This window comes from Zonotrichia leucophrys, chromosome 6 (genome assembly GCF_028769735.1).
Source record: "Zonotrichia leucophrys gambelii isolate GWCS_2022_RI chromosome 6, RI_Zleu_2.0, whole genome shotgun sequence".
NCBI classification, from domain to species: Eukaryota; Metazoa; Chordata; class Aves; order Passeriformes; family Passerellidae; genus Zonotrichia; species Zonotrichia leucophrys.
Genome location: NC_088176.1, coordinates 23093211 through 23237389, shown reverse-complemented (window position 1 = coordinate 23237389; position 144179 = coordinate 23093211). Strand labels below are relative to the sequence as shown.

General features: G+C 38.0%; 1 long non-coding RNA gene across 1 annotated transcript; it reads right to left on the bottom strand.

The window, feature by feature from the left end:
* Positions 1–46633: 46633 nt before the first annotated feature.
* On the bottom strand, positions 46634–134654 carry LOC135449670 (uncharacterized). Its single transcript, XR_010440815.1, has 4 exons — positions 134537–134654; positions 103827–103939; positions 100770–100981; positions 46634–47379 (listed from the first exon to the last, which is right to left on the bottom strand). It is a non-coding gene; the product is annotated as an uncharacterized LOC135449670 (long non-coding RNA).
* Between the last annotated feature and the right edge of the window lie 9525 nt (positions 134655–144179).

The window sequence follows — 144179 nt, the reverse complement described above, 5'->3', positions numbered from 1 at the left end:
CCAAAAAACCCCACAAATACCCCCAAAAAAGCCCACAAACCTGTTTTGTTTTATCCTTTAAGCAAGGAAGGATAAATCTCTACAGTACAAGAATAATCAAATAGAGTCATCATAAGCAAGAGAGACAAAATACTCCCACGTGCTTCCTGGCTTTCATAAGTAGATTCTGTCCTCTGGAAATGCAGCCATTCCCTTACTGTTTTACAAAGTTCAGTAAAGGGATGCTGACATGAACAAGAACCAGCTAGCAATTTGCAGGCAACTGCAAGTGTTCTTAGGCAATCAATAGCTTCCACTTGGGCTGTGCAAGGAGGAGCCACCTCCTGTACATCAGTGGCTTAGTAACTTCTGTTGTTTGCATGGCTCCCCTTGACCCTTTTGTCTGCTTATTCAATTTGTTTGTGAAAAGTATTGTTAGATGGTATTTTCCTCCTGAGCTGCTGGACAGTCAAAGTAGGCTTCTTTTACCCAGTAAAAGAGAGTGAGGTTAGAGCTCTGGGATCATGATGTCTGTGCTACACAGGAGAAAATAGAAAACAGACTGAATCCAAGAAAAAGTGTCCATAATCATCTAGAAACACATAAAGCAATGTGAATATATACTTTAAGAAGTAAGAAGGGGAGCTGGAGAGATGTTCTTTTTTTGGCCACAAAGTAGAAGTCTTGTCTCAAAACAAGCATTTGAGATGCAATTCTTGTGGTGGTGAAAAAAGACCTGATATAACAAGAGTTGTGTAAACAGAGTTGCTTGAGGGCATCCTTGCTATTGCTAGCATATGGTGGCCCCCTATTTCACAGAAAATAATTAAGCTCACAGAGTTGATACAAATCTGTTGCCTTCAATAAATTCTTACTTTTGTAAGACTGAGTTATGTGATTGCCTATCTGGGAAGATCCAGACTAAGCCAGCTGAAGCTATTTATTCAGGTTACATGTACAAACACCACTGCCAAACAATGCCAGAGCACAATAGGAGCTAACAGGACTACTTTCTAATGCTGTTCTTCAAAATGCCCTTCATTAAATCATAATAAAGCTTCTTTGCTACTACAGTTCATTACAAACTATACAACCTCTCTTTGTAGTCTGAGAGCTGCTTTTAATTCATCAGATTTAATCTTTCAAATGAATACCAAGTTTTCCCCTCCTCAGCCTTTCTTGTAGTTTCTTAGATAACTTACAGTCTCTAATGGAGCATTGCATATAGAGCAGCTTTCTCCCTAATAAGTTTTTGAAAATTACACCAGACACCTTTTAGACCTAAAGAAAAAGAACAACAACAACAACAACTATGCTTGATGGAAGGAGCACTCAATCTTATAACAACCTAGCTCAATGATTCATGACAAATCATGGTCACCAAAGGGAAACTTGTGACTAACTGCCCCAGCTTTTAAGAGGACAATTGCGTGAGAACTCTTTACTCCTTAATAGAAGCAAAACTTGAGAAAGAGACTCTTTGCTTAATGGTGCTAACAGGCTAACTCAAACATACACCCTAACTGCCCAGGTACAGCAGCTCAAAAGGAAAATATGAAAGCACTTTCTGCAAAGTTTGAAGCTAATAAAGGGAGAGAAAAAGCAAGAATAGGAATGTATTTTTCTTTTTAACTCTTGTTTTCCCCTGCTGTCCCTCACAAAACATCTAACCCCTAATAGGAGCCAAATTGACCCCTCTGAGCACCTCCTTTTTACAGAGTGCTGAAGAACTACTTAATTCTTGACAGCTGGGTCAGCCCAGAGACTGGAAATCCCTGTGCTTAGGGGATGCAGCTGTGGACTTCCCCCCTAGTCAGGGGGAGTGTTAACTCTTTCCAGAACCTGCTCCAGCAAAATCCATGCACACTATCTGCTTGTAAAGCAAGATTGAGCTGTGCACATGATGAAACGCTGAGGTTTTTTGTAAATACCTGTAAGAGAAGTATTTCTTCAGTCTATGTCACTGGAAATCTTCCTCAAAGAAAGTGTCTCAAATTTTTTCTCCTCTCAAGTTAACATTTTCTCAGACTGGTTTGTACCATTTTGTACTCAGATTGTATTTAGCTGAAATTCAGCCATGCTGATTAATAAATTAGTCAAATATGCAATACTAAAGTATCTGTACTACTCACATTTGGAGAAAATACTATTTAAATCCATAAAACTCAGAGAAGTTAATGACAAAGTGATATTGAATTAAATTAGCAACCTAGGGGCTAAATTTGCCTAGATGCATTGCTCCATTAAACTTTCTAACTGTGTGGGGTTACATGCCAATTAAGCAGTCTAGCCTATTTAATGGTATGAAAAACAAAGTCAGATTGTGAAGCCAGCAGCTGAGCTGAGGTGTTTGGAGGAGAGCTGTCTCATTCACTCATTTGGTCATGGCACAAGGAATGCCTCTCCCTCTTCACATCTTGCTGTGTGCCCAGGCTGGCTGCAAACACCCCAAGAGCATTTTTCCTCCATGCACTGCATTCTGTTATACTTCCCACAGGGCTGGTCCAGGGCAATCTCTGTCTGTGCTCATTCCCATGGGCTCTCTGGGCCGTTCAGGGGCTGGATAAAAGCCAGAGCACTCAGATATGGTGGCCAACCCACTGCAATCATTAGCCATGCCGCAGGAACCATACTGGGCCACTGGGTTCACTTCTGCTGGCACAGTTACAGAACCTACTCTCAATTAGGAGCAAGACGCTGTAGATTGAGATGCTGCCATTTACTGCATCCAGACAGAATTCCTGTGCCTGTATACAGCCATGTTTGAGACTGGGTGATGAAGGTATAGGTATGCAATGGATGTTTTGTAGGTACACTTATTTCATGCATAAATAAAATAGTGTCTATCATATCAGCAGCTCTCAATCAAATTATTGATATTTCAACTGTCTCTATAGCCAACAACAACTGCAAGCTGCTCTATCACTTCAACACCATGTATGCTGTGCAAGAAGTTCATGAAAAAGGCTTAACAAAAGGCCATCAAATCCTGTTTCTCTGGAGTACTAGCACCCATTTATAGCCCTTTTCATAAAAGTATCAACTTCTGATAAGGTTTATTAGACATCTAATCAGTTTCATTCCATCTACACAGCTATTCCAAGACCTCTCCCTTAGGTAGTAAAAGGGTCAGGAATTTTCCAACCTATTTTAATTCACAGCAAGCTTAATTTAGCTCTTTTCTCTCCATGAAGTTTATTCCTATGAATTAATTACATAATGTAATCTTGTTACCCCCAATGAGAAAGAATAGACTAAACCCAGGTCTTTATAAAAAAGGGTTCAAATCTATATTTTTATTCATTGTGTTGACTCTTGGCTTTGGATAAAATACACACGAGAAGAGTTCCCACAGTTTTTAAGGTTAACACAACCCAGCCTCATGGGCTGCCAACTGTAGCTACTTGTGTGTGTCAAAGTCGTGTGAAATTTGAAGTTACCAAGACATCCTTGCTAAAAATAATCACATGTATATAGACCTTTCCTGGAAAACTTCATCTTTCACTGGTAAATACAGCAGTGAGACATGGTTCAGGAAATGGCAAATTAATCAAATATTTGAGAAAGAAAAAAAGTAAATCAGCTCTCAGCCACAATGAAAATTTGTGTTATTTGGAAAACATGCAGGGGTATTTCACTAACAGGGAGCAGAAACCCTGTTGTGCAATACCTGCTTTAGAGCTAGGGAATCTGCCACTAGTTCATTAGGGGCTTTTTCTGTTGATTATAACTGATAAATTAGTTCAGAGCACATCACAACAGCCAAACTGTCTTTTACTGTTTCAAAATATATCAAAGGTTAGTCCTCTCCTAAAGGCCTTCCAGTTAGGCTGGTGGTGGGCTCATGAGAGGAAATGCTCTTGTGATTGTGGTACTCACTATGAGACAAAGCAGAGTGTATCAAGCTTTTATTCAGATATCTATTACCCAATGGTCATCCATTTGCATGATGATGGAGAAATGAGAGATCTGTGGAAAGCAACTCAACAGCATACACTAGAAAATTATTGTCTGATACTGTGCATCTAACAATAAGTTACAGATTTATGTTTCAGGTGGACTGTGTTTTACCTCTGAATCTCCTTCTCTTGGGAGGGGGTAAAAATGGAATTGGATTTATATCCCTGTGTTTTCTGAACTAGGCACTGCCTAATAATATAGGAGTCTAGGTACAGAATGACATTAAAGGCTGTAAGTATTTGATGTTAATCAATGGATGGCTGTCTCAGAGGGAGTTTGCTCATTTCTGCCTTAAGAGAGCTAAATTGCTACATCTAGCTATGCTGGGCAGTATTGAAGCAAGCAGTCAATACTTTTTTTCCCAGAATCAATATATTAAAAAGTAACTCAATGGAAGTGACCTGAGAAATGTGCTAGAAGGAAGAAAACAAGCAGCAGTCCACCTTGTGCACTATAGCCCACGCTGGTTAACCAGACAAAAACATACACACACCTGTAAGAGGATTCAGAATTTCAGAGAGATTTTGTCTGGCACAGAACTGGCTATGTAAACTTCACAACAGTAAGACTGGAGGTTAAAAGCAGAGAAGACAAATATTTCCCCTTCCATTGACACATGATACTGAAAAGCACTTAATCATTTGCTTAAGTCTACCCCAATTCAGCCAAGCTGTTAAGCTGAAGTGCTAGAAAGTCGATAGGATATAAGCATGTGTTTGACTGCATTGCTGAAAGGGGCAGTCTGCAGCTCAGGGTGTGGAAGACATGACATGAAACACTGTTTTCTGCATTGCCTTTGCAGAATGGCCTTTGCCCATTGCCAGACCCAGCTTTCATGGGGGGCAGCTGAATCCCTTTCCATCCTTAAACTGAGAGAATGGTAGAGATGTTACAAGTTCTACTCTCTGAGAAGTGCTGAGCACTGGGAATTCTGCTGATGTCTCTAAAGGACTACAATGTCTCCAGTGGAAAGTGAGGGAACAGGTGAAAGTCCCTAAGAGATTGCAATAAGTACATTTCTGACCCAAGGTGGAAGAGTGTCTTGCTGAGTCCTCTTACTGCTGCTGATCTTCATCATTAATCCAATATTTGGGGAGCACTGGAAGGGACTCCACACTGTTTTGATGGGACAATAATTGACAGCCTTCCTAACATAGTCTGGTGCATTCCTGTGAAGCAGCTGAAGCACAAATGAATTCAACAGACTGGATAACCAAAGCCAGGGATAATGTGCAGTGACATGGCAACACTGGAAGCATGCAGTAAGGGTGTGTGCCTGTGTGCTTATGTATAGGAGGAGAGCTGCACCTGTGCCTCAGTCCCAACATCTGCTTTATTAATGGGCAATACGTGCACTTAACAAAACCAATTTTGTTACACGATTTGTGAAACATGAGTCCCAAGAGTGTTTTAGTGGAAGAGTAGAGGTAGTCTGCTCTGATTTCTCCCTCAAAAAGTAAACATGAGATACAAAAAAAAGGAATTATTATATTTTAGAAGTAATATTTTCTTCCGTATAAGCTTAACAAAAATTCCATTCATTTTTCATGGTCTCAAAAGAGGCAATTAAATTTGCTGTATCACAGTACCCTACAAATTAGGAAGGAAATGTAGGTTTGTCGTGATGTGCTTTTAAAATCACATCCACTCTCTGCTGGTAAAAGCTCTCTTCATATACATGGAGAGGTAAGACCAAGTGTACTGTGAGAGGCAGCATCCTGGAAATGAAGAGCACCTCGGTCCCTCTGTCAGCCTGGATTGTTGTGATATATGTCAGAGATCTTTACTGACAGCTAGTATTTGGGGTCAGATTTGCACCTAAACTGATTTAGGGGCACCTTTTTTTTCTGTAGTTTTTTTTTCTAATATATATAGACAAAACAATAGCTTGCTGGAATATATTTTTCCCTTTAAGCTTATCAATTATGAAAAGTATGGGTGCATGGAGCAAATGCATTTGAGTTATTGCTGTTTCTCTGAAAAGGGTGAATCTCTACTGAGCAGTATATGCAAGCAACCCTTCACCTGAACCAACAATCCAAAAATAAGCTCAGGGCTCCCAGGAACAGAAATATGTCTCCTCAAAACCTTCAAGGACTATTTTGGGTGCTAATATTTTCAGGCATTATGTCCTGGGAGAAAAGCAGTCTCTGGGCATAAACCATTACACTTCTGACAAGAAGCAGCAACAAAAAGAGCCTCAAAAGTTGCCCATGGCAGCTGAAAAGAGATGAGTGTTATTGGACATGACATAAAGTGATGGGGAGCTGGTTGCTAACCAGGTGTACATAGGCTGGAAGTAGATGATTAAAAACACTGTTAGCCTGAAGTGGTAGATCAAAGAAACAGCTAATTTTTTTCAACATTTTTTTAATATAGGGGACACACTTTTTCCACTGTGACAAAAGTAAATCCAAAATTATTTTTATCTCTGACTCCAGATAATTAATTGTATTGACAGTCCAGTTTGATGGTAGTACTATAAAAAATCTAGCTTAGCTGTTGTTCTTTTTAGTCCTTCTTATGCTGCATGTCAGTCATCTGGGATACAGGTTGAAAGTAACCAGAGTAAATCATGCTCTGGTTGAAATAAGCAACTTACAGTTTAGGAGAAACTTTTTGCAAGTTCATCTGTATATGTATTGTTTTTCCCCTGGTCTTTGTTACATGAGTTTTATGCAGATTTTTCAATTCAGCATTGGCTCAACTTTAGAATCACACTTAGATAATTTGAAAAGTGACATTTTCTCTTTTCATATCTAAACTTGAGTATAACTACTTCATTCAGAGATAAAGTTTTAATACCTTTTAATGAACAAAGTTTGGTTTTCTGTAGCTTGGGAAGAAAATCAAAATTTAAAAGCTGCATCAATAAATTCTGCCATTACTCAAAAGCTGTGGTGACATCAGGTTTATGGTGATCTGTGAAGATTTTGGGGAAAATTATGGAAAGGGGGTGTGTAAAAAGACATACAGTCCAGCTTTGTATTAGTTTGACACATTGCTCTCTCAACTGAGAGTTGAGTTGAAAAACAAGGCTACTTTGGTTCAGTTTCATTCCTTCAGAAGGAAAATGAGAACCCTGTATTTAACACAAACTGACATTTCCACTGCTGATATCTTGTAACATGTTAACTAGATCACATTTGATCATTATTCCAGTGTCTAGAAATGTGGTCAGTAATACTTCTTTCATACTTCTAGAGACCTCTACAAGAATCAATTTTTTAAAAAATCCACAGCTAACTGAGAAATGAGTCTTTTTCATATGCCTCAGGGCATATAATTGATAATACTTACCCCAAATGGCACTTATTGCAGAAAAATGTAACCAGTTGCACAGCAATGAAAAATCAGGATAAGACTTTCTTTTACATACCAGTGCAGCCAGAAACATAACCTGGATGGTCCCATTGGCCATTAAAAACTGTTCTGACTGTGGTGAGGTCATGTTAGGTCAGCACAGATGCATATATTACTGACATTTGTATTGTAAGTAGGCATTAACTTGAAATCAGATGGCTATAACCCACTGGAGATTAAAAATGAGTCTGTGCTCTGTACAGCTGGAAAGGAGAACACAGGGAACTGGTACACAGAGCTGCAGCTCCCCTCCAAGAGGTATTAATAGCCAAAATCAGAAACCAAAAAACAATAAAAGCAACACCAACCTGGAGACACAAAATGTTTGCCATCCTGCTTCTAGAAAGGCATTGGGAAGAGAAGTAAAAAACTAAACTTAATGGCATTTTCCTTTGACTGTGCATCTCACAATCACTCCCAGTAATTTCCTCAGTTTCAAAAAGATGTCCTGGCACCACTGGGAAGGCTTCCACTAATTTGAGTGCAAATATACTCAGCTGAGAAAATTTTCATACAAAGTGATTATATAGTCATAATATCATTAAAGGAGATTAAGTAATGGTTAATAGAGTTAAATTAATCATAGCTAATTGATTAAAGTATATGAACAATTTTTTTCAGCATGGCACCTTCATTTGAAAAGCAACTTGGTATAGGTATGTAGGAGTGGGAAATGGGGAAATTAAAGTAGAGAAATGTATTGAAGGAAGATGGCAAACCCTGAGAAGTACATGCCACTAAAATTTGTGGGATTTAATATTCCAAAAACAAAGTACCACATAAATCCAAGACAATATTCCCAGACTACAGGTGAGAATGATATAATTTTGGGAGCAGCAAGGATAAACACAGAATATTCCTCAAACTACGTCTCACATGTTGCAGTGCACCTGTTATCAGACGGAACCTATTTACTCCTTCAGCATTTAATAATAACTGGAAACTTTCCAAAAATCAAAAGCAATGGGAGCATAATAAAATATTGATTGTAGTGTTTTATAGTGCCCCAATTGGTTTCATTTTCTTGAAAAAGGAAACACAGATTTAATATCCTAATTCAGCCAAAAATAGAAGCAACCATTTAATTAATTAAAGTTCATGTCACTCAATTAAATTATGAGTTTAGAAACCAGCAGACCATTTTTATAGTTTTACAAAGCTATCAGAAATACTTGCTGTAGGCTGAAATTTTTGCAATTTTTGAGTTAGGTTGCTTTGTTGATTTTTTAATTTTTCTTTTTTTTTTTTTTGACTAAGAAATCCATTTTGGTGTTTGTCGGATCTCAAGATCTCAGTCCTGAGATGCTGAGCCTCCGAGACCACCCTTGGGGGGGCTCGGGACTCCTGGAATGTTGCCAGAAGTGTCTGGTAGCTGGACTTTAACCCTGCACAGGAGACGACAAGGATGAGGGCTTCACCGGGTGAATGGTGAAGGGATTAGTTAATTAGAGAGTGAGACACAAGGTTTAAGATTTATGTACAGGGGGGTTTAGAGGAGTAAGATGGAGGAATTGGGGTGTGTCCTGTCCTTCTTCTTCTTCCTCTTCTCCTCCATCTTCTTTGGCCACGGTGGCACCTTTCTATTGGTTATTACTAAGAGTACACCGAGTTATAATAATAGATGGTATTGGGGAAAAATGATAAATATTGTACACGTCACAATGGGTATAAAGATAGGTGCCTGCCCCGGAGGGAGAGGCAGTGTGCCCATGGCTGACTGCTGAGCAGATCTCTGCTGGCTGAAAGAACATCTTTTAGATAAACAATTAATAAACATAAAACCAGAAAGAAGAACTGAAGCCTCTTCTCGTCCTTCGATACCCGGGCTGCCCCAAGGCCACCCTCGGGCCTTTCCAGGCCCCTCAAACAGCCGAGATAAACCGGACAGGTGTTATGAATAAAAAAAGTAAAAAACTCCAAACTTTTAAAATGACAGCTACTGAAAGGAAAAAGTCATGAAAGTGGCTTAGAAATATTAACAGCTCACCAGTTCTGTAAAACCCACAGAAGGTTTAATTTATTCACATCTCCAAGAGATATATCTCATTTTTCACTCAGGCCAGTGACCCTTTCCAAATTTCAATTATAGTGTTTATCTATTCCAGCTTCCTCTTTTTGGGTAGAAAACTTGTCTAGAGAAAACAGTGGTGGAAAAGGAGCTATATTTATGTAGTACCTGACAATTACATCTAAATTACAAGGCGTCAATGTCCTTCAGTGATTCAAAGCCTTTAGCATGAGCAGGAAGTGTTGTGTGTATAGCATAGTGTGAGCTGTGTACATCAGTGGTTGGTCCAGAGCAGCTGAACAGTTTTCAAGTCAATATCATGTTTTTTCTGTTCTCAGAGTGTTTTGGTGTTCATAAATTAGAATCCTCTTGGAGAAAGCTAATCTGAAAGATCTGTCACAGGTGAGCATCAAATGTGCACCAACACCTTTGGGAATATATGGGTTTGAATAATTTCATCCTTCCTACAGTTTCAGACTTCATGGATAGCTGGGTGTTCACTCCAGGGGACCAGACTAAATTTAGTCTAGAGGAAAACACCACAGTGAGTTAGGGTAGACATAAAGGCTTTAGTACCAACTGTTTAGATCTACTGCCAAACTCCTATTGTGCCTAATTACCTGCTAACATAGTTACAGCCTAAAACTCTGTTGCTTTAATTTAGGGTCATTACTTCTCATTCTAGATAGTAAAACAAATTACTCTCTGAGTAAAAAATTCTCTTTCTCTTTTAAAATAACATTTACATACCAGAACACTGCCTTCACTCAGTCTTCAACAGGCATCAAAGCCTAATCCTTCACTCTTTCAAGACTTGTCTCCTGGTTTTCATCTGGAGCTGCTCTAAGTACTCCACCCATTCCTAGAGTCGTGGTGCCAGCCTCTAGTGGCACAGTGTGAAAAGCAAGGCTTATTTCCAGTATTTTAAGAGAGATGCTTCTCTTTTACTTTCCAATTCAGGATCTGCATTTTTCCAGTAAAGGAAATGGACATAATGCTGATTCTTATTCACTTAAGCTCTGTTAGAAGGCATCCTTTGGTACAAAATTGCCCCACAAGAAGCTGTTCTCTGGTGCATGTCTGTGAAGCTGATTATTGCTCTCTAAGCTCACAGCCTCATGCAGCGTGGCCTACATAACTCGACAGCAGAACTCTGTGAAATCTTCATTTTCTATTTCATGAGAAATTTTGCTTAGAGTCCCTACAATCATTTATTGGCACTTCATTTCATAGGAAATGTTGTCAGATATAGACTTTAGGGATAGAAGACAAGCACTTGTGTTGAAAGAGAACTGTATTTCCAACTGAGATAAGTCTGTGTTTCACATAAACATATTAGAGAGTTTAGAGACAGTACAAGCTGGCCAGTTGTTAAATCATGTGATAATAGACTACAAATTATCAGTGTCTGAAAAATGGAAAAATGTCACTGAAGCAGTTTTTCACTGCAGACTATATAGAAGAAACTTTTTTTGGACAAAGTTAAAAAAATCACAGAACACAAATATCTCAAGGTGTTATTAAATAATGTGAATAAAATGATAATAAAAATGCATGGAATTGATGAAAAATTGAACTTTTTTGCCCCCTAAAGCCCTTGCTCTGCATTTATTTTTCTTAAAACACATTGAAGATAGATAAATTCATCCTGATTACTTATAGTTTCAAAATCTCAACAAACACCTTAACAGGGCCTGGGTATTACTCCAACACATGCAAGTGCTCTCCATATGAAGCAGAAAAGTGGTAGCAATTAAATGATCTCTGGATGCTATTCTACTCCAACAGCAGCAGGTTCCAAGGTAAGAATCTCTGTCTTGGTCTTAAGGTACTTCTGATCTGAGGTTTTAAGGTGAACCTCTGTAAATCATTCTTTAGGGCTCTGTGTAGTAATAGAGTATCCAAAAAATTGTGAGCAGAATTCATTCATTTCATCCTCAAAGCATGATACAAATATCAACAATTGTGAAACTTTAAACAACAATTACATTTAGTTGTAATTGTCAGGTATTACATAAGTATAGCTCCTTTTCCACCACTGTTTTCTATAGACATAAGCAACTTTCTGTTTCATACATGAATAAAAATAAAACAGGATGACTCCCTTTTATTTATTTTTTTTTTTGTGATAACTGCTCTTATAATTTAACCTACTGATCTTGAAAACATTTATTAGAATGATACATGTTAATTAATGTGTATATACAATTGGCAGAGAGTTAGTTAGCATCATCCATAGTTGCTGGGCATTGCACTTGAGCAGATGGTAATTGTGCACATGCTCTGAAGCTGAAGCTGTAACCCAGAACACACAGCATAGAATGAAACATAACTGAATTACTTCTCATGTATTTCTCTTTCCACTTTCAGGGACTGAAAACCTAGAATTACCTTCTCCCCTTTTAAACTTTCTATCCACTTACCTTTCCATTTGTCTTGCTCTCTCTCAAACACCAAACTGAGCTTTAGATCACAGATTTCACCTGACTTGCCTGCCCTGAACTGTGCACTGCTTGCTGGCTATGCATCTTCTATGGATGACAATCCATCTTCTATGACAATATCTTCTATGGATATTGTCATCAACTTATTTTACAAGTGAGAGCTGTGTCCCTTTGCTTCACTCAATGCAGTGCCCAGCACCATCAGGTCCCACTCTCTATCAGCAACTGTGAAAATAGTTAAATCAAGCTGCAGCTCCAGTACAATTTTGAAAGGCAAAGCTGCTGCTCTGTGTTAAGTGATGAAACACAGCAAAGTTCTAGCCCTTTTTTCTGTTCTTTAGCTGGCTTACTATGCAGTATGGGTCTGCTTCTCAGTTATGATAATATTACTTTGACAGAATAAAGGTTCTAAAAGTAGATGTAGAAAATTCCCTCAAAATCCACCTTCTAGAGTGAGCCCTTATCCTGCAGTCTCTGTGTAGCATCAAAAAGGCTAAAGGGTTTTACAGATGCCCTGCTTCCAGAGCCCAAATATTGGCAAAACTGGGGACTCTACATTATTTCAGGTAATTTGATGAAGGTACACAAAGAAAATATGCATTTCATCAAGCTTCAGTCGGCAGCACAAAGGTCATCCCTCCATTGGGAAATTCCTACAAACTGGGAGTTAGCAGAAAACTTTGAGATATTGCTGTTTGTTTCCATATTTGTTCAGGGATAACAGAAAACAAATCCACACGCAGAAATCACAAGACCCCACCTATGCTAATATATAGGCATTTTCAAGTCCTGTCTATTCTCTTCCCACTCTTTTAGCTGTATTAATTGAGATTCAGGTAACAGGGTACAAATAAAAAATCTGCATTGTGCTAGTGTGTTCTGGTGGACGAAAAAAGCCATCTGCAAAAACAGGTGATTAAAAATATCTGCTTAGAAATATCAATTTGAAACGGGATTACACATTTGTATTTCTTCAGTGACAGTTGAATGTGGCAGTTTGTGGAATATATACGATTTTCTTCTTCCAGATTCCTCCCACTAAGTAGAGGAGGTCGTCCACCTTTATTGGTGGCATTTGATCTACAGCAATTCCCTGTCCTTCAGCAGCATCAAAAGCCTCTAATCAGCTGGTAGTGTGGACCCCAGCTGGAGAATGCTGTACACAGTAGTGAATGTGGTACCTGTTCAGAATGAAAATGTACTGCTCTATTTGCTTAAAGCTATAAGCACCTCTCCTTACATGTTAGTCAGTTTGGATTTGATCTTTGGAAAACTGGGGTTCTGAGAATTTGCAGCTCTTGGAAGGTGGCAGTGTTTACAAGAAGATGATTAAAATGACCAAAGATTTGCATGCAGTGGTGCTGTCCCCCCACCCCCATACTATTCTTTTGAATAATTCATGAAAATAAAAAATAAACACCTCTGTATAACACCCTGTTTGTCTGACAAGGAAAAGAGCAGAAGATGTAAAGTATGCAAACATTTTTTTGGTGTACAATTTTAGCACAACAGTTGTTGGCAGTCTCCCACAAACATCTCTTCCCAGGCAGAAATTAGTCACCAGGAAATACACAGACATGACTGTTTACCAGTAAGGACAGGGCCCAAGACATCCCCTCTATAAATGTAGTGTATGACAATACTGTTGCCTGAAGATGTCTTCATAAATGCATTTAGCAGATCTATCAGATGTGATACTTGACACAGTAATTCCTCAAGGCATTGTACAAAAGAATTAATCAACTGCATGCAGAAAGAAAGATACAGACAGCAACTATAAAAAGAAGGCACACACAGGCAATTCTTACATTTTGTGTTTTTCAGCAACTCTGGTGAATGCAGCCAGATAACAAAAGTTTCCTCAATAAATGCACCCAGGAAAGCAGCGAAGAAGGTAAGTGAATCTGTGCAGGAGCCACTGCAGCAGTCAGCAATGTCAGAAATGAGGATTTGCATTTATATAGCAGATAAAGAAAAAAAAAAAGTCTAAAACAAAGATAAAACAAGCTGTGATTAGACCTCAGCCATGCAGGTGCGGAAGCAAGGAAGAAAGGGCAAAGACCCAGTCAATAACTTTCATTCAGACATGAGGTGGTGCTGGGGGGAGCTGGGGGCTGGCCACAACCCTCTGGCCCCAGTCATGTCAAAGCTGGTGAGGATGTGATAAAACCCAAAGGAGAGAGCCAGCCACCCATACCAGTTACTAGGCCTTCCCCATATAAATATTGATATCTGCCTGTGAAAGTGGAGTGCAAATTCTGATAACTTCACTAAGACATCTTGGCCAAGAATAAACCAGGGTAATTTTCCATGTGGAGAGCTAATATCTATACAAAATATTTCCCTTTCAGCAAAGAAGAAGAGAAACAAACAGATGTGACTGGGCAACCTGTGCTTTCAACACCTTCCTTATCCATGTCAGCTCTACCTTGACCTTTTTCCTCAATGGTGCTCCAGAATTTCTCAGAACAGATCTTTGGGCTGCATCTCTGGCTCATAAGCTCATCTGTGTTCCTAACTGTAAATCTTTTTTCCTTGGGAAACTTTCAATACATCAGTATTTATTTTTTTTTAAAGCTGCCTTCTAAAGCATTATTTATTGGCTCATTTAAAGTATGTACAGCAGATAATGAAACAACATGCCAGACAATAAATATTTTTCCTTTACCAAATGCTTGATCTTTCAAGCATTATTAACCTCTTTTCATTACAGCTACTCCCACCTTTGGCTAGAAGAAACATCTGTACATTGTGAGAGACCACAAAGCCCTGTTAGCATTCATAGATATTTCCAGTGCAGTGCTGGGAAAATACTCAGCCTCCTTTCTCCCTCTTCATCACCAGGGCAGGGCTGGGAACTCCAAATTTTTTTTAGAACGTTGGAACCAGGCTAGCAGTACTCCACCCAAATAATAGTTTTTCCATAATTTCCCTTGAAACTTCAGGTATTTTCTAGATTATCCTTGCTATTACTCTGAGAGAGATTTTCCCAACAGTCAGTTGCTTTTGACTCTCTGCATGGGGAAAATGTTAGAAAGGTAAACTGAGGAACAAGAGAGTGAGATAGAGAGAATAGTTTTTTTTGTTCTTTAGTCTCTTCATGCTCACATTTTCCATTATGTCCATGAATCAGAGGAACCTTACATGAAGTGTACAAGTAGGGATATTAGCGAAAATGTCTTTGACTTAAAAGCAACACAGACAAATGCCTAACAGGGAAGTTCTTGTTCTCTTTTTATTTTATTCTTCTTCCCTAATAATGATACATAAATTCATGTTTGTATTTAGAATATGGCTAAACCCTAAGAAAGAATGACACACCGCATATTTTAAATAACTACTGTAATAATCAATGTCATGGGTTCTCCAAGGTTGAGAGCAAATTAACCAATCAACCTCCACTTTAATCAACTCTTAGGTGATTAGGGCAAGTGATTTGCAAGGAGCATGAACAACACATATCAGCTTGCTGAGTTTTTGCTGACTCAAGAAGCCTTCTGTGTTTGCATAATAGATCTAATAAAGATTGAGAACTACAGCTGTGGAAGGCTGCCTGATATGAAATATTATATGAAGGATGTTATGATGATAATCTTTCTACTGCTGGCATACAAATAAGTCAAGTTGTATATATGTTTTGTTTGCACATATGCCCAATTACTGGCTTCTACTCACAGTGTAGCTTTTCAAAACAGTAATAAAAACATAGGCTGCCTCTATTTAAATACCTAATATGACTAATCAAGAAATTCTGTTCAATGTCATTTTCTTCTTCCTCTGATAAACGTCTTCTGACCATCTTAAATGTCCTCCTGAGAAAAAAAAAATCACTCCTGGATATGAAGTGTCAGGATCCTGTCCTTATCTGGGGACATAGAGAGATGTGGGAGATGAAAGATACCTGGTGATTCTGTAACCAGTAAGTGATTTTACCATGTGCAGCATATTTTCCTGAGAACTTAAGTGTCAGTGTATGCCACATGCAAGAAGGGATGTGGGGGAAAACTGTTCCTTCAAATCCTGACAATATAAAACATGAAGTAGAGGATGCAGTCTAAGTTATCCAGAAGCCTGTTGTGCTGAACACCTGCAGACTCAGGTGCTTCCCCAAGAAAGCTGCAGTTGTTCAGGGCTCTTGAGGATTTATCCAAATAAGATTAATATTACTAACAACAAAAATTTTCTGAGCACTTTCTCTGGTGAGAACATGCACAGATACATCAAATAATTATACAACTGAATCTAGATATTTAAAAATACCTGTGACTACTTGAATCAATGCAGTGCCTGAGGTACATATACTCAGTTCCTCCTGCCTGCAGGGACAGTTATATTTTGCAATGTAAGAAACACAAGTGGCCTTTTTGCTAAAGCCATCTTCTCTCCCCTAGCTTATTATACCTCCTGCTCCACTGAATCTCAGCAGGATTTTCTGGTCTCTTCTTGCCTTAGATATATTCTCACAGTCATAATCTTGTATAAATCAACAACTAAGTGCTGGACAGTCCTGTCTCTGGTCCCAGGATATGGGAATCTCAGCTACTTTCACAGGCTGCTGTCACTCTGGGACTCGATGAGAAATACAGCCTGACAATGTGAGATCATCACGGGGCAGTATCTGTCTGAATTTTCAGACAGTCTCAGGAGAGTCAATCGCTGTAGCTTCTGAAGCTAGACAAGAAACTTTCAGGCCCTGAAGCCTAAATCCTTAAGAAGAAATTGTATTGGGCACTCTGAGGTAGATTTAATAGACACTCCTTCCCACAGCTGACCCAGGAGACCTTCCAGAAGTTCCTACTGCTTAATGTCCAGCCAAACTTTGCATGTGTTCTGGCAGTTAGCATTTTTTTGACAAAACTGACTTTAGTACCTTGTCAGTCACTAGCAGCCTCTATGGCAGACATAATATACAGCTCAGATCAGCACCCACAGAAATCAATAAAGGATCCAAAGAGTAGAAAATTAACCAAGGGCTGATGTACAATTTTTCAGTCAAGAAATAATTTTTACTCTGTATCCAAGCACCCAAAATATGTTTGAAAAAGTAAATCAAGGTTCAGAAAGGTATAATACTTTAAGAACCAAAACTGAAGATATGCTGTGCAATGTTACAAGGACAGTAATGCTTTTTCATCAGGAACTGAAAATCTAAATAAAAAAATTAAATGCAAGCAACTCTGTAAAACTATCAACTGAAAAACATCTGCTGTTTCACACAATAAAACAAAGAAAGACATTCCTTAAAAAGTCAGTTTCTTTTTTTTAATGTGTGTTTATTTGCAGATTTCCATGTATTTATGTTCAGAAGGACTTGTTCTCAGCCTTAATGAGATCAACATGCTTGTAAATGTGTATATTTTTCATAAACTTGGGTGGGCTACTAATCTGTGTAGCCCTAATAAAAAGGGCTGTGTGGCAATTAGTTCTAACCCACCCCTATATATAAGCACTATTACACACTGGCAGAAAATTATTGGGACAAGTCATTAGAGTTATAATAACAAGATCTGGAATATATTGAATGTCTGGTTACATAAACACAATCCAGCATACCCTAGGAAATTAAAGGAAATATTACCCAAAGAAAAATAATCAGTCTATTTCTATTGTAATACCTTCTTTTTTTCCAAATGTTTTCTCATTTTGTCATATAAGACATTTTAAATCAAGCTGTGAAATAAGAAATACTAAGTGGCAAACTGTGGCAGCAGCTCTCTGGGCACAAAGAGCAGGCCTTTTTGGGGAAGGCTGTGAGAAGATCAGAGAAAAGAATGAGAAACAATTCTTAACTTGCTACACCTGTTATTGTGAATATGTGGAATGTGTTACAGAGATTTGTTTACCAAAGGGTGGTTTCTTATTTAGCCAGTGGTGATGGTGTTTTAATTAAAGGACCAATTAGGTCAACTTGTATCATAACTGTCTATAAAAGCAACAGGTTTGTTAATAATCATAATAACATAACAAAGAGATTGATCAGCCTTTGGTGAATCATGGAGTCAATGCTAATTATTACCAGTTCAGGGATGCCTTGCAATGACAGCAAACCTTTCGGTAAACTTTATTCTGAGGAACTTGAAAAGCAATCCACTTGCAATGGATTGTTTGAATTTTGTGGGCAAGATCTAAATTGCAACTCGTGTTTTGAAAGAGAGACAAGAGACAGGTACCAGAGCAAGCCTGAAAGAAGCTGATGCAATGAAAGAGCACTGATTCATAGAAGTCTTCAGACTGCTCATGTGAGCAGGCTGTTGTATATTCATACTGTCTTCAGAGTGGTCTACTACTTGTCACAAGAACCCAGCCAGACCTACTTCCCATCTCTCCTGCAAATTCTTTCACACAGAGGTAGGAGAGCCCATGGTAGGAAGATTTGTGGTCACAGCTTTAGCTCTTGGCAACAGCACCGCTGGCTTCCATCCTCAGCTGGCCTCTCAAGGAGCAAGCCCACAGTCAGCCTGGGCTGTGGGGATCACCAGCAGTGCAAAATCAAGAGTGGACTGAGATATCTTTAGGCTGTAGGAAGAACATCAAAGGAATAATGCTCAAGGCACTTGGGAGTGACCCAGAGGAAGGGAAGAGTCTACATATCAGCATGAGAAATTACTCATCAGCAGAGCAATCCCCCACAGGGCTCTCAGGGTTAATCAATTTATACTTTATGTAAATCGCAGATGAACCTGTCGCCTGTTTGCTGGCACTGTGGTCTTTAGCAGTCCGTCTGCTACTGGATTATTTTAACATTCTAGTGACCCCATAAAGTCACAGCACTGTTCTCAATTTCAAGCCTCACCTGAGATCAGGAGAAGTGCAGAAGCTTGAAGGAATGTACATTTCAGCAGCCATGTACCACTAACCTTGCAGTCTGTGGTTGTCTTGTAAACACAAACTGCCCGTTTGTTATAGCTCTCTAACAGTGACCTACATGGAAGCACCAGATTTTATACAACCAGACTGTGCAATGTTACAGGGACAGTAATGCTTTTTCATCAGGAACTGAAAATCTAAATAAAAAAATTAAATGCAAGCAACTCTTTAAAACTATCAACTAAGAGTTGATAGTTGAGAGAACTTGAGAGAAGCCAGTGTCTTTCAAAATACAAAATCTCTAAACCAAAAAAATTGTCATTCTAGTTTTGGTACTTATTTACCATATTTTGAATTAAAGCAATGTATCAACTTGTATCAAGCCATTTGCTTTATTCCTACTTACAAGCTGTATTTACTTGTTATTTGAATCTCTCATTATTTGAACTATCCTGAAAGTAGGAAATACTGATCTCAGTGAAGAGTCTTGATAACAGAGTTCAACTCTGTGGCCAGACAGAGAGAGCATAACTTGTTCTGCATACAAACTTGCCGCTGACTCCCAGCTATCTTCAGAAGCTCCATTAATAAAGCAAGGCCACAAGCCATGGTTCAACACCTAATAGAAAGTTTGGCCTTTGATCCAGTAGAGGAACATTGAGGATTGCCAGGTCTTGGCTTCTGTTCTGAGGACGTGTCATTCACCAGAGAAGTTTGCTGTTTCTGTTTGTTCTCAGTACCTGCCCACATATATAAAGGTAAGCATGTGCCTAGTCTCTGCAGGCCTTGAAACCTATTTTATCTGCCACAAGAGAGTAACATTCAGTCCTTATAAAGTAATTGTATTTTTTCATGTAAAATGCTTTTAATTGCATAAGACTTTTTAACATTACCAAATGTAAAAGAAACTAGCCAGAAGACCTTTTTCTGGGACTTAAGAAATAAAGGTCAAACATTTCCTTTATTTCTGGTCTTTGACACATAGACTTTAAAACATAGCCAAGAAACTACACATCTGGCACCTTTGTTCTTGCTGTATTAATCTGTTCCCATCCAGTATGAGGCCTGAGTTAATGAATCACTGGTGCTAGATATGATCCTCAGGGAAGTTTTGAATTTACTGTGCTGTGTTTTATATTGATGGCATGGTGCTGCAGAACTAAAACAGACACCTGCCCTGGCTCAAAGGCATGTCTTTCACATGATTCAACTAATAAAGTTATATGAATAGGAATTTATTACTGAATTTTAGGAACACTAAAGTCACTGTTTATATAGTCCAAGGCTGGTCTGATCCTTTAGACGCTACAGTAAATTATGCTGCAGTGTTCTGCCAAATAAACAGAGATGGCTGTGAATTAGCCTGGGTACCAGAAAGAATATAACCATATTAGCATACTGTTCCAGTAATACATAACACCCTGATCTACCTTTTTCTAAGCTAATATAGCAGCTAAAATTATTTTAATGGAAAGTTACTCTAATCAAATTACTACTGTTTCTATTTGCTCAGTTGCACTCAGCATTAAGTGATTGGTCTGATCAGGCACCATGACTAGAAACACCCTTCCAAAAGTCTGATATTTCTCATCTAGGCTAGGCAGTTTTCTCTGAACTACGCAGAAGAGGGATTAAATAGGTTAGTTGATCCATTTCCTCTGTTGCGAGCAGCCTTGCATAGGCCTGAGGGGGAGACACGAGCTCAGGAATGCTGATGAGATTCTACATTTATCTCCCTGATGAAGATCTTGTTTCTCCAGTCTCTTCCTGTCACACAGTTCTGCCTTATCAGTCCCCTTGCACTGCTTGTGCTAGCTAAGGTGCTGGTGCAGAAGGTGATCTCATTTCTGTTCTCCTCCCGAGGCCTGGGCCCAGGGTGTTCTGTGCTTTGCCAGGTGCAGCACAGCATCTGGGGCTCTGCCCTGCCCTGAGAGCTAAGGTGTGCCCTCCTTCCCCTTCCCTGCTGCCCTGCTGCCACTACCTGCACAGAGGGATTGCCCTCCTGGCTGGGTTCAACAGCAAGGGAGCCTGAAGGAAACAGTTTGTCATCCTCACGGGGAGCAGGAAGGGTTGAATCATGGAACTCAGCCTTTACTCCCTATTCGCATGGACAATCCCTTTTCTGTCCAACAGAATACAGAGGGGTACTCAATGCAAGCAGATTTCTAGGTAATGATACCAACTCATTCCCCCACATATTTAGTCAACGGCATTGTGACAACAAAGTCGAAAGATGAAAAAGAAATTTTAGAGGGAAAGAAAAGAGTCTGGAAGATATATAAACTGGCTTCATGTAAGTGAAAACAACATAAAAAACTCCTTAAAAACTGCTGCTTTTACAGCTCCAAACCAGTGTCCATTGAAATTATTGCTTCCTCTGTCAGTCCTGCCTTGCTGAAGACTTTCATGGCACTTACCCATTCTTGCCACTCTTCAAGATTTCCCAAATCATTTTTGTAGTTACTAACTTAGGAGAGATGATTAGCAACCTCTTGTCACTAATCTATGTTTGTCTTAACACCATCTCTAGTCTTTATTACAGCCTATAAATGGAAAATTAATGAGAACTGTTCAAATTGCCTCACTGAAATTAACTAAAAAATGAAAATATCTACAATGCATGAACCATAGACTGATGTACAAATGTGGTTATGAAACAAGTCAGGTTATTCAGGCTCACCCAGCCTCCAGTAATAGACAAGATTGAAAGCATCAAAACATCAGAGAAAAAGGGCCCAGAGAGGATCTGACAAGACCTGGAAGCTGAAGCTTAAGAAATAAACCTCTATTTAGAAAAAATAGATACAATTTTAAAATCTCGATTACTTCTCTATTATATTTATTACAAGAAAACAATTTACACTTTCTCACATTTACTGATTATTTCCCCAGGTTTTTTTGTTTTGTGGTGCTTTTGTTTGGTTTTTTTGGGGGGGGTTTTTTTTTGTTTGGTTTTTTTTTGTTCTGTACACATGCATGATATATGACTGGCATGGTGTCACACAATAACAACAACAGTAACAAAAATGCCTCAATAAACAATATAAATTTATCACACTAATTAAAATATTTATTGTAAATTATTTTTTTAAAGTCTAACCTTCCCTTCTTCTCTCATTCCCTTTTGCTTTTTTAAGGATAACTCGGTATGTAAATCAGAATATGGATGTGAGCCATGCCTTCACTATAGATGTAAATTATGTTTCTTACTCCCTTTGAACTTATGTCCTATCTGGTAAAGCAAACTATAGCTACACAGAAACTCCAAGTTTTAGTTTGCCAATGCCCCTGACAACTTCATCAATTAGCCTCCATGGTAGTAGAGCAATCAAGGCATCCAGTCCCAGTTAAAAGCCACAAAACTTTCCCAACTCCCTTACAATGCTAGGACAACTGCTTCAGAAGAGTCCTTTTAATTTCTAAAACATATGATGCTCAGCTCTATTTTTATCAGTATTCTCTCTAAAGGCAAATAGTCCTTTTTCTTTTCCAGTCTTTCCTCCTAGTAGAAACAACATTATATTAGGCTGAATAAATCAAGGTGTTTTTTCCTTCTTTTGTGGAACAGTATATAAGTTTCCCTGTTCATTCCAGTCAACTTTTTCTGTTGCACCTTGAAATCATCTTTCTTTCCTAAGAGAACAGTGTGATCATCATTCCAAAAGAAATCTTCAACACTGTCAGTGTTCCCTAAATAAATAATTTTTAAGACACATCCTTAGACCACACCTTTTCCACAGCTGTGTTCACTGGTGATCCATAACTCCACTGTGATCAACTAAGAGGCCCAGAATTTTTCCTTCCCCATTGTTTCCATTTGTATGTCTTCTAGATTATAATATGAACTGCTGCTTCACAATTTGAACAATTAATCCCACCTTTACAGACACCATAATCCAGTTCTGTTGTGACATTCTTAACCTCCTGCTTCTAGGAATCTCTTATGCACTTCTGATCAAGTGTCATTAGCTTGTGTTTGTTTTCTGTGTCCGGGTCATTAAAAAGAAATTAATATTAGTCCTAAGAGTGGACTTAAGAATCCTTAAAGGACTACCTGACTGTGGCCTTCCTTCCCCTTTCAGCAAAACCCTCTCTCTCTTTTCTTTTCAGCCAGTGCCTTATCCACTTCACAGTCCTTGCTCTAATCCCCATCTCACCTGCCTTCACCAATAATTTCCCAGGTGGCACCAAATGCTGTACTGAAGGCCAGAAGGATTAGAACATTTCCCTTGTCTTCAAACAAGCTATTAGACAAATCTGGGAAACAGGGGTTGAATTTAGATTAAAATCCCAGTTAGAAATAGGCCCTGCACCAAAGGGAATATCAGGAAAGGAAACACTAATGTCAGGGAGAAAAAATGTGGACATCAGGATGCTTTTGTTCTTTGAACAAAATAGGTGCCATTTAGAATTTCTTGGAATGAATTTGAAAAGAAAGAGTACAGTAAGAATGTTGGCTCCTAAATGATGTTTTTTTTCAGGATAAGTGAAGAGGATTTTGAGTTGTAGAGAAATAAGCTGAGAGAGAAACTCCCCATGAACAGTCCTGGGTAGTTGTGCTGCAGTCTTATGACAAGTGAGAGTTGAGTCACTTGAGTTTCAGGTAGCAGCACTGGCCTTTTTTGATGCATGGATCACTAATAGCGATGAAGTAATTATCCATGTGTGTGACGTGGTTATACTACTAAATTAAGCTAATTGAGGTGCCTCTTCTCTCCTTTGCTCCTCAGCCCCTGAGTCTTCCAAATGTATCCAACAAATCTGACAGAAGCACAGCCTCACAAATTGTGACACACACACATACAGTGTCAGCATGGTTTGCATCCCAGATAATTCAAACATGCAACTTAGCCACAGCTTTTTGCTTGCCACTGATTTATTCGCACAAGCATTGGAGAAATTACCCTTGGTTTTCAGTGTGGACTTCTTGATCTCATATGTTTTAGATTAAAAGTCATTTAAATTATCATAGCAAATTCTTACACTTGTATATGCTATTGCTGAATGGATAAGTTCTTTGTCAAGTATGACATGAATTGCTACATCTCAGGCTTTAAAATTGACTTTTGGAAAAAAAACCAAAAACAAAAAGCAACCAAAAAATGTTTGAATCTACACTTTTGCTGCAGTACATTTCAGTCAACATTTTAAATGCAAAATAAAATTTAAATTTAAAAATCTAAATTCTCTTTGAGAAGTAATAAGTTATTTTTAAATTGGACTCAGTCCACTTCAAGTCCCCACAAAAACTGACTCTGCCCCATACTCAAGTTCAAAAAGAAATGTGACATGTTTTTAACTGCTAAGAGTGATTTTTCTTTTCCAATAGCAGGTTCAGAGGATTAATATGAAAATAAAGCCTTTCCTATCAGCTTGTGCAGACAATAGAGCAGCACAGGATATTATGATCTGCAAATAATGTGAATTCATGTATCCTGCATGCTACAAGTGGGAACTTCATTTAAGACCTGAGTAAATTGGCATGGCAGGGGCAGCAGGAAGGCAACTCAAGGAAAGAATCCTAAGGACCAGCCCAGTAACACAGAGTGGCCCCAACCTTTTTTTCTGGCCTCAAGAATGAAATAACAGATGTCAAGATCCTTTGTTGTAGTCCTGTTGTGGCCTGCCTATAGATTGGGATATTTGAATTTCATTTCCCTGCCTCCACTAAGAGTGTCTTTGAAAGCCTGATGACATTGGCTTTGTGTAGGTGAGGTGGATTTCCTCTATAGTTCGTGTTGGCACAGTAGCACTTGAAATGCAAAACACAAACATTTTCTTAACAGCGCTAAATGTCCTCATTATTCAAAGGCATGGAAACAGGCCAGAAACTGTTCAGATTACCAGTGAACCATTCAAGCTAGCTGTACAGAAGTAGGTATTATAACATGTGAGAAGGTACAGAGAAAAGTGATGACTCTGTTGACTGTAGGAACAAAGGCAGCGACAGCATAGGTAGTTTATAGTGCTTAATCCCTATAATCTGAAAGGTGAGAAAGGATCAAGAGGACTGTATTAACTGAACTATATCTGATTTTAAGGTTATGGTTGCTGCTGAGAGATAATCAAACACACATTTTAGAACAGCGTGATTTAGAGCAGGAATAATTTCATACCTGACATTGCAATTACTTATTCCAGAAAAAAAATAATGTAGATGCTGTCTAAACAAAAAATATTGCAGAGGCAGGGACCAGAGGGCTCTCCTGCATCATTCCAAAGACAACCACTATCATGTTAAATAAAATAACTTTAAAAAAATGAGCCTCAATGGGCTGAAGAGCCTTTCTTGCTTCCAACATTCCTGATGTTCTTCATAATGTGCCTTTTTTTAAAATTACCTCCTCAATTAACTCATAATTGCTGTCCATGCCATATGAATTATGCAGCATTTGATGTAAATTCAGATTCCCTGGCACTGAACAAATCTAAGGGCATTTCAGAACTTGATGTAATTACAAAAGTAATCCCTTTAGACTGAGAAAGAAAATGAATATCATCTTTTTTCATCCTGGTTGGTTTGTGTGGTACTCCTGTGCTATGTTCCCCTTGGGCTGCCACGAAAGTGCATGGATTGGGTCTGGCTGAGATGGAATTCATTTTCCCAATGCAGCCCTAGCAGGGCTGTACTCCGCTGGTGGCTAGAAGGTGTTTCTAACACACAGTGTTTTGGCCCCTGCTGAGCAGGACTGGCACAGCATCAGGGCTGTCTCTCCAAGAATTACTCCTTACCAATAGGCTGGGAGTGGGCAGGATCTGGGGAGAGACAAAGCCAGGAGAGCTGACCCAAAATGATAAAGTGCAATAAAAGCTAAGAGAAAGAAGGAGGTGAGGAGCATTTGTTCTTACATTTATTTTCCAGAGAAACCACTATGCATACTGAAACTGCTTCCTGGAAAGGAGTTGTACATTGTCTGCTTATGGGAAATAGGGGATAAACGTTTTGTTTTCCTTTGTTTCTGCTGAGGAGGAGTGATAGAGAGGCTTGGTGTATGCCTGGCAGCCAGCTATGGTCAGCACACCACACTGCAATAGCAAGGAAGATCCTAAACTGGGGTAAATGAAGGGATCTAGCCCAGCTGACACCAGTGATACCTGTGGCTGCAATTTCTCCTCAGATTTGTCCTTGGTGACTTATCCACTGAAACTCTAACTGAACTAGAGTCTGACTGGAAAATATTACTGAAAAAAAAAAGGCAAAAAAGTCTTGCAATGTACTATGCTCTGAATTATTCAACTGTTCAAAGATTCAACATTTATCCAAAATAAGAGGAGCAGGGGCAGTTAATTGGCGCATTTAAATATAGGGCAACTTGTAGAAGAGTGGACAAAGGAATAAGACAAGAGGCAATGGTGAAAAACTGATGCATAGGAAGTTCCACCAGAATATGAGAAAGAACTTTACTGTGTTAATGACTGTGCACTGGAACTGACTGTATAGAGAGGGTGTGAAGACAAACTGTCTGGGTGAAATCCTGTGCAATCTGTTCTAGAATGACCCCACCTGAGCAGAGAGGTTGGCCCAAATGACCCATGGTACTCCTGACTTTCTCCTTCAATCTCTGTAATTTTATGAATATTTCTCTAACTTGGTATGTTTGTTTCTGGAATCAGGCTTATAAGAGAATATATAAAATATTCTAGAAGGGAGTCTGGATTCTAAGTAATTTCTAATGTTCTTGGAAACTAACTCTCAACAAATGTAAAAAATACAATAAGACCTAGGCGCATCAAAATTTTTCAGTGTACCTAGCACAGAAAAAATTACTTCTAAAACTTCTGCCTCTCTACATCTGCAGATAGGGGTGGGGTGTGTTTCCAGGGCTGAGGAGATCCTAGTGAAGCAGTGACAAGAAATGCTTGGAGGAGCTGAAAAAGCAGAAATAGAGCAAGAAGACAATAAGCAAGGATGGGAGACATGATATCCAGAAGATACTCTGACTGGTAGCACAGGCAGATTGCACACCAAATCAACAGTTCTTAAAGACTGCAGATTTTCAGTCTGAATTTTTGCCAGAATTTGGGCTAATGCAAAACTTCTCATTTAAACAAATTTGACACTGAGCTTGACTAAACTCAAACTTGAGCTTTCATGATAAATTTTTCTTCAATACCAGGAGACATAAAATTGCAAGACAACACTGAAAGAAGTTTTGCATGGGAAGTCTCAAATACAGACATGCCTAAAAAGTCAGATGAATGAAAGTCTATTAAGAATCTCTCCCAATATGTTTTTCTCTTAGATTAATTAAATAACACTACCATAAACATATATAAATACAATTCCTTTTTTTAACTCCTCCAACCTGACCATAGCTCAGATTCAGTGATACAATGACATTGTCATCTTCTTAATCTATTTAACAAAGATGTGCTGTAACCAGTACAATTATAAGAAGGAATTTTTGAAATACATCAAGTACATCAATAGAACTGATAAGACTGTGATTTTCAGCAATTTTGTTATTGTGTTTGCTGCCCCTGATCACTCTATGAAACTTCTGAAGCTGCACAAGTAGGAGTGAAGATGGGCTTTAAGCCATGAAGTCACATGCTGCTATTGACCCTGCTGTCATGGATGTTTATGCAGCCCTTCTGATGGATTACCTGAGTTTATTATGATCTTTATTGCAAGGAATGTATGAAATAAAAAAGTGTGACTATTCCTCCTTTACAGAAGAAAGGTGAGAGTCAAGAAAGATGATATGATTTTCCTGAGACAACTTAAAAAAAAAAAAAGTATGCAAAATCATGGATGCTTAATTGAGCATGGCCAAACTTAGGCTTCCTCCCCCACAACAGGAGATAAGTAAAATTCTGCCTCAAATTTTTAACCTGGCAATCACATTAATTTATCTTAGTGTGTGTGGGGGAGAACAATCCAGCTCCTTTCTCAATATACTATAAACACAGAACTTTTTGCTGAAATAAAGAGTGGAAGAATCAAACTGAATAGATACTAAGTTCCATACAATATTGAAATAATTGCTACCGCTATTCCTCACCTTTAGTATTCTTGCCTTCTGGTGGTATTTCCTGACTGTCATAAAGGGAATCATTAATATTATCCCTGCTTTGCTGCCTCTTTGTCTCCCCCTCCCCCTCCTTTTCTCTATATGGAGACAAGCACTGTAGTCTCTACTGAAAACTGAAGTATAACAATCTAATTGTTAATCAGCCAGTCGAGAGTGGCTGATAAAGCAAAATGCCATGATGACTTCCACTTGAGAGTGTAAAAAATTAGGTAAAATTGATCTTTAATGTACTCTTACCATGACTTCTCTTTCTGGATACTCAGAGTCCTAAGCCCACATTCTTAAAATCAAATGTCCTTCCTTTTTAACAAGCATTATTACAAATCTGAAGTCAGTTGATGGTTTGTATTGCTTTGAACAGGACAATAGTTAAATGATGTGCCCAAGGTCATACAGAAAGTCTGTGTGAGGATGAGGAAGATTTTATTAGCTATGTACATTAACATTTTTTCTCTCTGGCTATGACAGAGAGAAAATTTATTGTCATTTCCCTAGGTAATGCCCTGTATTGCTAGCCTGATGTCATCTGAAGCAAAATTATTTGCTTTCAGACTTTCGGAGTTTTTTTAAGTATCTTAAAAAGATTACTTAGTCTGACTTTATTTTCTGACACTTGGAAATAAAGTTGCATTGCTACTGAAACAAAATTCAAGAGTAATTATGTTTCTGTCTAAATATTTGTCAGTAAAGCGTTTTATTCCGCCTCCCCTTCAAAGTCTGCTACATTCAAAATAGTTAGTCACACCACAGAGCACAGAAATTCCTTTCTGAACATTAGCCATCCAATCCGGCTTTTTTTAGAAGCCACCAAGAAAACGGTGACCCCTTCCACACACATATAATACAGACAGTCACTCATGCATTAACAGCCATAAACCCCCAAAGGTCGTTTCCATGACAACCCCAGGGTCCTTAATGACCCTGACAGTTCAATGATTTTGTTTTGTTTGAGAGTGAAGGAATAATAAGTCTTCTCCCATCACCCCCTACCCCCTCTGCTGCACTGATATGCTGTTCATTATCTGATCCCAGGCTCAGCCCTGGAGACAGAGCGGCAGCCAGCTCTGAAAGACAAGAGCCTCGCTGCAGACAAAGAGCATCGAAGGAGCTGAGCGTGCTCAGCATACTGCAGCAGCACCAGCCTCATTAATTCCATCACTAGCCCAACGAGTTTAAGCAAGTGCCAGGGGTATTACAATAGTTTGTAGCAATATGTTGCATAAGTGAGCCCCAAATCACTGTACAGTTATTTAGAAAGTACATTTTGCATACCACTAGCAGGACTGTTTCTGTTAATGATGTGTGCCAGAAACACAATAAGACATTGCAGCTAGTCTGCAGCAAGACCTATAATTTTAATGACATGATGAATAAGGCAATTAATGTACTTCAATCTATTTCCCATATGTATCATATTTAACTTCAGAGAACTAGAGATATCTAAGAGAAAGGAGTGTAATAATGCATCACTAAATGGGTAGGCTACTCCTAATTCTTTGAATGCATGTTTCTTAGTACTGCTCTGCAGCTGAACCTTCTATTCTTTAATTAGAAATCAGCTACAGGCCTATGCAGTCTTCCATTCCCAATATTATATAGAATCTTCATTAAATGCTACAGAAACTGGCTTGTTGATCCAATGTCATTCTTTATGAAATTCCACTAAAAGCAGCTTCCATTGTTTACATGAAACTATATCCATTCATTTGATCCCAGCCCAGCATTACCTCGTCATGACTATGGTCTTACTAGTGCCATATTCAACCAGCTCTTTGGTGACCTATTTTATGGATGGATGAACCTAAATTGCCTTCGTTTTCCTTCACTTCATAGATTAACTGTGCAGTGAACATAAATAGTATAAATTACGGCTTCCAAAAGGTTTCTCTAAGTAGAATCAATGGCCATTGGCTTTCAGAGTCACTACAAGTTGCAACTGTGTGGGGAGACCACAGTTGTGTTTTCCTCTTCCTACTCACACAGAGACCTGGATGCAGTATCCTGGGACTAAAACCCTCAGTTACAACTGAGATGTCCCTGTCTTTACAGATAGATATGCTACTGTTAGTTTTGTACCTGTAACGTAAGAGGTGGCCCAACCTTTCTAACGAGAGTGGGAAGCCTTTAATGTGCTTTAGATCAAATTTTAACAATTTTGCTGTGTTCGAATTTACTGTACAACATTCAATCCTTTGATCTAGAGAAGTGCTTAACTTCAGATGGCTTTAGGAGAAACATTCTATGGCACAATCCCCTCAGGGTACATGCATCCTTAGAACACAGGCCCTGTAATGCAGCCATACAGAACTGCCCCTAACTCTTTAGTTCAATTCCCTGGAATTTATTTTAAAAATGTATCTTTTAGACAAATTAATATTCCCAGAGAAACTGTCTCCCTCACTACTTGAACTCAATGAGCAGCTAGAATTTTTGTTGCTATTTGAACACTACATTCAGTAGTTATTTGGGGAAAGTTAATCAGTATTCTCTGGGATAAAAAAATCTAAATTTTTGCTTTATTCTGAATAGTAGAATCTAATATGAATCCAACTACTCACAGAGGAAGTCAGAGATAGGACTGGAGCACAGGTACTAGACCCTTCTGCTCTCTCCAAGCACTCAATTTCCACTCCCTCAAATATAATGATACGCCTTTTAATCTTGCCTACACTAGGTTTATTCCTCTTCACTGCAACCTAAAGCAAGGTCACTGGAAAGTCAGAGACAACACAGCAAGTCCAAGTTTCAAGCAGGAAAGAAGGGAGGTTTAAAGAAAAAATGCAGCATCTTGCCTCTACAGTTAATCGTTCCCAGCAGCATGTCTTGATTGTACACTACAAAGGTAATCCAAACTATCAGTTACAGCCACACTGCAGCCTGTGTGCTCCCCAAATATGACATTTCCTCCTGCACGCCATCCATGTTTCTCTCCATGATAGCAGAGTTTCCCAAGCTCTGCAGAGCTTCCCCACAGAGTGCTATACACGCCTTCCTAAGCAAGGCCTTTGCTCTCAGTTTCATTACCATGTTCTATGCATACCCCATGTTATGCAGAAGTAGTCTTGGTCTGATAGCAATTAAATATGCCCAGAGGCTTGGATTCTCTCTTCGAGTGCACATGCAGCTCTCATTAATGTTAATGTTGGCTATGCACCTTATCACAAGCAGAAGCAGGGAGATCTGTAAAAGTACCTAACCTGGGGAAAATCTAGCTGGGAAGCAAATGATGTTGAGTGTATGCACTTAGGATGTAGTTCTCCATTTCAATGGAAAGTCTTCAAACCCACAAGGCAAAGAAATTAAGCACCTAATGTGTCAGGATTCTTACACAGCATCCAAATATAACCATACTCTGTTTCTGCCCTGCTAACAGTACAACACAGTCAGCTACAAAACACATTGTGTAGTTCTGTAGGAATTTTGAGATTTTTATTATTTTTGTGACAACCAGAGACACTTAGCCCAAATGGGATTAAGATCCTACTGAAGTCTCCCCTCAGAAAATGCCTAAAGTCAGTGTCTCTTCCCTAGTAAGTTTAGACATAAAACAGGTACGACAGACAAAAGAAGTGGTTATGTCCATTTCACATGCTAGCAGAAGAGGCATAAAGATGAAGTTACTTTCCCAAGTTTACAGCAACGGGAAGTACAAAGAGATGGCAAATTTCCTGAAATCTATCTCTACTCTTTCACTACATCAACGTCTTTCCCCAAATCTGAAGGCTTCACCTCCCATCTCATTCATTTCAACAGTTCATGAAGCAAAAACGCATCCCACAGGATTTTTTGTGGAATTGCCTTTTTCTTACATTTCATCTTGTTAAAGGCATGTAGCACATAGTAAAAGACAACACTTCAAATTCCTTTTCCAGCAGGGAACAAAAGACTCTCACAGGACCAGGTTCTACTACTTTAGGAGACATGCTCCACCTAGAAGTAAAAGATTGACCCAATATACAGGATGTCCCCCCAGCTTTTACTTCTGTTTATAATCCTAATTTGCCAGAGACGATTTTAAAAGCTGTTGTTCCACACAATTATGTACTAAGCCAGTATGGTGCAGAAAGAAGAAAAACTGTAGTTTAAACTGAATGAAGATATGGGATTAGGGAGCAGATCATCCTGATTCCCATCACATGGCATGGAGATCAACCAAGAGATCAGGTTCAGCTAGCAAAAGTTCTTGATGAACCTGATCTCCTTCTGGCACAAAATACCTCCCTTTGTGGACGAGGGCAAAGCTATGGGTGTTGTATACCTGAACCTAAGTAAGGCTTTTGATACCTTCTCCCACAGCTTTTTCCTGAAGAAACTGGCTTGGACAGATGTTCTGTTCCCTGGATGAAAAATTGCCTGTGTGGCTGGGCCCAGAGAGTGGGGGGAGTAGAGTTACATCCAGCTCATGGCTGGTCACCACCCTTGTTCCCCATGGCTCAGTACCAGTGCCATTCCTGTTTAATATCTGTATCTGTGACCTGGACGAAGGCATTGAGTTTGCAGACAACAGTGATTTGGGTGGGAAGGTTGATCTGACTCTAAAATTACCAGAAAGGAGGGTGTACCGAAGTGGGTATTAGTCTCTTCTTCCACATAACAGTGATAGAGAGAAACCAGCCTCACATTGCAAAGGTAGGGCTTAGATTGGGATATTCTGAAAGGGTTGCCAAGAATTGGAGCAGGCTGCCAAGGGAAATGGTGGTGTCACCCTCCCCAGAGGTATTTAAAAGATGTGTAGATGTACCACTTAGAGAAAAGGTGTAGTGGTGGTCTTAGAAGGGTCAGGTTTAGAGCTGGACTTGAGGATCTGAAAGGTATTTCCCAACTCTAATGATTCTGTGATTCTCTGAGGCACATCTGAATATTCATGAAGCAAACCTTTCCCATGAGGACATTGGTAATAAGGGGAAAAAACCAGCAATTCAGTGTCTGCACACCATGAGTCATCCCTTCCAACACCACAGCTGTTAAGTACAATTTTGTTAATTCATTTGGAAAACTTGGAATTTCAAGTTTTCACATATATACTGACTTGTGAAATAAAATTGCCAGGAAGTAAAGATTTTAATGACTAGAACAAGTAACTTCAACTGAGCTTCTATAAAGCATGTCCTAAATGTCTGAGGTGATATGAAATGTACTTAGGATTTCAAAACATTTTAAGAACACCCATATGGACAATGATTCAATGTAGGGATAAGTGTAAGGGAGTGTTAACTAAGTATAGGTAATTATTTACATTAATGTAGTATCTTTCTTTGCATATATAAAATAAATGTGTATCCAAAGAGAAATTTCTTGAATTAGGATAATTTAAGAGCCATTTGAAACTCAGAAATATGCATTACCTTTTTTTTTCCCAATGGCACTGCTCACAGCTGTAATTTCCATAGCAATGAAAAGAAAGGCATCTGAAATGAAAGTGTTAAGAATAACAAGCTTTTTCCATTTCACTGTTAAGAGCAGTACAATAACTGCTGAAGTTCAGAAACAGCAGACCTGAAAAAACATTATTTTTATCACCTGCATTGCTAAAATGTAATCTGTGGCAATTTGCCCAGGCCTCCTGAGGTTGAATCAGAAGATACTACTGTTATTCCTCCCAGCACTTGTTGTTTGTGCTAGTCTGGGCACGGTTTGATGTCAAAAAACAGGCTTCTACTGCCAAGAGGACAGGTATTTAATGCTGGAATAAAATACACTGAACCACGGTAACCTCTAGCTTTGACAGTCTACTGCCTTATATTGGAATTATTATGAAACTTGGACATATATTGTACTATTTTTACCAGCTGAAGTTTTTTTTTTACATTATTTGTACAATCATTAAGTTGCAGATGATTTCTTCAGGTTCTGCAACTAATGACAAGCAAGTATTCTTTTCCCATACAATAAAATTATTCATAACCAAATCCTAGTGCTTGTGCACAGTACAAAAAGGATGTCCCAATGGAGGAATAACATGCTGAGCAAAGGTTAACCAGAAGGTGTTATGTGTTGTAAATTCCAGGAATCTGCTTTACCAAAGCCATCTTGGCATTCTGGAGAACAGGCTTTTAGAGGTTCTAGGTTTTGTTCTCAAAGGATGCAAGCATTTACATGTCTGCTTTCTACAAAAATCAATAGATGAATTGCATAAAAGCCCCAGCTGAAGGCAAAGCATTCCCAAGATAACACAAATAATTCAATAATGTATTAGAATTTCCATTTCTCATCTATATAAAACAAATTGTTTTGAGACCTTTACTTTCTTCTGAGTCTGACACAATAGGATGTTGACCTGCTCTCTTAAACAAATTTATGGAAAGCATAAGACCTCACCTAAAAAGTATGGAAGTTTCTTAGATGTAAGGGATTGTGCTTGGTACAGACATCACGCCCTAAGCAACCCTTCCTAGGCATTGCCAGCCTTAACTGTTCGCTGCACCAGCTATGAGGAGCAACATATTACAGACACAGCTGCACTGAAACCCACAGGCTCACCAGAACACAGCTCTGGTTTTGCTCTGTCAAACCAGAACAACAATCACTAATAAGGATTTTGCAATTGGTTTCAGCAAGAATAGTTTCTCATTGTGTGAACACTTATAAGCTTTTCTGATCAAGCTATCTGAGGCTACCTTACTGATTCATCCCCAGAGAAGTCATTTAGATTTTCATCTTTCTACATCAGGCAAGGAAAACTGTATATTTTATGCATTAATTTTATTTCCATTTTCTAGCTGATATCTTGTTTGGGCTGCTTCTTTTGAGAGCAATAATGGTAACCCTACATGTCAATAAATATTAGTTAAGTAACAAACTATCAAGAGGTGAGTTCTAAAAAGCAAAAGTTTTAAAAAGTAATTGCTTTCAATTTTTGAGCTTTATGTGACAGAAAAATCTGAGAACTTGCCACACAGAATCAATTTGAACACAACAAACCTTTCATTCATTTTGCAAGCAGTTGTAAGACAGCATTCATGGCAACACAACCCTGGCAATTAAGAGGCAGATAGCAAGCTGAAGGTGCACTAACAAATCCAACTTAGATGCTGAATCTTCTCTATTGAAATTTTTTTTCTTATTTTCTTCTCACCCTGGTGCTCCACAGCACAACGGAACATTTTGTCTCTTATTGTGTTTCTTGAACAGGTGTGCTAAAATAACTCATCTTTTAAAACAGGGCATTCAGGATTTCAGATAATATGATAAACCTTTTTATATTTTTTTTTATTAAATGCATAAAAACCTACTTTCTTGTGCAGAAGAGTCTGTGCCTACATTTATTTCTGCATCTATTCATCTATATGTTCCCATAGGAACATTAATTTGAAAATATTTTGGTTAAAAGAATCTCAGATTAGTCACCTACTCTGGCACACCAGGACTAGATTTACTGTTTCCATTAGCCCGTGAACGCTGCAGTGTCCTGTTACCAATTGCCATCCTGAGTGTGTTTTGTAAGCAAGGCCACGCTACACTTGTGGACCAAATGGTGTATGCCAAATGATTATGCAGGCCTTGAGGCACTCTGAGTGTATAAACATTTACACTACAACAGATCTTTGGCCAAGTGGCCAAGTAATTGATTACAGGGCTATGAATGTCACTGGATTTTAGTTATAAAAATCCCATGACATTAGCTCTACTTCACGCAGAATTTGCACTGGCAGTTTTTAAAAGTAACATACTCTTAGGTAAATCAGAAGCAAGCAGTCCCTGCAGAAAATCATGGAGAACAAATAGGAGCAGGTCTCACCCTGGCTACCACTTGTTATGAATTCAGAATATCTGACAATTAGGCAAATGCATTATGAAGGTTCCCTGTTTTGCTACAACACAAGTGAACATGAGGAGGTCTTACCTACATGAATATTATATAAAACCACAACAACACTGACCTACATTAAAAAACAAACAACAACCAACCCAAAAGAGAAAATAATAAAATACATCAGAAATATTTTAAAATAAAATCTGTTGAATTCTTGTTTTAAATACAGACTTTGAATAGAAAACGTCAAATGGTGGACAAGAGACAAATTATTATAGGAAATATGTTTTTCAGTTTTAATTAATTTTCCCAACAAATCTTAATTAATTATTTTGAAAGGTAAGGAAAAATTCTGTGGAAAATCAGGAGATATAGTGATAGTCAGCTGTATAACATTAAAAGACAGAGGCACCATTTTTATCTTTAGAGGTGGCATTCTTAGACACACATACGATAATGAGGAGCCATGCAGAAGCATATTGGCCTTTAGTTTTAACATCTGCAAAACACCAAGTCTCCAACCCATAAAATCATATGGACAGTTAACTTTGCACACTGTGTTAAGCGTCTTGACAGAGCATGTCATTCAAAAATCCACATAAGAGCACATTCAATGTGCTTCTCTGGAGCTGAATCTGCTGTCCTGATTTCTTCTCAGTTTAAATATTTTTTTCCTTTTGCTGCTTAACTGTCCGGTTATCTCGGCTGTTTGAGGGGCCTGGAAAGGCCCGAGGTGGCCTTGGGGCAGCCCGCGTATCGAAGGACGAGAAGAGGCTTCAGTTCTTCTTTCGGTTTTTATGTTTATTAATTGTTTATCTAAAAGATGTTCTTTCAGCCGAACAGAGATCTGCTCAGCAGTCAGCCATGAGCACACTCTCTGCCCTCCAGGGCAGCCACGTATCTTTATACCCATTGTTACGTGTACAATATTTATCATTTTTCCCCAATACCATTTATTCTTATAACTCGGTGCACTCTCAGTAATAACCAATCCGAAAGTGCCACCATCACCAAAGAAGATGGAGGAGAAGAAGAAGAAGAAGAAGGACAGGACACACCCCAATTCCTCCATCTTACTCCTCTAAACCCCCCTGTACATAAATCCTAAACCCTATGTCTCACCCTCTAATTAACTAATCCCTTCACCATTCACCCTGGTGAAGCCCTCATCCTTGTCGTCTCCTGTGTAGGACCAAAGTCCAGCCACCAGACACTTCTGGCAACATTCCAGGACTCCCGAGCCCCCCAAGGTGGTCTCAGTGGCTCAGCACCTCAGGACTGAGATCTTGAGATCCGACACTTAACTGGAAGAAAAAAATGTGCAAGTGCAACCTAATTTGATTCCCTGCATCAGAAACAAAGGATAAATTCACCTCAAGTGACTGATAGACAAAAGCAAGCTGTAGGTTAGAGACAATGATTTTTACCATTGCCCTTGTTTGTAAAATGACTATCTGTCTAAAAGCTATGCCTTTGCAGGGCTGATGAAGAATGTGCTGCATGCACAGCATTTGTCACAAATCTGCTCAGTGTGTTGATCTCAGGAATAACAATACATGCACTCTAAATGTGGTTTATAGACACTGTTCTCCATATGGTAGGTGATTATAGGTCCTCCTCCTAATTTACTCAAATTTCTGTATTATTGGTGCATTTTCCTTTCAAACACCACCTCTGGCAGAGATAAACAATTCTGCAAGCAAGCAACTGTGAGCATCACCACATCCACAGTGACAGCAGTGGGTCAGGAAGCCCATTCCAGAGTTCTGAGTTCACCAGGTAACACCATGGCACCGACGGTCTCCAAACCCGGATACACTCATAATAAAAAATGATGCATTGTTCAGAGTTAGTAAACAGTATGCAAACCTGGACTTGTACAGCCCTTGTTGTATTTATAAATGGTTTATAAATGGAGAGAGTGAAAAACTGAACAGGTAACAATTCTGTCCCTCAGTTTTGATTGTTCCTTTAAACTTCTGAGCAAAACCACCCAAGAATGAAGTTCTGGCTCTAAGATCCAAACCTGTTTTCTAGAACAACAATACTAAATGTGCTACTGATACCAAAAGTTGCAATCCAAAACGCAACACGTGAATTGAACTTTTCTGCGATATAACTAGAAAATAATTACAAAGATATGTGGCATGGGATATTTACATTAGAAGAGCACCCAGAATTAAACACTGTTCAAGCACTCTGTGACTGTTGGGAGCAATGCCAAGCTGCTTCCTGGCCAGTCAACAGACCCAAGGAACACAAAGGTGGTTTGGGGTTTGTTTTGCTTCCTTTGAAGTCCTGCCCTGCACAAAGGTTAGTCAGACTACACTGAAGGTCTCAGTACAGCTAATATGTTTTTCTTTGTGCAGGATCTGTAATTGGAAAGCATTTTGAGCAGCAGGAGGGTAACCAAGCAGTTCTGAGAGAAAAGTAGTGCATTTCCTCTGTCACAAACAAGGAACAAATCACTTTTAGTAGTAAGAAGCCAGCAGCAGTATCTCCAGAACACATGTGGAACAGAGCTGCCACTGTTAGAAATGAAAAAGACTTATTGATCTTCTAGTCCAGCTACCTGCAAATTTAAGACTGTACTCTACAGGATGTCTGCTATTGTTTATTTTCTAGACTGGTTTCAGAAGACCACATATTGGTAATCCCACCACTTTCCTGTTAAGTTTTATTCCAATTTTTACATAACTCCCTGTCAAGAGGAGGTGAAGAGGGTGAAATTGTTTGTTATCCAGACTTTTTTTGAATTCCTTAGACTGTATCTGAATGTCCCTCTAAATATTTTTTTTTGTTTACCTACCTAGATAAAGTTTCTTTTTCATCTTTCTTCACCCAGATTTAATATTGCATCAGGAACCAGCAGTCCTCTGAGTGTTCATTCTGGTCAAATGACCACCACTGGACATTTTCTGGTCGCCCATTGCAGCTCGTTAATTTCTTTCTTTCTTTCCAAGCTCTGTGGGCAGCATAATTTTAGCAATGAGCTGTCCAGGAAGACAGGCACAGCAAATAAGAGTAATCTAAGAGTGTAAGGACCTAATTAATAAACTAGGAGGAGCATGTAAATGCAGAGTGTCAGAGCTTAAAATGAAAACAGGGACAAACATGTTGGTTTCTTGGAACCTTTGTAATTGTTTCATGTCAGAAGTGCCCAAGGCTAACCAGCCTTTAGTGGATTGATAAAGGACCAATGTGTCGGGTCTTATTTAGTGGAAGAACCCAATTAATTATTATACAGAATTAGATGCCATTTAGCATTGCTTATATTACTGATGACTTGCTAATTTGGCTGGCTCTGATGTAATTACAATTAATTTACGTCCTTAATCCTAATGCTCTAACCTGGCTTTGATTTAATCAGGCGATGTGGAGGTATCACAATCAAAGCAGCATTGAGGAGCTCACTGCTAAAAAGAGATAATTACACCTTACAAAACATATCCTTCCCACCACTGACATGTCTTGAAATACTGAATCAGAACAGTGAAATTCTCAGTCAGAAAATCTCCAATGGCAAAGCTCAGAGAAGATCTGAGACCACTGCCCAAAACTCTTCTTTTCCTTCTCTCAGAACATGTAAGAACAGTTCTAGTTATTCAGCTGCAATCTACAGATCTTTGGATAAACCCAAAGAAAAGCAAATCTTCATGCCATGCCACCAAGACACAAGAGGTGACAGACAGTAAAGCTGAACTGCCTGTAACATCTGGAAGAACACATCAGTGAAAATGAATATAACAGCAACCTAGAGCTCAGCTTCAGCTTGCCTTGATGAGAAGTCAAAGCAAGAGAAACTAACAATCCCTTTATCTTGGGGATACTGGCCTCCTGCACCCATTATGCATCCCTAAATGCCAGCTCCCCTTGACCCTTCCACACTGTCACTGCCTAGAGACAGCTGTGCCCTCTCTCTTATCCCAGAATGCACAGGATTTCTCTATAAGGAGTCCTAAAGGTGGGAAGGTCTCTCTCTCTGAGCCATTCCTGCAGCTGTCAGAGAGGGCCCTTGCTGTTGGATTGTCCTCTGGTGCCAAGGAGAAAAGCAGTTTTGAGGAATCAGTCTTCAGATGCTTTCTAAGAAACTAGATGTAAGGCAAGCCTGGAGCCACAGAATTTTGCTGTAAGTTTTCTTACCTTGCTTCCTGATTTCCCCTTGGGTTGTACATCTGTCCCCAGACCCTAACAATACAATGTGGCCTCTACCTGTTATATGTCTCCAAAGCTAAACTATTAATCTATAAGTGATTAAGTTAATTTCATTAATTCTTGAAGAAATATTTTAGCTCATTCATTCTTTAGCATATAACTGAAATGTGCTCCACTATGAAAAGCTTCTTTGCTGTTGCAGAATTGAAAGGCACAGAAAGTCTCTCTCTGTTCCCTGTCTTGGAGACCAGCCTGACAAAAAAGACTTCAGCTGAAAAGACTGCCATAGTAGAATGCACACAGGGACAATGCAAATCTGCTTATTCTTTTGCAAACAGCACATCCTCTTACAGCCCAGAATAGCACATGTTAGTGAGGTTATCATAACACTGGAAGTTAAGACAGTTCACAGGCTGGAATGCAAGAAACTGTTGAGTGTGGGGAATTTAATTTCAGTTATCCTGGTTATGTTGCTTTGCAGCCATTAAACTGTTCTTTTTTCTTATAATCTTACTGCTGTGTAGTGCTGTACTGCAGTTCGAAAACAGTGAGCTTACCATTACTGACAGCAGCCACAGCAACTGCTGTACCTTACTGTCCCGTGTTTTGCTAACTAAAAGCAGGACATTTTTATGAGAAAGAACATTAGCTTCCACTTTTGCTTGCTTGCTATGATACCTTCTAACTGCATGCAAGGTGAAGATTGCTTTAGGACCCACAACTTCCCATCTTTTCTTTTAGCAGTTCATAGCAAACAAGCTGTGCCCAGGTGTAATGGGAAGAGAGCAGCATTCACCCCTCATTTCCTCTCCCTTTGTCTTGTTCATATTACTGTAGTCAGACTCCTGCACACTCAAGTCATCCCAGCTCAGTATAACACTTAATCTTATCAAATATATGCTTAAGTGCCACAGAAGTCCCTGAGAGTTAACAGGATGTTTGTATGCTTTGTTGCAAAGCAGACTGTCAGAGACCTGCCTGTGTGCTCTTCATGGACGGATTGTCTCCAAATTGTTGCAAGCACTTTCATTAGTCAGTCTCTAAGACAAGCCTGCTTTTATCAAGTTGTCAGATTTTGCACAGAGGGGAAAGAAGAGAGGGTAGTTTTGAGAGGGAAGGAGAGCTGTTCCTTCCCTGTGCATGCAAACATCTCCCCAACAGCTGACAGAACTGCAGATGTGTTGTTTTGAGATGCCTGCTCTCTCTACAGCAGGCATGCTCCAGAGGAGATAATGGCTGCCATCCCACCGAGAGTGCTGTTATATGATCCTCTTTCAGTTATTTGAAATATGGACTTCACTCAGAGGATTCTAGGAATAGCTGCTCCAGCTGTTCTGGAGAGATAGAAAGCTGTCACAGGAGACATTGTTAGACTCTGCTAAAATCAGCGGCTGCACTAAAGATCTCACATAAACTCCTTAATGGTTTGTACCATTCAGTCAGGAGTCAAGGAGAAGTGAAATGTGGTCTGTGACTATAAGGCAGTTTGTATTCCATGCATCAAGGCTATGCTTGTGTTTGGCAGACAGAATAGGAAAGACGCTAAACGGATCCTTTTATCAAGTGTCTGAGCAGTTGCTTGATCTAAGAGGTTTGTATACCTGCAACCAGCAATGTAAATGTCTGAGACAAATTACAAGGCAGCAGTAGTGTTACAGTGAAGGATGAAAGTGCACACAGAAAGGCAAACAAGCAAAGCATTACAACAGCCACTTAATGGCAAACACATTTATTAACATCAAGCGCAATGTTTGTAGGTTTTCCCTGCCACAACCAGCTGCAGATGCCAGCTACTTAAAAAGATGAAACAGTGCAGTGAATAAAATTGAGGGATTTTTTTTTTTCTCCAATGTAGTCTGCCTGCATTCTTGGCAGAGGAAGCAGGCTCCTAGCTCTGCCTTCGAATGAACAAAAGGCGTGCTGGCACTCAGTGAGCAACTCGATTTCACAAGGCCTCCTGGGAAGGCTGTACGGGAGCATGGCTCTGTGTCTGGCAGCTGCATCCTTGAATAAAAAGAGGAGGAGGAAAAGGGCAGGAAGGAAAGAGCACACAAGGTCTCCATACCACACATGAGAAGCTTTTACACACAATCAGACATCCTTGCCCCAAAGTATTCAATAAAAGAAGTGTTCAAGGTGAACCACTATACTTACTGCACACCACAGCAGCACATTTCACCGGCTACTGTTCTTTTATTAGAAACATTTCTCAAAGGTTTTATTACTACTCATAGATTGTAAGGGTTTGGGGTTTTTAAGTATAGGAAATACAGTGAAGTATAAGAAATAAATACAAATTTGAAAATTTGAGATACTTTATAAGGCAAAAATAATATTCTTTCCTTTTACTTTTTGCTTTTACTCAAGAGAAATAAGTAGTCAAAATCCAAGTGAGAAACTGTCCTATTGCAGCAGAGTACATCAGTTTATTTCAGTTTAAGGTATTGACTCAAAATAGGTATTCTAACCATGCCAGTGGTATGACATGGACAGAAAACAGCTACAAAAATTAATGCATGACTCAGTGGAAATTCAGACAGAGACAGAGATACTCATATTAGTACTGGATTATATCTGAAACATAAGAGTGTGAGATAAACCTGCCATATATATGATACTGATTCTCATCAAGTCCTTAATCTGGGTAAGCAAGGTACAAGTAAAGGATTGCTCACTTCAGAACCTTAAAAATATTATCAAGTTCAATGTAGTTAGGACATTTTTTTAAAAAGGCACTTTACTTAAAAAGTTCCTCTGCGTTTCAGAGTCCTAGAAGAAAACTTCTAGACAAACTAGAAAAAAAGGAGGGCAAAATTAGTATTACCACAATAATACTGGTGTCTCAGCACATTTCCAGGATTGGTCTTTTCATTTAACTCCAGTGCATTTAGACTCATGCAGAGAATTAAATTAATCATTATGCAATGGGAATCAGGACAAGTTTCCTTAAGGGCATATTGATGTTTTATCTCTCTTGTTCATTGACAGATGTAAACAGGAGCTGCAAAAGAGTGAGAATCTCTTCTCTTGCCTATTTCACATTCGTAAATCAAAGTAGGGCTTAATCTAATACTCCTGTTCTTTCAGCTGGAAAGAATGAGGGAGGGCATGCACTCTCTGAGAGTAAACTGGCTGTGAGGCCAAAGAAGAAGTGTTCAATTCTTTAAGGAACATGGTTATTCTAATAAAAATAAACATCTAGTTATCTGAAACCACCGTCAGAGAAAGTGTTTATTTTAACTATTAGCTGTACCTGGTGGATCAGATTAATTCTTCCTCCTACTCTGAATATATATATTTTTTAATCATAAGTAATTCTGCTGACTGCAGAAGTCATAAGCAAGATTGTTGTGGTTGTGAATTTTAGACAATAGAGCCTTTAAAGAAACAACCCTAAGCAAACAAACCAAAAACCCCACAATCCAACTCAACCTTCATCATGTTACTTGCATGCCAAATTCTCACTAATTAGGAAGTGTTTTCTGCATGAAATACAAGTTGCTCCTATCTTGCAAATGTTTCAGGGAGTTTATGAAAATTATGTACCTCAAAGAAAATGGTGTTGGATAGTGTACAACAGTCACTTCATTTCTTTGTTGGCTGATCACCTTGGGTTAGTAGTTTAAGTAGCTTACTCTCAGCAGAATCAAGTAATCCTCCCTGATCATCCACTTTACATCTTAGCAGCATTTCCTTATTCACCTTTAGCCCAGTTCATCTGAACAGTGATGAATTTGATTCTCTTGACATAGTTTCTCTGAGTTTGCATGCAGTATCTCATTGCAGTGCCTTACTCCAGCTTGTGTGTCACCAGTGGCCCACTCTGCCATCGCTCTTGGCAAGCCAAGCACACCACACGGCAGCTCTGCAGCCAGGCCCCTTCTCACAGACAAACTGAACAACCACCTTTTATAACAGACATAGCATCCACAGCAATTGGCATATTTACTTCTAATCAACTTTTAAAATGGCATCATTCAGCTGTGCTTAACCACATTACTTAATCTGCAGTCTGCTTTGCTATCGATTTCTTATACCCTCTACAGATATAGGACATCACTCAATACAGCATTTTCTTTACCTAACACATTTATCTGCCAGCCAAAAAGCTGAGAAATTTAGTAAATATGTTTGTAAATTTAGGATTACAGCTCTCCTATAAATTAGTTGATAAGGCTATTTACTGAAAACATGCAGAACTATACACACAGTATTTTCCAAAAAAATCTCTGAAATAAAAATTAACATAAGGTACTAGAAAAATTAGCTTGGTTTAAAAAAAAGAAAAAGCTAAAACCAACTAACATATTTTTCCTTAAAGAAGACCCTAGCTCTATGTCCAAATTACTCTTATTTTCTATTCAGATCAGAGGATTTTCAGAGTTCATTGTTTTGTGTGAAGAATGGTAATTCTTGATGACTTATGAACAAAATAAAGGAAGATACATCTGGAAAGCTGAAAAAGTGGGAAATACTATATTTCCACTTAATTATTAGTTATGGGACAGAAAGAATTATGGATTGGTCCAGTGAGGAAAGAAGAAACCAGAAAGAACACAGAATGCTTTTAGATATTTATCAGTTGAAACCCTGACAAAAGCATGAAAAGAAGTTGCTGTGAAACATTTCTGCTCTTTCTAAAGTACATTTAAAGTGGACCTCACAAGTGGTACACAGGGTTTTCAGCTCCATGAATTCCCAAGATCTGATATTAAGCAGTTACATGGGAACCTCATTTTACACTGAAATCTGAGCACATTTCTATCTCTCTTTGCAAGGCGGGACATCAAGTGTGTGGCTTGACTATTCAAATTTGAGAGCTCAAATACCAAAATCAAATTTAAAAAAAACCCACTTAATGGTAACAGTCTTGTAAAGATATTTTAAAAAAATTGCACAAATTTTTGTACATGGGTTTCTTCATATTTGAATGCCCATTTTTCTCAAAATTGAACTTTTTAAAGTAAATTCTAGAAGAATAATTCTTACTTATACTGCAACAGTAATGAGTGCTTCTTGCATTAAAATAAAATTATTATGTTTCAAAAAGTAGCTTAGTTCAATGAATTTAAACTGTTTGTGAAATCATTACCCACAAGTCATGGAGAACTCAAAGAGTGGTTAAAAAAAAACCCCTATACATTTGGTAGAAAATATGCACATTCCTACAGTAAGTATTTAAATAGTCATTTAGCATGTGCATTCTTCTGACTGTAGTGTAGAGTCCATGATTCCATATTCTGACTTTAAACAAGTAAAAATCTTAACCTGAACAAAAATAGACTCTAAACCAGAACAGGCCATTATCAAACTCTACATTTCATCAAAATTAATAAAACACCCTTTGGTTAAGAAAAAAAATGTGATATGACTTATTAACCTCTTCAAAGAAACTCACAACATAAATTTCATAGCAGCTGCTTGCTCACATCACTGAAAAGAAGAGCTAAGCAAACAAAACCTTTGCCTATAGGGACTAAGCTGTAGTTAAATATGTTTGGTTTAGCATTCACTTCTGTGCTAACTTCAGCCAAGTTGTTCAGTTTAAAGGGAATGATGGCTGTGAATGAAGTTAATATTTTCACAAAAGATGAAATTTGAAAGAGCCAGTGTGGAAACCTGCTCTTATCAACAACTATATTCAATCAGGGGATTGTGTGTGCAGTCAATACAATTCAAATTGCAAATATAAACAATGAATAGCAAGCACTCAAAGGACCACTGACAGAAAACACGTTGTCAGCAGTTCACTGCCTGAATTATCTTAACAACAAACATTTGCTGAGTAATTGCAATCAACAAATTTGTTGAAACACATCCAGTTGACAGACAATTTATCAACAGGAAAAAGAAAGATAAACATGTGAAGAATCTTTGTAGTTCTTTCATTAATATTTGTGGTCCATCTTCACAGATTTGGAATTTAGAAAATTACCACGGGCCCTCCTGCCTCTGCTGTGATAATGCCACTTCTAATGCTATTTATAGCAGAGTTACAAGCTACACACGTACAGGTAAACAGCCTGTATCAGATAAGACTTTGTACTGTAAGATTATCACAAACACTTGCTTTATTTGCTTATTCTCAAACTGTGTATGCACTTTAAAAGAGTAATAGGGTCAGGTGAAACACTGAAGAGGGAGACTGCTCTTTTCCTGGAAAAGAACAGTGTGCTTGGAAGGCCAAAACAGCCTGTGGGAGGTGGCACAGAAAAAAAGTACAGCATCATTACAAAGCACAGGGATTCTGATGCTCACATGCAGAAGCAGAGAGTTTGCTGGAAGTCCCAAGGAGCACTTAGTGATCCATCCAGGTAATTGGAATGTGTGTTGCTTTTCAGAAAGTCACCATGGTGTATCTACAGAAGCATTTTAATAGCTCAAAAGTGCACTTTTTAAAAGGAAATTTCTCAATTCTTCACTATTTCACACTCTTTCATACATCACAAAACTCTGATGGAACAAAAGATATGGATTCCTTCTGAGTGAAATTACACTGAAAATAGTTTTACAGGAGCAAACCTTGTGTGCTTTGGGCACATCTAACCTAAAGGGAATTCAGTCTTGCAAGGTATGTGGGTAGATGTCACTGTCTCACCATCAAATATTTCCCTCTACAAAAACACCCCTATTGCCCTCCAGTACCTGTTAACATGGATGTAGCTTGAGGTGATGGAAACCAAGCCAGGAAGTAAAGATATATATACACAGTCCTGATGAGATTACGGTATAAACCCTGTATTCTGTCTCACATGCCCATTTCAAGGTTTTCTTGGTGTTAAGTAGCCCCTTTTAAAGTATAGTAAAATTTGGGCTTTTTTGGATTTACAAGCCTTTTGTGTTCTGACAAAACAAAAATGTATAGTCAGATTTCAAGGTTTACTTGACCACCACTTGGTCATCTGAATGTCATTCTTTGAATGCATTTGCAATTTAGAAATCAATAGCAACTGGAAATAAAGTCCCACACAAACATTAGTAACAACAATGTTAATATTTCCTACTGACTAGAAAATGAGAAACCTAACTCCCCATATGTAAAAAGGCAAATAAGCAAGACCCAGGGAACTACAGCCCAGTCAGTCTCACCTCAGGAGCTGGAAAAATCGTGGTGCATGTCATAGTTTCCACCTGGAAACTGTGCTAAGGCCTATGTAAAGTAAGGAGGTCATTGATGAAAGTCAGCATGGCTTCACTAAGAGAAAATTGTGCCTGACAAATTTGGCCTTTTATGACTCGGTTACACTCATGATGGATGATAAAAGAGTGACTGATACGTTCCTGGACTTGTGCAAGGTATTTGGCAGTGCACTACATGACATCCTTGTCTCTACATTGGAGAGACAGGGATGTGATGGATGGACTACTCAGGAGATAAGGAATTGGCTGGATGGTCACACCCAGAGTGAGGAAGCTTGAGTACAACACCAGGCTGAGTGGCGCAGCTGGCACACCTGAGGGATGCAATACCTTCCTGAGGGACCCTGGTGAAGAAATGGGCCCATGCAAACGTCATAGGTTCAATGAGCCCAAGTGCAAGGTCCTGCACCTGGGTTGGAGCAATTCTGAGCAAGGGCTGGGCAGTGGGAAAAGCCCTGCTGAGGAGGACTTGGAGTACTTGTGGATGAGAGGCTGGAGATGACCTGGCGGTTTCCACTTGCAGCCCAGAAAGCCAATCGTATCCTGGGCTGCCTCAAAAGCTCTGTGGCCAGCATGGAGTGGGAAGGGTTCCCTTTCTCTAATCTGCTCATGAGATCCTACCTGGAGCACTGCACCAACCAGCTCTGGGGTTTCCAACATAAGAAGCACACAGATCTGCTGGAGTGAGTCCAGAGGAGTCACCACAAAGATGGTCAGAGTGTTGCAGCATCTCTCCTATAAGGAAAGACAGAGAATTTAGGCTGCTGAGATCTGGAAAGAGAAGGCTCCAGGAAGATCTTCTAGCAGCCTTCTAGTACTAAAGGGGGCCTACAGGAAGGCTGAAAAGGAACATTTGAAAAGGCCATGTAGTGACAGGATAAGGGGGAATACTTTTAAACTGGTAGGGGACATGCTTAGATTAGATGTTGTGAAGAAAATTTTCATCATGAGGGTGGGTGAGGCATCGGAACAGGTTGCCCAGAAAAGTCACAGATGCCCCATCCCCAGAAGTGCTCAAGGGCAGGTTGGAAGATGACCCTGTCCATAGCAGGAGAGTTGGAAATAGCTGACTGTGAAGGTCCCTTGTGACCCAAACTATTCCATGATAATTGCTAGTGGAGCAGTATTCTAGCTCTTTTATCATGCTCAGGCTGGTGTTTGTGCTTTCACCTATCTATTTGCAGATGCAGTCGTGGTCATATGCATACCCTGTTGACAAGCAGGTGACAAGCAGGCTTATTTGGTCCATCATTTCAAAGGTATTCCCAGCATTAAGCCATGCAGAGTATGCTGCATGCCATACGGAAATAATAAAAGTAGATTAAGATATTTTTTACATATTAATGTATAAACTAAATTCCCATAGACTTAATTCATTGCAGCACTCAGAAGTGGCATTTTTTTTCCTTCCAAAATAGAGAATATTTATGTAGAAGAGAGTAGGTATGCTTGGGAACAAGCAATGAGTATAAATAAAACTAAAGAAATCAGAGAAGACTTGGCATAAATAAGCCAATTACATAGACTCTTGAACTGAAATCTTTAATAATGCGTAAAGTAAAACACAGACATGCAGCAGAGCTAATGCTTGCAAATGAGCAAGTCTACGATGTGGAAACATTTTCCCGAAGCGAGGCTAACATAAAGAGTACAGTATCTAAAATGATCTCTCCAAAACCCACCCCAAACCAAATCATGAACCGAAAAAAATTAATTTAATAATATAAAAATATATAAAGAAGAAAATCTATTCAAATTGCATTTAGAAAAATTTCAACTGGAAAGAAGTTGAAGTCCAGTGGAGACCAATATATCATAATAAACCTTCTGTAAATAAATTATCATGTTTCCTCACAGACCCCCTTGACAATTTAAGATCTTTGCAGCCCATTCTCTCTATTGTAATCCAGCTAATTTCATTCAGTCACTAGGTAGGCACGTGGTTAGTTCAGCTCACAAGGGTTCCTGGGGACAACTCCACTGTTCCACATTTCCTCCTAAATCTGAGTTGCCATAAGATGCTGGAACAAAAGCCCTGAGCACTAAAAATCACTCTACAATTGCAGGAAAGCTGAAATGGTGTAAATTCCTTCCCACTAATACAGAAATGGAATTGAGTGGAAGACTGCAGTTAGATGGCAAAGGGCAGCTAGAACTCTCTCATTTCCACCCGAGTGCTCCTCCTCAGGCTGCAGAGAGGCGCAGAGATTCTGTGTGGGTTGCACGGGGACAGGCATTGAGATGCTGCAAGGACACAACGCCAGTCCTTGGTAGCTGCTTTGCACAGCACAGGGCAAGGAGACCTCCTCACACACTGGTACCCTCCTAAACTCATCAAGGTGCCACATGCTCGCTGGGAATTGTGACTCACAGAATAAAATACAGAAACTGAATTATGCCACAGTTTCTAGGGACTCAGAAAATATGTTTTCCTCTTGTCTCATATTGCTTGACTTTTACAGTGATGTGAATATTGGAAGAAAGTTTAAAAAGAAAGTTGATAGCCTTTGTATGGTGTCAGTTCTGTGACCATCTTCCCTGGCCATTAGCAAATAGTTGAGCTTATTTGCAATATTTAAAATTTATTACATGGAATTTCTTGCCTCACAAAATGTTTCAAAATTAAACTTTTATTTATAATACATACCATAAAAGAGTATTTTTAAAATACTAGTTAATATGTTTGGGAATAAAATTTAGTTCCATCAAACCCAAAACTCCATTCAAATACTTTGATTTTTTCCCCACATAATGCATTAGGTTTGATAAAAAATTAACCTTGGATCTTTTGAAATGAGTATTTCAGTAATTTCAAGATATTTAAGCATGGTTTCAAGTATTTCAAAGTTTTGGAACACTTTAGAAAATTCCTCCAACATTTTAGAATGAAAATTTGAACTTGACTCACATTTTCTCATTTTTTTCCACATGAAACCATATTTGGTGAGAAAATGTGCCAAGCTTTAAGCAGAACATTATGTATTCTATTACATCAAGGGGTGATTATTTTGTGACTAGTTTAATATCTCACTTCAGGTCACACATGCAAAAGCTGTAGTCGTTTTACATATTTTACCTTTTGCTTTATTCATGAATAAGGAAGTAGGATATTATAGGACCTGACCTGTTGGTCAAACTTCCAATAGCAATTGCAAGCAATTATGGCAAGGTGAAATGTCACTGTGCACTGAATCCCTCCTTGTTACTCCATCTACAGATTGGGCAGAAACCATCTTTGTTTTATAATATAGTCTGAAAGAATTCCCACCTTAATCAAGTAAAAAAATGTAAAAAACTGAATTCTCTCTACACTAGATTTTCACTGCTTGAAGAATCTTCAAAAACTTATGTTATGTTTCCTAGATGTATTTACATCCCATAATTTTTGTCATGGGACTCATTTTAACCTGATGCTTGTATGCAAAAAATACAGGACAGATTATTTTTTTAAAATATGTACTATACTGCTTATTTAACGATATAAACACTGATAAAGTTTTGGCTATCTGAAAAAAATCATTGATGCTGTCTAACACCACCAATTTCCATCTGTATGTTTCACAAAAATTCAGCCAGAAACTGATCCACAAAGCTAATTACATATTACCAGTTATGAAGTCATGCATAGATTTTTCAAGTTTATTTTATTCTTTACACTATAAACCAACAGGAATGCAAAAATTCACTCTCTTTATATTTTATTATCGATTATTATCTAATAATTATCAATTGTTTGTTTCTATTTGCAATAAAATCAGTTTACTGATTTCCTTACAAATAGAAATAATGAGAAATGTAAAATAATATACTGTGATATAAAATAATAAGTGTCTCTTCTGAGATTCACAAATCCCTCCAGCAAAATTAATTACCCAATAACTGCAATTAAATTAAATCAAAATCCAGCACCATAAAGCTAATCAGCCCAGAGAAAATAACTCCAACAGCCAACTACCTGTAAGGTCCATCCCCTAGGATGCATCCTGCAGTTTTTTTTCTACAGACTGATGCATGACCAGATAGAAGAAATTCAGGCCATGTGGTAGCAATGGAGTAATCAGGTACAGAGAGTTAGATCTCTTCACAGAAAACATCCTTACAACTCCCTCTAGCACTTCTTCATGGCAAAGACCATCCAAATTGGACATCTGAGGGAATTCAGGTTGTGACTGCAAGGTCCTGGAAGGACAAAAATTCCTTTTGTAACAGGAACTTCAGTGTCTTAGGGCTCTTAATACCATCAACAAATCTTCGGGCACATGTTTTACGATTATCAGTTTAAAAACGACCTTCGTGGCGATCTTCAGGTATCTACTAGTACCTGAAGCAGATCCAAGATCAGAAAGGTCAACATGCTTTAATGTCCTATGCTGGAGTCACTTTCTGGCCAAAAGAAGCATGACAAAAGTCTGGGGGTGAATGGCAGGAACCAAAGTGATGGCAAGGCCAAAATCTGTCACCATCTCTCACTTTATTCTGATAGATGACCACCTTAAAGTATAGGACAAGAATAAGAAAAGCTACTACAGAAAGAATTCACAAGGACAAAAAATAATTCTAAATTATGAAATACTTAAAAGTTACAAAAGAGACATTTAGAAACAATGCAGGTTTTGAGGGGTAGGATAAGGAGAATAAAAAGTTGTGGCAGGGACGTAGAGAATGTAATAGAGGAGACTAAGTAAAATGACATAGAGAATTTAAGAATTGTGCAGGGTGTGAAAAGCCAGGAAAAAAAAATCCACTGTCAAGCCAAGACACGAAGCAGAGATGTAACCATTCTTATCTGTACTTGAGGGCATGAAATAATTCCTTTTTTAATTTTGCTTTTTTAATCCTGTCAATTGGAGCTGTCACTGTGGATGTAATAGCAAGTACCCCGATCACAATATCAAAGACTCTTCACTGACACTCCTTGAAATAGCATTAATATCTGCTCACTGTGGGTACTACATTTAAATGTTCATGTGCAGTGCTGTAGCTCCCCCTTAGTCAGGTATCAAGCTAATATTTCACACTCTGCTTGTAAAATTATTAACAGCTGGCCTAACGTTAGAGCACTGGAGTGTGGTTTGCTAGAACAAGACACTGCTAATAAGACTATTTCCTACTCTATCATGTTATTACTGACTCTGTATTTCCAAACATCAGAATTGGCCTTTAAAATCAAAGCAGGATTTAACTTTCCAAGAACAACGGGCCTGAACCAAGATGTCAGGCTTAAATTATGGGGAAAGACAAATTTAAAATCTGAGTTCATGAATTCCACAAACATTCTCAAAAAAACTCTGGCTAAAATCCAGGAAGAAATGTCAGGTAAAAGAGAAATATTGAAATCCAGGTAGAAATAGAGAGGGTAAATTTGTGATGATCCCCACAAGATCCAATACTTCACCGTCTTGGTTAATGCTGTTTCATCACTATCCTCAGACCCTTGCTCTCACTCACTTTGGCATACAGAAATGACAGGGACAGGAAAATTTAAAAACTACAAAGTCTTATACAGCAATACAGTAATTACTAAGTTCATGGACAGCTACATAAGAGAAAATGAAATCACATGATATGCAGAGGTCAAGCTGGTGTATAGAAAAGAGTAGTTTTATACCTTAAAGCAGTGGACTGCTTTAAAATGCTACAAGTTTCCTCTGAAAATGCAGATGATTAATACTGAATGACCTGGGGACTCCTATCTGCTTAAAGGATGTAATATCTAATTGGTTCACTGGATAGCAGGCAATTCAGAGGGGATCCATTATATTATCAGTATATATTAGAAATATAATAAAATAGATAACAAATTTATTGCTTACATGAAATATTTGTCTAGGTAAGTGATAAAGGGAAAGATAAAACATGTCACTCAGAAGCAAATTAAATAATTATATAGGAAGAGACAAGGTAGCTACTGAATTTGTTTTGAAAATAGTATTATATAGTTTGGGTGGTTTTTTTTGTGATTGTGGTAGCACTAGGAATTTCATAAAGCTTCATTAAAATTTGGTGTGTGCTAATAGTTTTCTGTAGGAGCCTAAATAGATTAAGTGCTTGTGACCTTCAGTCTGGATAAGTACTCTCCCCTTGGGAAGTGTAAAGCTGAGTGTATGCTTACATGGGCAGTGAGATTGAAGTGATCTTTTCTGGGGTCAGGTAATGTTCTTAAACAGATAGAAGGCAGTGTTGTGCTTAAATCCTTACCTTCTTGAAAATGCACTGAATTAAAAATTTCCTTCATTACTTACCAAGGAACAGGAATCAGGTGTCAAAGAACTGATGTCTTACACATTACAGAATCATAAAAAGCACTAACAGCAAACCCAAGGAATAAAGCACAAGAGGTGCAGCTCTCACGAACCACTACAACTGGGGAGGTGCACAAGTTAATCTGACAAGAAACATTTTCTGACAGTAAATGAATTTGCATTCATTTACTAATTTGTAATGCACATTTCAAGTTGATTGACATAACTCCTTGTAAGGAAACTTAGTCAATACTCAATGTTGTGTTTTATAGTATTTTAAAAAACTGGATTAACACCTTGGGAATGCATAGGTAAATCTAGAATTCCCTTAAAAGTAACAGAAACATCAAAAAAACCCACCCAAAAATAAAATTTAAAATCTAGGGATTTAGCAATATAGAAGATTAAAGAGTTTCAGATTTTGAGAGCCTGCTCAGGGGAAAAAATTCCTCTAGATATTGGGAATTATATAATCTTAATTCTGAGAGATAGTAAAATTTCATATTTACACACAGACTATGAAACAGTCATGCTGAAAGTAGCATATTATCATATAATTTTTGTTTCATTCACATTTAGTAAAGCTTTTCCACTTGGGCTAACATCCTTAATTTTGCAAAAACCACTGTGGAAATTTATGGGGTCAGGATTTGTACTTCACCTCTTCTCCAAAGTACTTATTAATACTGAAATGTTGCACAACAAATTAAGAACTGTCTGAGAAAGGCATTAGCCATCTGCTCTGTTGCAAAAATTACTTCTATTTTTCATATACATCTACCACACACTTTTAGCTATTTCTAACAAGGCAGAGATCAAGACAGAAATGTGGGGGTTTTGTGCTAGCTGAGTTCAGGGGGTGCTCAGGAGCTGCACCAAAATCTTTCATGTCTCTGCCCCCTGCTTAGCCCCCACTGCCTCATGTTCTGCACTCCTCTCCATTCCCAGACTTTGGCAACTCACTCTGAGCTCATTTCTCAGTTTTCTATGGAGGACAGAAACCATTATCATATAAATATCTAAATTGCCTTAGAGCGATGGAAGTACTGCTACCTGCAGGTAGGTATGATGCTGAAAGCTGCTAAGTGGGTACTACCAACTACTTTTTATTTTCACCCAGGCCAGGAATGACCTAGGGTCTGCTGACCAGATAATAAATTATCTCTTTCCCTAAATTTCCAACACTTTCTTAAATTTTCATCAATAAAAAAGAAAAAAAAATAGTGAAGCACTTACTAATTGAATGAGTGCAACTTTCCAAGTTATGAATTGATATCCAGTGCAGGCTTTTGCATTGTTCAGCCAATTGCAAAACATGAAAAACATGTATGTAAGAGGGGAATTAATCTTTTAAAGAGCCAATGACTGCATTAGCTCCTTTAAAAGACTAATTCCCCTCTTACATGGCCAATGAAACTTGATCATTCTCTGGACATGAGAGAACACAATCTGCAGAGTTCTGATTTGGTGATATGCTACACTAAACTTTCTGCACTGCCAGCAGGTGCAGTACAGCCAAGTACATTAATTTTTGGCAGGAGATCTCCACAGCACCATCCTCCTAGTGTTGCCACTGACCTCTGTGGAACAAAGTTACAGAATTTTTAAAAATTTCTGTTTAGAGATGCTGAATATCAGTCCCATGTTGTTTTCAGCTTTTGCTCTCCTACAAGTCAAAACATTCACTCTGCTAAGGATGTTTGGATCCATACAAACACAGCTTTGTTGTATTCTTGAATGTGGAGGCAGGGTTAACTGTAAGCATAGTGTGTGTATAACAGTGTCCAAAAGGCACAAGTTAGCATCTAGGCCCAGATCCAAGAGACAGACTGAAGCAAAGACTCCAGAAATTATATGATTATACATCAAAGAAATTTAAACAATATGCTTCTGATATTTTGTATTTCAGTGCTTTAAATGTGAGATGATAACATTTTTCAAGACCAAAACTCAAAGGACTTTACCAAATGAGTTAACCTTGCTGTACATGTAAGGGAAGGTTTTGCAGCCTATGAATCCAAGTGCATGAAGTAGCCTGAGAATACCACCATCAGCATAGATGCAAACATTAATAAAGGTAGTTGGCTCAAAGGGATTTGCTTGATGTTTAACTTTGTAGCTTACTGTGAATCTATTGTGAAACAAAATACTTGAATGTGTGTTTATTACTTATAGAAAGAATTTGATTATATAGTCCAATACTGTCATTGCTCTCATCTCTAACAGGATCACCTAAATTAATTTACACAATAATCTGAAATTATAAAAGCAGATATCTCTCTTAAAGGGAGTGGGCAGACTTCTCTGTGAGGCAATGGATTTAACAAGAATCTGAAGAGAGAAAGGACACAAAACCAAAATAACACTTGCTAGGTTTAAATGTTAATTATCCTTCCCATAGCCCTTTGCTACAAAAAGTCCTTACTGACCATAATAACCAATGTATTCTCTGTAGAAAACCATAGAAAACTACTCATAATAATGGATTAAGGTTTTAAGGTAATATTTGGCCAATACAGTAATATTGGCCAAGATCTCGAAAAAAATTTATCTTCTTACATATTTTTAACTGAATTTTGTAGCTGTTCTATCTCTGTGTAGTTCTCCTGTGCAGCTACCAGCAATATAATATTTCCTGTTATGTCAAATGAGGTTCACACTGACTAGAAAGATGTTTCATGACATGATGGAAACATTTTCATACATTTTCATCTCTAACAACTTCAGAAACCATTACCATACCAAAGATGACAGGATAAAGAGTATTTGTGCAGCAGAATCTAGACTATTCAAAGATGGAAAGAACAATAAAAAATCCGGATATTTAATAAAGGAACACATGCAAACTTTCCCAATGATTTCTCTGGTATTTTTTCAATTTCCTAGAATAAAGGACATCCCAAATCCAAAATTTACCTGTGTAAAATTAATGCTTTGGAAGTTCATTGCCTAGTTCTCTTTAAGTCAATGACATTTACCCAATTTAATGACTTTTTTTCAAAGGGAATTTTCTTCACTGTGAGGTTCCAGGTCATGTCATATTAAAGTGCTTTGTTTTGGTTTTCCTGTAATTTTTTAGTTATGACAGAGCCAAAAAGATAAATAGGCAAACTCTATCTGCATATCTGTCCCAGTTTAATTTTTTTCATAACTGTAAAAATCTCCTCCTATGCTGAAAAGAACACTACAAGGAGCAGAATCCCTTTATTCTCTAGGACTAAATTAACAACCCTGCAATTCAGAGGCATTTCTTCTCCTTACATTGACTGCATCTATAGAATGTGGTTTCCACATATTTCCAAAAAGATCCCCAGAGGACTGGCACTTGAAGCTTATGGCTAAAGATTGAACAATGAAACAGGTCAGCTTGTCCTAAGAAATCAGGTCATTCAGCTGCGTGTCTTGTTATCATTTTGACAACAGGGGCGGGGGGAACAGACGCAGTTGTAAGGCAGCTCTTTGGGAGAGCCACTTACAGAGCACAGGGAAATGGCAGCACTTCTACTGTGAAACCAAAGTTTCATATTTAATACATGGTCCAGTTACTATGGGTGCTGGCATATCTGTTTTTAAAATCTATTTACCAGGAGAGCAAAACTTGAAAGTGATTTCAGATTAGTGACCCCACATCTTGTTGCTTTTTGGCGGGGCTTTTTTTGTTTGTTTTTCTGGAGGCAATGCAGCACTATTAAAATATTCACTGTGGAGGACATTTTTTTGCTCTGGATGTTTGCAAGAACAGATTGAACAATCACAAATTAAACAGTGACATATTTATTTAGAGAATTTTAGCTTGTGGTAAGATGCTCAAAGCTTGAAATGGAAATTTGTTCAGTACCTATACATACTCCTATGGTTACAGAATTTCCTTTGCTTAGTTATAAACTCCAGGGGAAATACAAGATTTTCTCTGTGGACACCCACAAATAATTCTGGCTTTGTCCTTAAGGTCACAGAAGCTCTCCTGAGATGGAATAGTTCTGATATATTTTGTCAGTCTCCATCCACAGGTAGCCTAAAGTGAAGACAGTGGTCTTTGCACAGACTCTTACTACACCCCTCCCTCAATGAAAGCAACCAGTGTGGAGAATGAATCAGAAGGATACTGAAGAGAATTACAGGGATGCCTGATGGCTGCAACATCTTCTGTGAATGCCAAGAGAGCAGGCAGCTTGGAAGTGAACTTTTGATCTCCTAATAAGTAGAAATAGATGGAAATTGGAGAGCTTTTCAATTTGTTTGACTTTAATTTAGCTGTATCTGGGTGTATCTTGAAAAAAATAATTTTGAATGAAACATTGCTATTTGTTGGAACCTCTAATTTAACTTCTGCAGACAAAGAGCTTATGCACATGTGCACAAATGCATATACATCCGTATACAGTAATTTTCCAATGCTTTGTTAATATCTTCCCTTTCTCTTGAAGTAGTTAAGCTCATTTTATATTCAGAAAATAGGAAGAGTAACAGTTCATGTAACTGCAAATAAGAGAGAAGGTAGGTCTGTTTGAGATGCTTTTCACTGAAATGCAATCATTATCTGAAGATGTTTCCAAATCTCTAAACTAGCAAATAGAATAGAACATAATCATATGACACATCCAACACACCTACTGATTCTGATTCTTGACTTACACCTACCTGACAACACACAAGTCTAAGTGTGAAACGAGAAGTTGTGAAAATGCCATCAGGACCTTCTATTGGCTTAGACACTGCAGATTTTGCCAGAGGTACAAAACCAAGAAACACAAGAGAGCAGGACCGATTTTGCCAGAGGTACAAAACCAAGAAACACAAGAGAGCAGGACCAAGCATGGTGTGAAGATCACCCCATACCTGGTACCCAGCACAAAGCCAGACAGTTCTAGGCAGATGAAGATCAAAACACACATGATGTGAACAGCAAGGACTGTACATTTGTATGTAGGTAGATGGGCTGGGTTGGTGGCCAGGAAGCTAAACACTACTGAAGAGTGTGGGGCTGTGCATGTTATATTTAGAGAGGAGTAGCTAAGGCTGTTTGCTTCCAACTCTCTGGACAGCCAGGCTGCACTGCATTGCTCTGTGACCAGCAATGTGCAGTACTTTACTGCCACTCCACTCACAAATCTTCCTGAATAAAGGAAACCAAATTAATGATTGGTGCATTAAATCAGGTGTCTCCATTAAGGGTCGCATATTTTTTGCCAGAAGGTCTTGGAAGGAAAAGCCACAATTTAAATTGTGGTTTGTTTTTTTTTTTTTTTTAAGAATGGCCACATTTACCAAAAGAAATGTTTCACTGTAGTTTAAGTAAATTACATTAATATGAAAGAGCCTGTAGAATTTTAAACTGAGGTACTGACCTAAATCTTTACTAGAACAACATAGATGACTTCAGAAGATTTACCTTGCTTTTTCTCTCTTTAATTTTGCCAACCAACATTTTGTGCTGGTGTTTAAATAATCAGCTACATTTAAAAAAAAAAAGCTGTTCATGTCTGTTCCCAGATGAACTCAAAATTGGGAAAAACAAACCAAATTCCAACTTGGAGAGAATCTAAAGTCTGCTTTAATAGACTGGAGTGCCAGGCCCTGAGATGTTTGCAATATTTAAGCTGCCACCTAAAAACCTATGAAATGATGCTTAGCTACATCTTCAGAAAATATTTTTTCTCTGCTTCTCAAAGATGCAGAATCTATTGAAAATACACCCATCAAAATCTGTACTACTTTGATACACCACTTCCTTTGATAGTAACTTGTTCTGTATTGCATCGACCATCAGGCATTCAACACATATGTTGTTCATGAGGCACCAGATTCAAGAGAATAAGAAGCAGTTGTACCATTATAACTCAGCTGGCATTCAGCAGTAACAATTGCATTCATTTCAACAAGCTTGTCTTTTAAAAATCTATTCTCCTCTATTCCCCTGGGGAATTCAATATAACCATAGCTAGGTGCACACAGTACACAAAACACCCTTCAACTTACTGTGAAATTCTAAACCCTACTCATAATAAAAAAAGGTGCAGCAAAACATCTGTGGAGCTGCAGGATAAAGTCTTCTTAATATCAGAAACACTCTGGTCAGAACATTTGGAAGATGCATTATCTAGATAAGCATTAATAGAAAGGCCTATCAGGAAAATTTCACCCAAACTACCACATTTTATTAAACACAGGGGAAATTTTATAATGACCCCATCATACTGATGGCTTTAGTGAGCCTGTTTTCTCTGGCTTGAATGTAACATGAAAGAGATCTGGCTTAACCCTAGCACTAAATAATGTGGAGAACCACCTTAATGTCAGTCAGATTGAAAGAAATATTTTTATCTTGGCAGACTTCACAGGATCAGGAGTAGTGCCTTTTGATCAATGTCAGCCTAAATGCCAGCTGGTTGGCTAGCACTTGAGGACTGAGCTTCACATTAGACATATTTTAACCTCACCCACACTTGCCACTTATTTAAAAGCCACAGATCCCTCATGGAATTTTAGAATTGTGAAGTCTGTGACATCTGGACCACAGAATGTTAAAAAAGATTGTCCTAGGCATGCAGAACAGTTTGCAAATGGAGAAAAAGAAAACAAAACTCTCCAGACAGATATGTTCATTCAGTATCTAAGAGAGATAATGATCACTGTTTGAGTGAAAAACAATAATATGAAAAATATAAACAGCAAAAGATTTTGAGATGAACTGATATTTTAAAGTGAGGAAAATGTGGTGTTCACAATCACAGTTTTAAATTATTGCACCCTAATTTTAAAGTGTCATTTATATTGAAATATAAATGGGCAGAAAAACCCAGCACATAATTGGCATGTAGAGATTTCTCTAACTCACAAACAGGATAAACCCAACTTCATTAACACTTTATACTCTCCTCCCATCCATGCTTATTCTTGATCAATTAGGAAGACTGGCAGACATCTTTCAATGTATCAAGCCAATTTCTTTATTAAATTGATTATAAGCTGTTATACCTGTTCAAAAGGTACTGTCCAATTTTCTTCTGCATCCCTCTGGAATAATAATTTTTAAACACAACTTCAGGTCGCTATTTCCATTTTAGCCAAGTTGTAAATATTTTCTGTTTCTACGGGGTTTTTTTTCCATCTTCCTCCCTACCTCACTGCTCTTTGGAAACAGCAGTTGTATACTTTAGAACAGCATTTAAAATGTATCAACTAAATGATTCCAATTGCTCTTATGCTTCTTGAGCCCTCAATGCCAGGAACTGTTGAGACTATTTTGGATGCTCCATACAAAATACAAGCCTATTGCTATGGACTTGTTTTTCTCAGTTCATCCTTTTTACAGACCGCAGATTCCTCATATCTTGAGAAGACTTAAAAAACTCTATAAATTGCTAAGGACAGCACATTATTCAAGGGATTAGTTGTTGCTGGACATAATTTTTAATTTTTAGAGCACTCATACATCATTGATAGCCATCTATGGTTTCAGTGACTATTAGAATATACTTCAAGGAAATTCATACTATGGAGCTTAAAATTTGTTCCTGCCAGCTCAAGATTTTTTTTTCCATTGTTTCTTTCTTATTATTCATAAAGAATTTAAGATCACAAAAACCAGATTTTTGTCTGCTGTTTCAATGAATTATAACTCAACATTACTGTTTCGTTCCCTCTCTTCCAATAAATCTCCCAGAAAACTTGTGCAGAGTCTCCGTTGTTGAAGTCAAGTAATGGCTAGAAGGCAAAGAACTGTAACTGCAGTAGCAGTACAGATGCCTAATTCTGAGCAGTTTGGTCCTCAGGTATTTGATTATAGCATAGAGAAGATGCACAGCTTTATTCGTCCTTCATAATTATGCCAGGAATCAGGATAGGATATTACATAATTCGTTCTAAAGAAAAGAAATTTTAATTAACAAAAAAAACTCCTATGAACAGCTACACTGATAGCAGAAGAAAGCATGATCTTATCATACGCTCTAAATTTTGGTCCTATCAAAAATCTCTCTTCTAAATCATCCTAGATTATTTGGAATTACCTCTCATGGAGCCTCCTGATCAAATTTAATTAGATATGCTAGATAGGAGTGAAACCGTAATAAGGGGAGTTTTGAAATAATGTTCCACGTGTTTAAAAAGTGCTAACACACTGATGGGCTAAAGTTTCCCTGTGGTCCATATTGCCCTAAAAAAAAGTCTGGATAAAGGCTGACAGCCAGGTCTCTCTCTGCTTAGGTAATTTTGCCCACTGAATTAATTGAGAGCAATGATCAAAAACGTGAAAATATCAAGAACCTGTTGGGTCATTTGCCTCACAGTTGCAGAGGGGAATTCCATATCCAGGAGGAATCATCCCCTAGCTGTCTAGAGATTTACCATATGCAAGAGTACTCTCCCTGAATGTAAGGTCAGGATATGCTGGAAAGGCTCTGCAAGAGTAATTTACACTTTGTCAAGACTTATCCTAAACGTCATTCTCAAGGGAGACATTGATATGTTTTACTACGAAGCTGGCCTGGGATCCATCTATCATACACTGTGAAAAACAGAGAGGCGGGACCAAAATTTACAGCACACCACCCATGCAGACACACAATCCACCTTGGAAAAGCACTTCCCAAACAGAGAAGAACCCAAGCCCCTTTGTATTTTCACAGAGGTACTGTGGTAACAGGTAGGAGAGGAAAAGGGCTTTTCCCGGCGGAGATGAGCAAGGATGGTGCCTGTCTAAGGCAATAAGGGCAGGTGTACTTAACAGTCCATCCATAATGCTTAAAATCTACATCTATGCATCTTAAAATCTGCATCTATGGGTAGATTGCAGGTTCAAAGAGAGAAATAAAAGTTTTAAAAAGGTGAAATACATGAACAACCCATACTTCATCTTACTGATGTACATGATCTGGTCCAGACCACAATAGTTATTATCAGAAACTTGAAATGCATCTTTGCCAAATATTATATAAATGCCCTTTGAATGTGAAATTATTTTCGTCAGAAGAAAGTCAGTTTAGTATAGATTGATTTTCTGATAGTGGACTTAGTAGCTGAGTATTTATTTACTTCTCCTTCATAACTATTTGCTAAAGAAAGAGAAAAATGAATACCTAGTCAAGTGTATTATTGCTCATACTCTTTAATAATTTTTCCCCCTCAAAATTCCACCCAGTACACCTTGGGCTCATTTCAGAACTGTACCAGAGAGAGAGGAGGACCATTCTCCCCAGCCCAGTTTCTTCTCCATCACGCACTTAGATCTTGGACCTTCAGGCCCAATTGGTAGGGCTGAGTCTGCTTTGCTTCCTTCTCCACCAGGAGTGCTAAGCTTGCTGAAGGGTGGAAAGCAGGCTAGCAATAAGAACACACTTGCTCTAATTCCATTTTTTTAAAAACAAGAAACTACTTGTGATGAAATTGTAGATATTATAAACATTGTGTTCTATATTGTACCATCAGATTTCAAGCAGATGGCTCAGTTTATTCAGCAGATGTCTGGGTAGTATGATCTATTCCAGTGTTTGGCTACAAATAAACTGACGAGGTTGACCAACCCTAAAGGAATTCATGAAAAATTCTCATGTTCAGAGTAGTTCTCAACAAGTATGTTTATATATTACTAGCTTTCCCATGTAAAAAAAAAAAAAAAAAAAAAAATATTTTTATTACTGGCTCTATGCATGATCTCATAGCTTTTTAGACATATATTAGCTTTCCTCTTCCAGAATAAAGTACCATCATCTTTGAAAGTCTCAGCTGCAAAATGTAGGAGTGAAAATTATGCTATGAATTTTTTATGATCCTATCCTATTTGGTGTAAAGTTCAAAGGTCTATAAATATTCAAAGATATGTAGGATTCTGTGGAATGTATTTCTTGGTTATATTCAGATCTGATAAAAAAACATTTGTGACATGAACTAGAAACAATTTTCAAAATGTGTTGTATTACCTCCCTGCTCATAATGGTAGATAAGAACACAGGACAAGAACTTTTCAAGTCTGTATAACTTTTATTTTTGAATAAAGTTCTTTGTAGGACTGCTAGCAGATGAATATTTTGTTTTCATGACTGAGCTGAGAGCTACAAAAGAATAGACACTGCCAGTAACCAGGAGCTAACCATACTAAAAGAATGGAAACAGAACTTCAGAACCAAGTCAGCGGAGCTCTGCTGACAGCAAATTTTCTACCACATAAAGATCTGGTCAGTCATCTAAAAATTTCTTCCAGTGGCAGAAGTAGCATCTAAAGAAGGAACTATTTCTTTCAACAAGATTAGGATAAATGGTGGTTACATTTTTGTCATAATAATTACAACAGTAATTAAAAAACCTTTCCTAGGTGTTTTAGAGCTTCTTTTATTCCAAGAATTGGGAAGCTTGGGAATCTCTTGTTACTTGATCTTTTCGTGCACACATTTGATTTTGTCAACTTCCTTACACTGTTGTATTTTAGAGTTTGATATAAACACAAAAAATTTAGTTCCACTTCTGATGTAACATTTACAGTTTGTAAATTACTTAGTTTTAGAGCATTTATAATTCATGGCATTGGATGCAGCTAGAATATGAATGCAGATATTTTAGAGAATCTGTATTCCAAAATGTTTAAAATTAAGCATATTCTTAAATTTGTCAATGAACTGTTCCTTATAGCTGTCATATATTTCACTCTCAGAGGAATTAGAGCTTGGGGAATAGGAAATGGGAATCCTTACAACATAAAAACATTAACTGCACAACAAACTTTATATGTCATTGCATTTGTGAATCACTCATCCCCAAAGAAACTTGAAAACAGAATTGAGCTAATAGATATAAGGGCCACACCTACAGATGTGTTACAGGTTTACAGGAACCCTACACAAAACCTAGAAATTACTCTCCTGAAAACTAATACCAGTTATAATAAAATACATATGGGCTGAATAACACCCAAAATTCTAGATATTTTACTCCGATGAAACGTTACCAAAACCCTGTTACAGGGCCATGCTAATGCAGGCAGATTGCTTCTGGGCTCATACTTGTGTTTCTGCAAGATTTGTGCTGTGATTTCATACAGACCTGGGGTGCTGTGATTTCATACAGACCTGCACTGCATTGCATTGCATAATGGACACACACTAAAGCAATTTTACAGGCAAGTCAACCAGGTACCTATGGATTAACAGGCACTTAAGCAATGAGGAACAATTTATATGCAAATTGGTTTTGATCTGAGACTTAAACTGCAGCTCAGGTGAAACTGAACTATGTGAATCCCTTTTTTGAATCCAGAACTCTATGACTTACGCTTTTCAGATCTACCTGAAGTGCACAGCAAAGCAACAACGTAGTGGCATAAAAAGCAGAAGATAAAACTATTTTGCAGTAGAGAAATACTGCAGTGAGCTTGAAAGTGAATCAAGTAAGAAAAAAAAAAAAGAAAAAGAAGGAAAAACAAGTGAGAAGCATAAGACTGGGAAAGTAATAACATTCTGCAAGAAGCTGCTGCAAAGCAAAACATGAGTGAATTACAGTTTGCCAAAGTAGCTTAAAGCACCCTGAAAGAATCAAAAGTCAGTCGGTGAGACAGCATTTCCCTTCAACTCTGATCATCAAGTTTAAAGCTCTAGGGTTGTCACCAAAAGGAGCACAAGTTGTTACACCACAGAGACATTTTTAATTCGAGCTACATAACAGCCTTGCTTTTCAGTTACAAGGTGTTTCATTCTGGTGCACAGAGGCTCACTTTTAACTACCAGAGGAGTACTTTTGTACAGCTTGCTAGTTCCACTTGTGATCAGACTTCCAACCATGAGCTACTGTCTCAGCTCTCATCCTTGCCTCCTTGCTTTCAATTAACCCCTTAATTGCTGTTGTACTCAAGTCAAAGCACATTGGAGTGTTCAAATGCTCTGTTTGAAAATGCCTCAACTCATCATTGCAAGATAAGAAACATCTCAGTAACACTCCTGGGCAGCTTTTAACTTTCAGTGCAGAATTATGTGAGTCTCCCTGACTGTCGTGGCACAGACCACACTAGGACACAACAGATTTTTGTCCCCTCTCGAGGAGTACTTGGAGGATGCCACTACTGCTAAGTCCTGAGCCTGAAGTGAGGCAGCCCCAGTAGGAAAATTAAATAAAATTAAAATAAAATTAAAATATAAAAATAAAATAAAAAAAATATTTCAAAATAAAAATAAAAACATTTACAGTTTAAAAAATAAAATAAAAATAAAAATACAGAAATTAAATTAAAATAAAAAAATAAATAAAATAAAACAAAAAATTACATTAAATTAAAATTAATTAAAATAAACTAAAATATAAAATAAAATATAAATTAAAATAAAATGGCTAATAATTTTCACAGTCACATTTTGAACACTTGCTATTCGAAGAATTCCATTCCATCTGATCTTTGGATCAAGCTGTGAAGTTCATCTTTGCAGCCATTCCCACTTCACAAGTATCATACCACAGGCAGGGAGTTCTCCTTTCACCCCGTGGGAGTTCTCACTTTCACTGGGATAACAGGAGGGCCTGTGGTGTCCTCAAGGTCACTGAGGTGTCTGAAAGGATAGACAAGAATCTAGAGGGATTTATCAGCAGCCTGGCAATCAATGATTTTAGTGCAGGTCAGACTACTAGATGGTTCTGAAAATCCCAGTTCAAGCCTGTTTCCAGCTGTAGGCACCTAAACCTCTCTAAAATAGGATTGCATGAGAGTCACAAAAAGGTCATTTAAGGAGATCAAGTAAGCTTTAAGTGGCATGTGGCTATAAAAACAAAAGCAGCTGTGAAATGATAACAGCTTTGGACATGAGCTACAATAGTTAGGATGCTTTTAAACTGACCTTTTAGATAGGATAGAGATTAATAAAACAGCAAAAAACACCATCCAAAAGTTCTCTTCTAAGTAGAAATCTGTGGCCAGAATTTAAAAAGTCACAACAACTAACTTTTTCTTCAAAAGAACTAATTGCACACTATTTTTCTTTTATTTAGCTGTTACTAAAGAAATTGTTTGGACTGAATTTTAAAGTAAGCATCAAATCACAAGTTGGACAAAGAAACTGTGCTGATGAGGTTGTAATCTACATTCAGGAAAACCAACTCTGGTTATCGAAGAGTTCTTATAGTCAGTGAAGTCTTTGGGTTCTACAAATGATGTACAGAGGAGTTTGTACAAAGCCTCTGGGGTTCCAGAATACTCCCCAGCACCTCCAGGGGCCAGTCCTCAGCTTTTCCTCTAGGAATGATGACTCCTACTACTGTTCAAGAATTTCCTTCTCTGCCTTCCCCACCTCAGCAACCTTTCTCTCCACATCAGCTTTTCCTCTAGGAATGATGACTCCTACTACTGTTCAAGAATTTCCTTCTCTACCTTCCCCACCTCAGCAACCTTTCTCTCCACATACTCTGGGCTCCTGGGCCAGCAGGGAGAGAGAATACGTAGAACAGAGCTGGCTCTCATGCAGAGCAGGAGTGGGCAGGACAAACCTGAAGGTGTAAGGGACAAGGGAGACACAAGTGATGGCACAGGGATCCTCCCCTGCTTCCACATATCTTGGCCACCTAGGAGGAATGAGAGCAGAGTAGCTGCCTGAGATGGGAAGTATTTCAGGCCTATTTTCAAATCAAAAACAAAGTTGACAGTCTGATGTTCTAGGCAAGAGACTAATTTTCCATTATTAATATATGACTGAGACAAAGAGGTACTTGAGGAAAATGGTACAGGCAACAACCCTTAAATAAATGAAAGTGAAATACAGCATTTTATTATTAATTACAGTATGGTCAGCAACAACAAATCACACTAGTAAATTACTATAAGAGGCAATTCTATATATGCAATAATATTTTCATTGCCTGCTTATTTACAGGAATTTTTCCAAGACATAAGGAGTATTGTAACTGCTACTGAGACTCAGAGCAGGCAAGTGACATCAGATGGGATGTCAGACAAGGGACTGGTGCAGCTAAGCCAGAAGTGGAAGCCATGGAATCCCACACCATCACAAAACAAGGAATGTGTTCTATGCTTCCCATCACAGGGCTCTCACATTGGCCCCTGATGACCTTGTATGAGGGCCTGAGCAAAACAAAGCAACTCACCAACACAAGTCATCTAGTCATTCTTTGCCTTCAGAATTTATAAATAAATAGCCTGTTTGCTAACTTTCACTGAGCTGAGCTCTGCATTCTACCAAGGGTCATGAATTTGATTCAAGGAACCCTTACTGTGTCAGCTGGCTTCATTTTAGTCAGAATTGTGATGACCATGTAATGAAGTCACATAAAATGAATGCATTTTAAATGCCAGCAGTGCTACAACAACAACAAATCCTTGCATTTCTGAAGGGTTTCTATTTCACTTACTACCACATGACTCTAGATTTGTGATGTAACTATTTTAGAATGCCGTTTTCCCCCTCCCAACATTCTAGTTCTGCAGATTTAAATGTCTAGGGTTTTGTCCTAACAATTCAGCAATTTTAAACTCCTCAGATTCGCTCTAACAAACACTATGATTTTGAAGCTTTCAACTTTCAGGTGAATAAAAATCAATCCCAGTTTGGAAGTAAAATTCAGGAAAATGTCTTTTAATGTCCAAGGGTTACATAAGCAGCTTTTCCAAGTAATTTCACCTAATGTGGGAGTACACAAATTCCATTTCCTTCATTTATGTACCAGAAACTGCTTTCAGTTGCTTCCACTGTCCCTACTGCTACATTTATGTACATTTACCTTTTCCTTGGGTTTACATGAAATTCCTAATTATTTTGCCGTCAAGTTTAAATTCCCTTCTTCAACAACATGGAAGGTCACAGATTTTGATAATGCAACAAACTTGGAGGAGAAACCCCCAAAGTTCATAAAAATGCACTTTTTGGTACTAGCTGCAACTAATGAACCCTTTCTCCATTACTGATCACTACTGCTCTGTTCTGCCCATACTGGTGTTTGTACAGTTACATTGCAAAATAGAAATGATTTATTTATTTAAGGTCAGAGCCACACTTTATTTTTGTAGAGGGTTGAAGTTTTTGCTTAGCTGTTTTTCTAAAACCAGAAACCTTTTAGTTGACTGGTTTGCAGTTTAATCTCAGAAGTTGTTGTAGCAGTGCAATTGAAAAGGCAATGAACTCCTGCACTGAAATGAATGTCTGGGGGCAGAGAGAGGTGGGAATGTCTAATCTGGCTTCCTTCCCAGAAATGACATGACACAAATATGTTGTTTTCAGTGAAGCAAAATGCTGAGCCTCTAGGTAAATATTCCTATTTATTTTGGGTAGAAGGGTACTTTCTAGTCAGGCTAAGTGTCTACTGAATTGTGTAATAATTAACAGAAGACTTAAAAAGCTAGAAAAGTTAAACTTTTTTCCCATAAAACACTGCTCATAGCAGTCATCAGCTTGATTTGAAACAAACTTCAAGGATCTCAGCAATAATAACTCAAGTTTATCAGAGAGGTTACAAATCCCAGTTCTTCACAAGACTTGGAAAACTGGAGCATTTTTCAGAAATCTAGATCTATAGTAGTTTTAATTTTCAGATAAATATTTAAGACTGAATTTTTAAACATTTTGAGAACTAAAAAACATGGGTTTAGAAGTTGTATTGAAATAAACCTCAATTTTGTTTCGAGATTTTTTCAGCTATCCCACATGCATGATCTACATAATTCAAAAATACAGCAACAGATATAGTAAGAACTATTATTATTGCTAAAAAGTATACACAGTGTAGCCTCCAGATACACAACCAGATCTGGATAATCTTACTGAGAGAAGTTACAACTTATTCTTCCTACTTAAAAACCTGAAAACAACAACCAGGCAAACAAACACTCTAAGACTCATTTAGCATTTCTCATCAAACTACTCAAAACAGTGCACAAACAACTATTGAAATCTGAATAAAGATGTCATAATTTTTATCAGATAATCAAATGATTAATAATGATTTGTAATTTTGTTTTTGTAAACATACACACAAATATTTTCCCCCTAAATACTTCTGGTACTAGTGTAGAACCAAACATCAAATACCACAAAGGCTACAGCTCCAAGTGGAGTCCTTAATGACTCAGTAACATTTTGACACAGCTACCTGAAGTGCAATATTGTCAAAATACATAAATTAAGGGGTTACCCTGCCTTCCCCATACAGTCTACAGGTATCTTGTAATCACTTGATTTGAATGAAGCCTCAGTCTGATGACACATTCAACTCATTGAAGCTCAAGTGCTCCAACCCATAAAGCTTCCTCTAAAATGCAAGGCAATTGTTAATAATTGCCATTGTTTCGTTGTATAAAAACTCCTTTCATTTGGCTGGTATGTAATGACAATGCACTATGCCACTTTCATTTATATTTCTTTTACCTCACTACTTGAATCTGTCAGGATCCATAGAATTCAAAACAGACTTTGTTTTTTAAACAGGCCTGCTTCTCCTCCACTTGTGCCTGCTATCAATTTCTAACAAAAATAACACTTAAATGAAAAGTTAAAAAATAAAAGAAAAATTTTATCTTCTTTTAATGATGTTTTTGTACCTCTAATACCTAAAATATTGGAAAGTTTAAACATCAATTGCTTTTGTTAAAACACTACTCATGAAGTTCATATGAAACCCAGCTCCATTGGAACAAATGATAACAGGGCACCATTTACCTCTAAAGATCATTTTCCACACAATGTAACTCACTTATTTTGTGTTTAGTCCACTTGCTTCTGTGCTCAAGTATTTAGTTTTGACACACAAAATACAATCTTTTCAATTTAATTATTTTCAAAAACCTGTTTTATTATATTTTTACCTCTAGGGATGTTTTCTTTTTCTTTATCTGGCTGTTAACAAGCCCAACACTAGATTGGAAATCTCTTCCCATGGAACCTGACTGTATCATGTTTGCTCTACACTTCTTGATTGTAATGGGAATCAGATCATCAGTAATTAAATGATCAAATATATTAGCCAGAAACATGTCCTTTTATCCAGTGTCACATCAAACATTAAAATTATAGTTTAAATTCCAGAAATTTGCAACATTTCCCTTGAGTGATTGAACTCTCCTGCTCACATTTTCAAACCAAGAGTCCTTTAGTGGCAGATGCATTCAGAAAAATAGTCTCTTAGAAAGCTGGTGCAAAGACAGGAATTTCCAAACCCTGCTCATGGAACCACATCAATCACAGAATTGTTGGAAAAGACCTCCAAGATCACCATGGGATCTTGGGCATTTCTGAAAATTTATTTTAATTGCTAGAGGAATGGCTGGTTGAGAATTTAAGCTCATGAAACATTGCAGTGCAGAGAGCCATGCGCTGGTGGATGTGCACACTTGCAGGGGTACGAACTTCAGCTGTCCCGTCTACTCCTGGGGCATTTCCTGGCATCACCTGCCTCTCGAGGTTTCCTCAGCCCACCTGGAAGCTTTTACTTTGTTTGGAAAACAACGAGTTCTCTGCTTTTTCTGGCCCCCAAATTTCAGGACTTGTAGCAAATGGTTTGTCTTAGAGATTGTTATTCCTCTTTCAGATTACATTTGAAAGTAGAAAAGGGCATTAAAAATTAGCAGTAGATCACTGGCAGACACAGGCAGTATGGATACATAAACATTCCCATAGAAAACAAAATTAAAATCTATATAATGTAAGCTTATTGATGGTTTCAGTAAGGATCTCTTATTACACATCTATCTCTGCATCTCATATTGTTCATGACAATTTGGCATCAGTGTCATGCTGGTCTAGCTCCCATTACTTTCATTGAAAATAGCTGTGGACTCTGCTGAGGAAAAACTGGTCTCAGTGTATCAAAGAGAACTTGTCTGGATCAGAGAAAAAGAAAGGTCTTATATTCTAAGCTAGCTTATTATGATATACAGCTAAACAAGAAATTCTCTTTAAATGGATTTCATTCATTATCTATTTCTGGCAAAATCATAAAAGCAAAATAAAAAGGTGATGATGCCATGACCAGGAGTTCTCAGGCTCTGTCCTGAGTGAGGAAATACAGAAATCTCGAAAACCAGATCAAGGGAGTCAAGCCAACATGTTTTTATGTCTGGCAGCCAAGTATTTATGCATTTTCCACCAAAGGTGATGAATCTATAACCTCAGAGTGTAGCACAGTGTAACCATATTCTATATCCATACAAAAAAACCTTTGAACTTAGGCTGAACTCTGTTCAGGAGTTTTCTGCTGAGAAAAGAAACTCCATTTGCATCAATCCTCCTAGCAGCTATTCTCTTCAGAGCAAAGAGTTGTGCATTCCAGGTAGGCCTAGAGAGACAACTTTTTTCTGACATGGTGTTTACGTAAACAGAATGAGCTGTAAATTTCCAAGACCACAAATTATTTCTTAATGAACTTGCCTTCAAAACACAGTTTTTACAGGGAGCAATGCTTCCAATAATTGCACATTGGCTGTTTATCAGAATATTTCATATTGAAATATGACAAGCTGAACTGATTTTCCCTACATATTTACTCTAATATCAGATACAAAATGTTGACAATTTTATGTGAAATCAAACTGGCTCCCGACTTACACCTATAGCAATGACTGAAATCGAAGCAACAAAAATCACTGGTTTTAACTGTAATTATATTAATTGCAAAACATTCCATTTATATTAAAAAAATAATTTGATTTTTATTTGTATATTTTAATAACTTTTCAAAAGAAAAGCTGACTCTTTTTAGGTATAATTTGATATTTTACTCTGATGCATTTATTTTGTTTCCTCTGCTGGCTGTATTTAACTCTGTGGTTTTACCTGATGACTTCATGTTTACTTTATTTCTAATTTACTTTATTTCTAATGTTTAGCTGTATTAGAGAAATTAGCTTAGAAAATACATAAGACAATAACTTCTCAAGTTTGTATAAGGATGGGGTTTTTAAAGTTTATATGTATCAATAATATTTTGATAGAAAGTGGAATCTGCTTAAGATAAACAAAACAAGCAATTTGAAATTTTATTTGTTAAATAAAGTTGTTTTAAATATATCTGGTTCCTTAGATACTTGAAGTATTAATAAACTAATTTTCAGTGTAAATTCAATTTAAGTAACATGAGTATTTTTCTCCATTTAGTGATTTAAACACATTACTTCATTCTTCCAGGATTTTAAGACACAGACTGTAAGATGCAGGGGAATAGCTATTGCTTTCATGCAAGAGCTTAAAGAGATCCTGTAAAAATTAGCCACTTATCCAGCATCTCCTTTTCACCACATAACTATCAGCTATTTCTTCAACAATTCTGAAAAGCAAATTCAAAAACTCTCTTCCTCTAGTAGCACAGGAAATTAAAAGCATCTCACAAATTACTCCAGTCCCTGCTACAACTTAAAATTTCTCAGGGGCCACCTGACATATTCTTCTTTGATCTCCCCTTCCCCTTATAAACCACATAGCCCTTAGTCCTCAAATTAAAAACACACAGCCTTTTCATCTCCAGTCTCTGCAATGGTAGCTGATGTATTGACTCTGTGCCTTATGGCATTGTCAGCTTTGTATTGTTCCTATTACACAACAATTTACAAAATTGTTCAGTGGAAAGACACTGCTCTGTCTTTATTTGTGTGTGATGACTCCACTGTGCATGCAGATTGAAAAATTCTGACTGATTGGTGGGGATCCTTATCATTCACCTGCTTACCCTGGATCTGTTAATGGATTTTATAATTTACCAGTGGACAAATGGGTTATAATAACTGTTCTTGCAGGACACTGTGCCCACACAGCAGTTGTCACTCTGTTCTTTCCTCTGTCCATGAAGTCTAGAAGCTCATTTCCTGCAGTGGCCAAACACCTCATCATACACCAAATACCTCAGATAATTACACAGTAACCAAAAATTTCTTTCAGACCCCTGCAGCAGCTGCAATCTGCTTTCAGTTGTCTTACTAATTGCACATTTGCAGTCCTCATGCACTTCTTAGTGCATGTGATGCTCTAGCTTGTCAGGTACTTTTTCCCTACAGTCTGCAAAAATATGCCTTTGGCACAAAAAAACCACAAAGACTAAATGACTAATATTTATTTTATTTCTTTTAAAAATTACACTAAGATACTTAATAACATTAGGCCCTTACAAAGTAAAGATCCAAGTTTTTGAAGGAATTTCATCAGAGCTGTGATAAAAACCAAACAAACACAACCACCAATCATTAGGCTTTCTGTAGTTCTGCCTAATATTTGGCATGATCCCACATTTCCCCAAAACCCTCTAGGCTCAGGGCTAATGGAACAGTTGCAAATATCTTTTTTGAGTCTCACAGTGATGAACCAAATGTTATTTTGCTTTTTAGTATTTGACTTTCCATCTCAGGTCAGTGCTCTAACATCAATCAGACTCAAGAGAGTAACTGGAAGTGACATAATTTGCAAAATACACCCTGCAGCACAATGAAAATGATGTAGTTAAATAAAAACAAACAGTCTGCTGGATAATTGGGAGCTGAACTTATTTATTACAAATTGAATGACTCCACGGATCTAGTAAAACGCAGCTTCTGAGCATAACTAGCAAATGCAAAGGCATCATTGCAATGTACTCACTTCTCAGGGTAAGGGTATGCTGAGATCATCAAAACACTCACAAAGGAGCTCCAAACTTTGTCTCCCACCTTGACTTACCCAGCTGCTAAGACCCCATCAGAAGGGCAGCAGTATCAGGGCTACCTTATTCCTGGCCTTTTAGGGCTGTTCCAGCAGTTGACTTGCTCAATGGTCAGGAATAATCTGGTCTGCCCCTGCTCTGAGCATGAGAGGGTAGAGAAGTGGTGCTGGGAGGGACTGCTCTGGCATTTAATAACTGGAATATGCTCTTATGCTCAGGACATCCTTTACTGGTCCATTAAACTGACCACAAGGAAACCATTCCCTATGTACAGCTCTAGCAATCAGTTGCATATTCCATCTTGATTATAATTCAGATAGGTTTTATACAACAAGTTGTTGACATTGTAATTTCCTTATTTTATTACCCCAGCAAAGTGGTTTTCATTTACATTTCTGTTTGGAATGAATTTTCACTTTGAAAAATATAACCAGTTTCAAACCAGAACAGGTAATTTACAAACACATAGAGACAGCTGACAAAGTGCATTCAGTTCCATAGTAAGAGTAGAGTCTTAATGAAATGAAAAGATAACAGAAAACAAACCAAAAGAACTCAAAAACTTGGTGACATTCTGTTTAATGCCAGGGCAGAAGTTTAACTGCCAAAGAATTTTTTGTCAAATGATAATAATGGAACAAAAAAGATACCAGTCAAATGAAACTACTGGCAAAAATATGACAGTTTCTGTGTCATGGAATATTTTAATATAAACATTAAGCTATTTACAAGAATCTAACAATGAACTTATGATACAGTGGAGAAGGAATGAGATACTAAGCCATCATTCAAGAACATGCTCCTGTATCATGCCAAAGTTTACTTTTACAAATGTTATTTTTCCTCAGAGGAGCTTGACTTGTCTCTCAACAATGTCTCTTTCTCCTCTTGCCATGCTGCTGCTTTCTAATGACTTCTATTCTGATCACAGCATGTTTTTGCATACTTGTTGAATATTTCCCCAGTAGTGCTGCCATCCTCACCACTTGTAACAAAGACATCCCAAAATATCTTTTGTTGCATCTTTCGAGAAAATATTGCAATAGTTGGCTTTGGATGAGATGATTTTTCCTCTCCATTAGGAGAAATCAGAGGGTTCTCTGTGAGGCTGTATTTGCATTGGCTGTATTTAAATATAAGTCCTATTTACACTGCCTTATTTCAGCCAAGTAAATTTCATACAACTTTATGCAGGTGTTTAAGACACCTGCTATTTTTCACACAAATGATACAGGCAGGCAGAAACCCTAACCAAAACACAGATTTACTTTTTCTCAACAGCAGCACACAAGCTACCTCTGATATTGAATCTCCCCTTTGAAGCTAGTATAATGATTTAGCAGTTAGTAGTTCTGATTTAATATGCAAATGACGTCTAGCCTGAAATGAAACCCAGTAACACGCTACTCCTGTTCATCGTGCATTCCCAGGGAAAAGAATCTGTCATAAAGGAATGAGAAAGAGTTCTGGATTAAGATACAAAAAGAATGCTGTGCTTCAGTGGTTAAATGGTTCCTAACAGAAATCTGCTATGGTAATTTCATTAGAACAGTTCAAGAGATTTTCTCTAAATTTTTTTTCATGCTGCTGTAGCTACATCAGTAACTGGAGACACTTCAGACCTGAATCTTAGTGTGAATAGGCTACAATGCAGAGTATTGCATGTTACCTTTTTTTAATTTTCTATGTAAAAAGAAAATTTATCATCCATCCTTGAATGTTTTTTGATCAAATTCAGATCTGGTATATGCAGGTTGAACAGTATCTTTTGAGAAAACGTTATTTTCATTTCCTACTAGTACTGTGTTTAGAAAGATACCAGCTTGAATTGTTGTATTTGGAATAAACCTGTGCATTCAGCAGAAGATGAGGGAGAGAAAATAGAATAGGCACCAGCTGAAATCCAGTGACAGATACAAACTAGAAGGACTAAACCTTTTGATCAGCAGTTTTGTTTGCTGCAAAAAAAAAAAAAGTGTGAGAACCTCTCAAAATCTTTTTTACTGCTTTCCCATGTTTCTCAGAGTTATGTGATATATCTCAGTGAAGCTGTCCTTTAGAGAAAGACAATGTTTACAGCTAGATGAAAGGTGGCAAGACCATAGAAGCACAACTGTGTGAGTCAGAAAAATATTTTGGATTCACCACTTACTTGCCCTGCATTTATTTATCTCTGTATGAACAATATCTGATTTCAATGATGACAAAGGACATGCATTTGAGGCTCACACCAGCATTCATTCCATGAGGAACTAAACTTGGTTTTGGTGCCAGCACCTGCCTACTTCAAACTCTTAAAACTTACATAATTCTGTCATATTTCTTCTTTTCAAAGGGGAAAAACACCCAACATATTCATAAGCTCACCACACTGTGTCAAAAGCATAATAAATCGATCTTATTCTCCCCCCTCTTTGTTAGCCACACTTAACCAGTCATAGCACAAAAATATTGCCATGGCAACATATAGTGATGGCAACAACAAATAGCAAAGACACAGAGAGAACATCATTTATGTACAGTCCAGAGGCTTTTACTCACTTGAAACATTGCTGAGAGATTCTGAATAACAAATTAAAATTAGCAAATTTGCAATAGCAGAAGAGAGAAAAAGAACTTAAGGATCTTCTCAAAGAACACTCATCTCAGGCTTTTTCCATCTTTATGCACTTGTAACCCCATTTTTCTCACTGTCCCCTGCTGTGGAATGCAGGAACTTTCTGTATCTGCCACCTGGTATGTAAATCTAAAGCGTTCAGGATGTTGTATACTTTCCAAAAAACTGGAAATGCATTTAGTTGTGAAACTATAACATCTAGGTGAGAAAATCATGCCTGCAGAAAGCAACATAGTAACTGATATTTTTATGTAGAAAACAGATCTGCCCAAGACCGGATATGCTAGAGGGCAAGACAAATTCTAGTGAGATTTATGCATTTTATAACCCAAATTTAAGTCAGACAACCATTTTCTGACGAGCCATGATGGCAGCTCAGAAGATTGCTTTCGTTGTTGTTATTCAAGGAGAGAAAACCAGATGTTTGATCTTAATGAAGATCTTCTGAAATCAGACAGGTCTTAATGGATATAAAAATAGCAGTAGAGCCAAAAAAAAAAAAAAAAAGGAAAAGAAATTCAAAGATTGCTTCATGGCTTTATCAGGAACTATCTCCAGTCAGGGAGCAGATGTACAGAGGTGACACAGGCATTGGTAGCATCAGGTTAGCACGAGATAACAAACTAGTAGATCTGGATGTCTCGGTACGGATTTCAGGACAGCAAAGCATTGTTTGTGTTAGGAATGTAATACCCTGCACACACCTGATATCTCTCAGCACAGATTGCTGAATGGCTGCGGGGCCTGCAAGGGTCAATTTGGCACAGAGGCCTTTGTAGGAATATTAATTGCAATGGTGGTTTCTATGTAAGTCAACAATCTCACTGCTGTCACTGAATAAAAATGAAGTAATGCCCAAAGTATTCCAATAACTAACAGACTGGAAGCTAGTTCTGTTGCCATTCCCATTATTTTTACAACTCTAAAACTGTCAGGATATAAACTACTCTGTTTTAACCAAGGAAGATCACACAAAAATTCTTCTTATTAGTCTTGGATCTGAACATCAATACAGAAGAGACACCTGACACCAAGGCCGAGTGCACCACTCAGGGATATTCAGAAGTCATGCAGTTCACAAAACCAACAGAAATATTTCTCCCTCTCTCACTTATTTGCTTGCTATGGGGAATAATGATTTCTCAGTGGGTGGAATTATGATGTTTGACTTGGCAATGCAGTGGAAGCATCAGACTGTTTATAATGAAGGCCCAAAATGCCATTTCTATTATTGGTATCTGGTTATGTCACCGTAATGTTGTCACATGTCAAGAGCAGGTGTCCCCACTGCTGATTATAAATAAAATCATTAGCAGTCAGAATTTGGATTTAAAAGGAAAGAAGCAGCAAGTGACTAACTCCTGCACCTTCAAAGAACAGAATGTATCTGGGATCACTTAGCTGTGAAAAGCAAATCAAAGTTCTATCAAAACTAGAGGGAGGAATAACCAAATTTGAACACAAAAAAAATAGCTGTGGGAATGAGAAAGAAAGGCAGGAATGAGAAAACTGAGAGGGGAGCTTGAATGGAGAACAAAGGACTATTTAAACTCCTTCAGTATAAAGTTAAAAGTAATAGAGAAACTGAGTGAATTCCAGATCCTTGAAAATCAAATTCAGTTTCTAAAATACAAGCCCAGATGGTTGACTGGTGTAAACAAATGCAACTTCATTGGTCCAGAGGGAACAGTATCAATGCATACCAGCTGAGGTTTTGGCAAATCTGCCTTCTGAGGTTCAATCAACACTCACAGGTTCTCAGGTCAGTGGACAGAGATTTGTAAGATTCATTCCCAACCCCTACTGTGATGAGAAACAGATTAAATAACCATTTTTGAGGTAATGAGGAGATCATTGTTCACCACAATCATTCTTCACTTCATTTTTCATGCTAGAAAATTTTACATATTAACATCACCAAACCAATATTTTGGCAGACTCCACTGAATCTTGCCTGCCAGCTTCTTTCTATGACATACCAAATAAGTTATGTGCATGCTACTGCAGAATGATTTTCAGATAATTATTGGCCTCAAAGAAGTACAGTTGATTTGAATTATTTTAAGAAAGAAAATATGATCTGCACCAACAGGCCTATTAAAAGACAACTTCTCAATGCATTAATACCAGAGATCTGTCTTTTGTGCCTCATCTGTAGGTCTGATGTTGGCTTGGAGTAACAATCACAAGCAGAAAGGGAGTATTTCAGTTTCACACATTGATTTAGCTCTTGGACTCTGCCCTGAGATTGCAAATTAGACTACTGCTTGAGTGAATGACATCTGTGCAACTGGTAAAAATGCACATATAACTGAGAAAATACTATTGACTTTGGTCAAGTCAGCAACAGCTAAGTTCAGAATTCATTCTATTTGTTGTCCCTAATAAGACACTGAAAGCATCAAGTCCTGTGGCATTGCTTCCCAGGTCTTACAAGCTCAGAGAAGTCTAACCACTTGATCAAGGATATGATGGATGGCAAAGTGCTATGACGGTCAACTCTGCTAGCTCCCACCAGCACATCTGATTATTCCCCACAAGGGAAACCACTCTGTGTAATGTATTTCTCTGCATATCACGGTATTTATTCCTCTAACTTTAGATTTGTAGACAAAGTGAACACAGGGAGTAGAACATGGGGAAAGTAAGAACTATTATACATAACAGGTGAAGGGAGATGAGAGAGTAGAAACACTTGTAGATCCTAAAGGTGGTCATTTATTGGGATTTTTTCACTTTCTTGTCTCCACCATCATCAATAAAAACATATTTCCTGAAGAGAAGTGAGGAAGATGTAGAGAACACAGCAAACCAGTGCAAGCTTTCTCCATGCCAACGCTTCCAGGTAATGGAATATGACACTAATTCAAGGCAGAAGTCACAATAACCAGAACACATACTTGACATCTGAAAAAATTCCAAAGCTGAGCAAAATGCTTGCTTTGATATTTATAGTAGGAAGTAGAAACATTTGGTTAAATGAAAATTTTGCTGGAGACAGCTGCATATGGATTATTCTAAAATCAAACTAATTTTTTAAGAAAAAAGTGCAGCTATAATACATAACCATAAGCAAGCCACAGCCATTTAAAACATCTAGCACAGACAGCAACATGAATACTAGCAACATCTGGGTGAAGACATTTGGTTTCCACAGGTTTTCCTAGTCAGTTTAAGTACCTCAAGCAGGTGCTAGCTGTCCCTTTTCAAAATCAATGCCCCATATGTAAGAGGCACAACCTGAACTTCCACTGGAAAACTAAGTTATGCACAACTACTTGTGGTTTTTCTCCTTGCACAACCCTGGGAAGCATGTTTTTCACCACTAGGTAGTGTTAAATTGGGCATATCATTAAGTAACATGTATCTTTGCAACCCTATTTTAAAGCATTATCACCGGATAAGTTTATAACCTAAATAAATGCATATAACAATCCAAACAACAGAGCAAACTTGCTGAATCCTCTCTTCTGGCTGCTTGAGGGACACTTCAAGTCCTTTGTGCCAAAAGCATAGTTTTATTTCTCCAAGCCTCCAAGGACACCAAGAAGTCAATTGCTTCTGGAGGCTGAGAAGGGCGGAATGCTACCACCCTAGCATTCAATATTTGAATTACTGAAGGCTTTGGAATGAAGACACAAGACAGCAAGGGAAATACCATCGCTAAGGAGTCCAGAACTGCTCCATGTACAGCCACACAGAGAGTCTGCACGGCTTGTGGTCCAGCCTCAGGGTGAGCCTCAGGTGTCTTTTGACTTGGAGGAAAATGCCTATCCTTTTATTTGGCTGTACTTAGGTTTTGAGCAGAACTTGCCTAGGAACATCCTTGTATCTGAGTTGTGGTCTGGGCCACTTCTCCAGTTACAAAATAATGAAAGGAAACAAAGATTTGTAATGAGTTTTGTCCATAATATTGAAGTTCCCTTGGAAGAACATGCTTTAGTAATCCAGCACAAGCAGTTCAATACATAAAAAAGGACACTGATTTTCAGCTAGGAATGTGTAACCTATGGTGCTATAATTTTGACATTGAAAACATATTAAAAGACATTCAAGAATAAGTTAAAAACCTCTAATTTCCTTAATAAACCTTACTGATGACTTGCAGGAGAATTTGCAACTAGACATTTCAGACATATCATCAGTCTCCATGCTTTGCTGCACACTTGGGCTTCTTACTGCTTTATACAAAACATTGAGTCTAAAGGTTTGGGTTCTTTTCTTAAATACATAAAGTATTTTTCTTCACTTTCTCAGGGTCTAAGTACATTCTATGTAGCAAGAATTAAGCTAATTTTTGTTTGCAGGCTGACAACATTCACATTCCAATTGTCTTTCTGGCAATAACAATTGTTCTGTCAAAGCTTCTGAAGCTAAGTCTGGGTTTGCTTTTTTATGTCATTTTATTTGTGAATTACGTGCTACTGCCCATCATTATCAGGCAGATTAATAAACACACAAGTGTATACTTTACATGCACACAATTGTTAAAGGACTTCATATTAGCATCAAGGATACTTCTCTTCTGGACAGACAAGGAAAGATACTCACTCACATTTTAAGATATTTTAATACTCACTTTAGAAAGGCAACACTATTCTTCCAAAGGCAGCATTAGCACTGAATTGCAGAAACATTACTTCCAAATAACCCCAAAGCTCTAAGATGTCCCACTAACATGAAGTTCACTTTGGGAAGAAAGACAGTTCTCGGGATAGCATGGAAAAACCCAAATGTAGGGCATCCTAACAGCATCCTGGGAGTGCTGCAACTCTGTAGGGCCTCTAGATCTCCAAAGGTTTGGGCATATACAAACTCAAATAGGCTTTGCAGTAACACACTCTGGTCAGTTCTCATTTACCTGTTGAAATAATCCACAATTCCTGGAGGCCTACATGGCCTCCAAAGCAGAACAATTCTTTAGAACTGAGATCAGGACCCTCAGAGGTGGCCTCTTTCAGCCAATGAAAACAAAATGCAGCTGCAAGTTTGGTTTAGCTATGGTGACTGGAATGCAGAGCTATTGCCCCAAGGTCTTCAGAAGAAGAGAAATGGGCAGGCTGAGACTTCTCTGTTGCTTCTTAGAGCATTCTCCTCCCTGTGTGGTACTGCCTACCTACCTCTCAGCAAATGCAATTATTCACTCCCATCTGCAAGGAACAAGGAGTTAAAGGGTATCAGCTGACAGAAATTCCTGGAACTATAGACCAACATGGTTTATTAAAGAATATTCACTTTTCTGTTGCTAATGTTGCAAATAAGAAAAAAAAAGTATTAAAATTGCATATAACATCTGAGATATGAAAAGCAGTGGTCTTCCTAGTTCTTCCATGTGGTTTATACCTCTTATCCTAAAGACTTTAGAACTGCACAGCAGTATTTCTGACTCACATTCCTGAGCTCCTGGAGGCAACCTGCAGCCCAGTGAAGCTGGAATAAATATGTTCTAAAGTAACATCAGCAAATTTTTAAAGTGAGCTCTTTAAATTCAAGAGTCTAAAAGAAAAAAATAGCTTGTCAGGTGTTTGAAACCAAGCTTTCAAAGTTTTAGTGCATGGCAATAATTTCTCACTATTTAAAAAAAATGCTTATAGTGAAAAAACTAGGATTCCCACACATTTTTTTCTATTTTCATATGGGATTTGCTCATTATTGGTGTTAGCAAATGAGCAAAGGAGAAATATCCTTGCTGCAGCTCCTATATTCTTGCCAAAACTATGCAAGTAAAACTTAACCTTTTTGAATGAATCACAGTAAACACAGAAGAAATTCACTTGTTCTTGTCTTGTATCCTACTCCAGAATAAGCTTTTTGACCTTGCCATTTTGTACAGGAACACAACAAAATTCTTACATGGCCAGGAAAGTATTCCTAACCTATATTTATAACTTTTGGACAGACTGAAATTGTTCTCAGAAGCAGATCTCAATAGTTGTAAGGCTGGTTTTTCTTTTTCAAATGCTTCTTGTATTTCTCTTTCTTTAATACATCAAAATAAAAGGAACAGATGTTAACATACCTCAGCCAAAACTCAAGTAAGCCCTTATGGTCAGGTCTAGCAAGCCAGGAAAGATATCACTAAAGTGGAAATAATTCCAAAACTGATAAATGAACACAGGAACAAATAACACCACACAAGGTCTGTAGGACAATCCTCTTGGTAGTGGACATGTCTGACTCTTGTGCACTTTTGTAAAGTATGTCAAAATAATTTTCATTTCTGTGTTAAGGTTAGACACAGCAATAGTGTCCTCTCTCCATGTAGTCTACAGGCCAAGTGCCACCTTGACTTACAGCAGTCCAAACCTACAGGATGGCCAGCAATACCGGCATAGAAACTGGCATCATTATTTGGCATGTCATGGTAAAATAATGGCAGGTCTATAAAGGATGAAACTTACGCCATAACACCTAATTTTTAATTGTCTCCACAGTCCAATTCTGCTTCTTTGGAAATGACTTTGTAGGACTCATTTGGTCTACTCTAGACCAATATGTCCAGTGTACAAACTCTTCCACCACCCAGTAACTGTCACCAACACAAGCAGAAATCTGCAACTTAATTTCATGTATGTGCTGCTCATATCACTGCTGGCAATAAAAGGTTTTGCAATATCAAATCAGGGCCTCAAAACACAGCTATTTCAGCAGCTGCTCTTTATTATCATCCTGTTTGTTGGCTAAGGAGAATGTCAGGAAATTTCTGTCTTATTGTAGACTGGGTAAAGCAATCCTGTGCAACATCTTTAAATAATGCATAATGCCCTTCCTTTCCAAAGCTCTATCATACTCAGCAGCTATTCATTGGAATTTAGCTGGATGTCAGCTCTTAGTATATAACAGTAGTACATGGACCCCTATGTCTTAAAAGCATAGTTTTGTTATTTAACACACAACAGCAGAACTGAAGACATTCAATATGTGCAACAACCTAAATCTATAGGAAGAGGCTCTGGAATGACTCCACTTAAACAGGTAGGTTGACCAGATGACCCACTGTGATCCCTTCCTATCTGACCCATCCTGTGACTCTGTGATTTTCATATTAATAAAAAGTGCAGCAAGAAAGGCAGCATCAATATGCAGATTAAAAAGGCAAAATAAAAACCTTGGGGTTTTTAGGCTAAACCTGACTGATTCTACATTGGAAGGATCATTAGATTGTCTTCATCTGATTGTTTATGCCCTGCTATTTCAACAATATGTAGCTGAATTAAAAAAAAAAATAAAAAGGAGATGTTGGGAGTATTTAAGCCAGAAAGCTCAAAGCTGTGTCTAAAAACAGACAAAAAGGCCTCTTGTTTTTTCTAAATAGTATTTAAAGTTCCATACAGTATGAGTTATGTCTGGCTGTCTGCTACAAGCTGCTTCTCAGCATTGCAATAATGGAAATAGTTTTCCTATACTAACCCTACACTGAAAGGCTGAAAACAACTTTCATTTGAAGCAGTTCAAACCTTCAAATGTTCTTTATGTACATGATAATTGGAGGTCAGCTATTTACTGGTGTCTTCCTGCTTTATTTAACCTGCTTTATGCAGGAAGAACTCTTAGATCAGCAGTAGTCTAAACTGTCCAAAGATGCACATCATTTATATATTTTACCCAGCCCTACCTAGCAGTGCAGGGTGAGTGCTGAGGTACCACTATATTGTTTAGACAAAAAAGTTGTGAAGTCAAGAAAGAGGCCCCTACTACAGGGCATTTTCTCAACCTGCATCAATGAATCAAAAATTAGATTAGCGAAAAGATGCATGATCCAGACACGAATATGAGGTCATAAACCCTTTCAACTGAAAGGCAGCAGATCTTTCTTTTGAGCTGTGCAAAAACTTGTGCTACCTGTTTTCTTTTTGGTGGCCCACAGGAAGGAAGTCTGCAGTATCAGCCAGGAGCTTGTTGCCCCAGGTTACTATAATGTCCAAAATCCAACTACTGGATGAAAATACAGATGGAACTGGGACTATCAGTTCAACAGCATGGCTGTATAAGGACAGCTACTACATGTACTACGTGGCAAAAAAATCAGAGGCAGAGAAGATGATGAACTGTGCTTTTCTCCTCCTCTGTTACCACATTTTTAGAAGACAGACACAAAAGAAATTAGGGACGAAGCTGTAATTCGGAAAGTGTCAGCAAGGGCAAGAGCCTCTGTTCAAGATTTTAACAACAGTACATAGCTTCACACTGATTTTTACCCTTTATCGGTACCAAGAGATTTACCTTGAATTCACATTGCCTCTGTATTTATCACCTTTCTTTCTCATTCTTTGTTTCAGACTCTCCATTTGACAACATGTGTTTGTAGATGATATTTTTATTGCAGTGGATGTGATTTTGTCTGTTTGAATGGTCTGGCAAAATTCAAAGAGGCTTATGGCACAAAATGAATAGAGTTAATTAACTACTATCTGTAGTATATAACCCTTCTAGATGGAAAGGTCTTACTTCAGCAGTCCTTTAGTATGATTGGCACTATATTGTAGCTTCAGTAGAAAATGCCATAAAGGATTACTAACTAAAGCCAACTCTGTAAAGCAGACTTAAGTGTTGATCCAACACATGAATTAATCACTTACACAAACTTGTTCTGTTGGTTTAACAGGTTTTCAAGGTTTTGAAAGTTTGTATTGTGAGCTCATCTCTCAAGGTAGACAGCATCTAGCCAACATTTTGGTTAATTCAAAAGAAATTCAATCTTTCTGACTTGCCAGGCTGAAGTCAAATTTCTGTGACAAATTCAGCATGTTGTAGGTCCAGCATCAAAGAACACAGAACTAGAGTCTCAAGCTCCAAATGAAAAGGTAAGGGGCTGGAGACAATCTTAAAACCCTGTGTTGGGTCTCTGTATTAGAGCGCCATGAAGGAAAGGCAGAATTTCAAGGAAGTTCACTGAGTAAAATGCATATCACTATCAAACAGTGTCTTGTATGAGATAATTTGCTTCACATTTTGAAAACAGTAATTATATGAAAAAGACTTTACCAGACTTGCCTTTCATGTGTACATCCACAGTTCTGCTCTCCTGACAGTGCAGAAATTGAATTCCATATGCTGGGCTGCCAGAATGTCCTTCACTCTGGCACACATACGTTCAGATTCTAACTTCCATAACATGCAAGCTCAGTGACCTGCGTTTTTCAAATTACTAATACGTAAAGAAGATAAGGCTGAAGCATTTTGAAAACAAAAACCAGACCCATCAATAAAATAACTACACACACCGCAAGTCTGCAGGCCTTCTTGGAGCCCCTCTTCTAAATCCAGACATCCCTCCACAGTTGCAGACCTATCTGATTTATCTCTTTCTGCATCCTGTTGCACTCTATGTCATGTGTATGTATAAAACATACAGATACATAAGAACACACATAAATCTTTTTTATAGAGAGAAATCTCCCCAAAGGCAGTATGCTGCAGACTCTAAATCAATCTATTTTAATCTGATCTTCATCTGTAATGCTTTTCTTGGCTGCAGCCATCAAGGAAACATCCTGGCAGGTGGGGAAGAATGAAAATATATAACATTTGTTTCTAATGGTTCCTTTGCACCATGTAGTTTTGACTTTCCAGTACAGAAAAACCTGAAAACTCCATGAAATATGACTGAGCTTAGAACTGACCTCCAAAGCAAACTCAGGCCTGCACAGCTGAGAACTCCCTAAAATATGAATATAAAGATGTCAGAAACTTCCTAAAATATCTTTAAAATCATTGAAGCAAAGGTAAAAACTGAACTTTTTTACCTAAGAACAAAGCTGAAGTTCTTTTTCCATATAACCATTTCATCAAATGGATAGACTTTTCTATTTCTAAGACTTTTCCTTCCTTTCCCAGTACACAAGTTTCAAGTCACCCAAATTGGTTTTCTATTAGGAACTAAGACCACAAGCCCCTAGGAATCCATGTTTTGTCAGATTTTCGCTCCCTGTTGCCAAACTTAGTGCCTTACTAATTGCCTGGGGCTGCAGTGCTTTGCTTATAGAAACAAATTATTTTCTTGATGGAACAGCAGGATTTGCACCTGCAGAGACTCGGCTTAGGAAGCCTGGCAAGCAATCAAGTGGGCAGCTGGGGAGCCTCTGTGCCCAGCAGTCTGCAGGACAGTCCCTGGAAAGCCAGGACGCCTGTCAGGTCGCCCGTCAGCTGGTGGGCAGCTTGCTGGCAAGGGGGCTGGCAAAAAAACCAGCACTCCTAACCTGGCTTCTGCCAGTAACCCTGATGAATCAACACACTGATTAAAAAAAAAATCTGCTCTGTGACATCAACATTTAGAACAAATGAAGTAGTTCAGAAAAAAACTTTTAAAAATGCTAACCACAATTTTCCTAGATCCCTGAGCCCTCAGAAAGAAAATCAACTTGAGGTTAAGTCAACGTTTCTTGCACATGTTGCACTGTGGAAAATAACTGAGAGCAGATCAGTAAGAAATCGCCGGCAGTGCCCTGGTTATGTGTAATGTAATGTCTGCACCACATTGGTCAAGGTTGCTCTGGGGCTTGTTCTTTGAAAGGCCACGGCTGTAATTCACCTTCATTCACACACCTCATAAAATTGCAGAGCTGAGTTACTAACAGTGGTAACCACTTATTCTTTTGACCACGAAAACAATAAAAAGTCAGTTTGATTTTAATTTATTAACTGAAAGGAGGTTGGTGGTCACAGATTAGTCCTCTCTGGGAGTCACTGCAGAACCCAAGCAACACTTGATCTGGCACACAATTTGTGTGCTACAAAACCCTGCTAATGAACAGATAAAGTGGAATAGACACCAAATATCTGCTTGTTGCTTTAAGCCACACTCTTCAGAGCCACAGGCAACTTTCTATCAGAGGGTCAGACCATGGCAAACAGGAATGTGCACATCACCACATGAGAAAAAGGTTTCATCTCATCTATTACTCAATAGGTTTGCTCAGTTTTCTTTTTTTCTTTTTTTTTTTGTGAAATTGATCTGACTGTTGCAACTGGCAGGAGAGAGAAACTAATGTTTTCACTGAGCTTTCTGGTTGGCTTCTTCTCCCAAACCAGACCTGTACAACATATTCTGACTTGAAGAGCTACTGAACATGGAATTTTCTATCATATTTCTTACAGAATCATTGTTAGGTCAAATATCACACAAAATAACATGTTGAACAAACAAAACATGAACATGAAAAAATATACAAGACAAAGATTAAATATCTCTATTAGTTCAGTTTTAATTTCTGAAAGTGCTCTTAATAAACACAGGAGAAAGACTACCCAAATAGTGCCCCTAAAACCACGCTCTCTCTCAAAAAAGCAGCAATTTCACACTCAGCTCTAAATATTGCACTCAGTTGCTGCAAAGACATTTGAATTTAGCCTGTAAAAAGTGATTTCACTTTTTACAATTATCAAAACAAAAAGCAAATTAAGAAAAAACATCAATAAATAGGATGAAAAATAATAGAGCTGATGTTCCAATCTCCCTCTCTTCCTCAAAAGTGGATCAAAAAGGAATACATGCCAAGAAAATGTGCTTTATTCACATTAAAAAAATCAAAGTCAGCATCAATCATTTTGATCACAAAGTATTGGTCCAGCTACTCCTCAGACCTCCAAAGCTACCATCTCATATCTCCTGAAATAAAATGCTTTTTCTCCTAGTACATTAAGAAATCCATATGGGAAAAAACTGACCTCCACATCATAAGAATTAAAAATTAATTCCAAGACACATGGGTTTGGGTTGCATTGACGGGTTATATTCACTGTAACACAAGGAAATATAAGCAGCTCACAACACAAACTGTTTTCTTCCACAGGTTGTTCTTGAGAAATGCTGATACAAGAATTCAAAGGAATTAATATAATGAGAAATAATCATTACTATTCAGCAGCTATTGGTATAAATCAGAGTTCTGGATGAAGAACGAGAAGTGCAGTAATTTTAAGGAAAGCTTTTTAAAAGCAAACAAGAATATGTGAAAAAAGAACTAATAGCAGCTGTGAGCATTCTAGGATTTATAAGCCTTCCAGGACACTGATATTTTCATCTTTGCCATCTCTGTTAAGTAACTTGCTTTAGCATAGCTTCTGATTACAAAGCCAGAATGGGACAATTGCAAATATTGCCACTTGCCAATCCTACCACACATGATGACTGTTCAACACAGAACTTTCCTGGTTCATATGGGGTTCTATGATATATTGAATCTCTTTCATATAATCACACATACACGCACACACAAAAAAAAATGAAGATTTACTATTAAGAAATCAATAAAAACTTGAATATTTGAATGCAAAGGATTCACGTCAAAGATCTTTTAAAATCTCAATAAACTTTTTCCTCCTGAAAATTTAATCACATATTATGACTGTAAGCAAAATATCTTTTATGAAAGCCAGTTCCTATTTTTGATCCTGACAGAGCTCTGTAGAGTACAAGGATGAGGAGCAAGGAATGTCTCCTTTCCATACCTCAATCCACTTTTACTTAGAACAGGAAAATTATTGTAAGCTACTTCTTTAGTCACACCTTTTCAATATTATTTAAAAACTCAACTTGCCAAGAAACCAGTTCCTCATCCTCTCTGGACTTTTCGCCCTTTCTCACTACCTCAGGCAATCGACATTATTCTGTTTAGTTTTCCATGTGAAATATATACATGTATATAAAGCTACTAATCTTTATTGGCATCATATTTGGTTTGAACACCTTAACCTATTCTTTTCTTTCTCTTTTGGCTCCCACAATTATCTGCTTATTTGAGATTTATAGTGGACCAACCAATCTAACTTTCAATAAAGGAACCATAATAATCCCAAACTTACTACCACTACCTAACTGCTATCTAGTTTTTTAATGTATTTCCCATTGTGTCTTGTAACAGCTAAAGAACACATAGAGTATTGAAAAAGCTGTAGTTGTAGACATACTACTAGCTTGACCTCAGCAGTTTAATTTTAAAGCCATTGCTTTTAAATTTTTCATGCTTAACCATTTTCATTCTTAGGCAATATCATTATAAATTGGGTAGAGTAAGAACCCCATAACTCCATAACAGTAAGAGGTTTTGAAATACTATGAATTGACAAGGCACCTTTTTTCCCCTGCAAGATGACTATTAGCTCTTAGATAATGCAAAGAACTTAAAAGAATCTGCAGGATCTTCTTATTTCTCACTGTTTCTTATATCTAGGGAGAATAAGAATTATTAAATATTTTAGTCCCCCACTAACCTCCAAATTGCCTGTAGTACACTCATTTCAGACCATAAGCCAGGTGAAAAACAAGATCACTTTTAACTGTATTGCCAAGTCTTTCACTATAAAGCATCAAATGTAGTCTTTGTATAGAAAAGTGCCCTCCTGAGTGGCCTAGATAATGGAAAATAGTAGGTACCCAACATTTCAGTTTCGTTTGAAAGTCTCTTACATTTTTCAAGTAACAGCAAGTTAAAAAAATGCCCTTTTTCCTTAAAAATATTTAGTGCAATGTAAAAGGCTGTTTGTCTGCATTCTCACTGAAGGCTGGAATAGAGTTGTACGTCTCCCTGGCTATTAAATACAAAGGCTGGATAATTTCAAACATATCCATATTAAACAAAGGGTTCCTGACTTTTAACTGAGTTCTTAGCACTGTGACAATGAAGCAATAAATACCTTCTATTCTTCTCACTCCTCTAAGCTACTTTCTCTCTTCTTATATATCCATAAGAGAAATGAGAACAAGTTTTTAGCATTTAAACTTTTCCAGATATGTCAGTGTCACAAAGAATGTGTCACAAGCAATGTGTATTTGGAGCTGAGCCAAATCCTCAACTAAGAAAAGCAGTAGATGGGGTTAGTGGTAGCCCGTTTATTTTGCTGGCAATTCATTCCATAGTAAACCAGCTCTATTCACCAGCCCATGAACATCACATACATTTACACTCCCATTTCACACTGCACTACATCAATCTAACACCATCTCTCAAGGGGAACTGTCTATATGCAGTCCAAATGGCTTTTCAGATGAAAAATAAGGGCAATGGCCTTCTGTCTCAGGAGACTTGGTTCAAACCCTTGTTCAGGTCACAAGTTAAAATTAGTTTGGTGCTCTTGTCCTTCCTTACATTTGTGCTCCTGACACAACTGCTACTCATTCAGGCACAATGGGGTGTGACTGGCAGTCCTGGCTCCAAGGCAGGCTGCCCATGGCTACAAAGGAAGAGGATACTGCTTGTGATGTGTGTTGGCATGGAGAAAAAAGGGAACCCGAAAGGGGATGAGAAAAAAAAGAGGGAAGAACTCAGGGTTCTCATTGGTTTTGGCAATATGAAAAGCCAGTTTCTTTCTACTATCCTAGTCTTTTTTTTTTCAAATGGGCAGCAAACAGATTGAGGCAGAGCTGTATTCCTGACTTTTCAAAGTGAAGGGCCTTCTTATGTGCCTTGGTTCCCTCCAGACCACACTTAACATCTGCAGTTCCTCACTGCCTACTCACACAACAAAGTGAATGGTTAAAATCATACTTTAAATATTCTTGTGACCATGATTAAAGAGCCATCGTTTTTCAGTCCTACATACTGAATCTTTGACATTCAGAACTACCTGACAAGGAATGGCCACCTGTCAGGAATTGTGCAACAGAAACACTGTCTTGGACTATTTACCTCAGGCTCTCCCTGGTTTCCAGCTTTGAAGATACTCAGTCAGCTAGAAGGAAAGACAGTCTAGAATCTTGTTACTCCTGCCCAGAGCTGTCAATCCACTCTAACAATGAAAAACATCCTTTACTTTGTTGAACATAGCAGTAAATCAGTGCCATCTGCATAGAACACAGCAGCACCATCTGCATTATGAATGTCTCACTGAAGTTCATTATTGCATTATGCCTATTCAATAGCGAGAAATTGCCAGAAACTCTGTTGCACACTCAAGTGCATGTTAATTTCTAGTTTCTTCTACTTTCCACTCTACCAAACAGTTTTCCTAGACATATGGATCTATAAAACATGGACAAGCATTTATAAGCAAAGTGTGTTTTACACCTAAATCCACATAACAAGCTTATCCTAACATCTCCAAAATGAAGAATTTAACCACAACATAAACCCTCATGTGTTTATTCACAACCATATTCCTGTGAGATAAAGCAGGGCTGTCCCCACATTACAGATGAAAATTGAAGTGCAAGACAGAATAACTTGCCCAAACCTGTACAATAGCCGTTCTGTGACAAAGCGCAAATTTGAACAAATCAAATTCTGGACTAGCTACTTTTACACATTTCTGAGATAAGCTCCCAGTAAAAAACACTAAATACCCTTTTCTCAAATAGGATATGATGAACAAGAAAGAAGACATGAATGGCTAAATTATTTTAAATGGCAATTCAAAAGCATGTAAAATAAAAAAGCATCTGATAGCTACCGTGAAGGAAAGAACAATGTCCAAATGAATAATTTTTACAAGCATTTGTGCTCCTCTCTATGATGGATATGAGTTTTGGGGAGCAGGGTACGACAAAAATATGGCATAAATATAATTTTTTCCCCAAAACTGCATTTCCTTCAACTGAATTTTATTTCACTTATATTCCCACTTGACCTGTACATGTCTAGATATAGTTTCCTGAACAGAACTTAGAAAAAGAATGGATGCTTGTCATATTGGTTGCCACTCAACTTTGGTAATGCTCCTGTATCTAGCCAGCTGATGTCTGAATGCTTAACTATTCACTGCAGGTTTGTGCACGCCACTATCGAAAACATCGATATTGTAATGTGTAATCTGCAATTAATTACATGAACCACTGGATATGCCACTTACACTAATTAAACTTCAATAGGCACTACTTTGCAATACATGGCTAGTTCACGTGCAACGCATTTTCTTAAATAAGGCACTTCACTAAAGGATACTGCCAGGATCAGTGAAGGGTTTCACCATCAGAACTCCTGCAATTTATAGCAAAGGGAATACTCCATGTTAATGGTTGAATACCTGGGATTGCACTCAAACTGTACCATTTGGTTACTATCATTACCTAGCTTGGCCTGCTAGGCATAATCAGACAATATCAAAATTCATTTGGGGTATCTAGGCTAAGATGGTAGGTTTATTCATGGACCGGGGCTTACAAAAGTTTAGGAACCCACAGTCATCCCTCATAAGCTTTTGTAAGACCAGCTTGGACTTCTCTGAAACTCTGTTCTAATCTTACTTTGAAACTAAAGTTCCATATTTTGATGTGTCATTTTTCTTTATTATGAACATTCAGGGACAAATTTTCCAAAAGTGTTTAGGCACCTAGTGATGCAAATAGGCAGCTTGTTATTTTTCAAAATCACTTAGGCAGGTTAGACAGCTAAATCCCTCTTAAATTAGAGAGAGTCAGGCATCTGACTTAGGCACTTAGAAAAAATTTAGCCAATGCTTATTTGCATTTTCAGGCTTCTAAACATTTTTGAACATCTGTATGATAGGTTTTGATTTATTTAGGCTAGTTCCCAGTACATTACTTTCTCTCACCTGACTGAAAGAGCATACCTCATTAAGCAAGTTACAGATTTTTCTTGCAGACCATGTTAAGAAGACAAATAAGTGAAAGAGATGACAAGGTTGGGGTTTTTTTTCTATAATTTAATACTTTTATTTTAATTTAAATAGGAAAGGAGGCATTGTGGAATAGTGGATAATGTAAAAAGACTTTTATTCTAAAACCTACTCATTCACTCAATGAGCTATTTAATGGCATTTAATTTTGTTTAGCACAAAATAGAATGAGGGTTTAAAAGCTAGCAAAATACAAAGCACTAAGTGTATAACATGGTCAGATTATTTTGCTTATCTTAAAACAATAAGAAAAATCAACCCCAAAACAATTTCTCCACAGCTAAATGTCAAATTTGCCAAATTTGAGTAAAATTGTAATTAAATTTCAGAAACACATCAAAAAGACCTCATTTTATTATAAAATATTTGTCTCTCCAGATGCTTGGTTTATAGTTTTTCATTGAATGAGAAACTTTAGGTTATGAAATATTTAACCTCTGAAATTGTACAAGATTGAGATGTATATGTTTTAACCATGAAACTATTCATGTTCATGTTTCTTATAGAAAATAACAAAATATTTTATCTTGTTTATTTTTAAGATGATGTTCTATGGAAAAGGGATTAATCAGGGTATGTCACAATACAATGGGTCCTTTACACCAGCTCAACAGCTTTTGAATCCACTACCAAATTTCCACAATATCTGAATTAAAACAGATGAGATCTCAAAGAGAAGTTCTTAAAAATTCCATGAAAATTTTCATCTGATTTTCTTGAGACTTTATTTTTGGTTTCAGATACATGTTTTTTAATCTGTGACAATTCTGATTTTTTAATTTTCATTTTTAATCAAAAATACCCTCAAGCATTTTTAAAATACCCTAAAGAATATCTGAGATTTTTTTCCCAAACTGTTATTTTGCCTCCTTTATAAGAAGATTTTTTCCAGTATACAGTTCTTTTCACTAGAGAAAAGGAAATGAAAGATTTGACTTCCTCTGATGATTCATAATTGTACATTTTGTGGCTTCAATGACAAGATTTTTTTCTATTTTAACAGGCATTAATTTATCAAAGGAACACAAGTCTAAAGCTGTCTCCCTACATATATATGGTGCAGTTTAACTCAAGGTACAAATTTAATCTTTTCCCATCTTATGTTTACATAAAGGGAACAGTGAGGTCCAAATGTAAGACGTTACATATTGTAAAATAATAATCACTCTAATGGGTGGGTGCTGAAGTTGATTACTGACTTAAAGCTTGTAGAATAGATGTACCAGGAGAAGGGAAGAAGCAAGGAAAGATACATTGAATATATCAAATTTGATCAGGCAAATGCATCCCTCCAGGCTACTTAGCATGACCTAAGCTTTCCATTGGGAAACCAGAGTTCAGAATAGGATTTCTGCAATGTAATTTCAGGTGCAAAAAAGTGACATAATAAAAAAAGGTTAGAAGCTATTTCTCATGCTGTAATTTGCATGGCTAGAGAAGCAAAGGGCAGGAAATGTCCACAGCAAATCTATAGTGAAATAACTTATTTCATTCTGCTCAAAAGCCTTTAATTCCATTTGCCCACATTTGTATAGTGTGGTCCGAAGATCCATCTTTAATTGAGTCATGTCTTTGACAGGGACAGGAAAATCTGTCGAAAAATTACATAATCTAGGTTTCCCTTGAAAGAGTTTAATTTGCTTGAGCCAAAGTATTTGGGTTGAAAACAAGTTTCTATAAGATTTATAAAACTACTCTCTTTCACTGCATCTTTTCACAGAGACCCCACTTCGCTAATACAACGAGCAGAGAGACAAACTCCAATCAACAAATCATTCAGCTATGAATTATTAATGTATACAAGCATGTAAAGGTGTATTTTTATAGATATTTATGTACACACACACAGAGATATGTGCACATGTGAAAAGCTGTCCCAGAACATTTCAGTGTAAAACTCCATACAAACCACTGTAAGCAGTAAGCAGGACAAACAACAGAAGACATCCTGAATTTACAAACCAGGCTTGGGAAAACATGGTCAGTGCAATGAAAGGTTGGAGTTAGATGTTCATGAGGTTTTCTCTTAAAAACTTTGAACAGCAAAGCATCAAGACAAACTGTCCCTCCAGTTTATATCTGGCAAACACAGATGAAAAACCCTCACCTTATGACACAGACATTGACCAATTCACCTCAAAGTATGAGGCACCAAGGTATTACAATGAAAGATATAAAAACCCCCATGGTGTCAGAAACTGCAGATGCCTGATGAGAAGATTCTGACAGTTCTTTTCAGTGATGAAGATTTATTTGGAGGTTCAGGTATCCCTAAGTCTGGAAGCTTGTCTGGACCTCCGCACTTGTGAATAAATACAGGATTTCCATCATCACATGAAAGATAACACAAAAGGATGGAGGTAAGGAAGCTGTGGTAAAGATGAGAATCTGATGGTATTTTGATATTCTGCTATTTATTTCAGAGAAAACCCAGGAAACAAAGGCTGACAGCTTGTTAAGGAAGCAGAACTTAGCAAAGACAAATTGCATTCCCTGTTGAGATTGATGAAGATTCTAAATTCAATACAAGGTTTTGGTGGAAAAATTAATTTGGCACTTATTTACTACCATCTGTTTCAGATATTCCAAGTGTGAGCAAACAACCTATCACTGACATGTGAAGGATTTGAAGCTGTAGAAGTAAACAGTATGGAAGACGATTGCTGCCTTCAGGAAAGACAATCCCTCTCAAACATACCACATTCTAGGCCTCAACCATGAATTAAATATAGGCTAAGTTGGTTAAAAATACCAACTAAAACTGTATCATTTCAAACTTCAGCTACAACTCTAATACTATTTGACTGCATTTGACATGTAATAGCAAAATATTTGAAAATAAAGGGATTGGAAGAATGAGAAACAAGCACAGAGGAAGCATGCTTAGCATGCCATAGAAAAAAAATCCACATTCTGAGCATGTTTTAAAATCATATTTAAAATCGTTATTTTTATTGAGGTTCACAGAAATTGAGAAAATGCAGAATTTGTCCCAGTGACAACTTCTTCAAATATTAGAGAGCAGCACCACATTCTCCCCACTAGTCTGGCTTGGTATCAGAAAAAATGATCAGTCCCAGCCCAGCCTTGTGCTACGTATCAGGCACAAGAGTTTCACTCCCACAAGGGTGAAGAAGGGGAAAGGGCTGAACACATTCTTGTCCTCCTGAGTGCTAGTGCTCCTCTTTCTCCCCCAGTACTTCACACATATCCCCTTTCTTCCCTCAAAAAAAAAAGAAAAAGAAAAAAAAAAGAGGAAAAGAAAAAGACTTATTTGTTTTGGATTAATTGTGTGTCTAACAGGTAATTTGGGTGCCAACTGCTGCTCTGGGTGCACAGAGAACTGGTTGTCTGGGAACAGGTAAGGCAGTGAGAGAAGACAGAGGAGACCCCAAGAAAGATTTTTCCAAGGGCTTCACTGACCTTCATCTTAAACATTAAGTGATATTACAAATGGCATGTCTGTATCATTAAAGATTTAGCTGGCAAAGCCTTATCACACTCACTATCACCAATTTTAATTTAAATTAGGTATCCAGGTTGATGAAATATATAAAAGCTATCCAAGTGAAAAAGGAGCAGTTTTATAATTTCAGAAGACAAACTAGAGATTGCATTTGAGGCTACCTGGTGGGAGTTTGGGGAAAGGTCATGATTGGCTAACAGTTTTGCAGATAGCTGAAGTTTTGTGCAGTTCTTGATTTAGCGCCAAAAAAAGGAAAATGAACTCTAACTACCACTTGTGTGGACAGATTTCCTACTCACAGTTGGGCCTGGTTCTCAAGGAAATGCTACTTAGAGTCACAGATTTAAGAGTTGGGGTGGGGTTTGCTTGTTTCGGGTTTTTTTAATAGCTCTCTGTTCTGTGAGAGATAATAGGACCATCAATTTTTGTGTGCTTACTCTATTTCAGTGACCAGTGCCAAAATTACCTGGAGTGTAAATAGGCCACAATCCCATGGACTTGTAAATGAATGTAATGAATCTGCCAACAAAGCTGAAGTTAACTGCCCAGCACATACTTAACAGGCATCTAGCGGTAACCAGACATCATATAAGCCACATCTTGTAAGAGCAGCTTACAGATCACAAAAGTGAATCAAAAATTGCCTGTGTTAGAATTAGGGGGCAAATTAAAAAGGGGATATTATGATCATGATGACAACAGAAAGGCAGCTCAGAAAGTTACTTCAGATTTTATCTTACTGTCCTACAGTAAGGCATCTTCAATTTCATTTATTTTGCTTTTCTTTCTTCACAATGTCTCACCTATTTCTTTTTACAGCACTTCCACAAGGAAAAAGAGTAAATCACCTAATATGTGACCATCTGACTTTTTTTTTTTGTAAAAGACTTCTAAAAGGACATAAATGAAGTCAAGAATTTTAAGACTAATAAAACTTTTTTGCCACCTTTAATAGAATTCGATTCATGCCATACACAGTGCCATACAGAATTCAATTCATGCCTGATTGAAATATCAGGTGTTTCTACCCCTTCAGCTGAGGGGTGTCTTGTCTGTTATTGGACTATTTTTGTCCTTCAGTTTTACCAGTTCCAGACACAGCTCATAGATCACATTCACTAAGGCATTCAGCCATTTAAGACACTGCCAAATTGCACTGCTTCAATGCAGAAGTTACTTGGCTTAGATGTATCTTAGAAGTTAAGGTTCCATTGTCACATTTTTCTTTTTCACCTACAAGTAGTTCTGTTTATTCCCAACTCAGCAGCCAAGCTATTGATTAAGTTGGCTTAGGTCAGTCCACCCTGCAGTTCCAGCCTCAATCCTTTCATTGTTTTCCAATAGCTTGCTTTATTGATTTAATGTTCTTGGTTCTGACTTTAGAATCTTGCTTTTAGCTTTAACACTGTCCTGTGTTCCTTGCTCAAGTTTTATTTTACTGTTACCTCAAACTGTCCAAAGAAATTGCAGTCAAATGTAAAGATGCATTGGCTGAGCTAAAAGGGAACAAACTAAATTAGGCAGCAGTAAAAAGGAACACAGGGCCTGTCACAGACTAGTTTCAGAGTACATATTTTTCAATCCATGTTCATATTATGCAATATCAAAAGCCCTCTTCATAACAACCATTGTACCCTTTCTTCCACTCTACTAAAACTTTCGGGAATCACTGATCCCCTCTGCATAGCTGACTTGGTGGCCTTGGATATCTGAATTCCTAAAATATTTTCTATTTATGTGGATTAATTAAAGACAGCAGTCGAATTTTTTACCATGTCATATCTTGTTGAATTACATTTGTGCTGAGAAAATGGTAAAATCTCATTATTTCTCTGGAGTAGAACTTCTACACTCTTTGTCCTGTGGGGAATCAGGCATACAAATCAGACTTGAGGTGTTTCTGTGAGACCCCCCCACCTGTAAATCTGAGGGCAGAATGGGTCCTCTACAAAACACATAGTTCCAATATGTGAATTTGTGTTTTGCAAAAAAATCCAGTGGTAGTAATTTTGCAGTTCTGTATTACGCTTCTGCAGCTGAAATTAGCAGTCTGTCAGTGCATTTAGTTTGTTCTATTTATTTTACTGAAAAAGCATGAAAGATTTGTGTGTGAATAGTTCTAAATATATATTTTTTCATTGAACTAAAATATTGTTTGGGTTGGTCAGTAAAAGCTTTCAAGAAATGTATGCTTATGAAAATGTTTATTTCTGCAGAAAGAAATATTCCATTATTTGCGTAGTTGACAGTCAGCTTTGTTGTAGTTCCAAATGAAAAAGGGAGTATGCTGATTAGAGAAAATACAGCTATGTTCCATCTTCCTCCCCTGCTTCAGTAAGAGAAGAGCATTTGCATATTAATTCTAGGACTGAACAGCTGCATTCCCTAGAAAGCTCCATTCATTGCAGCACTGAGCCCCTGAAACCAGGCAGGAGGGAAAAAAAAAAGGAAAAGAGAAAGAAAGAAAAATAAAAGAAAGAAGTGGGAATAAAGCTTAAGGTAGATAGAGACTAATTTTGCAGTTCTTTATTTCCAAAAGGAGTACTTTTCATTTTAAAGACTGCACATAGACATTTCCATAAGGCCTATCACAAGAGTATTCCAACCATCTGACCGGCACAAGGAATACTCTTATTTCCATTTCACAAAATGGCAAACAGAGGCATAATGGGATTATTTACTAGGCTTCAAAAACTATTCACCTACAAATTTAAGTCTCTATTCTGTGTGAGAGCCAGGTGATTTGCCCAGGATTACACAAGACCCATGGCACAGTCAGAAATAATTTCCATCTCTAGCTCCCACTTCCATGTCTTATCCCTCACAGTACAGATTCATGCTTGTCTTCTCTACTGTTTTGTTATATTACATAACTTGAAAATATACTGAATGCAGAGATACAGAGTTGTTTTGACAAGAACTACAACCAAGGCTTTGGTTTGTTCTGCTCATCTGCAAAAATTGTGAAGATGGAAGACAAAGCCTTCTGTGAGGCACTGAGCATTAATAAGTACCATAAGTTGCTATGTTTGAAGCACAGAATAATATTGACAGCAAGAAAAAAAAAATCATTAACTCCTGTCTTAGATGGATGCCATTCATGTTTTCTGTGAACTATGTCTGCAGCTGGTGATTGCCTCTGTGATCAAGAGATGTAAATGAAAACAGGTAGCCTCCCATAGTGCTTCAGAGAACAGGATTGGTGGGAAGCAGGAAAATCTCTCTTCACTCACAAGACAATCTTCCTGGCATCACACACTTAATCTACACTGGCATCACAAGTGTAAAATCAAACCAGAAACATATTAGAACAGACCGGCAGAACTTTTCTTGAGGAGGGTCTATTAAAAGAGTAACACTTGGCATTCGAAAACACAAAATTACTCTGCTGAAGGTCCAGTCCTGGACACATTTCAGTACCAACATCAATAAGTCCAAGGAGATAAACAGGGACTACTTTTATGAGCAATGAAGCTGTAAAATTCCACAGCATATTTATCTAGTTTAAGAAGGTCTCCTGCTTCCAAGTTACTTTGGATACTGATATCTATTCCTACACATACAGATGCTCCAGAACCACTTGGAAAACTCAATTAATGCAATTGCACAGTCTAAAAATAACTCTCCAAAACACTGGTTTTGATTCAGTCTGTTTGAATTCAATCATCAACACCCAGCTTAATACCTACAAGCAATGGAAGCAATGACAAAATTCTTCATCACAATGTTTCAAAGGTTTTTTTTGAACAATTTATCAATGGTTTAGGGAGAAAAAGAAGCATTATTGATCTTATTAAATATCATAAATGCCTCCTGACCCTAAAGTTAAGGAATTAGGAGATAGCTGTTGTACACAAGAAGTAACTAAATGTCCTTAGCAGGTTACATGCCTCCTCCTCAGCAGGGTCACAGGCACCAACCATATTTGCCTACTCCCCCACCCTTGGAGAGCTCTTTGTGCATCACAGCCTGCAATGCATGGTAGAATGCCATCTTTTCTACAGCTCACTGAGTCCCATGCACAATATCTGATTATTTGCTTTCTTCAAAAATGTGTGCTATGCGCTAGCAATAAAAACTAGGAGCTTGCTCAGCTGCCTTTTGGAACTTCCAACAGTGTTTTTATAGAGACTTTTGCTTAGTTCTCCTCCCCCATGTGTTTTTCTTCTTCTAAATTAGAACTTAATGGAACTTTTGAAAGACAGAATCCTAAGTTAAAGGCAAAGTAACATTTTTAAAGCTTATTCACCTGCAGCTATGAGATCACACGGTAAACTACCAGGAACTGAAATCAAGCAGAGGAGAAATGTCAACTCTTAACAGAAAATTTATTTGAAAGAATTGTGGTTAAAAAGAAAGAGAGGGGAAAGTCAATAGAAAAAGAACTCTAGCATTTCTAGAAATGCTACCATTTTATGTCAGCCATCTAAAGGACTCACATGAGCTTCTACCTCACAACAGATTACATGATTTGTAAAGAAAACATACTTGGTCTTTGCTTTTTTTCCTTTCCTCCCATTTTCTAAGAAGACTTCCTGCTCAACTGGCAATTAGCAAGAGCATTACCAGTGTATCATACTGTGTTCAGGAGAGCAAAACCAGCCATAGAAGAGAAAAGTCATACCTTCTGCAGAGTTCTTTCACAAATGGTTTTCATATTTGCTGGTTTTCACAATGCAGCATTCCATCTCCTGGAGCATTTCATTGTGAGTAAGAAAGGTTGCTGTGGAACTTCTGCCTTGTTAACCAAAACAACCAGGAGCCAACGGGCCTCAGCTCAAGGCACCCAACAGCCATGGTGACATTTCCACAGTTCTGTCCTTCTTCAGCAGTACCCTGTAGATTTAAAAAGAGCTGCAATGATTGTGACAGTCACATTTGAAAATAATTTCTGCAGAATTCTACATTTCTGCAAAGCTCTTCCATGAATTTTCTGCACAAAATAATTTCAACAACTTCAGCCTAAATATGACAAGTGCAGGAACTTTCATCAAAATGCCTCAACTCTGTAGAATAAGCCCAGCTTGAAAAACTTCAGCATCAATTACACTCTAAATACATAGAATTTTAACATCTGGAGAAAACTTGAATTTTCATCAAACATAAGGCTCAAGTGATGTCTGACTGAGCAGTTCAAGAGGGCTTTTTTTAACTAAAATACCAAAACATATGTTGCCAGGAATTTGGCTAGATATAAACATTTCCTAGGACATTTAAATGAAAGATTTTTCTTGCCCAAAGTACCTTTTTCATAGTCACAATACCAGCCCAGGTCTAATTAACAGCATTATTTCACTAATTATGCATTTATTGTATAACTCTTTGAAGGCAAACTAATACAAAGAGAACCAGATTGATTATTTAACATAAGTTATAAGGATAAAATTTTATGTATAATCAGGTTTCTACAACTATATTGACAATAGAAATTTTAGAAGTACACTAATATTTAAAATCTTGAAGTACATCTTCAAATATTCTTCATTAGTTTCTAAAAGTATTAATTTTACTTAGGAAGTCAAGAGGTCATGGGCAAGTCCCCAAAATTAATTTTGTTTATTTTTGGGGTTTGCTATGCTTGGTTTGGGTTTTCTTTTTTTTTTTGTTGTTGTTGTTGGAGGGGAGGACTTGACTTTTCTTATTGCCCTCAAGAAAAAAGAATGTGCCACCTATTGCACAGTTTCACATCTTAAGCTTCTTGACACCTTGCAGGTATACCCCACTCCTAAAAGACAAGATCAAAATTGTATGATTTTAAATTTTTTATGTTTTTATACCTTTTCTTTCCTGGGCAATTCATGTTTAATATATGTTCCAGGTGGTTGAAAGAGAAGTATATAGTTTGGCATAGACCTACCACACACTTTTGTCTTGCTCAAGACAAGCATACTATGTTCATGTCCTTAGCTTAGCTGAATGGCAGATTTATACTGATGTCAGAGAATGAGCAATTAAAAGAGTTATCCTTATCAGCAGCCTTACCTGAATGATATTAGAGAGGGCCAATCACATAAACCAGGACTAAATTCCTGCCAGGCTTTTGAACTGAAGCCATTGAGCTGACTTGGCTTTATGCACAGAGAATTAACGACAAACTAAACACCACTTTGCTGTCACAAAGCAATATTTTACTGCTTTCCCCTGACTAATCCAGATGTCCTGTATTTACCTGTTTTGGCAGAGAGGAAGGGACTGCTTGAAGCACTACCTTTCTCTCTGCTCTGTTGCCCACTTTCATATGCAGGACAGTATCACACCGTCCTCAAGCTAAGGGATGACTTCTGGTCAAACAAGCATAACCACACTTTCAGTTTGCACATGAAGATAGCTGGCCATAAAACTGGGATCTGGAAACAGCACAACTGCCAGGAGGCAGAGAGGGTCAGCTCCATCTCAGTGCTGCTCTGCTACAGTTACCTGGTAACCACAGGGTAAACATGCATCTCCCTTTCAAGAAATTGCACACATACACTTGGGGCTTTTTGGTTTATTGTTTTCCAGGCTTAAATATCAGACTTTACAGTCCTAAAACTTTGGAAAAAGGGCTTAAGAGAAACCAAACAAACCTGAAAGTTCAGGAGACTACCATATATACACATACACACATACTAGTTGATAAGTAGAACCATGGCAAAGTTTTCAGTCAGAGTAACACCACTCTAGGGAGCTATAGGGTCAGGAGAGATGCACAACCCTCAGCATCCACATGAATGAGCCTGTTCTGTTCAAAACCTGCTTGTCAGGTACCTCACCTCTTTGTTTAACCAAGTTCATGGTGTCTGAGCTGTACTAAGTGCCAGGAAATCACTGCCTGGGTTCATGTGCAGATCAAACATGTCCCCAACTGACTTTACCCACCTCCTTTCTGGGCTATTTGGTTCAAATCAGTGTTCTAAGGACTCATATACTTAAACATGAATAAATAGCAGATAATATCTTTCCTATCACAATTTTCATACCAGACAGAAATAACTGTGCTACACACACATTGGACTAAAATCATTCTGTTATAGGAGGCTGAGGGAAGATATGTAAAGCAAAAACTACAGACAATCATATAAAGATAATAATCATATAAAGTTATATAAAGATTATGAAGTCCTGGTACTACTCGTGGCATTTGTGCCACTGTCAGCAAGTCAAGGTTATGGTTGTGAAGCAGCCTGAATTCAGCTGAAACATAAAAAATAGAAAACTTACAAATGTACTGGAAACACAGACAGGTCTTGAGTTTAATCTTGGTATGATAAAGAGATTTTGAAGTGCCACAGAGAGTTATAAAGGACTTTAGAGTATAGCCACACACAGTTTAAATGCTACCAATGCAAAAAAAAAACTTTGAAATCCCTAGATAAGAAGAACAGTTAGATTTGAATTTATGCAAATAATTAAGCTTGCTTAGTGCTTTAGAAGTAATCAGCCACAGTAGTAGAATTCTGACTTAGTGAATTATCTTCTGAGTTGCAAAGTGCAAAACAGATTATATGCTGAGGCACTGCAGACAGGTATTTCTCAGTGTTAATTCTCTTGTAAACATTGGATATTTCTGTAAAATGGACATATTTTGATCCCCTCCAACTGACTCATTACTGTCCTAAATCATTAAGGTTTAAGAAAAAAAACACTATACCATCTATAGTTACCTCCCCCCAGTTAGTTTTATAAGGGTAGGAATACTTACTTGAAAGCAAAAATCATCACAGTCTATATGCCTGTAAAATCAATGTGCTGTGTCTTCCCCAGTCACAAGCTTCAAATACCCCCATGTTCCTATTTTTCATGGATTCTTATTCACTGGAAATAAAAGATCAAACCAAATTTGGAACTGAGCAAATTACCTGGTTTCTGTGTACAAGGTATAAAACTGCAAAAGGCATTCTACAGGTGAATGAATATTCTCCCCATTATTCCACAGAAATGTGTTTAACTTTGTGTGAAACTTGACATCAAACTCAGATTTTGTTACTTAGTGAATAGTAACCCTGCAGCCTTTGCCAAAACATGATCAGATTTTCTCACTAGATTACATATGCTTTACATTACTGGAAGTCATAGAATTCTTTTAAGCATATGAGAGTATTTTAATGCTAAATTACACTCTCATTAAAGTGAAAGGATTATAACATAAAACATCGTGCAGATGCTATGTAAAATTACTGAGATACATCCCAAAACAAGAATGTTTTTTCTCTATTTCTTTTCTCCTTAAGAAAAGTATAAAATCTCAACCTGTTTTTAGGGATTCCTCAAGAATACATTACCTGCCAGAGCACTCAGGTCCAGCTGCTGGGATAAATGAAAGCTGTCTTATGCTATGCTCAATTATCCTTGTGCTACTCCTCATTTTTCCTAACACATTTTTTCCATTTCACGTAGAGAAAATCTAAAGTACTGATGTTTGTGGAAAAACAAAATAAAATTAAAGTCAGACTTTCAGAGCCTAATGAAGCAAGCAGAAATAGAAGTTAGATGTGGGTGTTTCCCAGGCATACCATGTTATTCCTGCCTGCCTAGCTACTCCTGCCTGGAGTGCTGGCTTTGCCAATGTACTCTGTTTAAATTCAGCATCTCTTTTGCAAGAAATATTTTGCAAATGCAAAACAGTTTATGTTTATTATTTTCATTAAAATACAACATGTGATAAACATTTTTATGGTACTTTGACCCAGGATAAGTTGATTTCCAATATAATAGGAGAATAAGGCAGCAACATAATAAGGAGCAGAAAAAAAAGGGAAGTATAGAAGACCTCAACATATCTGAATGTCATTGCAAGTATATGCTTGCATTCCTACACTACATAAGATTTGATTCTAGAATTCTTTATCAGTCTCATAGTGTAGAAAGTTTAGTGATACTAAAAGGAAGTCTATTACACTGAAGGGATATTAGTACCTTCTGAGAACTCAAATCCAGCCTGAAAGAAGAGACAGATCTTACTCATTTAATTCTTTTTGCCCTTATAAAGCAAGAAACTGTGATATCAAAAGAGGTAAACAGGACTCCCAGCCTCTGAATTAAATCTCAGGAAGCAAAGCAGAGGGTATCTTATCACAGTTGTCAGTGACAAGGCAGAAAGAAAGCCTGTAGGCCTGGTTGTACTGCTGCTATCAACTACAAAATATCAGCAATTTTAAACATCTGAAGTACATGGTGTTGTATTTTAGTACTGCATATATTACTCCTCTATAACCATTTTAAAATAAGTCTTATCTTTATTTACTTATCTGTAATCTGAAACAAACCGTGCTGCTTGCTGTTGTACAAATAAAAAACCAAAAAATAAAGGACCATAAAAAATATTCTTCCATTCCTAAACTTTGCTTGACATAAGGCTCTGTATTTATATTCCTTCATGGTCCTCTGAACTAACCTGCCACAACATAGCAACACAAATGACACCTTTTACTGAGCTTCTGAACAGAGTGATCTGTGTCACAAATAAAACTTACACTTTTCCTTCTGTCACAAAACACATTTGATTGCACTCATTTGGTGCTTCCCAGGTCCATCTACATCTCTCAACATATCTAATCTAAATACTAGTGGCTTTGCAGTCACCCTGTAACACTACTGCAAAACAGAAAAAGAAAAATCCCTCTTGTAAGCCTGTATAAGTTTGTAAAAGCATCAGAGGCCTAGGATGCGCGACTCCATCACCACACGGCAGAATAACTCCCACCATGGTTGCCCTCAGAGTTATTTTCAGAAGGATACTCCATTTCTGATGGCTGTGTGGCAAAAGAGAATATGATGGCAGGTGTCAGGGTGGCTCAGGACTGGGGAGAAGCTTGCATCACAGTTATTTTGTGAAGACCTTGGGGAGGTCCCTGAGCCCGAGGCCAGGCCATGGCACGCGGCCCGTGCCACAGGTGATGGCGGCTGCCGCAGCCCCTCACGCCAGCCCCTCTCACCAGCCCCTCCTGCGGCAGCGCCAGGGGCTCCTCACGGAACCATCTGGGACTTCAGGGAGGAGCTGTTTCGTACAGGACATGGACAATGCACAACTGCACATTACTGCTCTGTGCTGAGGTAATTCTTTGCAGGCCACACCATTATTTTCTGAAGGAACACATGGGGCTACAGCATTGCAGCATCACGTTCTTTTACATTTCCGGAAAACTTTTCCTCCTTTTTAATTAAATGATGCTCAAGCTTCTTATATTCCATATTATTCTTTTGCTCTTCTGTTGAAGAGCACTGAGCTGGCCTTGCCATCATTTCTATAGTAGACTTTCATACCCACAATGTGGTTTAAATAACCATGCAAGGGTGGGGGGTGCTGTGCCCTGGTACAGTCTCTGGGCCAGCACAGCTTCAAAGGCCAGAACCGAGTGCTGCCTTTCTCTGCCCCAGAGAAAAGGGGGGAGAGACAAAAGTCACAAAACTTGTTAAGAAACCTCTCAAACCTCACATCTGCTAGTTATATAGATCCCTCTACAAGAATACATAAACACCAAAGTCCAGAATGGCTGAGGATGGAAAAGAAAGGCATGTTACCTGTTACCTCTGCCACAAAGAAAAGACGGCGACAGGTCTTTGGTCTTTGGCATGGATTTTAATGCTTTAAAAACTAAAATCATGCTGCTTAGAAAATAGAATGAGGAGAGCATAGCAACTGACCATTCTTTTGCCTCAAAAAGAGCAGAAAAGAAAGAGAGGCCCCTTTCAGGCTGTAAACAGAGCATCTGTACAAAAAGTTTTAGTTAGCAACCAGAACAGCCAACACTTATATGCAAGAAAGAAATTCCAGCTTGAAAAGCCAATTAACTTCTCTTCCTACTAATAAATTTGATCTAACCCAAACCAGATTATTTAGTTTGATGCTCAGAATTTTAATATACTGACTTGGAAGTCTGACCTCTAACAGGTTTCTAATATGTCAGCTCATGAGGTCCATCCATATAATTTTCTAATGGTCCAAATCAATAGGATATTTTTTGCTTGTTTTAAGTTGTGCAGTATTTTCATGCTTTAAACTGCCAGACAGCTAGATCAAGTTACAGATGTCATTCAGTGCAAAACACACCTCTTACAGAGGACAGTCACAATAAAACACCTCCTCACACATACTGAAGAACCAATAGAAGCATAAGTAAAGCACAGTTCAAGGAAATTTAAGTCTTTTAAGCCTCTCTTAACAACAAACATTTGTGTAACATCAAAGAAATACTTTTTACTCAGCCAGTCTTTTGTATCATTCACAGCACATACATGCATTGAGAGGTAAACTATACATTTCTAAAAAGATTTTTCTTTTGTTTTACAAATCCTGTGACTTGCTCTGCCTACTGTAGCACTCGAGGCATGTAGTGTCAACTGACAGTGCATTTCTTTTTGTACTAGTCCTTACCTTATCCCATCTACCTGAGACCAGAATATCAGGACTTTTATTTGTTCACATTTATAAACAGCTCTCTGGCTAGTAAACAGAAGTTAACTGCGAGTAGTTCCTGACACAGCAGACACAGAAAACCTATAGAAGAGTAAAAGGGTAGCCATCTCTTCTGTTCTGTTTGGCATAGGTGGTGTTTCAACTCCCTCTAGCAAGTATAATTTTGGATTAAATAGGATGGAAATTCATAACCATAAATTATTGCTGAGTTCTCAGACACCACAACATGAACTAAGCTTGACATTGCCATTATAGAATCATAGAATACTTCAGGCTGGGAGAGACCCACACAAGGATCATTGAGTACAACTGGAAATCTGGAATGCTTTCGTTTGTACCACAGTGCTTCACAGAGGAAAGAAAAAATAAATTTGGGCACAGCGTACTTCCTTAAAATAGAGTAAGAAAACATACATTTTTTGTTGTGTTCATTGTTCTTAGAACCACTTTCTCTGTTCCACCAAATCCGTTAAATATTACTTTTGCAAAAACCATAGTGACATTGTTATTACACCCTTGAAACAGAAAATCTTTCAGCAAGTGGTAAAACCTCACTGTGAAGAGCAAACAAAAACTATGGTTAATTTTATAATTTCCCCATCTGTCTTAAAATTTATTGCAGGCTCTCCATTATCAGTGATAAGACCCACACCTCCAATAGCTCACTTCTATAAAGCAAGGCTCCTGTTCAAAAAACTGCTTAGATAATCCATGTTCAGAAATTAGGTGGGGCTGAAAACACAAGGACTAGAGGGAGTTTGACATGCAAGATAATGGCCTGATAGCACCTTCCTTTTCCCTTTCCACTACTGCTACTATTTTTCACACTTAGTAGTCTTTAAAACTGTCCCTCAAATCTGGATGCACACTGAAGGAGGGATTCTGCTGCAAAACAGGGACAATACCAGTGAACAGAAATTAGGAGATAGCAAAACAGAGGCAAAGGAGAGATGCACGGAGTTCTGTGGAAGGAAACTTGTTTCAAAATTCCCTTTGCTTAGTGAGATGTTTATGGCTTTGGCAGTCCAAGACAAACTCCCCATCTTACACAAACATCATACATGCATTGTAGTTCTGTAACAACACCTTCAACATAAAAACCAGAAGTTATAGGAATGGAAGTACACCACATCTTAGTTCTTAATTTAAAAAATGAACAGAAGCTTTTGCCTCTCCTTTGTCATAGAATAAAAATAAATACCCAAACTTCAGGTTCTGACCATCTTTACTATTCTCTTGTATATGCTAACTAGAAAGTCATAAAATACATTAAATCCTTTGAAGCTGATCTCCTTCATCACATTAAACTTGAAAATCAAATGTTATGGACATATTATAAAAGAAAAATCAGAGGTTTGTATTTCCTCATTCAAACCGATACCAAGAAAGCAACATTGCTGATTCTAAACAGTAACTCGAATGATAATTTAAAAATGCCCACCAATACTTGCAAGAAATCAAAAGCAGCTACAGTATCTCTGTATTGAGCAAAAAGAAACAATAAAAACAGATGTTAGAGCAGACAAAATATTCTGGCTTTAGGAAATGAGACACAGCAGGGATCACAATATTTTAAACGGTCACTACTTTTTTTTTCTCATTTAAATAATGCATTCTCATATTTGCAATCTCCCTCCCTTTGCCTTGGTGATCACACAGACAAATTATATTTTTTTGTCTTAATTAGTGCCTTCAAATGAATTTACAGAGATACGTTGTAACAGCAATAACCCAGCTGCTAACACCAGAGTCCTCAAAAACATTTAGAAGGAACAGTATGGACTTGCTAATTTATTTAGTTTTGCCAAAAGAAGACTAGCACCAGCAGTTCTTCCTATTCAAGCTTTCCTTTTCTCAAATGAACACGTACATGAAAAGCAATGAGACTGTAGAGAAATGCAGTCTGAGTGGAGGACATACAAGAAGTGACTAGAGACCAATCAAATGATACAACTGCACCTATTTCAGTGATTTTCTGCATCACTGTAGTCCTCTCCTCGCCTCTGATGCAGCATTACAAGAGTTTTCCCATATTACTTCTTTGCACATGGCTGGTACCTCCTGTAACAGGTTTAATAAAATAAGATCTCTGAGTTACTGTACCAATTTTATTCCTACTAGAGAGGTATCATCTTCCAGTGGTACATGTATGCCCAACATAGGAGTACATAGAATATGAAAGAAAGCAATAGACTCCAATAGGAGTGGAAAAATGCACAGAAAAATATTCCCAGAAGATTCCAATTAGCAGCTTTTTTCCCCTTCTGACTAACCTAAGGAGAGCCAATTAAGCATCAGAAGTAAGAATAATAATTGAACTTACTGGAATACCTATGTACTAAAGAACCATTTACTTCTGTCAGCAGAAGACTACAACCAATTAGATTTGCAAAAATAGGTTTGAATTCCAGCCCTTTCCCCCTTGAATAAGTCCAGTATACTTGTTGGAGCCTCTTGAGACACACAAGTATATGGAGCAAATTTTCCTGATGTGTAATTAAATTAACTGAAATAAATTACAGCTTTAAACCGTTAATAAAATAAAATAAATCCCAAACAAAAACCAGTTTTTAGGGTTCCATTCTTTCTTTGTATCATCATCTGAGGGGCTTTCTCCTCTGAGCATCTGGGAGCCATCATGTCAAGCTCCGGATATTAAATGTACTCGTAGTTCTCTGCAGGCCTAATGAGTTACAACAGAGGTCACATTCTCCACTGCCCAAATGTAATTTGAACAATTCCTCACAACAAGAATTGTGACACACCTGTGTATAAACACTTCTGACAGTAAAACTGACAGTAAATTTTGCAATTTCTCTTCTTTTTTACAGCAGAAAGATACAGAATAGCAACCCAGTTTCCCTTATCACTGCTACTATCTGTGACTTTTTCCCATTTACTGCTCCAAGTAAATTTTTCTGAGAAAGTTTCATATGTTTTCACAGTAAAAACATAATACACAAGATGTGAAATATATTTTGAGAGCTGGGAAACAATCCAGCTGCTTCTAAGTAGTGCTCCTAAGTCTTGAGATAACAATGGGTTTCTCTAAACTAAAACCAGTGTGTTGCCTTTCAAGTAACTATTTATTTTTCTTTGTTACAACAGTGAAATTAAGATTCCCCCCCCCCCCCCCCATACTTCAGGGAAAAGAAGGAAACAAATTCAAATATTGTTAGATTAAATAAAACATTTCACATATGGATAAATGCTAACTTTCTAGCATGGCAGGAGGACAAGCTGAACAGGATCATTTCTGCCAAAACCATTAGCAAATTGCCTTACGGTGATTGGCTTGGCTGTGAGTCTTAGGTTTTATGGGTTTGGGATTTTTTCCCCTCCTCTGTTTTGTTTTGATTTTGACTTTCTTTGAGGATGGAGATGTTGGATAGGGGGAGGATCAGGGAGTTACATTAATCCACACATAGCTTGTAAGTTAAGTCATTTCTTCTGGATATTTTGCTACTTAAGTACATCTGGCTTTGTTTAATGTCAGTTTTTTAACTGAACCACATTTCTGCTGAAGTAACCTACCATACAGTAATGAAAAGCTTGCAGTAAGCAAAGGCTAAACACAATTCATCCATTTCTGCCCATTTCACACTGCTGCCATAGTCACTGACTGTGTAAAAGGGGTTTTGGAAACCAGCAAGCCAGAAATGTTACAAACATGCATGCATGTACATACACACATATTTTCACACCACCTATCTCTTTCTGGTTTTCAGCAAGTGCCCGGCTTTTTTGCTGTTTAAAGAATTCTTCTGCATTCTCAACTACGTGACATCATTTGCCATTATGTATATCCCCTGCTGGAAAACAGCCAGCACAGATTTTTCTGAGCCCCCTTTCTCCATCTCACCACAAACTCAGTTTCAAGCCCTTCCTTGAAATGCTTAATCCTTCTGCTATTGTGAACTGAACATTAGGGAGGAATCTGAAGCCATGACAACAGCTTGCTTCCTGAAGACTCTGCTCTGGGCCACTCTGGAGGCATCCCCACTGCCCAGGCCAAACAGTTCAATGCGCTCAATTACACAGCTTCTCCTCTCTATGGAGCGCTGCATTTAATGCTCTTCATTTAACAAAGGAATCTCAAAGTGTCTGAAATTTGGGTTCACCTCTGTTAAATGCATGGATATTCAGCACTTTCTTTGGCATTTCCCAAAGCCTGTAAAAGCTCCACCCATCTTTCCAATTTAAGTAAGAGAAATTGGCATTTTTGACATTGTAAATTCTGGAGAATGAAGATTGTGTAGAATTGTCTATTTGCAGCATTTAGAATCTTGTGTTTGGTCAATTTCCAAATGGTTCACACTGTATAAGTTTAATAATATTTGAACAGAACAAAAGCAATCAACAAAATTCAGACAAACAGCAGCTTAAGAATAATGATAAATAAAAATAACAACTGCAAAAAAGCATAACAATGAAGCCTGTCACCTCAGGTTCTAACTTCTGTGGCAGTAAGACAATAGTCCAGAATAGTGCACATTAACAGATGAGAGGAAATTCTTGGATATACAACATGTGATTTAACCTGCAGAAGCTACCAATATATGGCTTCACTAAGGCACTTGGCCTTCCTGAAAGGATCACATACATGTAAATCCCAAGAAATACATAGGGTAAAAAACTACGAATGTGGCAAACCACACACATCATCATGAATAGAGATCCATTTTTTTTTCTAGTAAAAGCAGTCTTTATCTAACCCATTGAATATTAAGGATAGTAGGTGTTTGATTTCCCATCCCCCCCCCCCTTCCCCACTGGCTTGAATAAAACACAAAGTGGACAAGAAGTATTTTGTGAGAACTTTCATGGGTTTAGATCAATTAAACTCAGAATAGAAACTTTCATCTAGATTCATGGGTTCACTAACTTGAAGATTCTGCACCTAAATATGATATTTGAGCTACTGAACTAACAAGACAACATACAGAGTCCTATCAGTCAGCATGAACACTCCTTTTAAAAATCATGAAAAAACAAACACTCTAAGCAGCAGAGATTGGTGGAAAACTGGGTATCCCAGCACTAATGTCTTGGCACTGAAATCCAAACAGAAGTGGAGAGGCAGTTGACTTTTTCAGAGCCTGACTCTGGGCAGCATGAGACTGAGGCGTGCACAGGGCGCTCTGCAAACTCTGCTGGCTGCCTGCGTTGTTTGTTCTCCCTGTGTAAGCAGCACTGAAACGAACACTCAGGAAACACAAGCTACAGGCAGTTGGTCGGGGAGAGAGCAAAATCAGGATATGTAAACAAACTAATGAGATCAGCGCAAGCAGCAATTGCACACTGTGTTTCAAGATGTGTGTAACTTCTTTGGTAATTTCAGGCTGCCCTTACAGCATCTCTGGTCTCCTCCTTCCCACTGGAGCTTCTGGATCCCTAAGCAGCACAAGTAGCTGAAATATTTTGGCTACAAATCCCCTCCTCAATAAATCTTGTTAGTAAAAACATGTCAGCATTAAAAGTTGTCTATCACACTATATAACTGCAAGTGCACTCTGCAATGTTTTCAGTGCTTAGCAAACAAAAATTTTGACATATTTTATATTTGTGGATGTGAAAAAGATGTTCCTTGACATTCCATCTCTTTTTCCCAAAACTAGGATGCCAATGATAAGGGGGTTTGTTAACACTGTTTCATTACATACTCTCTTGTCTCCACTGACAAAGACTTCACACGGTATTTTCTGATGACTGGAGGACTGGAAAAAATTCCTGACTACAGAAGGAAAGGCACATCACTGCATAAAATGTCTTTAAGACAAAAAACAAAAAGGAAAAAAAAAAGAAAAAAACATCAAACAAATCAAACAAACCCAACAAAACCTACCAGACCCCTAACATTTGGGTGCTGTAGCTGCTCATACAGGTGTGCCATCTTCCCAGGGGCCCTGTCTGAAAGCAGCAAGACCACACTGTAAAACTTTTTTTTTTTGCCTGTATATTTTGCCAGTGGATCATATAACACAATGAATAGATAGAGCCTGTGGGATCAACAGCAGCCAAAAAAAGTGCTTCTGTCATTCTTCCCTGAGTAAGGGACATGAGTAAGCCCATTCCACTCCTCATCTCCAGAGACACAAGGACACAGAAATACAAGGTGCAATGACATCTACTGTTTCCAGGTAAAAGTGATTTTCTTTTCCCAAGAACAGGCACAACACAGGCATAGAACAGCAACATTTCAGCTTACTATGGGGAAAATGAAGTTTACCTATAACCATGTGCATAATTATTAGAAGACATTTATTTCCAGATTGTTATTTTGTGGTATACAATCATGCTACCTGTGGAAAAGCATTTTCATTTACAATATTTTGTTAATTTCTACCCCACATGCAGGCACACTCACTGTCACTCATACTGAAAAAGGCAAAAAAAAAATTAAGTACTGCATCTGGAATACTTACCAGTCAGAAATTTATTTCAAAATACTAACATAATATTTAAATTATTAGTCTGTGGACTCAATTCTCTCTGAAACTAACTTCTTTACAAAAAGAACTCCCTGCATTTCTCTTTTTTTTTTAATTCATAAAAATTGTGTCTAAGTTGTCAATTTTAAGTGACCTGAACTTATTTACATGCACACAGCAGAGAAGAGAGTGTTTATAATGGCTCAATACAGGCAGCCCCATGAAGCAAGCCAAGCATTCCTGCTGGTCTTACATATAATCAATGAGCCTGCAGTGCATTCACTGATGAATTGGACAATGAGACTGAGGGTCTGAGTCATATTCAATCAACTCCATTTCCAGCAGCCTGTCAGGGATGATGGCAGATCTATTTTGCAATGCTGTACACATCAACCCAGTTGGGAGAATGTGTTTTTATGTGTGTGTGTCTGTGTCTGTGTATATAAATGTGTGTACATATAGAAAATAAGTCTGTTGGTGTACATATAAAGATAAATTGATGGATTTGTTCAAGAGTACATTTCAATGCAGCTCCTTGTTTGCCTTTTCTTAGCAACTGCATGTCCACCCAGAAGCTTTTTTCCAGCAACAAGAAAATTAAAGTACAGAGAAGCATATTCATAAGGCTGTGGTCATTCAGACTGAAGATAAAAACATTACAAGATGGTAGATGCTCAGCTAAAGAGATGCGTCTCAGGGGCAGACCTCTAAATGGTCTATTAGATAGGATGAGATAGCAAATCTAATTTGCCAAAACGCAGGCATGCTCATCAACCTTTCATGCTGTCAATATTCCATGCTAGCTTGCAGCCTTGATAGAGTTCCCATAGTAATGAGCCTGAGACCTTGGGAGGATTTGGCTATTCTCTAGCCAGTCACCCTTTGTCTCACCGGTGAATTAGAGCTCCAGAATGTGCTCCACACAGTGGCTGAGCAAACAGCCCTTCAGGTGGCAGAGCTATGGCAACACATGCCTCCTAGATTCTCTGTGCTGGAAGAAAAAAAGGATTAAACTATTTTTTTTTTTTTTAACTTTTCAAAGTTCCAAATATGGTTTCATTCAGAGAATGGACTGTGTCTTGGGAGGAAGTAGGCTGCATTCTAAGAAGCAAACATTAAGAAAAGTAGTGCTGAGGTTTTCATTTTTTTAACTTGGGGATTCTCCTCTCTTCCTGATTGTTTATTGAACTAGAGTTTTCATCCCTTAAGCTTAAGCCTTCACCAAATCCAGGTCCCACATCTTCTGCAGTCTTGTTCATCAGACTTCAGAATTCTGATTTCACACTGCAGCATCTACTTCAACAGAATATTTTGAGAAATATTTAAAACAAATTTAAACAAATGCTTCAAGCAGAACAAAAGTAAGACCAAAACAAAAGAATAAAAAACAGAGAGAGTACACAGGGCATTGGAGTGACATCTGCTACACTGACCAACCTTATTTTTTGTTTCTGAAGGATGTTTTTCCATTTTCTTGTGATAATCTTGAATGTGTGCTTCTGTGGGCCACATTAACAATGCACTGGTACCAAAGTGGGAGAAAAACTGCAGCACAATCTCCCTTCTTCAATTCTACCTGCTCCAATGCACATGAAATTCCCTAGTGAACTTACCTAACTCATTAATCCAGCAATTAACTAACTCAATGACAAGAAAGTAGGTACTACAGGCAATGGAGGAGCATGGCCAGAAGCAGACAGATGTAGTCATAAACTCTCATAAACCAGTCACTCCTTTTTTACAGCCTACTGTCCCTAATCCTGTCCTATCTCATTTCTTAAGTCCTTTCCTTAGCCTTATTTGACCCAGATGCAAATGATGGGCCTGATCCAATGTGAGTGATTTTTCTCTATCCCACACAGAAATAGACAGTCCTGAAAAAAAGCCTTTGGGGAAGAAGGGGTAAAAAAAAGTCTCTACTTGGACATATCCAGATATTCTTCCTGGATATCTGGCCATTCTGATGCCAGAGACCCAGGAAGTGGATGCAAACTGAATTCCCTGCACTCAGCCAAGTGAAGTTTGTGCTGTACAAGATACTGAGCTGACAGCATCTATAGGTGTTACCACAGGATTTTCCTGTGAAGAGCACCACTCATCGAGGTTCAGAGTAGGGCTGTTCTGAGGTTTTTTTCACCTTCTACATAAAACCAGATGTTAACTCGCAGGCCTGTTTTAGAAAAGCAACTTCTGCATTTGCTGCCACTCAACAGAATCAGGCTTGGAGCAAAGGTTGGACTTAAGACAACAAAGGTCCAAGCCCCATCAGTAAAAGGGAAGCAAGTTACAGAGTACTAAGGCAAAACTGAGGTCCATAATAGTACAACATCATCCATTAATTGTCCCAATTCTTCCAATAGCTACTGCAAATGGCTGATCTTAGCCTCCTGTTCCAGAGAGCTATAATATCATTAAAAATGCATAGTCCTGGTGAAACCTGTACTGAGAGCCTATTAGCTTTTAGGGATGTGTTGAGTACCTGACATTGCTTGACCATTAACTTGAAAAAACCCACATTCTGCTACTGACAAACTCCTTGAAAATTTGTACTTTTTTGTATCAAGACATGATTTTTTCCAGTAAAGAAAGCAATCAGCTTGATAAAAAATCTAAAAGAAGGCAGCAGCAATAAGCTTATGGTGTGAAATAAAAATCACCTGTGTTTCACACTTACTGAAGGAATAAAAAACCATTTTCCCTCTACCTCTGACACTTATGCAGAACTGAGTCAGCACAAAGGCTGTACTAAATGCTGTTAAATGTTCTTTAAGGAAGAACTTTCACCAGGATGCTGTGGTAAAAAGATGGCTATTTCAGCAATGTCCTGCTCAATGGACTCAGAAAATAAGTTCACACATGTGCATTCTCCTAATTACATGTTAACCACACAATATGCTTTCACTTCACATTTTTAAGCTAGTGCAGATTATTCAGATTCTACTGCAGTAGATCAAGACCTTATTAATGCACCCGAAAAGCCAGATTCTGCATGCTGAAGAATATGCCAGAACAACATGGGATGTTATAAACAAAACAGTACTTCTAAATATGAAATCATAACCTTAAGTAGAAGGTGGGTTTTACTCTGTTTTATACTAAAATCAACAGGAGTTTTAACCATCTTGATTTTTGCTGGTACTACCCAAGTCAATAGTATTTTATAAAACCAGTAGGATTTAATGCTTTTTATAACCAAATAGAGCACACAGCATTGCCTCTCTGGGAAACCAGCAGAGGAGCCCTTAAATACAAAAACAACTCCTGTACTTTGGTTAGGGACATCTCAGCAAAGAAAGTAGATAGAGATTTTCCTAGGAGATATCTGAACAGTGAGGAAAGAATGGTTCATACTTAAAATATTTCAAAGCAACAAAGCAAGAAGCATGAGCCACAGAAGGAGAATTAAATAAGGAAGTAGTTAACATACATTTCTGGGTGAGCCACAAAGAGAAAAAAGTTAGGTCAGACAAACTGTGTAAAGGTGGTAACAAGGAACTGTTTAGAAGCTACCTGAGGCAGTGAATAAGTGATGGATTTTAACTTGAAAGGTTTATCTTCAAACAAAACTATAGGGTATATGCAATAAACATGAGGTTCTAATGTTGAAATCCATTCAAAGGGCATTTGAAAACATCTGATGTTCATATTTCAGTTTTCAGCAAGGCTCTGAAGTTTTGATCCAGCACTTTTATCTTTACCTGCTCTTCACTGAGTTTGTTAGAGCCCTCATTTTTCTAGTGTACATTTCTCTGCCTAGTTTCTTTCATTGGGCAGCTGACTCCTGCACTTGGGTTGAATCATTCCTTGTTATTGGCTGAATAGAGTTTGCTGTTTGTCCTTTTCTAGCACAAAGCAGAGGCTCTTGTCTATGTCCACTGGTTTGCAGGCTACCCAAGCCTTATATATCCATCATGCTGCTTTTTTATCCCCATTTTGGATTCTGTCACAGTTTACACAGGTACAGCAAAAATGTTTCAAAACCATTAAAAAATTTACAAAGCCAAATCAACCCAAATAAACTGAAACTAGTGTATAAATAAGTGAAATTGTATCTAACTAGCTCTGAATTCCCAATGTTCCTAAGTACCTGGGTTATTGTTTATTCATTTTGTGATCTAGGTGTCTAATTAGATTTGTTTTCTAATTAGATTCTCTAGCCCTATACACATAGCTTGTTGGGGAGTTGCTGGTTATGTAGGCAAACACAAAAGCCTGCCGCCATTCCCATTATATCTAGAAAACAATATTCCATGATTCACAATGAACGATGCCTCAAAACCAAAACTTGCCTTACGAGTTTTCATTTCAGAGCATTTCCTTTTCACCTCTTCCCCTCCCTGAATTACAGCTAAAGAAATAGATATATTTGATTTTTTCAATAGAACAATAGCTTAAAAATAAAAAATAGACAAGCATACAAAAAAACCCACAAATGGCTAATACAACCAGTAACTCAGTTTCCAAATATTAAAATTTCTTTTCTAATTTTTCACACAGTGAAATTTCACAGAATACACCTGGTTTTTTTTTAACTGCAGCTACCACCCTTGTAAAAGGACCATCCTGGGCTAATTTCAGCAATTTGTAACAGACTTGATGTTTGGACTTTCTTCTACAGGCGGCGTTCTGTCGCTGTCACAGCTGTGGACATGGTAACCAACAGCTGTAGCACCATGAACATCATCTGCAGAATGAGAAAACCTGGATGCTGCAAATATTACATCCTCAGAGCTGACATCCAGGGAAGTCTAAGATGAAGGAAATACAATGCCTTTCACAGTTGTGTAGCATCACACACATTAATACTTTCAGCACTCTCATTAATACTTCAGTAAATGCAAACTTGCTGCCTATATCCACCAAAGCATTGTGGTTTGGTTTGCAAACAACTCCCTTATTTCACATGATACCATGAAAGAACAGAGATTCATCACATGGCTCCTAATGACAGGGCAGAATTCTCCACAAAACGTAAACATTTCCTTCCCTTGATAAATGAGTTCTCTGGATTAGCAGTCTACAGATAGCATTGTCAATAGTCTATTTCTACACTTTTCAAGTATCCTTATTCTTATGACATGAAGTCCAAGGAAGGCAAAGTCCTAAAAAGAGATGCAGAAGGTATTATTAACATCTCTGGCAGGTGAGCCTGACGCCCCACTGGAAAAAAGAAATGTAAAATATTTTGTTGAAAGATGTGTAACTAATCATATTTGTCACTACAGCAAAAGCAGAGAGCCTTCATCAAGAACAGAAATACTCCCCAGTCATCAGAGTAGAAAGCAGAAGGGTTTAATGGTGTCAAGAAGCTATGGAGACTGTCACACAAACTGATCTGAGAGTAAATGATAGACATTTGATTTAACTACTCCATCTACTGGCAAATAATTATGACTAGTGTAGAGATACAGGAGTTGCTTATATAAAGCTTTGTCCACAGAAAAGACTCAGAGGTATTTTTCCCTTCTTTGAACAAGCAGCAAGTGCATTACCAGCATTGTAGTTCCTTTGCAGTTTCCAGATTCTGGGGTTTATATTAACACCATATCCCAAACGACACAGTTTCAAGCTGAGTTTTACTTGAAGGGTGTGAAGATTAGTTTTTTTTTTTTTTCAGTATAGCTCATAAACACACAAGATTTATATGACCTGCATCATGATATACTTAAGTTTTATTTGTATTCCATCCAGTTGATTCTTATTTTGATTGCTTAGGAACACAGTAAATCTTATGGCAGATTATTCAAAGCCTCTCCTAAGCAGTCTTCATCACAGCCAGTGTGTTAAGATACAGTGACTTCACAAAATACAGATTTTAATTTCTTTTCTCTTAGAGAGAGTACAGAGTAGCAGAGGTCTGCAGGAAAACACACCAAACACCAAAGATCTACAAGATACAATCTGAACACAGGAACTCGAGGCTTTCTTTCCTTCAAATAAAAATCTCCTAAATAGTTTATTTTCTCCAAGATGTGATGTCATCTCTGAAACCTCATCTTTCCTATCCTGCACATCAGGGCATTCATAATTTTATGTGTTATATTTTTACAGCATGACTATTATAGAACGCCAATAAGTCTGCATTGTCACATGCAATTAGTTAAATTACTTATTTAGTCTTTTCTGCCTTTATTTTCTGAGTCCTTCATGTTCCTAATTTTTGAGTTGTCTAAATTCAAGACAACAAGAAAACAGCCAATTTTCTTCACCCCAGTGGAGGAATGAAATTTGTGAACCAGACCAAACCCTTTTCTACACTCCTGACTAGACTCCCAGGAGAATGTTGCCTGGGTATAGACACCACAAACACACTGTCATGATCCTCTCAAAGGCCCAGAAAAGGTTTGCCACAGTTAGGGGAGCATGTTTTGGAAGGAGAGGAGGTGACAGCTGAAGCACTGTATTGGTTGTGATGTTAAAACCAACAGCCAACCCCAAGACAACTGCTGGAAACGTGGAACAGCAGGTAACAATGGGCTTCTACCACTTCTGGGAAATCTCAGCCCTTGCAGAAGCACAGGAATAGAGTATGAACAAGAAAAACAGAATTAGCTTTTACCTCCTATCATCTCTGGAGACACTTCTGCAAGTCCTGGAGCTGCAGCTGAGATAACAGAATTAGACCTTATAAACACAAAATACAATTCTATATCCACACACCATCATCTGCGCCCTTTCTTTTAGATTCGGTCCATGAAATCAAAGTTTCTAGTCACAAGATTTTTTTTTCTCTTATTCACTGTCCAACAATTTTCCCTAAAGCTGCTTACTACAGATAAGTACATCCTTGATAAGACAATTGCAATTTGGAACATAGCCGCTGTTACCTCCAAGGGGACAAAGCTGATAGATTTAGACCAAGAAGAACCAACTCAGTTATGTATTTTATTTCACAGCTGTGCTCAACACAAAAACATCGGTATAACAAGATTCAAATAGTACTACAAAAGATTCAATAGTACAGTTCAAAAAGGGCAGGAAATGCAGTCTGATTCCCAAAATCCTTCCAATTTAAGCAAATGTAATGGCTTTTATGAACACTGTTCAACAAAGAATAAATAACAGTGATCAACCAATATACTTCCTATAGCTTTGTCAATTATTGTTTCATCAGGGTTTACAAGTTTGCAGTTTGACACCTTCTGTGTGATGATTCTGGAGGGTTTGGTCTGTGTGTCAAATCTGTAGTTTTACTTTACACCTCTCAGGGTCAAAACAAACTCTGGGATATGTTTGGTTGCAATAGTAACTATTGGTGTGTTTTGCATAATGAAAGGTTTCAGAATATAAATTGGGATTACTGATTACAGTCAGAAAAAGTGCTGTTGGTTTTTTATAAACATTTAAAAAAAGCTCTTGAAAACTTGGCTGGGTATTGCCACAGGAGGGGAAAAAAAGTTGTACAGTAAAACAACAAACTTCCCCTTTTCCATAGCTTTGAGATCCAGACAGGGAATGTGGTGAAGCTCCCTCCTCCTCCTCCCCTCACAGCGCACCCAGCAGGGAGCTGCACATGTACGTGCAAGCTTCAGCCCTGCTCCTGGGTCTCTGCTTAAAGCATTACACTCATGTGCCAAGTTCAGTGTTTAAACAAAACACTGGTTTGTTCCTTTAGCAAAAGCTATTCAACAGGATAAGAAAGAAGCTGATTTTCAGTGGTGATTTAAATAGCCACATATGTTTTCAATGTCTATTCTTCTGGGGAAATTTTTTGCGCTGGAATATTGGCAGCTCAGGCTCTGACCTCAGGAACCTCTCATGGTTTCAGAAGGGATCTCTGCACCTCCTGTGTTTAAACAAGATAGAAACCTTGTCCACATTTCAGCTGTTTCCCTCTGCTTTAAGATGAGTGAAAGTCTCTTCAACTGAAATGAACAGTAAATGTTTTAACAGAGAAGGGACGGGTATTGCTGAATTTCACTAAATTGTTCCTACCATCTGCAGGCTCAGTGGTTATGAACATAACTTCAAAAGGAGTACATTCAGATCCTCTAAGTTCAATAAAAAGGAGATGGACACCTAAGAGACTTCAGCATTAGAAAAAAAATCACCTGTTCTTCTCATTCAAGTGTAAATTATAGACAACCTTTTCCTCTAACTTCTGCAAAAAACTAATCAACCACATTCTTCATGTCTCTTTTAATACATCAGATTTTAAGTGAAATTACAAAAACTGCTTGACCAAAGCATTGGCATTGTTAAATTAATCAGGTGAGAGTTGATGGATCTGCATTTTTTTCCTAAATATATTCAGGCAAAATCTTTAGGCACCCTGAATCTGGATTTGAAAACAGATTCATTTGAATGGAGAATGCAGACAGTATGGACTGGTTTCCCTGTCAGGAGCCAGAGGATGTCTCTGATCTCTGAGTGTGAACACAATCACAGTTCTTTGTGCACTCTCCCATGGAGATTTCAGGCTGATTCTTTGTTCAGATTCCACAATTCTTCAGTAGTCTGAAAAAGAAGAAACTTCTCTTTCTGTGGTGGTCTCTGAAAATAATACTATTTAAAATTATAGCATTTTGCCTCACCATATGCCGGCAGGCAGCAGAAGTAATTGTCAACAAATATCATTGTTAATTAATTGGTAGAGGTGGAGAAAGACGAACAGAGGCCGTGTTAAGATTTATATCAGACCCAGGAGTACATCTCCTCTTCAACCTTTATTTGTTTTGTCAATATGTGTCTAAAATGTGCAAGTCTATAGCTCCCAGCGAGGGAAAAAACCTGTACAGAATAATATATCAACACAGCACCTTTAGGAATTTTAAAAAATTTTATCAGGAAATCCTTATGGATTCCTGACAGTCCCCTGCACTTGTGCATTATCTGATTCAAATTAGCTTCTTGAACAGCACACAGAACTTGAGCTCTAAAAGGAGCTTTATAGAAGTCAAGAGCAACAGTCAAATACAAACTGTGCCATCCACCCTGTGCATAATTATATTATGAATTACTATTAACTGTTACCACACAATTGTCAGCTATTAGCCTAACTGTATTGCAAGAAAATTATCACATATGGGAGAAATTAACCCTCTCGAATCCTTCCAGTGAATACCGGAGTAGCTGTACTGTCTCTTTACTCTTCTGCCATAGCTGGAGCAGCACTATATCTTTTCTACTTTTGGCCAATGTGGCTTTGTGTCAGGCCCCTGTTTCTACTGGTGTCAGTCTAAATGGGTAAATGTCAGAACAAACAAAGAGTGCAAGAAATAAGCAAAATTTTCTGTATGCACTTCTAGACCACTAACTACCATTACATAAATTTTTATGTCTCCCGTTATTAACAGAATATTTCATTTTGCAAAACAGATTTGAAAAAGGTATTTTCCCCTATTTTATTGCCATACACATGTTAAAGAAATGTGAGAGGTATACCTCAATTTGGCACACATTGATTTGGCTATTACATGCAGACTCAGACCCTTTGACTTCTCTATTTCATTGCGAGTGAACACAAAAAGCAGCATTTTAAAAGAAATAAATTTTTCACAATGAAGAAAACACTATTTCAGATATGTTTTATGCCTTATTTTTTGAACTTTTTTGCAAGAGCTTAGGCATGCACAGAACACTGAACTTCAGCAAGTGCAAAACTACTTTTGGAGGCCAGAAAGAGCTGTTTCAATTAGCTCTTCTTCTCTCTCACAACACACAAAATACATATCTCCACCAGTAGTTTGTATATCAAGATCAAACTCCAAATTGAACAGCATTTATTTCAAAAAGGCAGTCCAGCTTTAAAGAATTCAGTAACACGTGGTAAAGGAAAAAGCCCAAACCATAACGGTAAAATTAAAGGAGAGCAGCTATTACAGACCTCAGAACATACAGTTTGTTCCTGTAGCCTCAAGGCAGCATTTACTTTTACCTGGGCAGCTTGGGGTTTTTGCTTATCTAATTGGTTCCTCAATTCTCTGAGGGATGTTACTTCCACAATCTCCACTCCTTAGTTTAGGAGACACTTAGATAGCTGCTTTTTTCTAAACAAACAGCTGAACATGACCTATATCAATGGCATCAAACACATTCCTTTGGTGTGGATATAAAAAGAACATGTCCTTAACTTAAAATGTTAAGGGATTTGGAGCCAAGTCTTAGAGTTTTAATTATTCAGATATCCTTAAAATATTTAAATTGATGACATTTCTTATGAAAGACCGAAGGTAGACTGGACAGAATGGTGCATTTTTTCCCCTCATTTTGCACAAGACTCTGGTAAGTTATTTAGTGTTGCAACTTAAAAGTAACTAGCATTTAAAAATTAGAATGTGCCTGAAAAAACAGTTCTGGATTTCTCATATGGCAGTTCAAAGCCATCAGGATCTGAATTATCATTCCACACCAAATTTGTGAAATAATTCTATGCTACTAGAAACATACTCTGCCATAAAAACCTATTTCCAAACCAAGTTGTCACCTTACATTGTGAATTATTCAAATTTGGTTTTATATGCTTCATGATATTTTGCACATATATTAATTGCAGACAGTAGGGAACACTTGGGGGAGGGAAAGCCAAGGTGGGGTTCAGAAGGCCTTGAGCCACTGTTGGCCCCTGGAAGGATCAAATCGGACTCATTTCCCCACTGGTGATAGTACTGCTTCATAAAGCAGAGCTTTCCAAGCAGAGAGGAAAAGATAAAACAGCAGCTGTTTAACCTTAAATATGGAAATTTTTCCTCTTGCCACTCAAGTAGACTCCAAATACACCTCCTCCTTTTCCCAGATAAAGGTTTATCTATGAATTGCATCACTCAAACACTGAGATTCGTCTTTTTGGGTTTTTTCTTCAGAGCAGCCCCAGACAAGCGGGAACATTACAACTTTCAAAGGGAATGTTTGTATTTTCAGCTCAGCTGTATGCTACAATCTTTTTAGGTCAGGTCAGTTCGAACAGGGGCTGTGTATGGAAAGGGGAACAGCAAACATATTTTAACTGTCAGTTGGAACTGAAAGAAACAGCATGAAAAGAGGCAGCTCAGCTATTGGTTTTAAAGCAGTGGCATTTGTCTGTGAGCGCATAGCCTACGAAGGCGACAGGTTCTAAAATAATGGTACTGGAGCAGGCACTGAAATGTAAAACATATGTCACACTTCTCCCTGCTCGCAGAGAGCTTTAAAATATTTATAATGCTGCACCTTTCCCTGAAAGGTTTCTGCAGCGTTCTTGGGTTCACGGGTAGGTGAATCATCTCCCTAGAACTGCAGAGCTGATGCAGATTTGTTCCTCTGCATAAAGAAAAAGGCACAAAATTTAAGGTGCAAAGGCACAGCTAAGCAGCAGCCCTCAAAGAGCTATTTTGGCAATATGCATTCATCCTGGTGCAATGTTTGCTTTCTCAACTGGATTTTTTGTTTTAAACTATTGCTTCATTCACAACACAAGCTGAAGCAATGATATTATTACTTCCTTACCTGAGAATATGACAAATTTGTCAGGAAAGTGAGATCTAGGGCTTTAAATTAGGTAAAAAGGAACACAGAGCATTGGTGTGTCTCTGTGCATCCATATACAAGGACACAAAGGTAGGTGATATGCTTTGTTTCTTTATCAATATTCTGCAATGTGCATTTGATTAGCATTGGAGAGGAAATTTTTTAAAAGTAAAACTAAAAGGCACATAATCTACTTTTTCATCTAAGGAATTAGAGGGTCTTGAGAACCATCTGCCTACAAGAGATTTGAACTGTGGACAAACACATCTCTAACCCCAAGCTGCAAGAAACTAATGGGTTGGCCTCTATTCACCAGGCATGTAGAAAGGCTCAGATTTCAAAACTAAAAAGCTTTTTAGCAGCTGATGTAACAATCTTTCAGCATCCAAAAAACCTGGAAGTCAGTTAAACAGAGGCAGATGGGACGTATGTGCAGAGTCTCATAGGAATACATGAAAAAGTTCCTTTTGAGTCAAAATGAACCACACCCAGTCAAACACATATCCTCCTAAAGACCTGTCTGAAACCAACATATTGTGGACACATTAGTCAAAAATGTGGGGGAAAAAATGGTTGAAGGCATGTCCTGGTCCCTAATTCACACAGTGATTTGGAGGGTGTATGGATCTCACTAAGAATAAAGGACAAAACATTTCTGTGGTTCCTTGTTCTGCTTGCCTTCTGTTACTAGCAAGGGCACTAGCAAAATTTCTAGAGATACCTTTAGAGTGGCACTAAAGCACCTCTAGAAGTCACTGCATTTAGTTAGAACTGCAGTATTACAAGTATGATCAGATTTATGACTGAGATGAAACTCAAGATTAGTTCAAAAGAAATTGTAGCCGAGTATATCACATCACATTTTATTCAACCTTGCAGCTCTCAAGATGCCACGATACCTCCCAGATTGGCCAGAGAACACAGCTGAAGCAGAACTTTTGCTGCCACACAGGATATGTATGTCACCCATTCTCCCAACCTGAGGTGATACCACTTCAGTTCCCAAACAGCCTCAGCAGGTTTCCCTTCACTTCGTTCTTTCCTGCAATCAAATACTATTTCCATGGTCTGAGACACCAAGCAAATCGTCAAAATAAGAATACAAGACTGAAACACAACTGTGACCCAGAATCTGGAATAGAAAGTATTTTACTAACAGGAACGGGGGGGGAAACTACAGCAAACTCTGTATGAAGATTGGTTTTGACTGTGCACATTAGACTCAGAGATAAATGAGTAGTATTAGCACAGATATTAAAAATACATTGTACATTCCTGTCTGAAATCCTTGGAGTGGGGTCCTGAGCAATTCCTCTTTAATTTTTGCTGCTGCCCAAGGGGGTTGACTCCTTAGGTTTTATAAGCAAAAGTAGGATTACATACATGTAAGAAAAATGGCATATAAAATGCAACATATCCAAAATAACATGCACAGCAAGGGAGTAAATTATGAACTGTCCTGGCACAGGTTTCTAGGTAGAATCAACAAGAACAATTTAGGTCACTCCCTTGGTATGGCAAATTATGCTCACCAGGCAACTTATTAGAGACAGTTTTGTTCCTCACAGATTTACAGGTGTCAGCCTGTAAAAAAGGGTAATGGCTTCCTCATAAAATGTTCTCAATTTGAAAAAGGGAAATAAACAGCATCATTGCTGTGCTCTCCCACACAGGATGAAATGAATGGGAAAGGAAGTTGCACAAATTTAAGAAGCACTTCAAGCTTATTCACTGTATGAGCACAACTCACTACTGTTCTGGTCTGTACACTTCTTGTGCACACAAATTTGAGAGCATGAACTTACAATTTTGACATTGCATATACTTCTGTGCAAAATTCTGACTGTTGAGACAGGTATGGAAACTCGAGTATCAAGGATACATGAAAACACCTGATAGGCATTTAAACATGTAAAAATATTCACTGAATTTTCTTCATCTGCTCATATCTTACTTCTGCCTAAATTCTACCAGACTGGAAGTTAGAAAATCGATTCCAATAAAATTTGTATCTCCTGCTGAATCCAATGTTATGACTCTTCACAATTTCCAGGAAAAAAACAGTCCCTCATAATAATTCTGATCTTTTAATCAGAAAACATTTTTATGCACCACTTTTTCTTGGGCCCCAACAGTACCCAAGTTACTGAAATATCACCCATAAAAGCATATTCAGAGATAAGCTGGGACACATTCAGTGAAGCATTTATCACAGTTAAGATTCCAAATTATTTTTAGCCTTGTGCAACTCATTTAAGTTTGTATTAAACTTAGCCAAGCATCTAAAATGTTATGTATCAGAACCAAGCCTATGCAAATCTGCTCTTATGTGATGCTAATCATCATTTGAGAGCAATAGGCACTCCATACTCAGACACAGGCTATTAGCAGCCTCTAGCTTACTAATTGAATGGGGGGAAAAACCACCAAAAAAAACCCACCTCAACATTTTCCCCTGTTTCTTCATCTCAATATGTTCCCCAGTATTTTAATGTTCTTCACACCGTGCTTGTGTGAGGACCCACTTCCTTTTTTAAATACTTTGCTTCATCTAAGAATCAAGTACCTGAAGATCTTTTTAAGTATCTGGTTCTGTAATAACATTTACCAAACCATTTCCTTCTCTCCACAGTGAATTACTTCTGGTGCATGGTAGCAATTTGGACAGCAGGCTATGCAGACGAATTTTTGTAGATAATTAGCTGAGAGGATATTCAGCAGAAGTGGGTCATATTGTACTTGTTCACAGATGGTTCAATAGAATGGATTTCAGCACATTCACTTCTCTAAATGCATAACATTTTAGAAAGAGGAAAAATAATTTTGTATGGTTTAGGAAATGCTAAAGAATGAATCCTTTTAGTGCAACAGATAATAGGTAGACAAAGGATTTGACATGTGCAGTGAATACACTGCATTGTGAATTAGTAGACAAAGAAGAAACTTGCCAAGAAAGAGTGGGAGCCATCCCTGCACCTACAGACTCTGCTGTCTTTCACGTGTCAGAGAAGTCTGACCAGAATTGTCATTTCTCTCCACACCCGTCCTCAGCTACAGGTACTGCTGACTGACTGGACAGCACCCTGGTTAGGCAGCACACAGGCTGCACTCTGGCCTGAGCAGAAGCTGGTGCTTCTAGTGCCATTTCCTACTGCAGCAGAATGCATCACAACCAATCCTGCTCTGAAGTCCAGCAAAAAGAGTCACTAGAGAATCATTATAAACTCAAAAGCACAACTCTTCATTTTCTAGGATAACTCCACATGTGGACAAAACATCCTATAGAGCCCAGTGACAAACGGCACAAAGACACCAGGAGAGAAGATAAAATTAAGCGAGCTACTAAATCCTTCAAGAGTTATTGCCAGTCTTTAAAACCACCAGCGGAAAACCAAGGACTTCACAACACTGATGTTGTGAGTCCAGGAGTCCAATCTCTTTAGTAACTTATTACATTTCTCCACAAATGTGATTATAGCAGTAGCATTACAAGATGGAGAAATCTTTCTGTGGCTTTTGTTGTAGAAACATAGTCAACGTATTTTCTCCTAGCAACAAGTGGCTGACATAGAATTATCACACACTGAAAAAGATTTACCCCTAGATGATGGGACACCCCCGTAAAATGCAGCCTAAATGTGCCCACAGAGTTTACAGTGGCCACTGATGTTCATCCCGCAATTTTCTGTTTCAGAGCTCAGACTGTATTGAAGACTGTTTGTAGAGCAGATACTGTAGAGAGAAATTAATGATATTTTCATGTTTTCCAAAACATGCAACTGGCCAGATACTCCGTCATAAAGGGAGCATGAGAACTCTAATGTTAGTGTCAGGTGTTAAATCGCTTTTTGCTTTAAAAGATATACCTCTAACAAAAGTTTGTTACAAAGAAACAAATGTTGGAATAATTTACTTGGTTTATATTTATGTACACAAACACAACAGGAGTCTCTTGCTTGCTGGTGACTCTGAAGATTTTGATGTACTTATCAAAAAGTACCCCCCAAAAATGGGTATATATGCAAAATGCATATATATGCATACCAGAGTATCACACAAGTAGTGAACACATTCACAGACATTAGATTTTGCCCTACATGAATCAAAAAGGTGGTCCAAATTCAAATAAATAATCAACAAATAATTTAGCTGTCTGTATTAACTGCCATGAAGTCCTTGATCATTATGTTTATTTTTTCACTATACCTTTCCTGATTAAAGAACACTGTTACATAGTAGCTACCTTAGATCCCAGAGCTTTATCCCAGACAACATCCTGTCAGACAAACTTGTTAGTAGAACAACATGTTCTTCTCAGGTACCTGCAGTGTCAAAAATTAGTGCGTAAGGTGGGACTGAGCACTTTCATAATGACTGCATTCAGAAGCTGCAACTTCACTGTTTGACAATTCATTTTCTTACAGTTAAATATTTAAAAACTTACCCTTTCCAACATATCTGCTAAAAGACAAAAGATTGAAAGGCATGGGGAGGGAGGAGAGAGTATGTGTGCCTTCCAGATCAGCAATTTCAATTCCAGGAAAATAAGACTGAGCTTTAGAGCTGCACACAGAGTGAAGCACTTAAAAACCTATAAAGCAGTGATTTAACAAACCACTAACTAAAAGGAGGCATCTGATTATACAAAATTACTAAGCAGATGCCAAGAATGCTGTTAAGGTTTCCAATCACTTACTGCCTAAACTTCAATCCAAAAGTGCTCCTAAAGCAGCTCCAAATCTAGCCAGCATGGTGGTTGGGAAAAAATCTGGGGAAGCAGAGGGATATGACATGACACCAAAGAGAACCAGAAAAAGCCATAACACACAAATTATTGTCTCTTTCCAGTATTTTCCACTTTTACCTTTCTACAAACAAGATATTTTAGCAACTCAAAGAACCAGCACCTAAATCAGAAAGAACTGGTTCAAGGAGGTAGGAATAAATTAAACCTTATTTATCACTCAAGTTAAAAAAGGGAAGGCAGCAAATTAAGAAAAAAACCTACCAGAATTAACAAAAAAACCTAACAGGCTTACAATCCCTTGAAGAATTTCACTTAATAATGCTTAAAACTCACCAGTCACTCATTTATACAAATGTTAGCAGAACATGGATAAGAACCTAAGATTTAAATAAAATCAGCTTTCAGTGCAACATCAATCCATAATCACATATAATTGTTTCAAATATTACACTCTAAATTGTTTTAGAGATGGCAATAAGGCTGACAGGTTGAAAAACAAATGATCAGTGTATGCATTAGGCCTGGAAGTTGTGACTTGCAGTATAAAATATGAATGAGAGCAGGAAGAATTTAATCATTCACCATTGCATAATTCACAACATTTTTCTGCCTTTTTTTGTCATGGTGTGCATCCTGTATAAGACCTTGCAAAATAACATAGGTAGTACAACATGATGAAGTTGCTACTCTGAATTATAGGTTGCTGCATTTTGTATGTGTACTTGATACATAGAAATAGTCAAAGTAAGCCACAATCAGTACAAAGAATATCTGAGAGTGAATGCAGTATGTCACACCTCATGGAGGAGTAAGTATCTGCAATGACATTCTCATTCCCTTGGGAAAAAAAGGACCTTCATGGACTGCTCTTTCCCAAGGAGTCATTTGAGCTTAATTTTCAAAAGGCATTAAACAAAACTTTGCTGAACTGAGCTATTTCACTTGGGTGCACATAAAAAATATGAAAGAATATTGTGCATTTTCTTCCAGAAAACAGCTAGCTGATTCATTCCAACCATGTCCCCTGCATGGTCATTCAGGCTTTAGCAAATGTATTTCATCTCATATTAAACCATTAGGAATAAAGGCACTTGCTATTTGCAGTTTAATTCTGACTCATCTCACTTCTACTTTTTTTCAACCCTTCACACTTGATCCTGAAAACTAAAAAACAGGAAACATATACAACTAGATGTAAAGTGCCAACTGGTATATTTTGAGCACTGTCCCTCACTGTCACAAAGATAGGGCAAGAGAATTGTCCTTCTTTCATTTCTATTCCTTTTTGCAAGCAGAATGGAACATATTATGACGGCAAAGAGAAACTGAGGACCTGATAAAATGATTTGTGGCTTGCATGATACACAGAATCAACTCACCATGGCTTAAAAGTAATCAAGTCAAGCAGTAGGAACAAATTTTACTTAAAAGCATTTCAGAGTCTTACAAGTGGCAACATCTGATAGACAGTGAAGAGATTGAATCCAAGCTGGCCAGGATTATTTAGAGCTCAGAAGCCTCAGTGCTCTCACGGGTCAGAAAAAAATGCCTCTATATTATGAGATACTTTAAAGTAGTGCAAGAATTATGCCAAGGGAATTCAAAGGAGGGAGGAAGATTATCTCAGCTTGTGTTCACAGACAAATCGGAACGGAGTGCAGTTATTCCAAAGGGGCTCTGTAAAAGTATGTGGAAGCATTCTATTTTTTCACAGCTAGTCCTCGCTCCCCTGTGTCCATTAGAGGTGGAGTGCACAGGTTCCAAAGCCCACCAGTGCTCAGAGAGCACAGAGTGCTCACTGCTGCTGCTGCTCCATGAAGATGCCATTCAATGTGCACAACTGCACACCTGCTTCCTTATTTAATGCTTCCCTGTTCTTTCAGCTCTGCTGCTGAGTGATGTCAACTACCTGGAGTGAATTCCATCACAAATAACCTATTCTCCTGTTGCTTAATGCAAAGCCAACAAAAATGCAAACACTTGATTTCCCACTGTTCTCAGCTGCTGTTCTGGGTAGCAGTATGACTAAGCCAGCTCACTTCCCAAAGGATAAGAACTTCATTGCCAGATTTTCCTAAGGCTTTAGGGATCCACTGAAGTCAAGGGAGGTGAAAAAGAAGGAGGAATGTGAGAAGATATTAATGGAATTATACATTTCCTTATAGCTTTATGCCTTTCAAGAACAGTAGAAAGTATCATGTCTTGAACTAACCCACTATATGAAATGCCATTATATTTCACCCAGTCATCCGCTGCTACTCATGCTTTGTCAGCTCATCTTCCAATTTTGATATAAGAACCCATCAATTCTCATGGCTTTCTATTCAAAGGGATAACCATGTTATCTGAATGATAGATAAGCATGGATCTCCACGGTCAATGTATACAAACCAGCACCAACACAGACCTCCCTATATTAGCCATTATTTCTACGGTGCCTTGAATACATTTCACAACCACCTACAGGCTGCCCCTGCATTCTGTCAACTTCCCATTACAACACAGATGTAGCCAGGCACCTATCCAGAGGCACAGAGGAGGAATTGTTAATTGCTGAACCATAGGAGACACCAAAAAAAAAATGCCACCTGCCACCACCATGCCCACTGAAATGCTGAGCAGTGATAGCAGTGCACTTTGGGAATCCCTTGTTCTAATTTCTCTCCCTAGTGTTTACATAGTAGCTACTTCAGGAATGATCTGCTGCACTCAGCATAGATTTGCTGTACAAAGACAGTGAACGCACCTTTATTTAGAATTAACTCACCGATGCCTGTAATGCAATTTCAAGCCTGCAAGTTAAATATATGTAATCATATGCAAAACTATTATAGATGAATAACTTGGAATAAAGCCCAACACTTAAAAATTAATGTCTGCAAAGTTTGCCTTCGCACATAGGGAGGATTCACACAGAATACAGGTGTCAATGGATACATATAACATGTACAGTTACAGAACGAATCCATTCATCTTGTTTCCCTAGGTTTGCAATAAACTGCTTTTCTACATCAGAGTCATGGGGTTTCCACAGCATTTCTAGGATATGCTGTTTCCAATTTCTTCAGTGGAACCACTCACAGCCAGGTGCACAGCTGACACACTACCCAGATCTTCAGGCAGTATCAAAGATGCTACTTCTCTTACTCTGCAGGTTTCCCCCACATTTCTTGGTGTGAGGTGGAATCATTTACATGGAAACCAGAACAGTAGTAAAAACTAGCAAGCTAAAATTTAGGTCAGTTTTCTAACACACTCAATAGTACTAACAATTTGAGAAGAACTGTTGACAAAATTATTTTGAAAAATACAAATAGGTTCACTATTTAATCCATCATCTCTTTAATAATTACCTTGCTGTTTCATCGTACAAAAATGTAACACTTTATTTGAATAAGGCCCTGGAAAGAAAAAAGCTGCTGAGAATTGTTCATTAATGGTTAAAATCCTCGAATCATTGCAAATCCACTTCAGTCATACTCAGAGTCCCTAACTGACTACTGCACTGAATTTACTGCTATGTAATATCTGATCTGGAAATTGCTTCGTAACAATGTAAATGCATTTATGTTTCAAAAGGAAAACACGGTATTTTTTTTATGGTTTCTTGCTGTCAAAAAACCCCAAAGGAAAACAGGAAGTCCACGAGACAGATTTGATTATAGTCAGGAAGAAGGAATACACAGTCTTTGATTATCACAAAAACAACGCCACAGGCCTGTGACAACTTTGACTTAAAAGTATTAGTTTAAGCCAGCAGCAACCAAAAGACACTGGTACATTAAAATGCATTGACTGTAATCTGATTTTAGCTAAGTAAACAAGGTAGCAACAGTTGGGTTGGTTTTTGGGGGGTTTTGTTTGTTTGTTTTATTTTTGTTTCAAGAAAATCTTTACTGTGTGCAAAGAATTACTTTAATCCTAATTAACATGTACAAAATTGAAGTTGTCATTGGATCTTTTCTCAAACATTTTATACCAATAATGAAAAAGGCAAATATACATCTTTTATAAGCAGTGCCCTTATGGAATAGAGTACAAACAGAAGAGAGAAATGAACTGGAGGAAAGACATTTCAACTCTTTTCAAAAGCACAGGAAATGAAAGAGAAAAACCTGGGTGCTCATGTATTCCAGCAATTAAAAGACACAGTGATTAGGAGTTGTTTCTCTAACTCACAGCTGTGGAGGAGCTTGGCAGAACTATTCTGAAATAATAAAAAATACCTTAGATTAAAAAAAAGTCTAAGCCCAAGAAGGGTTTGCAAAAAGGTTGCTAACTGTTGCAGCATATGCCACAGCCCATGCTGCAGATACACAGAGAGTCACCATAAAATATCAGAAAGCTCCAACCCATACAGAGCAAAACCATACCTCATTAGAAGGCTTCAGGCCCATAGAGAATAACACCATTCCACCTCAGAAAGCGGCAAGCAACTGCCCCTCTTGTTCTTCAGCCCAGCCTTTTATCCCCTCATGCTGATGCCCTGCCCCTGTGTGCCCTCTGCTCCCTTTGGTGGTTGGTCAGCGCCCCTGGGCACTCAAGGGCTCATCAGCTCCAATGGGATTCACCTGCTGCTCCCAGCTGTGCCCATTGGGGATGAGGCTCAGCCCAGCCCCACCCCAATTAACACAAACTGTGCACCTACACATAACATCACTTAGGTTTATTCAAAGTGTTTGGTGAAGACTTCCCCCATCTTTCCCCATTAATCTTTTCACATCGGCACAGTTAACAACACTCAGAGAAAAATGCAGCATCACAAGTAGGAGTATCAGAGGGGACAGAACTCGGAACTTTTGGATTCACCCATCAAGTAGCAGATATGTAAAAACCCTTGCAAAGTCTCTCTTGCTTTCAGAGCAGCTCCGTGGCCTGGGGTTGACAATGCAACAGCCAGTTTAGTTTTGCAGGTTCTCAAATGAAAACATTGCAAACAGTGTGATGTGGCAGCCTTCTGACTCATCCCATGCTACTGTGTCTCTTGGTCAGTCTCAAAGCCCAGCAATACTGAGTGGGAATCTGCTGCTATTCTTATCCCACGTTTTCTGCCCCTCTAGTTGTATGTGCATCAAATTCTGAATTTCTTGCGCCACAACAACAACTGGAAATTTTAAAATTGCTAAGAAGAATTTCAAATAATTTGTTCATTGTAAAGATAAGCTTATAAAAATCCAAAGCAGTGTTTGAACTTAAATGGGAAACTTCTGATCATCCTTCTTCTCCCTGTACACACTTCTGCCCTGCAACTTACAGCACAAGGAAAAAAGTAGGAATATTTGATTCCCACTTGAGGTGTTTTCCTTAGCACTAGTAAAGGTAGAAGTGGTGCAACAAGCACTGAGGAGAACCCCACAAATTAATACAAACATGTTTTAATCCATAAAATCATCTAGCTAATTTCTGTGATTTTTCTTCCTTCTTTTATCTCTAAACTTTCCTGGTTTTTAACATCTCATTCTTCAATTCACTTATTCCACCAGGAACCACAGTAGAACCTTGGATAACTACAAAGCAAAGAACAACTCCTCACACTCCTCAGGGACAGCTCAGGGCAGAAGGTACATGGAAGGCCTGTTGGCATGTCAGCTAACAGGCTAAACCCTCAGTTTCACCAGTGAGAAAACAGTGCCTGCAGAACTGAAAGCAGCTTAGAATGACAGCTGCATGGACACACACAAAACACCACTCAGAAGCGCAGAGTGGAGCTGCAAAAGCAAAAACTTCAGCATCACATTTCGTGCTGCTACCTCTGCTTGATCCAGAACAGTCTGCAAAAACTTTGCCATCACATTTCTGAAGAAAAACTGCTGATAAATCTAGAGGACAGAAACAGCTACAGGAGAGCAATGATTTGTTTCAATCACTTATTTTTACACCCACATATAGAAAGCATAGGTGCAGTTATGCACAAGAATCAAAAACAATACCAACTGTTACTGAACCCAATAAGCAACTGCTCAAAGGCACAAACAAAGTTACCTTGGGCAAACTGCCTTATGCCTTGCACCTCCTTGGGCTGCAGCTAGAGCCAACCAAAGCTCACACAGAGAAATTAGTGGGACTTACTGTTGGATACAGCCAGATGGCAGAAGACAGAAGGCCAAGATAATTTGGCTAGAAATGAAACCTCTAACATTCATTTTGCAAGTATCATTCAGCATTTTCTGCCTCCCTCAACAAACTGAACAACCACCCTGCAGCAGAGAGTGAGGCACTGGCTGCCACTGGCTTCATGGGCAGGGCCAGCACACATGCAGCTGAACACACAGGATCTGAGGATCTACAACCAAAACATATATGGCAAAAAAGAAACCACTGCTACTTCAAAGGATTATCGTACCAGAGTCAAGGAGTGAGCAATAGTGCTTCCTACAGGAGATTGAGAGATTTTATCAGAATCCATGCAATTTCCAGTATGCTGTAAAACTCGAAGCATGCAAAAAACCTCTAAATAAAATAGCTATATAAAAGTTTGGCAACACTGAACACTTGAGGAATTATATGAGTCTGTACACCAAGAGGTCAGTTTTAAATTTGTGAAAAGAATTCAATTGTTAGAAAACAAAATCTATTTTGATCTATATACATGCAGTAAGACCTCCTTGAAATATTTTACACAGAGCAATACATATTAAATTTACATTGCATGGCCCAAGTTGCTTTTCTCTAATATTTTAAGTTTTGACTGAAGGGTCATATTCCTGATGTAGAAACTTATGCTAAGAAACCAGTGTACATCCAGACACACTGTTTTTAGTACTGCCTTAGCACACATTAAGAATTTCAAAAGCTCAGGAGAATTGGTCTAATGAGGGATTCATTCAAACTGCAGTGGCCACAGCCAGTTTTCCATGTACAAAGCAATAAAATTAAATGTCTTGCAATATTGAGCAGGACCTGTCCAGAATTCACCCAGATCTGCACTGGCTGTCACAAGCTTTGGCTGTGGATCTGATTGCAGGATGGACAGATACGAGCCTAAGGTGCCAGCCTAACACACAAACTGGTCTTACTCCTTGTAACTTCACTACCCAGCTGGTGAGAAATATCTAATTTATTTACATATGATCCAAAACATACTGTCAAATCACAACAGTGTAAATTATTCTTTTCACCAAATCCTTCTTTTAAAGGCATATAGACAACTATAAATCTATTCTGCTGATGTGACTAATTAAATCATGTCCATATTACTATGAAGGCTTAGATTTGCTTTCTTATTTTATGAGATTAGTTTTCTCTTTGGCCTAGAACTTATGGAAATATATTTATCTGGGTGTTCTCTCAAGCGGCTCTAAATGACACAGTTAGCTAAAAACATATTAAAATGGCAAGGGGTTATACCAATTTAAGTTCATCTATGCTGATGTAGACAAGTTACAACTCTGCCTATGTATATATACACATCAAGCATACATTTTTTTCTTAATCTACAATTTCATTCTTATTTTGTTTCTACTTGCTTATGATTCTTTTGTTAGAAGAGTAATATTGGCCAACACTTAGAATAGTTAAGCTACAGTGATGAAGGATTTTAGTACCTGGAATGAAAACTGGCATTACTGTAAATCTATTTTGTAATTTAAACTTAACAATAAAAGTTACAAGACCACACACTCCTTTGCTCTGCCTTTTGGGAAATCACTGGTTTATGTTACCATACTGGGCACTTAATTCATATTTGTGATCTCAGTTAAACAAGAGGCAGACACCACAGAGTGTTAAATACAATGGTGAGCACATTTTATTTTAATTGTCTTCATAGGGATAACAGTTCAATCTCTCTGGACTGTTACTGTGCTTACTGAGCCAAGTAGCATTCCTGAGCTTAGGAAGACTTTCCAGATTAAAGAAAACAAAAATCTCTTATATATATCTCTTCTTTTCTTAAAGAAAACAAAAATCTCAATATATTCTCTGGGAGAATATATTGCCCAGGGAGAAGGAAGGGAAAGGGAAATAATCTACAATTTAGAACCAATTTATTTACCAATCCGAAAATAGACAGAAGATGTGAGACTTTCAGTTCTAATCCAGTTTTTATTTCCAAAATCTATTTGAAACACAGCCTGATGTGCTATCAGTGAGTCCATTTTCCCCCTCTGCCTTGCTCCTCTCTGCATAAAGGCACCACTGCCATGCTGTGCACTCTGTGGGTCTCCTCATCCTCTGGCCCTGCTTGGAAATGCTGCTTCTGCTTAAAAACATTCAAAGCCACCCTTTTGCACCCATTCATCTCTCAGAAAATACACCCCACTACTGAGCTGGGTGGGCAGAACCAAGACACTTCCAGCAGGAGCTAGTCCCTTTCTTTATTGGGAGAAAGCAACCTCAAACAGGCAAATCACAGCCCTGCAATCACAGCCCTGTTTTGCAATGAAATAGCAACTTTTGCTTCCAGTTTGGGGTATGAGGGTGGAGTCAGGACACCCAGGAAAAGGTAAAAAAGAAACAAACCCTATGTATATTCCAAGTATGTGCACACACATTGGGAAACAAAAAAAAAATCCTTTGGTTAGTTGCAACAACAGCTCTGCATGACTTGGTACCACGTTGTTAACACTGAGCCTTGGAGAAGGCTCATGCTGGACTTCATTTCCATCATTTTCTCACCTTTCTGGAGATCACCAGCATCTAAAAGGATTAGAATTATGATGCAAAATATCATGCACTTTACCTAAACACTGTACATATGCAGCTTTATTTACCTTCACCCTCCTGTTATACATGCCCAATTAGTTACAGCAGGCACACCAGTACAACAGGAATGTTTCCTACGCAGTTTTGTTTGCTAAATAACCTTTGTGACAGTTTCTTGGCAAGAACTGCTGCAGAGAGGTTAACATATGTTAAGAATACATACAGCAGGCATTCCTAGTTAGAATGCAAGTACATCACAGCAGTAGCATTTCCCATGCCCACCATCCAAGTGAGTTTGCTTCAGAAGTTCAAGGCAGATTTCAACAGCAGAATTTGCCACTACAAAAGCATTCTTCGTCCACAGATTTATAGTCAAGAAGTTTGCTCATTAGTGATCCTAATCCATAACCAGTCTCCTACTTCAGAGAAAGTGGTCTAAAAAGCAAAATTACAGGTGGGGAGAGGTAAAAATGAAATCTACTTAGAGCACAGGAGTAAAAGAAAAAAACCTTTTTAACATAAAGTCTAGAACTGCAAAAAAAAAAAAATTAAGATCTTCAGTTCTTTAAGGCATATGAAAGATACCATTTGCTTAGAAATTGCTTCCCTGTTAGCACCAGGAACATCAATGTTCAAGATTTTCTCCTGTTCTTGTCACAACCATGTCCTTTCTTTTCCCACACAGGAAAAAGCCCAAGTTGTCCTCCCACACTGCAGGGCAGTACACAAGCATCGCCGTGTACCGATGTCAAAAAGGGCGAAAGGCTTAACAATGGGAGCTTCTTGGAGGTTGGAAAGGTTTCTCTGAGAGCTGCCTGGAAGAAAGCCAGGTGAAAGGCTGGTGTGAGGAAGGGAGCCCTTGGTGTCACATGCAGTGCTCAGAAGCATCTCTTTATTTTTGCCATTATAAAACTGTTGGAACTACCATAACCTTCCCCACAGTCTTATACAGAGAAACCCTGACAGTGCCTTCCTTACCAGCATCATGCAAACTACCTTAACTCCTCGAAAACCCCCTTTCTCTTGGTCACTGCAGTAACAGACAGCCTCTTTCCAACTCCTTACCTCTATCCCAAATCCCAATAGATTCATTCCTCATCAGTGACTCCAGGCATTGCTTGCTCTTTCCATCCATTCCACTCATAGCACAAATGTGCATTTTATCACCCTAAGGACAGTAAGCCCTGAGCTGATTGAGGTCCCAGGTTCAGTCCTTAAAAACAGGACTCTAGAGGTGAGACCCAACACATCTCTGCAGAAAATGTCAGTTGTTAGTGATCCTACTAAAGCTGGAACAAAAATAAAAATTAGAAACCATACATATTTCAAATCTGCTTCTCTGCATTTTTGGAATACTTACATGTCATAATTGGTCACCCAACCGTCCTACATACTGTGTCACAGGAAACAAAATTAAATTATTACTGCCCACACAGCAGAGTGAAATATACATAAGCATCACAGAAAAAAAGAAAGCTAACTTCAGGAAAAATTTGAAGGAGACAAGAAGTTACTGGAAAAAAAGCAGGAAACACTTACCAGAAAATATAACAAGTGGGTGATAAAGGAGGCCATAAGGGGCCAGACTTTAAAAATCTCGACAGAATGAGAGAATGGTAGTTAAAGCAGGGATTGAATGTGAAGGGTCTTTGAAACCAAGTGTCCTTTTTTTGATACAAGTATTTTTCCCATGCTGTTATTCTTGAATGTTTCATAAAACCTGGAATTTTCACTTTAGCAGTAAAGTTAACCTAAAGAATCCTAGGACTGTTTTCTGGCCCTAAGCAAGACATGTACATGTATTGTGTCTGAGATGCAGGACTTTCCTGGACCAATCCAACAACCTGTGCACAGGGCACTCAACTTTTTCTAAGCAACTTGTTATTTGAGAGTTACATCTAGTTAACATGTAATTAATTAGTTGTGAAAAATGATCACTGAAAACTTTTAAGGATGAAAAAGAGAGATAGAATTTGAATGTAGCCACACAAGCATGTTACAGAATAGTATTTGTGGGGATCATGTGTAAAAAAACAGACAGAATGCTTCACGAGGTAACTAAAAGATCATATAAAGGAGTGTTTCTTAATCATTACAGGATTGTGCTTTATTCTATATTTCATGTTGGAAGAATAGTCTAGACAAATTGATTTCTTGTCATTACCCATGCAAGCACAGAAAAAAAAATGGATCTCATGAGAAAGTTCTGGGCCAAGTTTGGATTTTCCTGAGCTACTCTGAGAAATCTAGTGTCTTTTGCAAAAACATCAGGAAATGAGCAGAAAATTAATCATGATAGAGATCTTCTCCTAATGTTTTCCAGAGTTTTCAGTTTTATGATGGCATAACACTGGCATTTGGAATGAAAATTGGCTGTTTCCACAGCTTTTCTCCATGATTCAGCTGGTAACTTCCTCAATGGAAAAAAAAAACAAATCCTGACCAGAATATTCTAAAAATCCCACCAAGAGAACCCTTCCTTCTCAAACATTATTTGAGGCTAGAGACACACGCACATTTTATCCTGGCATAAAGTAGCTGCCATGACTGTTAAGAATGCTGCTGCTCACCCCATTATCCATTCATTGCTATTGCATCACCCCAACCTATTCATTGCTGCAAGTTTTGAGCAGTCAGCCTGTGAACTGGATTGCAGCTAAAGCTGCACACACTTTTGGAAAAGGGAGAGTGGAGATGATTTTTGCATTGCTGTCCTTCCCTGTGTGGCCTCACACGCAAAGCCTGTTCACTCAGCCTGGTTAAACATCACAGAGATGGGAGAAATGACAGGAGTTAAGAAGTTGTCTTCTCACAAAACATTTGCTCAGATTTTTGGAGCTTTGGGGGATGTGCATGAAACTCAACATCATCTGAAATCATCAGGGTGAGCACAGATGCAGCTATTTCTTAAAAGACATCTGACCTTTCTACGTAAGAGCTAGATGAGTTATGACTACAGATACCTTGATTTTTTTATGATCTGGCTGTAAGTGTTCCACAGCAGGTCACACAATAATAGCCCCCATAGAGCTGTTTCCTTATTTGCCCTGCTCCAGGGAACCTCTCACCCCCTTCCCCAGTCTCCTTCCTTTTTTCGTGCTATTCCTTTTCAATCATTCCCTCTGCTTCCCTTACACAGTTAATAATTTGGTTTTTCCCTCTTTCTGAAGGTTAAATTTGTTAATTTTTGATTGTTCTTTTCCCAGTACCTGATAATTTGCTTCACCATCCATGTAAGTTCCTTCTAGAGCTTCTTTCACTCTCTTCTAAACTCTCACATGCACTTGTGTTTGCTGCTCCCTATTCCCCTAATCTTCTGCTCCAACTTTCTTTTACAAACATGTCTCTTGCTGCTTTTTTTCACTAACTACCACATAAACAAGTAGTCTGCAAACAGAATGTTCTGTGGTATTTTCCTGGAAGTATTGTGTCATCTATTCTCAGTCTGGAGGGCTGATGCCAAAAAATGAAATAGCTCTACCAGAAGGGACAAAAAACACTTTGCTGATAAACAGACACAGTAGAAGTGATAAACTCCCAAGTGACTACAACCTCCTATCAGGTATTTCTGGGGAGAAATGAGGACCCCATCCCCCTTCTCCAAACTAAATCACCACAATTCCCTCAGCTGCTGCTCTCAGAACACATTTTCTAAACCCTTCACCAGCTTCACTGCCCTTATAAACCTGATTTGTCTCATTCTCATTTTAGGAGATGAGGGGAGAACCCTGAACATTCAAGCCAGGCTTTTTAGAGAATACAGGAGGGTTCACTATCAGAATATTTGGTGGAGAGAATTCTGAACTAGTCAGGTAACTTTGTATTTAAATCCCACAGCGACTTAATAAAAATAATTACTAGGAATTATAAATTTATAAGAGAAGAAGTATTTTATGTGTATTAACATCTACTAAGTCAAAGTTCATAGAACACATGTTTTTATAATAAAATGTGAAGCTAAATAATCCCTTAGGGGATGCCCATAGAAGTGCTTTTGGCTTCAAGAATCAGATCCTTTCAATCTACCTGTGTAAAACCATTTTAAGTTACACAGGGAACTGTACTAACACACAGTAGGATGTGTAAATTTGTCCTAAACTGTGATATGAGCTCCAGATATGAGCCCATTTCCACAAATTTCAGGAAAAACAATCTCCTGAGGAGTACCAAAGGTTTCCTCTTCCTGGAGTCTAAATGAAGGAAAAGAGCTGAACCTGGGTATTGATTCATTTTGACAGGACAGCTTGCCTCATTACTTGAAACAAACTAAGCAAGAAGAGAGACAGACAAAATGGCCTCTCTCTGGAGCCTCCTACTGTCTACAAGCCAGCACATGGAGCTCTGAGAGGCAAGAACTTGCACTTCACAGGGACAAATTTTGCTGTGACAAATTTTTAATTCTGTTCTCTTGATCAGCAGATATATACACAAACACACACACACATATAAATATATATATGCACAGAGGATCTGAACTCCAATAATATATATATTTTTAAATATAGCCTGTAAATACAACTAGAATACCAGCAGTTCTCTCAATTGGATTCCTGGTGAATACTTCTCTGAAGCTGCACTGACCTCAAGGTCTTTTGTGGGCCTTGCTTGAAAAAGAAAATAAATTAAATTATTCTCCCAGATGGTGAGCCCAGCAACTCAGACGCTAATCCCCCAAGCTCACATCAGCCCATTCACAACACATCAAAGCACAGATCTTTTTTCACTCCCTAGAAAACATTCAAGCAAGTGGAAGAGCTAATACATGCCTTAAGAAAAAAAAAAAATTGTCAATCAAAATGTAAAACATTAAAAGAGATATTTGAAGAGTGGCAGAAAACAGCCTGTTTCTTTCATAGCTAACAACAGGAAACAGAAAACACCCCAAATTCTGAAACTGCTGCAAACTACTTCTGTTGTTAAAATAATACTGTAACGCCATAGTACAAGCACTGTGAATCATATGGAATTTCTGTACACACACTGCTATAAAATTCCAAATCACAAATATTTTGCAAGCTGCTTTTCTAGTAACTTTCCTAAAGTGTCTGCTGCACAGCAGCTAGAGGTTATCCTGGCCTGCAAGGAGGCTCAGGGCAGAAAGTGCATTCTGCAGATGACATCAGGACTAGTAGTGAACCCATCAACAAGACTGTTACAGCTTACTGGTTTTCATTCACCAGTGTGGTTTTGCTTCCTTTCCTCTCAGCACCCTTTAGCAAGTGGGAAGTCAGGCTGCTCATTTTATTGCTATGTGCTACAAAGAACACTTATGGTTAAGGTGAACACACAAAGCGTGGCTCCTTACTGAATATTTATTGTTATTGAGAAGGGAGATTTTATCACACTAGAGATCTTTAAATAGCCTTGCTAGAA